The 104,254-nt window shown below is 49.8% G+C and overlaps 2 protein-coding genes and 1 long non-coding RNA gene across 3 annotated transcripts in view; 1 reads left to right on the forward strand and 2 right to left on the reverse strand.

Annotated features, from left to right (window-relative positions):
- MPDU1 (mannose-P-dolichol utilization defect 1) overlaps nucleotides 1-6,303 on the forward strand; it is a gene marked incomplete in the record, with an annotated part of 10,207 nt that extends 3,904 nt beyond the window's left edge. The window contains 5 exon segments of the mRNA XM_073623182.1: nucleotides 1,918-2,071; nucleotides 2,240-2,325; nucleotides 3,383-3,501; nucleotides 3,625-3,735; nucleotides 6,041-6,303. Of these exon segments, the coding sequence (XP_073479283.1) occupies nucleotides 1,918-2,071; nucleotides 2,240-2,325; nucleotides 3,383-3,501; nucleotides 3,625-3,735; nucleotides 6,041-6,175 (605 nt within the window).
- Nucleotides 6,304-17,384: 11,081 nt separating this feature from the next.
- On the reverse strand, nucleotides 17,385-24,818 carry LOC141133685 (C-type natriuretic peptide-like). Its single transcript, XM_073623184.1, has 3 exons — nucleotides 23,904-24,818; nucleotides 19,054-19,347; nucleotides 17,385-17,738 (listed from the first exon to the last, which is right to left on the reverse strand). Exons 1-2 carry the CDS (start codon nucleotides 23,991-23,993, stop codon nucleotides 19,060-19,062), a joined length of 378 nt encoding a protein of 125 aa, XP_073479285.1. The 5' UTR covers nucleotides 23,994-24,818; the 3' UTR covers nucleotides 17,385-17,738; nucleotides 19,054-19,059.
- A 22,936-nt stretch (nucleotides 24,819-47,754) lies between these two features.
- On the reverse strand, nucleotides 47,755-92,159 carry LOC141133687 (uncharacterized). Its single transcript, XR_012243110.1, has 2 exons — nucleotides 92,025-92,159; nucleotides 47,755-49,813 (listed from the first exon to the last, which is right to left on the reverse strand). It is a non-coding gene; the product is annotated as an uncharacterized lncRNA (long non-coding RNA).
- Between the last annotated feature and the right edge of the window lie 12,095 nt (nucleotides 92,160-104,254).

The following is a 104,254-nucleotide window of genomic DNA, read 5'->3' on the forward strand; positions in this document are numbered from 1 at the left end:
CGGGACCCTTCGGGGTAAGACTGCGCTATATTAAGATTTAACTCAACTCATTTACGATTAAAGTGGTGTTTCGGCCGAAATTATACTTTTTAAATTAAAAATACCTCTATAATACACAAGCTTAATGTATTCTAGTAAAGTTAGTCTGTAAACTAAGGTCTGTTTTGTTAGTTTATAGCAGTAGTTTGTTATTTTATAAACTTACAGCAGGCCGTGGCCCTCTTAAGTGCGGGCATCTGAAGCCAGACTGTATCTCTTCCTGGATCTCATCCTTGCAGATCTCACACATGCTCAGTGCAGCACAAGCAGTGTAATAGGTTTCAGGTCAGGTTTCCATAGCAACGGCAGTGTCAGAGGAAGTTGCCGCCCCTTCCCAGAAGGCATTGCAAACAGGAAATGATGTGATGGGCCGCGGCCAGGGAGGAGGAAGTGAAAAATGAATACAGCAGATATACAGTAGGTGCTGAGAAAAAAAAATATCAAATTCGTTTACTGTGCACAGTTTAGTGAGGGATGCTGAAGAGTTGTAAAAGTGGGTGGAACTCCACTTTAAGGTATTTTATGGTTAATTTTTTTTATGCTGTTTAAATGCTTGATCTGTTTGTTATCCACCGCCTCCGTTTCACAATCCCTAGTAAAAGCAGCCCGTATCTCCCTATCTTGTAGGCCATATTAGCCAAAATATTTTAAACAGAATATGGAGAAGTTGCTGTAGCCTATGTGTCTAACAGTTTTAAAACATTCACTGTGAAGGTAGATAGAGGATCCCAGTTACTGGAATTACAAAACCTATATTAACTAAAGGAGCACAATGGATGGAAAAAAAAAAGGCCAAAAGCCTGGGGTCCCCTAAGGGACCAGACATATATAGAAACAAAGGGAGGAAATACCATATGCTCACGCAAAGGTCTCAAACTGGTGGCCTCTCCAGCTGTTGCAAAACTACAAGTCCCATGAGGCATTGCAAGGCTGGCAGTTACAAGCATGACTCCCTCAGGCAGAGGCATGATGGGACTTGTAGTTTCGCAACACCTGGAGGGACGCCAGTTTGAGACCCCTGCCGGTCTGGAGTGTAAACACTGCACCACAAATGAATAGTGCATATGTGGGTGCAGTGTCTCTAATATCGCTGACTCACCAATTTAGGTTCGATCTCCTGTGACTCAAAATCTAAATGCAAAAAAAGAGCCCTCCCACCCTTGATAAAAGACCATGTGATTGGTCGAAACATGTCGGCTACGATACCATGCAAGTGACGTCAATTAAAATCACGGATGACGCATCACTTGAGGACAGCGGGGAACCGTTTTTTTTTTTTTAATAGACTGCCAGGACGGCCAAAACACAGACAAACGTTATACACGTTGCAGCGCTTCATCTACACAGGCAACGGAATCACAACGATCGTGCTCTCTGGGTGAGACGTGAGCCCCAGAATTGAGCAGATTTGAGCAGCGTTAGATCTCATACCAGGACATCAGCAAGGTATATCTATATGGGCTATCTAGGAACGAAGAGTACACAGTTTTCCTCAATTGAGTGGCTAGGCCCGGGAAGTGCCCTTGATGTCAGGGGTGGCTAGGCCCGGGAAGTGCACTCTGATGTCAGGGGTACCTGGGACACCATGAACATTTCTGGACGTCCTCTATAACCTAGACCAGTGATGGCGAACCTTGGCACCCCAGATGTTTTGGAACCACATTTCCCATAAAGCTCAACCACACTGCAGAGTGCATGAGCATCATGGAAATGTACTTCCAAAACATCTGGGGTGCCAAGGTTCGCCATCACTGACCTAGACTGTCAGGTTTGCAGTAAGTGTAGCTCAAACTGTGCCCCCCCCCCCCCCTCATCAGTGCTGTGACCCCCTGTAATCCTTCCAGTTTGTCCTCCATGGACCGTCTGCCTCTCTTTCAGCCTGTGTTCCTCTGTCGCCCAGTAAAGGTCCCACAAATCGTCAAACTACTGAGATCCGGCACTGCCGAGGGCTGAGCTTCCACTCCGTCCTCCTGGAACTGCTGGCACTGACCGGGACCATGGTGTACAGCATCACTTACAGCTTCCCCTTCAGGTGAGACCCCCTCCCCCACCACCACTGCGGGGGGGAATTGCTTTATTGGTGGGATCCTCGTTTCATGGGAAATCAGAAGCACCCGGGCAACCCTGAGGTCCTAGAGGGTTCCTCTGCTGCTCCCTGTGTGTGTGTGATACATTGTGACACTGTCCTTCTCTGTCCTAGTGCCTGGGGGGAGGTCCTCTTCCTCCTCCTCCAGACTCTGATCATCGGATTCCTCATCCAGCACCTGGGGAGCCGCACAAACCTGGGTACGGTCCCTGACACTCACCTCTCCTCTCTGTCTGTGACCCTCTCTTCTCTGACGCTCACCCCTGCTCCCTCTCCTCTCTTCTCTGACGCTCACCCCTGCTCCCCTCCTCTCTTCTCTGACGCTCACCCCTGCTCCCTCTCCTCTCTTCTCTGACGCTCACCCTGCTCCCTCTCCTCTCTTCTCTGACGCTCACCCCTGCTCCCTCTCCTCTCTTCTCTGACGCTCACCCCTGCTCCCTCTCCTCTCTTCTCTGACGCTCACCCCTGCTCCCTCTCCTCTCTTCTCTGACGCTCACCCCTGCTCCTTCTCCTCTCTTCTCTGACGCTCACCCCTGCTCCTTCTCCTCTCTTCTCTGACGCTCACCCCTGCTCCTTCTCCTCTCTTCTCTGACGCTCACCCCTGCTCCTTCTCCTCTCTTCTTGACGCTCACCCCTGCTCCCTCTCCTCTCTTCTCTGACGCTCACCCCTGCTCCTTCTCCTCTCTTCTCTGACGCTCACCCCTGCTCCCTCTCCTCTCTCTTTTTTCTCTGACGCTCACCCCTGCTCCCTCTTCTCTCTCTTTTTTCTCTGACGCTCACCCCTGCTCCCTCTTCTCTCTCTTTTTTCTCTGACGCTCACCCCTGCTCCCTCTTCTCTCTCTTTTTTCTCTGACGCTCACCCCCTGCTCCCTCTTCTCTCTCTTTTTTCTCTGACGCTCACCCCTGCTCCCTCTTCTCTCTCTTTTTTCTCTGACGCTCACCCCTGCTCCCTCTCCTCTCTCTTTTTTCTCTGACGCTCACCCCTGCTCCCTCTTCTCTCTCTTTTTTCTCTGACGCTCACCCCTGCTCCCTCTTCTCTCTCTTTTTTCTCTGACGCTCACCCCTGCTCCCTCTCCTTCTCCTCCTCTCCTCTGACGCTCACCCCCTGCTCCCTCTCTTCTCCTCCTCTCCTCTGACGCTCACCCCTGCTCCCTCTCTTCTCCTCCTCTCCTCTGACGCTCACCCCTGCTCCCTCTCCTCTTCTCTTTTTTTAATTTCCCTTTCTGACACTCACCCATGCTCTTTCTCCTCCTCTAGGAATTCTGTTCCTTGGTATATACTTCTCCATAGTGGCCGTCCTCCTGTCTCCGGTCGTACCCATGGCTGTGGTCACAATGCTCCAGGCCGCCAATGTTCCGGCGATCATTATAAGTAGGGTGAGTCCATTGCAGTGTTTAACCTTTTTTTTTTATAGTTCATCTCTTTTGTCCCTTTAAAAATCTGCAGTGTGGGAGGAACCACCAACCAAATTGTTGGTAACACCCACTTTTCACTTATAGCTTTTCCAAGCGATGACCAACTACAAGAACGGTCACACAGGTCAGTTATCGGCGATCACAGTAGCACTTTTATTCCTCGGGTCTCTGGCTCGAATATTCACCTCCATCCAGGTAAGAGAATAATTGCAGTGTGTGAGGGTGGGGGGACTGAGGGATACTGTACTGGTCTGTGTAATGTAGGTGTGGCAGGAGATGTACCGGGCCGTGTATTGTAGATGTGTCACGGTGTGTGTCGTGGGGGGGGGGGGTGTGTACCGGGCCGTGTATTGTAGATGTGTCATGGTGTGTGTGTGTGTGTGTGTGGGGGGGGGGGGGGGGTGTACCGGGCCGTGTATTGTAGATTGTGTCATGGTGTGTGTGGGGGGGGTGTACCGGGCCGTGTATTGTAGATGTGTCATGGTGGGGGGGGGGGGGGGGGTTGTACCGGGCCGTGTATTGTAGATGTGTCATGGTGTGTGGGGGGGGGTGTACCGGGCCGTGTATTGTAGATGTGTCATGGTGTGGGGCGGGCGGGGGTGTACCGGGCCGTGTATTGTAGATGTGTCATGGTGTGTGGGGGGGGGGTGTACCGGGCCGTGTATTGTAGATGTGTCATGGTGTGGGGCGGGGGGGTTGTACCGGGCCGTGTATTGTAGATGTGTCATGGTGTGGGGCGGGGGGGGTGTACCGGGCCGTGTATTGTAGATGTGTCATGGTGTGGGGGGGGGGGGGGTGTGTACCGGGCCGTGTATTGTAGATGTGTCATGGTGTGGGGGGGGGGGGGGTGTACCGGGCCGTGTATTGTAGATGTGTCATGGTGTGGGGGGGGGGGGGTGTACCGGGCCGTGTATTGTAGATGTGTCATGGTGTGGGGGGGGGGGGGTGTACCGGGCCGTGTATTGTAGATGTGTCATGGTGTGGGGGGGGGGGGGGGTGTACCGGGCCGTGTATTGTAGATGTGTCATGGTGTGGGGGGGGGGGTGTACCGGGCCGTGTATTGTAGATGTGTCATGGTGTCGGGGGGGGGGTGTGTACCGGGCCGTGTATTGTAGATGTGTCATGGTGTCGGGGGGGGGGGGGGTGTGTACCGGGCCGTGTATTGTAGATGTGTCACGGTGTGGGGGGGAGGTGTACCGGGCCGTGTATTGTAGATGTGTCACGGTGTGGGGGGGAGGTGTACCGGGCCGTGTATTGTAGATGTGTCACGGTGTGGGGGGGAGGTGTACCGGGCCGTGTATTGTAGATGTGTCACGGTGTGGGGGGGGGAGGTGTACCGGGCCGTGTATTGTAGATGTGTCATGGTGTGGGGGGGAGGTGTACCGGGCCATGTATTGTAGATGTGTCATGGTGTGGGGGGGAGGTGTACCGGGCCGTGTATTGTAGATGTGTCACGGTGTGGGGGGGAGGTTGTACCGGGCCGTGTATTGTAGATGTGTCACGGTGTGGGGGGGGAGGTGTACCGGGCCGTGTATTGTAGATGTGTCACGGTGTGGGGGGGAGGTGTACCGGGCCGTGTATTGTAGATGTGTCACGGTGTGGGGGGGAGGTGTACCGGGCCGTGTATTGTAGATGTGTCACGGTGTGGGGGGGAGGTGTACCGGGCCGTGTATTGTAGATGTGTCACGGTGTGGGGGGGGAGGTGTACCGGGCCGTGTATTGTAGATGTGTCATGGTGTGGGGGGAGGTGTACCGGGCCGTGTATTGTAGATGTGTCATGGTGTGGGGGGAGGTGTACCGGGCCATGTATTGTAGATGTGTGGTGGGAGGTTGTACCGGGCCGTGTATTGTAGATGTGTACCGGGCCGTGTATTGTAGATGTGTGGTGGGAGGTGTACCGGGCTGTGTATGGTAGACGTTGTGGCAGAAGGTGTACCAGTCTGTGTATGGTAGATGTGTGGCGGGAGTTATACCGGTTCGTGTATGGTAGACGTGTGTGTGTGTGTGTTGGGGGGGGGGGGTGTACCGGGCCTTGTATGGTAGACGTGTCATTGTGTGTGTGTGTGTGTGTGGGGGGGGCGTACTGGGCCGTGTATGGTAGATGTGTGGCGGGAGTTGTACCGGTTCGTGTATGGTAGACGAGTCATAGTGTGTGTGTGTGTGTGTGTGGGGGGGGGGTGTGTACCGGGCCTTGTATGGTAGACGTGTCATTGTGTGTGTGTGTGTGTGTGTGTGTGTGTGGGGGGGGGGGCGTACTGGGCCGTGTATGGTAGATGTGTGGCGGGAGTTGTACCGGTTCGTGTATGGTAGACGAGTCATAGTGTGTGTGTGTGGGGGGGGGGGGGTGTACCGGGCCTTGTATGGTAGACGTGTCATGGTGTGTGTGTGTGTGTGTGTGTGTGTGGGGGGGGGCGGCGTACTGGCCCGTGTATGGTAGAAGTGTCATGGTGTGGCAGGATGTTCACCGCCTCTCTCATATCTCCTTTTCGTTGTTTTTCAGGAGACCGGAGACAATCTGATGGCTTTAACCTATGTGGTCTCCTCCTCTTGTAATGGGCTGATTTTCACACAGCTGCTCTATTACTGGAACGTCGGCTCGCCTGAAGAGAAGAAGAAAAAGAAAAAGAGAAACTAAAGGGAGCGAGATAGACTTCTGTAATCATTCCACTACTAAAAATCCCGCCCCCTCACACGCCTACTGATTTCCCACCAATCATAGCTGGAATATTGGAATCATGGAATAAATCACTCTGTTTTTTTTTATATCTGTGGTTCTGCCTCTGTTTTTTTCTGTTTGCAGTGATTTGCGGTTAGCTGCAATGCAGATGTCACTTTACCTTTTAAACAAGCTTTTAGTAGGCTTAAAGCAGAGCTCCTCATCTTTGCTGCACAGCGGGTCCTCAACTCTCTTCCTTATTCCGTACATTTAAAAATAAAACGCATAAGGTAAGCGCTAAATTCAACTCCGTAAACATACAGTACATTCTAAAGTGTAAATTTAAATGCATAATAACAAATGTAAAATCATCATACAAAGCCATCAACAGTAAATGAAATTCGTATATATAAAAGAGCAACAAACGGAGATCACAATAAGCCTCCCTGACAGTCATTCCAGACGAAACTCATAGGGCATGGCAACGACCTGACGTCATCACAATACTGTGCCTTTTTATTTAAAATTACAGTGCACTTGCATTACATATTACCATAAGCACATACTATTAAAATCCCACGGTCCAGCAAAGCAGGCAGATCCTCTCATGCTGGACTTCTGCCCGGCATTATGCGTGAAAGTCCGGCGTGAAACGGTCTGTCTGCTTTACTGGATCATAGGATTTTAATAGTATGTGCTTATGGTGATATGTAATGTAAGTGCATTGTAATTTTAAATAAAGACACCGTATTGTGATGATGTCACGTCGTTGCCGTATCCTACGCGTTTCGTTGGCAAATTGCGGCAGAGTGGTTTATTGTGATCTTTTTTCATTTTGCATGTTGCTCTTTTTTTATATATGAATTTTACTCACTATTTTATTGATGGTTTTGTATGATGATTTTTACATTTGTTATTGGGCATTTAAATAGTGTACTGTATGTTTACCGAGTTGAATTTAGCACTTACCTTTTTTTTAATTTTTTGTTATGTAGTATTTGGTATCACAAATTAAGTGGCGGCAGCTTTATTTTCACTTTAGGTTTTGTTTACTCCAGCGTGGATTATTTTTCATTTTTTTTTTTCCTGTACATTTTAGCTTAATGTTCTGTATGGCAAGGAAAGGAGGTCTGAGGCTGGGTACTATGGCGTTTTCAGAAAGCTATGTATGGCCCCGCCCACCAGCGACAATCCTCACCCCGACCTCAGTATCCACATGCGAACACCTATGTGCCTACTGTCCATTTCTCCTGTAGGTGGCAGTGTAACCCTAGGTTGCCTATGATCAACAAGCTGTATCCCTTCAATGGACTTGAAGAAAAGGATTTTGTGGCAAATATGAAAATCCTATTGGCTCTTTTGGAGATCTGTTTGTCTAAATAATTGCTAGTGGGGTGAACTATTACAATAACACTGAGCATGGTCATGTGATTAGCATGCAGGTCCCTCCCACTGAGCACTGCTTACAGAACAGAGGTGGGTAAGAATCTGACTTTTGAGGGCCCGCTCAGGCCCTGGTAAGGTGGGGGGTAGAACACTCATAGGACAGAGGTCAAGGGTCCTGGGTGGTGGGGTCCAGGGCATTCATGAGGTCAGAACTCCGCAACCTATCTACACAAAGACCTCATCACAGGTCGCCTTTCGTTTTTAGTGAGAGGCCAATCAGAATCTTCCATTTCATCATCCAGCATCATATAAGATAGTGTTTTCCAAACTGCAGCCTGGGGGCCAGATTTGACCCTTTGCTTGCTTTTATCTGACTCTTGTAGGCACTATTTCGTTTACTGACCCCAGAGATTGGGCATAATTCCTCCCAATGACCCCAACAATGGGGCCCAATGACCCCAACGATGGGGCACAATTCCTCCCAATGACCCCAACGATGGGGCACAATTCCTCCCAATGACCCCAATAATGGGGCATAATTCCTCCCAATGATGGGGCATAATTCCTCCCAATGACCTCAACGATGGGGCACAATTCCTCCCAATGATCCCAACGATGGGGCACAATTCCTCCCAATGATCCCAACGATGGAGCACAATTCCTCCCAATGACCCCAACGATGGGGCACAATTCCTCCCAATGACCCCATGATGGGCATAATTCCTCCCAATGACCCCAACGATGGGGCACAATTCCTCCCAACGATGGGGCACAATTCCTCCCAACGATGGGGCACAATTCCTCCCAATGACCCCAACGATGGGGCACAATTCCTCCCAATGACCCCAACGATGAGGAATAATTCCTCCCAATGACCCCAACAATAAAGCATAATTCCAATGACCCCAACAATGGGGCCCAGTAACACCAACGATGAGGCATAATTCCTCCCAATGATCCCAACGATGGAGCTCAATTCCTCCCAATGACCCCAACGATGGGGCACAATTTCTCCCAACGATGGGGCACAATTCCTCCCAATGACCCCAACGATGGGGCACAATTCCTCCCAATGACCCCAACGATGGGGCACAATTCCTCCCAATGACCCCAACGATGGGGCACAATTCCTCCCAATGACCCCAATGATGAGGCATAATTCCTCCCAATAACCCCAATGATGAGGCATAATTCCTCCCAATGACTCCAACGATAAAGCATAATTCCAATGACCCCAACAATGGGGCCAAGTAACACCAACGATGAGGCATAATTCCTCCCAATGACCCCAACGATAAAGCATAATTCCTCCCAATGACACTAATGTTGGGACACAATTCCTCCTAATTTCACCAACAATGAGGCCCAATGATGGGGCACAATTTCTCCCAATGACACCAAAGATGGGGCACAATTCCTCCTAATTTCACCAACAATGAGGCCAAATGATGGGGCCCAATTCCTCTCAATGACACCAAAGATGTTTACACCCATTGATGCCGGGACATTTTCTACTTCCACTGGCCACAATTCGGCCCCCCTGAAAGTCTGGACAGTAAACTGGTCCTTTGTTTAGAAAGTTTGGAGACCCTTCATAGGGTGAATATGATTGGTTACCTTGCACTGTAGATATAAAACTTTTCAGACAATTTTACCCTTAAACGAGGCCCAATATGGCGGAGAGTCTTATTGGATGTAAAATAAATATTTGTGTTTGTTGTAGTTGTTATATTCCATTGATTTGTAAGTGCTCATGGAGAAGGGCCTCTTTCTCTACTCTGATGTGTTTATTGGTTGGAACAGCCCAATGGAGGCCTTGTAGCACAGTGGTTCGCATCCATTGGTTCACAGGCCACTGCCTTCCTGCTGTTGAATTGCAGCCTCCCTTCCCCCTGCCATGCTGCAGCTTCCTTCTTGCTGGGCTGCGGCTTACTGTCTGGTCCGGCGGCTGCTGCTGCTATCACACCAGGCTTGGACTGGCCCAGACGAATGTGAAATAGTTTCGGGCACTGTTGTGTCTGCACACAGGAAGACACCGTTAGAAGAGGCACCATGGGCATGCTAGCTTCTGTACTAAGGCATGTTAGGTATCCCAAGGATACATTCTTTCCTGGGGCCCACTATCACACCAATGATTTGGGGGCCATTTTCACCTGAGGGCCACTATCACACCAACACCAATGATAGTAGGTGAGGTTGAAAAAAACACACAAGTCATAGTTACATAGTAGGTGATGTTGAAAAAAAGACACAAGGGGCTATTCTCCCCTGAGGGCCACTATCTCACCAATACCAGTGATTTGGGGGTTGTTCTCCCCCAGGAGCCACTATCACACCAACACCAGTGATTTGGGGGTTATTCTCCTCTGAGGGACACCACCACCGATGATTTGGGGGCTATTATCCCCTGAGGGCCACTAACACCAATGAGTCGGGGGCTATTCTTCCCTAACAGACACAATCACACCAACACCAATGATTTGGGGGACATTCTCCCATGAAGTAACTATCCCACTGGCCCCTATGTTTTGGCAAGCTGTTCTTCCCTGGGGGCCACCATCCCTCCTCACAGTAAAGATTTAAAGGGCTATTTAATTATTTCCTGATGGCCACTATCCCACCAACACCAATGATTTGGGGGCCACTATCCCACCGACACCAATTTTTTGAGGGGCTGTTCTCCCCTGAGGATCACTATCGCACTAACAGCAATGATTTGGGGGCTATTCTACCATGGGGCAACTATCCCACTGACACCAATGATTTGGCAAGCTACTCTTCCCTGGGGTCTACCATCCCTCTCACACTAATTATTTAAATGGCTATTCTTTCCTGAAGGCCACTATTCCATTGAAACCAATGATTTAGGGGCCACTGTCCCACCGACACCAGTGGTATGAGGGGCTAGTCTTCTTTGGTGTTCTGCGCTACTTCAGGCCGAGAGCATGCTCTGCAAACATATTGCCAATCTCCTTGTGTCATATCTGGGAAGTGACGTCACACCAGCCCCACTGTGCGTTACACGAGATCCGGAAGCACCAGAATCCACCAACACACCAGACCGCGGACCCCGAGCCAGCGGACGTGTTCCCCGGTCACAGGTGATTCAGAGGACCATATGTGCAATGTCACTATATTAGTTTATCATCTTTGTGTGTAATATTCCTTTGAAAACCTTATAAAGTTTCTTAAAGCTACACTTAGTAGGTGCTTGTATTCTCTTCCAGAGTCCTTGAATATTAAAATAGACCTGAATTGTTTTTTAACCAACTTTCTAACCATTTACATTAGTTTTAGTCTTAGGTAGTTTTCTTTTATTTTTTACAAGTATTAGGATTTTAATAGTATTAGGATATTTAATAGTATTTTTATAGTATTAGGAATAAGTATTAGGATTTTATTGTTTTTTATAAATTTTTTTAATAAAGTATGAGTTTGGATGTAATATATTTTAAATTGAAGATTAGGTATTTGATTTATTATTGAAATTGTACAAAAAATGGTGATATGTGAAGAATGTATTGGATCAGAATTGCTTGGGCTCCAAACCATAAGAGGGCAGTGCACTTTGGATTTCATGGTTTTCCTATTGGCACCCATGTGGATTATGCAGTATGTAAGCAGCAGCAGTGGTGAGGGCAGGCTTCTATTCCCTGAAGATGTCACATGGGCGAAACGCATTGGATGGAGCCACACATACCACGTCACTTCCACTGCGGTGAAGGTGCCTGGCCATTTTGGAAGAGGTGCCAATAGAAAACATTGATGTACAATTTCTATGGACAATATGTAAGCAGCGGCAGTGGTGAGGGCGGGCTTCTATCCCCTGAAGGTGTCACATGGACAAAACGCATTGGACGGAGCCACATATGCCACGTCACTTCAGCTGCTGTGAAGGTGCACTGCCATTTTGGAAAGGGGTATCAATAGGAAATATTTATGTATGATTTTCATGGACAATATGTAAGCAGCAGCAGTGGAGAGTTCTGGCTTCTATCCCCTGAAGACGTCACATGGACGAAACACATTGGACGGAGCCACACATACCACATCACTTACACTGCGGTGAAGCTGTACTGCCAAGAGGTACCAATAGGAAACATTGATGTACAATTTCTATTGTTTTATCCAGTTTAAAAATACAGTATTACACTATTGCAAGTCTTTTCTCTTTGTGTTATGGTCTGGAGCTGGGGGATACTGGGGGAGTAAAGTGGAGATACATTACAGTAGAATGTGGTGAGGTGGACAACTGAATGTAAAAGGCAGTCTGTAATCAAACACTTGAGACCTTTATATTCTCATAAGGGGTCATCTACCATTGGTGAGTGTTTGGCACAGAGGAAGAGGTGGAAGGAGTTTTTTCCTTGAGTACTCTATTGTGGAAGGAATTGTGACACAGGTTGGTGAAGAAGTTACAGGAGTGTGGATTGCAAAGGTTATGTATACGTTTTATAATTTTAAATTGGAGCTGCACCTCCACAATTTTAATGAGGAGGGAGCGTAAATTGCTTTAAATAGATGAGGAAACTAATTTAATTAAAGAATTGATTCCCTTCAACCTCTTGGCCCCGAGAGTACGCAGATATGCGGCCTCTCAGTGGGTGGGCCTTGACACCTAGAGGCCGCATATTTGCGTACCTAAAATGTAATCAAACCTGTGTCGAGAGCGCGCGCTCCCGACACAGTTACCGATCGCTGCTTGCAATTGGGAGCTTTCTTGATCATGTAACAGTGAATCACGATGGTCACATGATCATAAACCCACCCCGCCTCCCGGCATTGGAAACTCCTTGAAGAGCCGGGAGGCTCCAGCGTTAAGGATTAGAAGGAATACTAGAGGAGGTCTGATGCTCTGAACAAAAACATTTGGAGGAAGAGAAATCGGAGCAGAGGTTGAAAAAAGAAGTGGAAATATAATAGAGATGTATACGATTATATCCGATAATTATAACAGTAATATCGTTTTTAAATGGCAAATAAAGGATAAATCTGAGGCATAGGGAGATTCCTCCTGTGATGGTGGAGGAAGAACAGATTGAGGAGCCCCATGGAGACACCAGTTACTTGGAACCCACAGACCCCTCAACACACTAGCAGAAATGGTAGAAAAAACACTGGGGTGAAAATAAAGAAATTTGTGTCTCTCCGTAGGCATGATGAGTGCATATGTACACAAAAAAGAAGAACCTGTGTCGAGCGCATATATCAGAATCAATCCAGGAGGGGGAACTCAGGTTACAATGGGTATGTACATCAGGACAATCGAGAGAGAGCACCAAGGAATAGGGAGTACCACCAGCCCCAACAGACCCATCAATGGCATCATAGCCCCTCTTATACTGCCAGAGTTTCAGTGTGTAATAGGTATGAACCATTGGCAGATGATAAGTTGGAACTTTATGACCACAACAGGGTGAATACACGTCATCTGTTAGATACACCTTGGGATTTAAGAGTAGATAACTCAACTTTAGACAAGTTGAAGATACCAGTATTAGTTACACCCGCCTTCTTTTTATATCTAACTCGTCTCTGGTGCCTCTCCTAGCTCTATTCCTCTTTTTCTGCCTTCAGGAGCCCTGGGGAAAAAAAACGATGACCGATATTTCTGCTCAAGAGTAGAGGCTTCCAACCTCATTCTGATTATGGACAACGCCATCCCCTTTGCAAGGTTTTGAGCAGAAATATCGGTCATCGTTTTTTTTCCCCAGGGCTCCTGAAGGCAGAAAAAGAGGAATAGAGCTAGGAGAGGCACCAGAGATGAGTTAGATATAAAAAGAAGGCGGGTGTAACTAATACTGGTATCTTCAACTTGTCTAAAGTTGAGTTATCTAAAGAGGAAGAATCTGTACTGGGGGGGGGTGGTAATGGATAAATTGGATTATGTGAGAGAGATGAATAGAATACTCTCAGATCATAATACATATTTACCACTGAATTCCAACCCAACTAATACTTTTAAGAAATAATTGCAGAAATCGCGTGTGCGTGTTATATGCCAATCGTTCAGCTCTGGCTGCCTCAGGGGGGACAAGGAGGGGGGTGGGACGAGTGTCGACAGATTACATTCAGGAGGATCTCCTGTTTACCTGGCGGCCTCTGTAATAGGAAGTCCCGTCTCCTAGGCTGGCATTGGACATCTGTTCTGTCTATCATAGGAGGCAGGACTATGTTATTAAAGAGGTCGCCAAGTAAACAGGAGATTCTCCTGTATGTAATCTGTCGGCACTCGTCCCACCCCCCCTCCCTGTCCCCTCCGAAGTTGCAGATGGGCATGGATCGGGCTGCACTGATGGCAATGGCGAGGCTGCATTCAGGCAATGCGGAAGCTGCATTCATGGCAATGGTGAGCCTGCATTCATGGCAATGGTGAGGATGCATTGATGGGCACTGACCCTTATTTTGCTTCACAGTTCTTTATTTAAAGTTATATTTTTTTTCCCTAAAACTTCCCTATTAAAGCGGTGTTTCAGCCCAAATTTTTTTTTTTTTAAGTCAGCAGCTGTAAACACTAGCTGCAGACTTTTATTAAGGACACTTACCTGTTCAGGGAGCCCGCGATGTTGCCCCCCCCCCGAGGCCGATTCGTCCATCGGATTGGGTGCAGGCACCGCCATTCCAACTAAGGGAGAGCGGCAGTGGAGCCTTGCGGCTTCACTGCCGGTTTCCGACTGCGCTTACGCAAGTCGCGCAGACCTTTGTGAATGGCCAGCTTGTCTTCTGGGACGCACACATGTCCCAGAAGACAAGGGGGGGGGGCTCGCCGCAGAAGAGGATGTGACGTCCTCGGCCAATGGCTGGATCGGAAGTACTCTTAGTACTTCTAAAAAGGTACGAGAGAAAAAAAAATTAAATATCCGAAAAACTAGGGGTGGAGATGTGGTCTTTCGTTTAAGACCACCTCTCAAAATTGGGTGGAACTCCGCTTTAAAGTGAAGGTGCGTGTTATATGCCTGTGCGTGTTTTACGCCGATAAATACTGTATATTCCTGTGTACAGTTTCCACAATAATGTGATCAAGCTTTTACCTGATTTTGTGTGGTATGTCAATTCTCTGTAAGTTTTCATTAAAGAAGGTTTTATGTTTTTCACCACCCTACACTGTGTCCCGACTAGTGACTGGGTGGGCTGCGGGATTTTGTATCGTTCTGTTACTGGGCAAGAGAAGCTTATAGGATGGACATATTCCTCTTGAGTACCCGGGGTCCGTCACACAATGCAACACAACTATTTTTAGTTCGGGGAACTTACTACTTTGCAGAACTGTGGCGTTGCGCCGGGGACTAAATTTGCCTCTAGCAAGACCAATTTGTTCATGGTCAAATGGTCAAGAACCAGAGACTTGAGCTTGTGATGTGGCAGAGGTACATCGATGACATTCTCCTCCTATGGGACAGAGATCTTGACTCTTTTTGTATTTGTTTATATAGGACCTGAATGATAATGATGGGTCGGTATGAGGCCAGTCAGCAGGAATATGGCACCATCTATAGCACCACTTATTTAAAAAGAAACTGATAGGAATGCTTTTAATTCTGTGGATTGTAGTCATCATTCATCTTGGCTCCGGTCGGTTCTGAAGAGCCAATTTCTGGGCTTGAGGCAGAATTGTACTTACCGGAGGGACTATCTGTTGCAAACACAGACTAGAGCGAGGCTATGATGAGAAAATCTTGCACCAAACGATTGAGGAGGTTGGTCTGATTCATAGAGATACAATTTTGGTGTCAGTGGCAGGAATTATGCCCCTTTGGTAATGTCAAAGGGGGGAATATTTCCCCAAAGGGCTGGATAAAGGCAAGCAAAGGGTCGCAGTTTGGAGAGCACTGGTTTATTATAATGGATGGTGTTACTTAATGGGACCATAGGAGGTTCTTCGCTTTTATCCTCGTTTTATTTATTGTGTGTATATTTGTAATAAGCGTTTATAGCTCCTACTGAGACTCTCCCTTCTACATCTGCCACTTTAGGGGTTTGGATATATTTTATTTATATATATATATATATATATATACGGGGCTTTTTTTCAGGGGGAACTTGGTGGAACTCAGTTCCACCACCTCTGGCTCAGACCCTTTGGTACCTGCTCACCACAAGCACTTGTAAACACAGAAGTCTGGTTTCTGTGTTTACAAGTGACAGCTCTGCACTCTGTATGTAATGCAATCCTGGTATTTAATGCCCCTTTAAGACCCTCCTACTGTTTTCGTGAAATTTGACTGAACACACTCACTATTTGATGTGATTTGGAGGGTGTGTGTAGGGGGAGGGGTTTTGTGGGGCCGTGGTTAAGTTCCAGCACCTATTGTTTGAGAAAAAAAGCCCTGTATATATATATATATATATATATATATATATATATATTTTATACACTCACTTATTATTAAATTCCAATGTATGTGAAGTTTTTTAACTAATGTGAACAGCATTGATATATATTTTTATATGGTGAGTAATATTTCCTGGCTACAAGATGGTGCTGTGGGGTATTATGCTGTTTGCCAAGATACCTGTTCTATGTTATTTCCTGTCCTCGCTAGACAGTAAATTTATACTCCTAGTGTGATGGCCGCATCCGAGCCTTGCCCTCACGACATCATCATGTGACAAAACTAGTTGGGGTGGAGCAGACGTGACGTCATTGCGCATATCAGACAGAGGACTGGGATTGTGATGTAAGTACGCTGCAGCTACATCTGATATGCCAGTATTCTGATGCTTTTATGTGAGCGCATTATCTTTTAATAAAGTGTTTTAAATATTGCACTACACTATGAGGTTTGGTCTTGGTTTATCTTTTCTTACCGTACACCCAGCACCAGACATCCTCACACCATACACACAGCGCAGAACACCCGTAAACCATACACCCAGTGTCCCACACCCTCATGCCATACACCTAACGTCCCACACCCTCATACCGTACACCCAGCTCCCCACACTCTCATACCATACACCCAGCTCTCCACACCCTTATACCATACACCCAGTGCCCGACATCCTCATACCATACACCCAGCGCCCCACACCCTCATACCGTACACCCAGCGCCCCACACCCTCATACTACCATATACCCAGTGCCCCACACCCTCATACCCTACACTCAGTGCCCAACACCATCATACTGTACACCCAGTGCCCCACACCCTCATACCGTACACCCAGCGCCCCACACCCTCATACTGTACACCCAGCGCCCCACAACCTCATACTGTACACCCAGTGCCCCACACCCTCATACTGTACACCCAGTGCCCCACACCCTCATACTGTACACCCAGTGCCCCACACCCTCATACTATACACTCAGTGCCCCACACCCTCATACTATACACTCAGTGCCCCACACCCTCATACTGTACACCCAGTGCCCCACACCCTCATACTATACACTCAGTGCCCCACACCCTCATACTATACACTCAGTGCCCCACACCCTCATACTGTACACCCAGTGCCCCACACCCTCATACCCTACACTCAGTGCCCCACACCCTCATACTGTACACCCAGTGCCTCACACCCTCATACCGTACACCCAGTGCCCCACACCCTCATACCGTACACCCAGTGCCCCACACCCTCATACCGTACACCCAGCGCCCCACACCCTCATACTATCATACACCTAGTGCCCCACACCCTCATACCGTACACCCAGCACCCCACACTCTCATACCATACACCCAGCGCCTGACACCCTCACACACCCAGCACTGTAGGGGTTCAGTTCTTGGTGGAGTTGGTGTACATAGATAGGTAGGATTTGGGATCAGACTTTTATTAAGACACAGACATTATAGGTGGAGTTGCACTTTATTTCCCACACCCGGTTTCTGTTGGGGTGCAAGTCGTTAGAAGATGGGGATGGGGGAATCTCAGGATAAAATCCCGCGTCACATTGCTTATAAAAACATGGCAGACAAGTCATGACTTCTGAACGATTCACCGTCCAATAAGGAACAAGAAATCCTTCACACACACAGTGCGAATTCATCAACACACAAAGCTTTGTCTCTGCCGTATGCAGAACGCGTCAGTCCGGGGGGCGCGGCACCACGGCTCGTATCGGTAGGTCACAGTTCATTGTTTGTTTCATTTATTTCTGGAAAAATCATCCCACCCGGGGAGTCGTCAGAGGGAAGGTCGACCTATAGGAAGACAGATGCAGTGTCATTGGAGAGAGTTGCCCTGGTACCTGTGACCATCTCCTGTACCGATTCTACAGTCTCTGACCATCTCCTGTAGCATGTCTGCAGTCTCTGACCATCTCCTAAAATAGGTCTGCAGTCTCTGACCATCTCCTCTAGTATGTCTGCAGTCTCTGACCATCTCTTCTAGTATGTCTGCAGTCTCTGACCATCTCCTGTAGTATGTCTGCAGTCTCTGACCATCTCCTAGAATAGGTCTGCAGTCTGTGACCATCTCCTGTACCAACTATGCAGTCTGTGACCATCTCCTGTAGTATGTCTGCAGTCTGTGACCATCTCCTGCAAACGACCTGCAGTCTCTGACCATCTCCTGTACCAACTCTCTGCAGTCTCTAACCATCTTTGATAGTATATCTGCAGTCTCTGACCATCTCCTGTAATATGTCTACAGTCTCTGACCATCTCCTGTAGTATGTCTGCAGTCTCTGATTATCTCCTGTACCATGTCTGCAGCCTCTGACCATCTCCTGAATTATGTCTGCAGTCTCTGACCATCTCCTGTGGTATATCTGCAGTCTCTAACCATCTCCTGTTGTATATCTGCAGTCTCTAACCATCTCCTGTAGTATATCTGCAGTCTCTGATTATCTCCTGTAGTATATCAGCAATCTCTGACCATCTACTGTAGTATGTCTGCAGTTTCTGATCATCTCCTGAAATAGATCTGCAGTCTCTGACCATCTCCTGTACAATGTCTGCAGTCTCTGACTATCTCCTGAATTATGTCTGCAGTCTCTGACCATCTCCTGTACCAATTCTCTGCAGTCTCTAACTATCTCCTGTAGTATATCTGCAGTCTCTGACCATCTCCTGTACAATGTCTGCAGTCTCTGACCATCTCCTATACAATGTCTGCAGTCTCTGACCATCTCCTGTAATAGGTCTGCAGTATCTGACCATCTCCTGAATTATGTCTTCAGTCTCTGACCATCCCCTGTAATAGCTCTGCAGTCTCTGAGAATCTCCTGTGATCTGTAGGCAATTTCTGACAGTTGACTATAGTGTTACATATACTGATTATTCTGTACAACCCCTTGGTCGCAGTCAGGCAGACTACCTCTGTTCTACAGGCTCTTCGACTTAAATAACATTTCATTAACACAAAATTAAAAAAACTTTCTGCATGTTGAAGGATACTTCCTGAGCATGCACAACCACAGAACAATAAACTAGTAGCTAAATACTATAAACAAATGGCGGTTGCTATGTACAATGTGGTAGATAGATGGCGCTAGGATCTGGGATTTCTCCATACCTGATGCTAACAGCCCAGCCCACTGGAAGTTCCGATCCGTTCCAGTTTCATCCCAAAACATCCACGAGAGTTTCCCGATTTCTTTGTGCGCCCCCGAAACTTCTTCTGGTTGTTCATGAAATCACTGAAGAGGCGGAGCCAGGCGCGGTTAGGCTGGAGCTGGGAGGAGTCTTGAGGCACGGCTGTATCCCGGGGGCGGGGCCCGGAGATGGACGCCCCCAAATCTTCCAGACTCTCCATGAGTAGGACCTCCTCTGAGGAACTCAGGTCCTGGGATAAAAGATCAGCTAAAGACTGTGGAGGGGCAGCAGAGAATGAAAGGAGGGGAGAAAGTTGTTGGTGGGGTAGGAGAGAGAGAGTTGGAAAAAGAGATAGAGAGAGAATGTTAGATACATAGAATATTAGTAACAATTCAACTCAAATTCTGTCTTTCCTTTTTTTTCCCTCTCCCTTTTTCATAGATTTCTGTATTTATTTAACCCCTTCTTACCCTTGTATTTCCATCTATCTGGAGTGCCAAGGTCAGTCGTATCTCCTGACTACTTCTTACTGAAGTCTATAGATCAACAATAAGACTGGGGCAATGTGCGTTTTTTTATGGATGGAAGCCTTGACATGGCAACGTGTGGCTTTGTATGTTCTGTTCTTAAAGGGGAACTATAATCACCTCTGCTTGAGCTCCCTCTTTGGCACTGACATCTTCTCACCGGTTTCTTCCAGACCTTCCTTACAGATGGATGGGAGTTAAATACTGGTAGACTCTTGCCGGTGTTAATACTTGCCAGTGTTGGGAACAGTTGGGTCTGCTGGACAACAAGGAGTTGACTCCTCCTTGCTGGTGGGATGATTGGTTGGGTCAGCTGGGAAGCAAGGAGTTGACTCCTCCTTGCTGGTGGGATGATTGGTTGGGTCAGCTGGGAAGCAAGGAGTTGACTCCTCCTTGATGGTGGGATGATTGGTTGGGTCAGCTGGGAAGCAACTCCTCCTTGCTGGTGGGGACATCAGTTGGGTCCACAGGACAGCAAGGAGTTGACTCCTCTTTGCTGGTAGGAGGATCTGTTGGGTCTGCTGGACAGCAAGGAGTTGACTGCTCCTTAAATACTTGTGGACTTTTGCTGGTTGGATCTGCTGGACAGCAAGGAGTTGACTCCTCTTTGCTGGTAGGAGGATCGGTTGGGTCTGCTGGTCAGCAAAGAGTTGACTGCTCCTTGCTGGTGGAGGGATGGTTGGATCTGCAGGACAGCAAGGAGTTGACTCCTCCTTGTTGGTGGAAGGATAGGTTGGGTCTGCTAGACAGCAAGGAGTTGACTCCTCCTTGTTGGTGGAAGGATAGGTTGGGTCTGCTGGACAGCAAGGAGTTGACTCCTCCTTGTTGGTAGGGGGCATCAGTTGGGTCCACAGGACAGCAAAGAGGAGTTGACTCCTTGCTGGTAGGAGGACTGGTTGGGTCCACAGAACAGCAAAGGGGAGTTGACTCCTCCTTGCTGGTGAGAGGATTGGTTGGGTCTGCTGGACAGCAAGGAATTCACTCATCCTTGCTGGTGGGGGATCGGTTGGGTCCCCTGGACAGCAGGAGTTGACACATCCATGCTGGTGGGAGATCAGTTGGATCAGCTGGACAGCAAGTAATTCACCCATCCTTGCTGGTGAGGTATTGGTCGGGCCTGCTTGTATTAGTAGTGTCCATCTTTCTCCTCCTCCTGATCCACGCCAAATAAAGCCAAATGAGCATTTCTATGCCCATCTTTTTGTAAAAAATATTATCAAGCGTGAGCTTTTCAGGCAACTTTTGAGCATTCTCCTTTTAGCCAATGGAAAGCTACTAGGAGGGACAAAAACTGTGTAAAAAAAACAAGCATTATGACCCATATTCTGTCTTTTTTTTCCAGGAGCTCCAATTGAAGTCTATAGGGGCCAAAACATGAAAAGCTCATCTACTTTTTTTTACCTTTGAGTGACAAGCTTCAAGTGATGGCAGTTAATGGGCACCATTAGGTATAATGGGAATTGCAATGTTGAGCATTGATGCGCTTCGGGAAACGCATGTCAAATCGCTCTGGTGTGAATGGGGTCCCAATGAGACTATTGACAGACTCCTTTGGGTTCTTTGTTAGCTCCAGTGGTCCAGGTCCTCTCCTTGTGTCTCCTAATATCTACTTATGAATGGGAATAGGACTTGGGTTCATTATCTTTTCGTTCTTCTGTATACATATATACAGTATATCTATATCCTCTCCACATTTCCTAATCAAGCAGATCTTCTGATCTAGGAAAGGTGTTGAATATTACCCCCACCCCACTGCATGGAAAGACCCTTTGTGTGCCAGAATGCAGAGATGGAAACTTTCTGTAGTAATTGTTGCTCTTCATACTGTCTGTAGACCCCAATCAAGCCTTTTTGTCCTATATATTTTTGAAAACATAAAATATTTTATATTTTTAGTTGCTGTATGATGTATAGAAAGTATATTATTAATAAAAATTCATTCTGCACCTTTTTACTGCCTTGAAAAGGGAGCACGGCCAGTGGAGATAGCATTAAAATCTAAAAGAAAAAAAAAAAAAAAACGCCAAAAAAGATAGCGGTCTCCAGTCTTCACCGAGATCTCCAGTGTCCTTGTGCAAATAAAAATATAAAAGCCGACAATTCAGAGACAATGCTGTCTCCTCTGCTGGGATCATGTCTGTGAATTGTCGGAGGGTTTATATACTTGTTTGCTCACATTGTTATTACAAATCAGATCTCAGTAAAGTCCGGAGGACGCGATCTTCCGGTGCATTGGCCGTTTTTTACTATAAAATGTATCAGCAGGAAAGTCCTGGAATCTGTTGTAATGGTGATCCCATATTCATACAAGATCTGGTGCCGGGATCATTCCAGGAATACGATCTACAGATCACCGATATCTCACCTTCACAGTGTACAGTCTCACCATTAATAACTGGATCCAAATCTCTGACTGTATAATGCAATGGGGTACATTTACTAAAGGCAAATCCACTTTGCACTACAAGTGCACTTGGAAGTGCAGCCGCTGTAGATCTGAGGGGAAGATCCTGAAATGAGGGGAAGCTCTGCTGATTTTATCATCCAATCATGTACAAGCAAAAACGCTGTTTTTTATTTTCCTTGCATGTCCCCCTCAGATCTACAGCGGCTGCACTTCCAAGTGCACTTGTAGTGCAAAGTGGATTTGCCTTTAGTAAATAAACCCCAATGTATCACAATATTATGTCTGCATCATCTATACATCATACAAACTCACCAATAATAACTGGATCCATATCTCCAACTATATGATACAATGCATAATTCATAGAACACAACGACTGCCTCACTTATACATCATACAATCTCACTCATGCAACCCCGAAAAGATACAATGTATCAAATACGTCAACCTCACCTTTCTATTATTTTATCTCAGCGATAAAATAATAGAACGGTGAGGCAGATATATTCTTTCGCTGAGATAAAATAATATGAAGGTGAGGCAGATATATTCTTTCGCTGAGATAAAATAATATGAAGGTGAGGCAGATATATTCTATCGCTGAGATAAAATAATAGAGAGGTGAGGCAAATATATTCTATCGCTGAGATAAAATAATAGAAAGGTGAGGCAAATATATTCTATCGCTGAGATAAAATAATAGAGGGGTGAGGCAGATATATTCTATCGCTGAGATAAAACAATATGAAGATGAGGCAGATATATTCTATCGCTGAGATAAAATAATAGAATATATCTGTCTCACCTTTCTATCTCAGCGATAGAATATATCTGCTTCACCCTTCTGTTATTTTATCTCAGCAATAGAATACGTCTTCCTCACCTTTCTATTATTTTATCTCAGCGATAGAATATATCTGCCTCACCTTTATATTATTTTAAATCAGCACTCCTAGTTGATATTTATAATAATTTTTATTTATAATAATATGTATTATTTGTATTATTTATAAAAATGTACAAAATATTATAACATTTTTATTATATTATTAAAAAAACTATTATACAATTTATAATTTCTCTTTATAATAATATTCATTATTTATTTCTATTATTTATTATTATTTCTATCATCCTATTATTATTCTTTTGATTATTTCATCTCAGCACTCCTAGCTGTACCCCATAATTAGGACTCATGATATAACCCCCTGAAAAAATACAATGTATAATACATAGAATATGACATCTGTCCCACCTGTATATTATTTTATCTCAGCAGTTTTTAACTGGATCCATTTTTCAGACTCATCATACAAGAAGTGTAAACCCAGAAAGGATACAATGTATAATAATTCAAAGAGGTCTGCCTGCCCTTCATATTATTTTATCTCAGCGATAGAATACGTCTGCCTCACCTTCATATTATTTATTATTTTATCTCAGCGATAGAATACGTCTGCCTCACCCTCATATTATTTTATCTCAGCGATAGAATACGTCTGCCTCACCTTTCTGTTATTTTATCTCGGCGATAGAATACGTCTGCCTCACCTTCATAACATTTTATCTCAAGATACAATGTATAATACATAGAATATGACGTCTGCTTTACCTTTATATGGTTTTATCTCAGCATTAATAACTGGATCCATTCTTCAGACTCATGACAAGAAGAGTATAACTCAGGAGAAATACAATGCCTATTAAATATAATATGACGTCTGCCCCACCTGTATATGATTTTATCTCAGCGCTCCTAGCTGTCCCCATATGTTACAATGTATAATAAAAGAACATGATTTCTGCCCCACCTGTATATGATTTTATCTCAGCACTCCTAGCTGTCCCCATATGTTACAATATATAATAAAATAATAAAATGTCTGCCTTTACCTTCAGGTGTTTGAGCTGCGGGGACGGCCGTCCAGATACCCCGACGATCAGTAGGGTCACCAGGGTCAGCGCTGACACTCCTCCCATCATTTTTGGGGTGATATATGAGATTTGGGGGTTTTCAGTGGCCCTCTGGTCTCAGCAGGGTCAGTCGGGAAGGTAAGGTTCAGATTTGGGGGTTTTTGGTAGGTTTGGGGGTTTTCAGTGGCCCTCTGGTCTCAGCGGGGTCAGTCGGGAAGGTAAGGTTCAGATTTGAGGGTTTTCGGTAGGTTTGGGGGTTTTCAGTGGCCCTCTGGTCTCAGCGGGGTCAGTCGGGAAGGTAAGGTTCAGATTTGGGGGGTTTTCGGTAGGTTTGGGGGTTTTCAGTGGCCCTCTAGTCTCAGCGGGGTCAGTCGGGAAGGTAAGGTTCAGATTTGGGGGGTTTTCGGTAGGTTTGGGGGTTTTCAGTGGCCCTCTGGTCTCAGCAGGGTCAGTCGAGATTAGGAAGTTGCGTTCAGTTTCAGGATTTGCTCGGTTTCAGTATGTCTGTCCTGATTTCAGGACTGGTCAGTTCTGAGTGGTGCTGGTAGCGCGGGTATATATAAAGGAGGATGGGGAGAGGGGGGCTGTTTTATTATAGATGGAGGAGGGAGGGTTACCCCGGGAGACCCCCTCTTCTTATTACAGGAATGTCACCCCTCCCCAACAGACATCACTGACACCGGAGGGCAGTATAATGGTACAGGAGGGGATGTAATGTACCAGCATCTGTATAGGAGGAGATATACATCCATCTACAGGGCACAGTATACAGCGACAGCGTGTCAGTACATAGACATCTCTATATACAATGCCTTGAAAAAGTATTCACACCCCTTTCCACATTTTGTCATGTTACAACCAAAAACGTAAATGTATTTTATTGGGATTTTATGTGATAGACCAACACAAAGTGGCACATAATTGTGAAGTGGAAGGAAAATGATAAATGTTTTTCAAATATTTTTTACAAATAAATATCTGACAAAAATGTGGCGTGCATTTGTATTCAGCCCCCTTAAGGCTCTGTTTCCACTACTGCGAGTTGTTGTGCGACTTGACACTTGTGAAGTCGCATGACAAGTCAAAACCCATGTATTTCAATGGCCCCCCGTTCTAATTGGTGCGACTCAAGTCGCAGCGACTCCAAAAAAGGTTTTTGCAATACTTTGTTCCGACATCTGTGCGACTTGTTCTCACATGGTTTTCACAGGTCGCATGACATCGCATCACAAATCGCATAGCAAAGTCGCAGTGTAAATCGCACGACTTTGGGGACGCAGTAGTGGAAACATAGCCTTACTCTGATACCTCTAACTAAAATCTAGTGGAACCAATTGCCTTCAGAAGTCACCTAATTAGTAAATAGAGTTCACTTGTGTGTATTTTAACTCAGCATAAATACCGCTGTTCTGTGGAGCCCTCAGAGGTCTGTTAGAAAACCTTCATGAACAAACAGCATCATGAAAGCCAAGGAACACACCTGACAGGTCAGGGATAAAGTTGTGGAGAAGTTTAAAGCAGGGTTAGGTTATAAAAAAATATCCCAAGCTTTGAACATCTCACGGAGCTCTGTTCAATCCATCATCTGAAAATGGAAAGAGTATGGGACAACTGCAAACCTACCAAGACATGGCCGTCCACCTAAACTGACCGGCCGGGCAAGGAGAACATTCATCAGAGATGCAGCCAAGAGGTCCATGGTAACTCTGGAGGAGCTGCAGAGATCCACAGCTCAGGTGGGAGAATCTGTCCACAGGACAACTATTAGTGGTGCTCTCCACAAATCTGGTCTTTATGGAAGAGTGACAAGAAGAAAGCCATTGGTGAAAGAAAGCCACAAGAAGTCCCGTTTGCAGTTTGCGAGAAGCCATGTGGGGGACACAGCAAACACATGGAAGAAGGTTCTTTGGTCATATTAGACCACAATTTAACTTTTTGGCTTAAAAGCGAAACGTTATGTGTGGTAGAAAACTAACACTGCACATCACCCTGAACACACCATCCCCACTGTGAAACATGGTGGTGGCAGCATCATATTGTGGGAATGCTTTTCTTCAGCAGGGACAGGGAAGCTGGTCAGAATTGATGTGAAGATGGATGGAGCCAAATACAGGACAATCTTAGAAGATAACCTGTTAGAGTCTGCAAAAGACTTGAGACTGGGGCGGAGGTTCAATTTCCAGCAGGACAACGACCCGAAACATACAGCCAGAGCTACAATGGAATGGTTTAGATCAAAGCGGTGTGTCGGGTAGTGCCCCCTGTACAGAGGGATTTTTGTGTGTCGGTTAGTACCCCCTGTACAGAGGGATTTCGGTGTGTCGGTTAATGCCCCCTGTACAGAGGGATTTTGGTGTGTCGGTTAGTACCTCCTGTACAGAGGGATTTTGGTGTGTTGGTTAGTACCTCCTGTACAGAGGGATTTTGGTGTGTTGGTTAGTACCTCCTGTACAGAGGGATTTTGGTGTGTCGGTTAGTACCCCCTGTACAGAGGGATTTTGGTGTGTTGGTTAGTACCACCTGTACAGAGGGATTTCGGTGTGTCTCAGTTAGTACCCCCTGTACAGAGGGATTTTAGTGTGTCGGTTAGTGCCCCCTGTACAGAGGCATTTCGGTGTGTCGGTTAGTGCCCTCTGTACAGAGGGATTTCGGTGTGTCTCAGTTAGTACCCCCTGTACAGAGGGATTTCGGTGTGTCTGTTAGTGTCCCTTGTACAGAGGGATTTCAGTGTGTTGGTTAGTGCCCCCTGTACAGAGGGATTTCGGTGTGTCGGTTAGTGCCCCCTGTACAGAGGGATTTCGGTGTGTCGGTCAGTGCCCCCTGTACAGAGGGATTTCGGTGTGTCGGTTAGTGCCCCCTATACAGAGGGATTTCGGTGTGTCGGTTAGTGTCCTCTGTACAGAGGGATTTCGGTGTGTTGGTTAGTGCCCCCTGTACAGAGGGATTTCGGTGTGTTGGTTAGTGCCCCCTGTACAGAGGGATTTCGGTGTGTTGGTTAGTGCCCCCTGTACAGAGGGATTTTGGTGTGTCGGTTAGTGCCCCCTGTACAGAGGGATTTCGGTGTGTCGGTTAGTGCCCCCTGTACAGAGGGATTTCGGTGTGTTGGTTAGTGCCCCCTGTACAGAGGGATTTTGGTGTGTCGGTTACTGCCCCCTGTACAGAGGGATTTCGGTGTGTCGGTTACTGCCCCCTATACAGAGGGATTTCAGTGTGTCGGTCAGTGCCTCCTGTACAGAGGGATTTCGGTGCGTCGGTAAGTGCCCCCTGTACAGAGGGATTTCAGTGTGTCGGTTAGTGCCCCCTATACAGAGGGATTTCGGTGTGTCAGTTAGTGCCCCTGTACAGAGGGATTTCGGTGCGTCGGTTAGTGCCCCCTGTACAGAGGGATTTCGGTGTGTCGGTTAGTGCCCCCTGTACAGAGGGATTTCGGTGTGTTGATTAGTGTCTCTTGTACAGAGGGATTTCGGTGTGTCGGTTACTGCCCCCTATACAGAGGGATTTCGGTGTGTTGGTTAGTGTCCCTTGTACAGAGGGATTTCGGTGTGTCAGTTAGTGCCCCCTGTACAGAGGGATTTCGGTGCGTCGGTTAGTGCCCCCTGTACAGAGGGATTTCGGTGTGTCGGTTAGTGTCTCCTGTACAGAGGGATTTCGGTGTGTCGGTTAGTGCCCCCTGTACAGAGGGATTTTGGTGCGTCGGTAAGTGCCCCATGGTACAGAAGGATTTTGGTGCGTCGGTTAGTGCCCCCTGTACAGAGGGATTTCGGTGTGTTGGTTAGTGTCCCTTGTACAGAGGGATTTCGGTGTGTCAGTTAGTGCCCCTGTACAGAGGGATTTCGGTGCGTCGGTTAGTGCCCCCTGTACAGAGGGATTCCGGTGTGTCGGTTAGTGTCCCCTGTACAGAGGGATTTCGGTGTGTCGGTTAGTGCCCCATGTACAGAGGGATTTCGGTGCGTCGGTTAGTGCCCCCTGTACAGAGGGATTTCGGTGCGTCGGTAAGTGCCCCCTGTACAGAGGGATTTCAGTGTGTCAGTTAGTGTCCCCTGTACAGAGGGATTTCGATGTGTCGGTTAGTGCCCCCTGTACAGAGGAATTTCGATGTGTCAGTTAGTGCCCCTGTACAGAGGGATTTCGGTGTGTTGGTTAGTGTCCCCTGTACAGAGGGATTTCGGTGTGTCGGTTAGTGCCCCCTGTACAGAGGAATTTCGATGTGTTGGTTAGTGCCCCCTGTACAGAGGAATTTCGGTGTGTCGGTTAGTCCACCTAAACTGACCGGCCGGGCAAGGAGAACATTCATCAGAGATGCAGCCAAGAGGTCCATGGTAACTCTGGAGGAGCTGCAGAGATCCACAGCTCAGGTGGGAGAATCTGTCCACAGGACAACTATTAGTGGTGCTCTCCACAAATCTGGTCTTTATGGAAGAGTGACAAGAAGAAAGCCATTGGTGAAAGAAAGCCACAAGAAGTCCCGTTTGCAGTTTGCGAGAAGCCATGTGGGGGACACAGCAAACACATGGAAGAAGGTTCTTTGGTCATATTAGACCACAATTTAACTTTTTGGCTTAAAAGCGAAACGTTATGTGTGGTAGAAAACTAACACTGCACATCACCCTGAACACACCATCCCCACTGTGAAACATGGTGGTGGCAGCATCATATTGTGGGAATGCTTTTCTTCAGCAGGGACAGGGAAGCTGGTCAGAATTGATGTGAAGATGGATGGAGCCAAATACAGGACAATCTTAGAAGATAACCTGTTAGAGTCTGCAAAAGACTTGAGACTGGGGCGGAGGTTCAATTTCCAGCAGGACAACGACCCGAAACATACAGCCAGAGCTACAATGGAATGGTTTAGATCAAAGCGGTGTGTCGGGTAGTGCCCCCTGTACAGAGGGATTTTTGTGTGTCGGTTAGTACCCCCTGTACAGAGGGATTTCGGTGTGTCGGTTAATGCCCCCTGTACAGAGGGATTTTGGTGTGTCGGTTAGTACCTCCTGTACAGAGGGATTTTGGTGTGTTGGTTAGTACCTCCTGTACAGAGGGATTTTGGTGTGTTGGTTAGTACCTCCTGTACAGAGGGATTTTGGTGTGTCGGTTAGTACCCCCTGTACAGAGGGATTTTGGTGTGTTGGTTAGTACCCCCTGTACAGAGGGATTTCGGTGTGTCTCAGTTAGTACCTCCTGTACAGAGGGATTTTGGTGTGTTGGTTAGTACCCCCTGTACAGAGGGATTTCGGTGTGTCTCAGTTAGTACCCCCTGTACAGAGGGATTTTAGTGTGTCGGTTAGTGCCCCCTGTACAGAGGCATTTCGGTGTGTCGGTTAGTGCCCTCTGTACAGAGGGATTTCGGTGTGTCTCAGTTAGTACCCCCTGTACAGAGGGATTTCGGTGTGTCGGTTAGTGTCCCTTGTACAGAGGGATTTCAGTGTGTTGGTTAGTGCCCCCTATACAGAGGGATTTCGGTGTGTCGGTTAGTGCCCCCTGTACAGAGGGATTTCGGTGTGTCGGTCAGTGCCCCCTGTACAGAGGGATTTCGGTGTGTCGGTTAGTGCCCCCTATACAGAGGGATTTCGGTGTGTCGGTTAGTGTCCTCTGTACAGAGGGATTTCGGTGTGTTGGTTAGTGCCCCCTGTACAGAGGGATTTTGGTGTGTCGGTTAGTGCCCCCTGTACAGAGGGATTTCGGTGTGTCGGTTAGTGCCCCCTGTACAGAGGGATTTCGGTGTGTTGGTTAGTGCCCCCTGTACAGAGGGATTTTGGTGTGTCGGTTACTGCCCCCTGTACAGAGGGATTTCGGTGTGTCGGTTAGTGTCCTCTGTACAGAGGGATTTCAGTGTGTCGGTCAGTGCCTCCTGTACAGAGGGATTTCGGTGTGTTGGTTAGTGCCCCCTGTACAGAGGGATTTCGGTGTGTCATTTAGTGCCCCCTGTACCCCTGGATTTAGGTGTGTTGGTTAGTGCCCCCTGTACAGAGGGATTTCGGTGTGTCGGTTAGTGGCCCCTGTACAGAGGGATTTTGGTGTGTCGGTTAATGCCCCCTGTACAGAGGGATTTCGATGTGTCGGTCAGTGCCCCCTGTACAGAGGGATTTCGGTGTGTTGGTTAGTGCCCCCTGTACAGAGGGACTTTGGTGTGTCGGTTACTGCCCCTGTACAGAGGGATTTCGGTGTGTTGGTTAGTGTCCCTTGTACAGAGGGATTTCGGTGTGTCAGTTAGTGCCCCCTGTACAGAGGGATTTCGGAGTGTCGGTTAGTGCCCCCTGTACCCCTGGATTTAGGTGTGTTGGTTAGTGCCCCCTGTACAGAGGGATTTCGGTGTGTCGGTTAGTGGCCCCTGTACAGAGGGATTTTGGTGTGTCGGTTAATGCCCCCTGTACAGAGGGATTTCGATGTGTCGGTCAGTGCCCCCTGTACAGAGGGATTTCGGTGTGTTGGTTAGTGCCCCCTGTACAGAGGGACTTTGGTGTGTCGGTTACTGCCCCTGTAAAGAGGGATTTCGGTGTGTTGGTTAGTGTCCCTTGTACAGAGGGATTTCGGTGTGTCAGTTAGTGCCCCCTGTACAGAGGGATTTCGGAGTGTCGGTTAGTGCCCCCATGTACAGAGGGATTTCGATGTGTCGGTTAGTGCCCCCTGTACAGAGGAATTTTGGTGTGTTGGTTAGTGCCCCCTATACAGAGGGATTTCGGTGTGTCAGTTAGTGCCCCTGTACAGAGGGATTTCGGTGTGTTGGTTAGTGTCCCCTGTACAGAGGGATTTCGGTGTGTCGGTTAGTGCCCCCTGTACAGAGGGATTTCGGTGTGTTGGTTAGTGTCCCTTGTACAGAGGGATTTCGGTGCGTCGGTTAGTGCCCCCTGTACAGAGGGATTTCGGTGCGTCGGTAAGTGCCCCCTGTACAGAGGGATTTCAGTGTGTCGGTTAGTGCCCCCTATACAGAGGGATTTCGGTGTGTCAGTTAGTGCCCCTGTACAGAGGGATTTCGGTGCGTCGGTTAGTGCCCCCTGTACAGAGGGATTTCGGTGTGTCGGTTAGTGCCCCCTGTACAGAGGGATTTCGGTGTGTTGATTAGTGTCTCTTGTACAGAGGGATTTCGGTGTGTCGGTTACTGCCCCCTATACAGAGGGATTTCGGTGTGTTGGTTAGTGTCCCTTGTACAGAGGGATTTCGGTGTGTCAGTTAGTGCCCCCTGTACAGAGGGATTTCGGTGCGTCGGTTAGTGCCCCCTGTACAGAGGGTTTTCGGTGTGTCGGTTAGTGTCCCCTGTACAGAGGGATTTCGGTGTGTCAGTTAGTGCCCCATGTACAGAGGGATTTCGGTGTGTTGGTTAGTGTCTCCTGTACAGAGGGATTTCGGTGTGTCGGTTAGTGCCCCCTGTACAGAGGGATTTTGGTGCGTCGGTAAGTGCCCCATGGTACAGAAGGATTTTGGTGCGTCGGTTAGTGCCCCCTGTACAGAGGGATTTCGGTGTGTTGGTTAGTGTCCCTTGTACAGAGGGATTTCGGTGTGTCAGTTAGTGCCCCTGTACAGAGGGATTTCGGTGCGTCGGTTAGTGCCCCCTGTACAGAGGGATTCCGGTGTGTCGGTTAGTGTCCCCTGTACAGAGGGATTTCGGTGTGTCGGTTAGTGCCCCATGTACAGAGGGATTTCGGTGCGTCGGTTAGTGCCCCCTGTACAGAGGGATTTCGGTGCGTCGGTAAGTGCCCCCTGTACAGAGGGATTTCGGTGTGTCAGTTAGTGTCCCCTGTACAGAGGGATTTCGATGTGTCGGTTAGTGCCCCCTGTACAGAGGAATTTCGATGTGTCAGTTAGTGCCCCTGTACAGAGGGATTTCGGTGTGTTGGTTAGTGTCCCCTGTACAGAGGGATTTCGGTGTGTCGGTTAGTGCCCCCTGTACAGAGGAATTTCGATGTGTTGGTTAGTGCCCCCTGTACAGAGGAATTTCGGTGTGTCGGTTAGTCCACCTAAACTGACCGGCCGGGCAAGGAGAACATTCATCAGAGATGCAGCCAAGAGGTCCATGGTAACTCTGGAGGAGCTGCAGAGATCCACAGCTCAGGTGGGAGAATCTGTCCACAGGACAACTATTAGTGGTGCTCTCCACAAATCTGGTCTTTATGGAAGAGTGACAAGAAGAAAGCCATTGGTGAAAGAAAGCCACAAGAAGTCCCGTTTGCAGTTTGCGAGAAGCCATGTGGGGGACACAGCAAACACATGGAAGAAGGTTCTTTGGTCATATTAGACCACAATTTAACTTTTTGGCTTAAAAGCGAAACGTTATGTGTGGTAGAAAACTAACACTGCACATCACCCTGAACACACCATCCCCACTGTGAAACATGGTGGTGGCAGCATCATATTGTGGGAATGCTTTTCTTCAGCAGGGACAGGGAAGCTGGTCAGAATTGATGTGAAGATGGATGGAGCCAAATACAGGACAATCTTAGAAGATAACCTGTTAGAGTCTGCAAAAGACTTGAGACTGGGGCGGAGGTTCAATTTCCAGCAGGACAACGACCCGAAACATACAGCCAGAGCTACAATGGAATGGTTTAGATCAAAGCGGTGTGTCGGGTAGTGCCCCCTGTACAGAGGGATTTTTGTGTGTCGGTTAGTACCCCCTGTACAGAGGGATTTCGGTGTGTCGGTTAATGCCCCCTGTACAGAGGGATTTTGGTGTGTCGGTTAGTACCTCCTGTACAGAGGGATTTTGGTGTGTTGGTTAGTACCTCCTGTACAGAGGGATTTTGGTGTGTTGGTTAGTACCTCCTGTACAGAGGGATTTTGGTGTGTCGGTTAGTACCCCCTGTACAGAGGGATTTTGGTGTGTTGGTTAGTACCCCCTGTACAGAGGGATTTCGGTGTGTCTCAGTTAGTACCTCCTGTACAGAGGGATTTTGGTGTGTTGGTTAGTACCCCCTGTACAGAGGGATTTCGGTGTGTCTCAGTTAGTACCCCCTGTACAGAGGGATTTTAGTGTGTCGGTTAGTGCCCCCTGTACAGAGGCATTTCGGTGTGTCGGTTAGTGCCCTCTGTACAGAGGGATTTCGGTGTGTCTCAGTTAGTACCCCCTGTACAGAGGGATTTCGGTGTGTCGGTTAGTGTCCCTTGTACAGAGGGATTTCAGTGTGTTGGTTAGTGCCCCCTATACAGAGGGATTTCGGTGTGTCGGTTAGTGCCCCCTGTACAGAGGGATTTCGGTGTGTCGGTCAGTGCCCCCTGTACAGAGGGATTTCGGTGTGTCGGTTAGTGCCCCCTATACAGAGGGATTTCGGTGTGTCGGTTAGTGTCCTCTGTACAGAGGGATTTCGGTGTGTTGGTTAGTGCCCCCTGTACAGAGGGATTTCGGTGTGTTGGTTAGTGCCCCCTGTACAGAGGGATTTCGGTGTGTTGGTTAGTGCCCCCTGTACAGAGGGATTTTGGTGTGTCGGTTAGTGCCCCCTGTACAGAGGGATTTCGGTGTGTCGGTTAGTGCCCCCTGTACAGAGGGATTTCGGTGTGTTGGTTAGTGCCCCCTGTACAGAGGGATTTTGGTGTGTCGGTTACTGCCCCCTGTACAGAGGGATTTCGGTGTGTCGGTTACTGCCCCCTATACAGAGGGATTTCAGTGTGTCGGTCAGTGCCTCCTGTACAGAGGGATTTCGGTGCGTCGGTAAGTGCCCCCTGTACAGAGGGATTTCAGTGTGTCGGTTAGTGCCCCCTATACAGAGGGATTTCGGTGTGTCAGTTAGTGCCCCTGTACAGAGGGATTTCGGTGCGTCGGTTAGTGCCCCCTGTACAGAGGGATTTCGGTGTGTCGGTTAGTGCCCCCTGTACAGAGGGATTTCGGTGTGTTGATTAGTGTCTCTTGTACAGAGGGATTTCGGTGTGTCGGTTACTGCCCCCTATACAGAGGGATTTCGGTGTGTTGGTTAGTGTCCCTTGTACAGAGGGATTTCGGGTGTGTCAGTTAGTGCCCCCTGTACAGAGGGATTTCGGTGCTGGTCGGTTAGTGCCCCCTGTACAGAGGGATTTCGGTGTGTCGGTTAGTGTCCCCTGTACAGAGGGATTTCGGTGTGTCAGTTAGTGCCCCATGTACAGAGGGATTTCGGTGTGTTGGTTAGTGTCTCCTGTACAGAGGGATTTCGGTGTGTCGGTTAGTGCCCCCTGTACAGAGGGATTTTGGTGCGTCGGTAAGTGCCCCATGGTACAGAAGGATTTTGGTGCGTCGGTTAGTGCCCCCTGTACAGAGGGATTTCGGTGTGTTGGTTAGTGTCCCTTGTACAGAGGGATTTCGGTGTGTCAGTTAGTGCCCCTGTACAGAGGGATTTCGGTGCGTCGGTTAGTGCCCCCTGTACAGAGGGATTCCGGTGTGTCGGTTAGTGTCCCCTGTACAGAGGGATTTCGGTGTGTCGGTTAGTGCCCCATGTACAGAGGGATTTCGGTGCGTCGGTTAGTGCCCCCTGTACAGAGGGATTTCGGTGCGTCGGTAAGTGCCCCCTGTACAGAGGGATTTCAGTGTGTCGGTTAGTGCCCCCTGTACAGAGGGATTCCGGTGTGCCGGTTAGTGCCCTCTGTACAGAGGGATTTCGGTGTGTCAGTTAGTGTCCCCTGTACAGAGGGATTTCGATGTGTCGGTTAGTGCCCCCTGTACAGAGGAATTTCGATGTGTCAGTTAGTGCCCCTGTACAGAGGGATTTCGGTGTGTTGGTTAGTGTCCCCTGTACAGAGGGATTTCGGTGTGTCGGTTAGTGCCCCCTGTACAGAGGAATTTCGATGTGTTGGTTAGTGCCCCCTGTACAGAGGAATTTCGTGTGTGTCGGTTAGTGCCCCCTGTACAGAGGGAATTCGGTGTCAGTAGACGGTGACGCGGGGTGTCTATTTTGGTCCTTTCCACCCACACATGTCCCCCCCATCCCTCTATTATCTCGGTTCTCTCATTAATTAATGAGGATAATCCCCGATAATCCCTCTATAGATCACCGCGGAGACGCCGGGCGGGGGAGGAGGACCGTGGATGGGGGGATTATTGTCTGTACACCGGGAATGTCTGATCAATGACAAACCTAAAGGGGAACTCCGACCATGGCATGGAACCAGCCTGTGAGCCGATCATCTACTGCAGGAATTCTATGATTGGATTGGATGTAATGTGAGCACACACAGGCAGATTTCATTGCTATCGGAGAAGATGGGGTACCTGGACTGTATGTGGTCAGATCTGGGGATCGGTTATACTGGAGACGGACAACCAGTACAAAGCCTTCCATTACCAACTGCTGACTGTATAGGAGGGGGTCGGTAAGCGAGGGGTTAACCTCTATTGTTCTTATGGTGACCATACATTATACAATCTGATTGTAAATCTCTTCTACGGTGACCATACCATATACAATCTTCCATATGTAGTGCAAGGACCTGATTTGATACACATTGAATAGATTGTTTAGATGTGTCCCCATTAAGGATTTTCCCTACATTACACGCAGTTTCAGCACAGCCCTTTTCACTTTTGGTGGCAGTCAGCCGATGTGTAGATGGTGAGCCCAGCAATTTTCACTTTTGCTGGCGGGCAGGCGATGGGTAGATGGTGAGCACAGCCCCTTTCACTTTTGGTGGCGGGCAGCCGATGGGTAGATGGTGAGCACAGCCCCTTTCACTTTTGGTGGCGGGCAGCCGATGGGTAGATGGTGAGCCCAGCCCTGTTCACTTTTGGTGGTGGGCAGCCGATGGGTAGATGGTAAGCCCAGCCCTTTTCACTTTTGTGGTGGGCAGTCGATGGGTAGATGGTAAGCACAGCCCTTTTCACTTTTGGTGGCAGGCAGCCGATGGGTAGATGGGTGAGCACATCCCTGTTCACTTTTGGTGGCAGGCAGCCGATGGGTAGATGGTGAGCACAGCCCTTTTCAATTTTGGTGGCAGGCAGCCGATGGGTAAATGGTGAGCACAGCCCTGTTCACTTATGGTGGCAGGTAGCCGATGGGTAGATGGTGAGCACAGCCCTTTTCACTTTTGGTGGCGGGCAGCCGATGGGTAGATGGGTGAGCACAGCCCTGTTCACTTTTGGTGGCAGGCAGCCGATGGGTAGATGGTGAGCACAGCCCTTTTCAATTTTGGTGGCAGGCAGCCGATGGGTAGATGGTGAGCACAGCCCCGCTTCGCCGGTCCTTTTCCCCCCAGTCTCTTCCGCTCTCATTGTCACTGCAGAGCAGAGAGCTGGAGGCAGCACAGCACTGGATGGAGGGCAAGAGTGGGAGCTACCTCAGTTAACCTTTCGAGTTAACCAGCAGGTGATTGGCTGCTAGAATGCCGGGTGGTCCTAACAACCAATCACCAGCTCGGTAATTTGAAAAGTTAACTTTGGCAGCTCCCGCCCTCCATCCAGTACTGTGCTGTGTCCTGCTCTCCACCCTGCAGTGACAATGAGAGAGGGGGAGGGAAAAGGGGGCAGGGACACTTTTTGGAGAAGGAGGAGAGACAGATGACATTGTTTTGTGGGGGAGGACAGAGGACACCACAGTGGGGGAGGGTGAGGTGAAGGGGGGCAGAGGACACTACTGTGGACTCTGCTATAGAGGGAAGAGGACAATACTGTGCGGGGGAAGTGATGTGAGGGGTATAGAGGACACTTGCATGGGGGGGGGGGGCAGAGGACACTGCTATGGGGGTGCAGAGGACACTACTGTGGGGGGGGGGGGGGGGTGTAAAGTGGACAGAGGACACTGGGTGGGTTGATGTGAAAGGGGACTAAGGACACTGCTATTGGGGGGGGCACACCGCTATTTGGGGGGGAGAGGACAATACAGTGGGGGATGTGAAGGGAGGCAGAGGACAGTACTGTGGTTCAGGGGACAGCGTACACTTGTATTGGGGGCACAGGACACTACTGTGGGGGTGGGTGGGTGTGTGTGTGTGTGGGGGGGGGTGATGTGAAAGAGGACAGAGGACCAGAGGACACTTCTGTGTGTGTGTGTGTGTGTGGGGGGGGTGATGTGAAGGGGACAGAGGACACTACTGTGGGGGCGGAATGATGTGAAGGGGACAGAGCACACTGCTTAGGGGGGGGCAGATGTGAAAGGGGACAAAGGAAACTGCTATGGGGGGGGGGGGGTGGAGGACATTACAGTGCTACAGTGGGGTGGGTGATGTGAAGGGGCTGGGAACGCTAGTATAGGTGGGGGGCAGAGGACACTGGGGGGGGGATGATGTGAAAGGGGACAGAGGACACTTCTGTGCGGGGGGCACACTACTTTGGGGGGTGGAGGGGATGTAAAGGGTACAGAGGACATTTGTATTGGGGGGCAGAGGGCACTACTGTGTGTGGGGGGAGGGGTGATGTGAAGGGGACAGAGGACACTTGTATTAGGGAGGCAGAGGGCACTACTGGGGGGGGGGGTGATGTGAAGGAGACAGAGGACACTTGTATTGGGGGGCAGCGGACACTACTGTGTGTGTGTTGGGGGGGGGGGGTGATGTGAAGGGGACAGAGGGCACTTGTATTGGGTGGGTGGGGGGGGGCACAGGACACTGCTATGGTAGAAGACACCATTGTGTGGAGGGGAGTGATGTAAAAGGGACAGAGAACACTGCTATGGGGCAGATGACACTGGGGGGAGGGGGGTTGATGTGAAAGGACACTGCTATTGGGGTGGCGGCACAGGACAATGCTATTGGTGGGGGAATGTGAAGGGGCAGAGGATACTGCTATGGGGGGGGGACAGAGGACATTACAATTCTACAGTGGGGGTGGGTGATGTAAAGGGGGGCAGAGGACACTACTGTGGGTGGGCAGAGTACAGTTGTATGGGGGGGGGCATAAAACACTACTGTGGGGGAGGGGAGTGAAGGGGACAGAGGACACTTGTATTGGGGGGGCAGGGGACACTACTGTGGGGGGGAGTGATGTGAAGGTGACAGAAGACACTTGTATTGGGTGGGGGGCAAAGAGCACTGCTATGGGGGGTGGGGCAGGGGACACTACTGTGGGGGGAGTGATGTTAAGGTGACAAAGGACACTGCTATTGGGGGGGGGGCAAAATACACTACTGTGTGTGTGTGTGGGGGGGGGGGGGGATGATGTAAAGGGGACAGAGGACACTGTTGGATAGGAGGGGGACAGAGGGCACTGCTATGGGGGGCAGAAGACTCTGGGGGGGATGATGTGAAAGGGGACAAAGGACAATGCTATTGGGGTGGCGGCACAGGACACTGCTATTGGTGGGGGATGTGAAGGGGCGGAGGATACTGCTATGAGGGGGGGCAGAGGACACTACAGTTTCTTCAGTGGGGGTGGGTGACGTAAAGGGGGGCAGAAGTTACTGCTGTGTGTGTGGGGATGTGATGTGAAGGGGACAGAGGACACTTGTATGGGGGGGGGGGGGCACAGGACACTACTGTAATGAGGGGGGGGTGATGTAAAGGGGACAGAGGACACTGTTGGATAGGAGGGGACAGAGGACACTGTTATGTGGGGGGGGGGCGAACAGATAAAATTTGGGGGGTTGGTGTGAAAGGAGACAAAGAACACTGCTATTGGGGGGGGTAGAGGACACTATAGTGACGGGGATCTGTAGGGGCAGTGGGACACTGCTATGAGGGTGGGGGGGGCAGAGGACACTACAATGGGAGCGGGGTGATGTGAATGATACAGAGGACACTTGTATTGGGGGGGCAGAGGACACTACTGGGGGGGGGGGGTGATGTGAAGGGTACAGAGGACACTTGTATTGGGGGGCAGAGGACACTATAGTGACGGGGATCTGTAGGGGCAGTGGACACTGCTATGGGGGGGGGGGGGGCAGAGGACACTACAATGGGAGTGGGGTGATGTGAATGATACAGAGGACACTTGTATTGGGGGGGGCAGAGGACACTACTGGGGGGGGGGGGGGGGGGGGGGGTGATGTGAAGGGTACAGAGGACACTTGTATTGGGGGGCAGAGGACACTACTGTGCTGCATTGGGGTTGAGTAATGTGAAGGGGACAGAGGACACTTGTATTGGGGGGCACAGGACACTGCTATCGGGGAAAAATACACTACTGTGTGGAGGGGGGTGATGTAAAGGGGACAGAGGACACTGTTGGATAGGAGGGGGGGTTGATGTGAATGGGAACACTGCTATTATTTTTTTTTTTATTTATTTCAGGTACTTATATAGCACTGTCAATTTACGCAGCGCTTTACATATACATTGTACATTCACATCGGTCCCTACCCTCAAGGAGCTTACACTCTAAGGTCCCTAACTCACATTCATACATACTAGGGACAATTTAGACAGGATCCAATTAACCTACCAGCATGTCTTTGGAGTGTGGGAGGAAACCGGAGTACCCGGAGGAAACCCACACAGGCACAGGGAGAGCATGCAAACTCCAGGCATACACTTGTATGGGGTCGGGGCAAAGGGCGCTTCTATGGGGGGGGGGGGGGGGGGCTATCGGTGGGGGGATGTGAAGGGGCAGAGGATACTGCTATGAGGGGGGGGCAGAAGACACTACAGTTCTACAGTGGGGGTTGGGTGGTGTAAAAGGGGCAGAAGTTACTGCTATGGGGGCAGAGGACACTTGTATTGGGGGCACAGGACTCTGCTATGGGGGGCAGAAAACACTACTGTGGGGAGAGGGGGGGGGGGGTTGATGTGAAGGGGACAGAGGACACTTGTATGGGGGCGGGACAGAGGACACTACTGTGGGGGGGGAGTGATGTGCAGGTGACAAAGGACACTGTTGGGGGGAGGGGACAGAGGACACTGCTAAGGGGGGGGGGGCATATGTGAAAGGGGACAAAGGACACTGCTATTTCTGGGGGGGGGGCACTACGGTGCAACAGTGGGGGTGGGTGATGTGAAGGGTCAGAGGACTCTACTGTGGGTGGGGACAGAGTACATTGCTGTGGGGCAGATTATGTGAAGGGGGCGGAGAACACTACTGGGGGGAGGGGAGAGGACACTACTGGGGGGGGGGCAGAGGACACTACTGGGGGGGGGGGGGCAGAGGGACACTGCTGGGGGGGGGATCTATAATTTCCTCCATGTTGTCCAGGTAGATCTCAACCTTTGAAAGGTTGCCTATCCCTGATCTGTACAATCTCCTTCAAATTTACCAAAACTGAGTAATAGGGAGGAAACACCCAAACAACCCATTCAATTTGCATCCAATCAGGCAGGCCCTTGCACCACATAGTTGTTGGTAGAGCTAAGGCAGATTGTACAATCAGATTGTATAGTGTATGGTCAGCAGGTCAACATATGCAGGTGGTTTGGGGGGATAACTATTCTGCCTACACCACTCCCCCCCCCCCCCCCCCCCCAACTGCTATCCCCGTTAAGTCGGCCATAACCAAATCTAAATTTGCATGGTCTATAGCCTGGCTTAGGTGCAGGCTATCGTATTCAGCAGAAAGTACCACCAGTGAAAAAGCTGTGCTGTAACGCAGGCGTGGGCGGCGCGGTCCTGCAGCCTTTTAGACAGGTAGCGAGGAGGCGTCACTTTTCGGGAAAGTTGGACATAAGAGGGCACCTTTACATCAAACGCTCTGTATGCATCAGGAAGGGGCGGAGTCATAGTGTTACTGTTAATGCTGATTATGTTTTCTTTTTTAAACTTTATTGAAATGTCACAAAATAAAATGTCATCAATTCATCACAAAACGCCATGCAATAAAGTCCTTTTTTTAAAATCAGGTTGCACAGCGAGTCGCCTTACCTATGTGTTAAACTGCGCTGACCCAATCCATAGAGTGTGAATGAGCCAAAAGTGACTCCCGTTAAAGTAGGTGAGTGAGGTAGGTTGTCATTGGAGGTGAGACGTGACTTTGGAGATAGAATTAGCCTGAGGGAAGGGTGGGGGGGGGGGAGGGTGTCATTCTCTGCAGAGGGTGGGGGGGGGAGGTCGGGCCCTATTCACAGCTCTATTACAGTAAATGCAGTGAAAGGTAATGGGAGTTAAATAGCCGCCTCCATTCTTCGGCCCCCCACGTCAACTGTGACGCTCACTCAGGAATGCGCTGTGAATAAAACCTTCCAGACAAAAGGGCCCCGGCATCTCCCAGCGGCCCCCTGGCCTTTATGGGGACAATGGGGGGCGGTCAGGCCTTTGTCCCCTCTTAAATGTAACCATTGCAGGTGATGGATGACAGCACATAATGCAAACCCCCGCCTCTGACGTCATTGGGGGGTGGTAGAGGTGACAATATAGGGGCACCGGCTGAGGAGGGGTTAAACAGGAGACAGTTACATGTGTGCGTTCCTGAGGGGGTCAAAGGTTAAACATTCGATCCGATAATTCAGTGATGTCAGAGCGCGTTCCGACAGTTCTCACCAGAGAGTGTCCACCTTGTATTTTACTTCCCACCGTCCCCTGACTTCCAGGATTGACCCTGGTTGTGGCCGATCGTACGCCGTTTTCTTTTGGAGAAATGTATTTCACTTGGGACGCACGTTTATTGTCACAGTAACATTTTGATAAAGTAAATGCTGTAAACAACTTTAGTAGTGAGAAATTAACATCCTGCAACTCCACACCTCAGATCACTGTCCCTCCTGCACATCTGACCCACCACTGTACCACCCTGCACATCTGCCCCACCACTGTACCACCCTGCACATCTGCCCCACCACTGTACCACCCTGCACATCTGCCCCACCACTGTACCACCCTGCACATCTGCCCCACCACTGTACCACCCTGCACATCTGCCCCACCACTGTACCCCCCTGCACATCTGACCCACCACTGTACCACCCTGCACATCTGCCCCACCACTGTACCACCCTGCACATCTGCCCCACCACTGTACCACCCTGCACATCTGTCCCACCACTGTACCCCCCTGCACATCTGTCCCACCACTGTACCACCCTGCACATCTGTCCCACCACTATACCCCCCTGCACATCTGTCCCACCACTGTACCGCCCTGCACATCTGTCCCACCACTGTACCGCCCTGCACATCTGTCCCACCACTGTACCGCCCTGCACATCTGTCCCACCACTGTACCGCCCTGCACATCTGCACCACCACTGTACCCCCCTGCACATCTGTCCCACCACTATACCGCCCTGCACATCTGTCCCACCACTGTACCGCCCTGCACATCTGCCCCACCACTGTACCGCCCTGCACATCTGCCCCACCACTGTACCGCCCTGCACATCTGTCCCACCACTGTACCCCCTGCACATCTGTCCCACCACTATACCGCCCTGCACATCTGCCCCACCACTGTACCACCCTGCACATCTGTCCCACCACTGTACCCCCTGCACATCTGTCCCACCACTATACCGCCCTGCACATCTGCCCCACCACTGTACCGCCCTGCACATCTGTCCCACCACTGTACCCCCTGCACATCTGTCCCACCACTATACCGCCCTGCACATCTGTCCCACCACTGTACCACCCTGCACATCTGTCCCACCACTGTACCCCCCTGCACATCTGTCCCACCACTATACCACCCTGCACATCTGCCCCACCACTGTACCACCCTGCACATCTGTCCCACCACTGTACCACCCTGCACATCTGCCCCACCACTGTACCGCCCTGCACATCTGACCCACCACTGTACCGCCCTGCACATCTGTCCCACCACTGTACCACCCTGCACATCTGTCCCACCACTGTACCACCCTGCACATCTGTCCCACCACTGTACCCCTCTGCCCCACCACTGTACCCCCCTGCACATCTGCCCCACCACTGTGGTACCCTGCACATCTATCCCACCATTGTACCCCTCTGCACATCTGCCCCACCACTGCACCACCCTGCAAATCAACCCCACCTCTGTACCCCCTGCACATCTGCCCCACCACTGTACTACCCTGCACATCTGTCCCACCACTGTACCCCCCTGCTCATCTGCCCCACCACTGTACCACCCTGCACATCTGCCCCACCACTGTACCCCCTGCACATCTGTCCCACCACTGTACCACCCTGCACATCTGACCCACCACTGTACCACCCCGCACATCTGCCCCACCACTGTACCACCCCGCACATCTGTCCCACCACTGTACCCTCCTGCTCATCTGCCCCACCACTGTACCCCTCTGCACATCTGCCCCACCACTGTACCCCCCTGCATATCTGACACACCACTGTACTACCCTGCACATCTGCCCCACCACTGTACCACCCTGCACATCAACCCCACCACTGTACCCCCCTGCACATCTGACCCATTACTGTACCCCTCTGCACATCAACCCCACCACTGTACCCCCCTGCACATCTGACCCATTACTGTACCCCTCTGCACATCAACCCCACCACTGTACCCCCCTGCACATCTGACCCACCACTGTACTACCCTGCACATCTGTCCCACCACTGTAACCCTCTGCACATCTGTCCCACCACTGTACCCACCTGCTCATCTGCCCCACCACTGTACCACCCTGCACATTTTCCCCACAACTGTACCACCCTGCACATCTACCCCACCACTGTACCCCCTGCACATCTGCCCCACCACTGTACTACCCTGCACATCTGCCCCACCACTGTACCGCCCTGCACATCTGCCCCACCACTGTACCCCCCTGCTCATCTGCCCCACAACTGTACCCCCTGCACATCTGCCCCACCACTGTAACCCCGTGTACATCTGCCCCACCACTGTAACCCCCTGTACATCTGCCCTACCACTGTAACCCCCTTTCACATCTGCCCCACGAGTGTACCCTCTTCCCATTTATGATATGCAGAGTGGTGAAAGGAAGCATGTGATGTATAAGATGTATGTGATGTAGGTGATGTATGGGATGTACGTGATGTATATGATGTCACATACAAGCATCTGGAATGGATGTGCAATGATGAGCTCAGGTCAGGGGCATTTTCTGAAAGCAGTGGGCCTGTGTGCAGGATCAAAAGTTGGGCCCCCCGCAGCTGAGAAAAAGTGGTTGGGTGTGATTTTCATTGCGCTGAATACTGGCTGTGGCTTAAAGGGACACAGAGTGCCGGGGTTCAGTAGTAAGTGACACAAAGATTCAGGAATAATTTCAACAAAGTTCCCAGAAGCTCAACAGTAATTCCACAAACTGTCACCTGATTGGGGTTTTCTCAATCACAGTGAAATCCCTTCTTTCTGAGTGGCAACCAAGCGAGTCATCTTCCTCCAGATGGTGGGCGGGGCTAGCAGGACTGTGATTGGCTTTAGCAGTGGCCAATGACAGTCTTCCTCCTCCTGGAAACAGGGACTGCCCCCCCCCCCCATAGAAGAACTGCACCCAATCTCTTTCCCATCAGAAGAGCTGACAATCGCAGCTACAGCAAAGTTAGAGAACCAAACAATGTTTCCCATCTTTTACAATGTGTGGGGGCGCAGTGCCTCCCCCTCAGTGCAGGTGCGGCGTGGAGAACTCTGAAATTGGAATGCATTATTGTCTCACTGACACTTCCCTGCGCTGCTCTGCTGATGGAGAGGGAGTCGATTGCCGGTGTCTTGCCAAGAAAGTTCCCTCGGCGGATAAGTTCCCCCCCTGTACTGCGCAGGCGCAGCGCCTGTGCACTACCAACTACTAGCAGCCGCCGGAGATAGCCGAAGCTGAAAATCTACAATCAGCTGTACACGGCGCCTGCGCTCTGGGTCCAGGTTCCTTCCCCACCATCCAAGTGGACATAGAGGGGGAATCTAAAAGAGCCGAGCGAAGCGAGGCCGTGCCCAAAACGTGGCGAGCGAAGCGAGGCCGTGCCCGAAGCGTGGCGAGCGAAGCGAGGCCGTGCCCCGAAGCGTGGCGAGCGAAGCGAGCCCGCGAGGGGCCCTCTTACAGGCGCCGTGTACAGCTGATTTTCCCCTATTCATCTTCGGCTATTTCCGCCGGATCCTACTGCGCAGACGCAGCGCCTGCGCAGTACAGGGGGGTCCTTATCCGCCGAGTGGAACTTTCTCGGCAGAACACCGGTGTTCTGTCGAGAACTGCCCGCTATTGAGAAGTGCCCGGGTTGTACTGCGCATGCGCTGTACGGAACAGCACAACAGCTGATTTTACGATCAGCTGTTGTGACGGCGCACAATAGCCGACAGAATACATTTTTCTGTCAGCCATAATGCAAATGGCTGATTGCATTAGTGTTGTCGGAATCTGGAATCTTCACCACTTCTTTAGCACTCATATCCTCTTCTTAAAGGGGATCTTCAGTCAGTTTTTCAACTTTTCATCCATTAAATCTTCTGCTCTTGTTGTTGTTTTAACTTTAGATAGTAAAACATTTTTTTCTGCCAGTAAATCCCTTATACAGCCCACTTCCTGTTTCTTGTCTGGTCATTAGCCTAGGTTTATGACATCATACACAGCTCTCTTGTGAGAGTTTCGGGGGGGGGGGGGGGGGGGAATGAGTCATAAGAGGGCAAATGAGAGCTGCAGAGAAGGAGGTGTGCCTCTGTGTAAATCCAGGAAGTGAACAGGCAGCAGCTTCAGCTGCCCACAGTTAAAATGGTTGCAGCCAGACTCAGTGGAGGGAGATTTCTGCAGCATATTTGGCAAGTACAGAATCACAGTATATATAAAATAATATGCAAAGTGGCTGGAGGGAAGCTTCAGAATGGAAAAGAGTTTTTTTTATCACAAATTATGCGAGCAGGCTGCAGTTCCTCTTTAATTTAGACACTTCCCCCACACTCCGCATGCATTGTAGCTGTGCCTGAGCAGAGAGCGTTGTTGGAGCCCAGGCACAATGACAGCGCATGCGCAGCCATGCGTCCAATCTGAGAAGAACTATATAAATACTAATGCAGCTCCTATCCTCCCCTCTACTACAGTATGTTAGACCTTTAGTTAGATCTCGCCTCCAGAAAGGAAGGAAAAGAGCAATGCCGATAATTAGCATGTAAACAATTAAAAAAGATATTTATTTTGTGTTTAAAAAAAAGAAAAAAAAGACAAAAGAGAATCCATGGGAGATTTACTAGGTACTATTAGGACTGTTGGGTAGTAGATGCCTTTAAATCTCTTTAAATTTCTCAGAAGCCATATTGTAAAATAAACCATGAATCCTTGTCCTAATAAGGAATGAGTAAGCTGTTTGGGGTGGCAGTGATGTGCTGGGGGTTTTAGTAACCAGTGGGAGGGGTATAAAAGGCATCTCTCCCTTCTTACCTCTTTTTGTAGTCAGGATGGGTCTAGGGGTGAGGAGCTCTTGTAATCAGGATGGGTCTAGGGGCGAGGAGCTGTTGTAGTCAGGATGGGTCTAGGGGCGAGGGGCTGTTGCAGTCAGGATGGGTCTAGGGATGAGGAGCTGTTGCAGTCAGGATGGGTCTAGGGGCGAGGGGCTGTTGCAGTCAGGATGGGTCTAGGGGTTGTTGCAGTCAGAAAGGTCTAGGGGCGAGGGGATGTTGCAGTCAGGATGGGTCTAGGGGCTGTTGCAGTCGGGATGGTTCTAGGGACGAGGGGCTGTTGCAGTCAGGATGGGTCTAGGGGTGAGGGACTGTTGCAGTCAGGATGGGTCTAGGGGTTAGGGGCTGTTGCAGTCAGAAAGGTCTAGGGGCGAGGGGCTGTTGCAGTCAGGATGGGTCTAGGGGCTGTTGCAGTCAGGATGGGTCTAGGGGCTGTTGCAGTCGGGATGGGGCTAGGGGCGAGGGGCTGTTGCAGTCAGGATGGGTCTAGGGGTGAGGAGCTGTTGCAGTCAGGCTGGGTCTAGGGGTGAGGAGCTGTTGCAGTCAGGCTGGGTCTAGGGGTGAGGAGCTGTTGTAGTCAGGATGGGTCTAGGGGCTGTTGCATATAGGGGTGAGGGGCTGTTGAAGTCAGGATGGGTCTAGGGGTGAGGAGTTGTTGCAGTCAGGATGGGTATAGGGGTGAGGGGCTGTTGCAGTCAGGAAGGGTCTAGGGGTGAGGAGTTGTTGCAGTCAGGATGGGTATAGGGGTGAGGGGCTGTTGCAGTCAGGAAGGGTCTAAGGGTGAGGAGTTGTTGCAGTCAGGATGGGTCTAGGGGTGAGGAGCTGTTGCATTCAGGATGGGTCTAGTGGTGAGGAGCTGTTGCATTCAGGATGGGTATAGGGGCGAGGGGCTGTTGCAGTCAGGATGGGACTAGGGGTGAGGAGCTGATGCAGTCAGGATGGGTCTAGGGGTGAGGAGCTGTTGCATTCAGGATGGGTCTAGTGGTGAGGAGCTGTTGCATTCAGGAGGGGTCTAGGGGCGAGGGGCTGTTGCAGTCAGGATGGGTCTAGGGATGAGGAGCTGTTGCATTCAGGATGGGTCTAGTGGTGAGGAGCTGTTGCATTCAGGACGGGTCTAGGGGTGAGGAGCTGATGCAGTCAGGATGGGTCTAGGGGTGAGGAGCTGATGCAGTCAGGATGGGTCTAGGGGCGAGGGGCTGTTGCAGTTAGGATGGGTCTAGGGGCGAGGGACTGTTGCAGGCAGGATGGGTCTAGGGGTGAGGAGTTGTTGCAGTCCGGATGGGTCTAGGGGTGAGGAGCTGATGCAGTCAGGATGGGTCTAGGGGCGAGGGGCTGTTGCAGTTAGGATGGGTCTAGGGGCGAGGGGCTGTTGCAGGCAGGATGGGTCTAGGGGTGAGGAGCTGATGCAGTCAGGATGGGTCTAGGGGTGAGGAGCTGATGCAGTCAGGATGGGTCTAGGGGCGAGGGGCTGTTGCAGTTAGGATGGGTCTAGGGGTGAGGCGTTGTTGCAGTCCGGATGGGTCTAGGGGCGCAAAGTAAGATGCTGAATCAGCATAATAGTCACATAATTAATGGTAAGGATAGTAAATAGTCCATGTATGATCTATACATCAATCCATCAGTATATAAAAAAAGTTCATGAAAGTAAAGGCGGCTGCTGTCCTCAGAGTATAGCCAGCTCCGTAACAAACACAAGAAGGGGGAGAGAAGAAAGCGCTACCAAAGTGTAGAGGTTAAAATTAATTTAATTCAAAAGGATAAAAACACTTACAAGATGTAAGCAGATATCAGGCTCAGCAAAGTTCGTCCTTCGGGTATCACGCCGTCCACGTGGTTAGTGGGGATCAGGTTTAGGTCCTCTGAGCGTCCTGTGGCCACCAGGGAAGCAAACCAGCGTGGAACGCATGTCGGAAGACTGGCAGGCTAGGCGCTCGGAGCTCCGGCTCCTTCTACAGGTCTAAGGGGGTGGAACTGATCCTGGGCAGCTATTTAAGTGTATCAGGTGACCCTGGGATTACAACGGCCAGCCGCACCAGTAACAGGATCACCAAGCAATGTTATAATGGAGGTGTTCAATAAAAGATAAACATTCAAATACAGTTCCAGTTACTGACCTACAGATTATCTGCCAGAGTGCCAGTGCCTGCCTTTTCAGATTTTATTTTTAATGTGAGCCTTCCGTGGCACAGGAAATGTCTGATTAAAAAGTGCGCCATCACTGTCAGTGCAGTGTGTATTTTCTGTTCACTCTCATCATTTGGCTGCTGTTCATGTGTGCCTGTAATTTTTTTTTCACCCATTTGTTCCAGTTTGTTACTGTCTGATCTGACAACCCAGTGCCTGCCTTTTCAGTTTTTATTTTTAATGACATCTTTATGAATTATTTTCAACCCGTCCCTCATGCTGCGTAGCGGCGCGCTCTCTTACCTTCCTCCTGCAGCTCTGCTTGGGCCGAAGAACGGAGCTGCCAACGTCACTTCCGGCTTTCGTCTGTTTCATGAAACCTGGAAGTGCCCTCGAGATTTGAAAAACAATGCTCCCGCCCGTAGAATCACACTGATTTTACAGGCGGAAGCTACTCGGCGCTTTGTATTGCGCCGCAACGCGGGTTAAATGCCCCGCAAATGAAGCGTCACGTCTGCAATCTCATGATTGCATTGACGTGGCGCTTCCCACAGTGCACTGCGTCTGGCGCCCAAACACAGTGCACTTTGTTAAAGGACTTTTTTTTTTGTTCTTAAAGGGGCCTTTTTAATTTTTTTTTTGACTACAGGAAGGGGGGGGGGGGGGGGGCGGTGCTCGGGCACCCTCTATGGACGGGCCGCCACTGTTCAAATACATACCGAACAGCAAACAGGTGGATATAGTTACATAGTAGGTGAGGCTGAAAAAAGTCCAACCTATGTGTGTGATTATATGTCAGTATTACATTGTATATCCCTGTATGTTGCGGTCGTTCAGGTACTTATTTAATAGTTTTTTTAAACTATCGATGCTCCCCAACACCTGTGTAAGGGAATTCCACATCCTTGCTGCTCTTACAGTAAAGAACCCTCTACGTAGTTTAGAGCTGTTGCAGGCAGGATGGGTCTAGGGGTGAGGAGTTGTTGCAGTCAGGATGGGTCTAGGGGTGCGGGGCTGTTGCAGTCAGGATGGGTCTAAAGGTAAGGAGCTCCTGCAGTTGGGATAGTTTTGGGGTGAGGAGCTCCTGCAGTTAGGATGGGTTTTGGGGTGAAAGGCTCCTGCAGTTGGGGTGGGTCTAGGAGTGCAGAGCTGTTGCAATTGGGATTGGTCTTGGGGTGAGAAGCTCCTGCAGTTGGGATGGGTCTTGGGGTGAGAAGTTCCTGCAGTAAGGATGGGTTTTGGGGTGGGAGGTCCCTGCAGTTAGTTGCTGCAAGTGAAGCTGATTCTAACCATTTTTTTAGGGGCTGTTGAATGGGCATTTGTTCATATCAGGCAGGTCATATAATTTCTATAAAGTCTAATCTAGCTAGTTTTCTCAATCTAGAGAGTCCCGAATTAACCACAGGAGGGGGCAGATCACTACAAGGCTTATAGCCCAACTTTAGGGAAAACATGAACCCCTGCCCTCTAAATGACTGCTGAGAGAAAAACCCATCGAAATACCCGGTTTATATAAGCATGCAGTCAGGTGATGTTCGTGTCCCGGTCATTCTCTCTTCTACTGTGGGCAGCGATATGTACACTTCCTATTGGATGTTCAGTGGCGAAGTTCTCTCTGGATCCAGAAGAGGGGTGATGTCATCGTAAGGGGATGTCAGAAGGCTGAAAGAGAGGAGGGAAAATAAAAAAGTGAATAGAGGGGAACTCTTTCAATGGGCTGTTACATCGGGAACAGAGGAGAACTCTTGCTATGGGGGTGTCACATCAGGAATAGAGAACTCTTCCAATGGGGGTGTTACATTGGGCATAGAGGGGAACTCTTCCAATGGGGGTGTCATGTCAGGAATGGAGGGGAACACTTCCAATGGGGGTGTCACATCAGGAATAGAGAAAAACTCTTCCAAAAGGGGTGTCACATTGGGGATAGAGGAGAACTCTTCCAACGGGCTGTTACATTGGGAATGAAGGGGAACTCTTCCAATGGGGTGTGATGTCAGGAATAGAGGCAAACTCCTCCAAAGGGGGTGTCACATCGGGAATAGAGGAGAACTCTTCCAATGGTGGAATAGAGGGGAACTCTTCCAATGGGCTGTTACATTGGGAATGAAGAGGAACTCTTCCAATGGGGGTGTCATGTCAGGAATAGAGGGAAACAGTTGCAATGGGGGTGTCACATCAGGAATATAGGAGAAATCTTCCAATGGGGGTGTCACATCAGGAATAGAGAAGAACACTTCCAATGGGGGTGTCACATTGAGAATAGAGGGGAACTCTTCTAATGGGCTGTTACATTGGGAGTGAAGGGGAACTATTCCAATGGGGTGTCACGTCAGGAATAGAGGCAAAATCTTCCAATGGGGGTGTCACATCAGGAATAGAGGAGAACTCTTCCAATAGGGTGTCACATTGGGGATAGAGGAGAACTCTTCCAATGGGGAAGTTACATCAGGAATAGAGGAGAACTCTTCCAATAGGGATGTTACATCAGGAATAGAGGAGAACTCTTCCAATAGGGGTGTCACATCGGGAATAGAGGAGAACTCTTCCAATGGGGGTGTCACATTCTGAATAGAGGAGAACTCTTCCAATGGGGATGTCACATTGGGAATAGAGGGGAACTCTTCCAATGGGCTGTTACATTGGGAATGAAGGGGAACTCTTCCAATGGGGGTGTCACATCAGGAATAGAGGGGAACGATTCCAATGGGGGTGTCATGTTAGGAATAGAGGGGAAATCTTCAATGGGGGTGTCACATCAGGAATATAGGAGAAATCTTCCAATGGGGGTGTCACATCAAGAATAGAGAAGAACACTTCCAATGGGGGGTGTCACATTGGGAATAGATGGAAACTCTTCAAATGGGCTGTTACATTGGGAATTAAGGAGAACTCTTCCAATGGGGATGTCACATTGGGAATAGAGGGAAACTCTTCCAATGGGGGTGTCAAGTCACGAATAGAGGGGAACAGCTGCAATGGGGGTGTCACATCAGGGATATAGGAGAAATATTCCAATGGGGGTGTCACATCAGGAATAGAGAAGAACACTTCCAATGGGGGTGTCACATCAGGAATAGAGAAGAACACTTCTAATGGGGGTGTCACATCAGGAATAGAGGAGAACTCTTCCAATGGGGGTGTCACATTGGGAATGGAGGAGAACTCTTCCAATGGGGGTGTCACATCGGGAAAAGAGGAGAACTCTTCCAATGGGGGTGTCACATCGGGAAAAGAGGAGAACTCTTCCAATGGGGGTGTCACATTGGGAATAGATGGGAACTCTTCCAATGGGCTGTTACATTGGGAATGAATGGGGAACTCTTCCAATGGGGGTGTCACATTGGGAATAGAGGGTAACTCTTCCAATGGGGGTGTCATGTCAGGAATAGAGGGGAACAGTTCCAATGGGGGTGTCACATCAGGAATATAGGAGAAATCTTCCAATGAGGGTGTCACGTCAGGAATAGAGGCAAACTCTTTCAATAGGGATGTTACATCAGGAATAGAGGAGAACTCTTCCAATGGGGGTGTCACATCGGGAATAATGGGAAACAGTTCTAATGGGGTTGTCACATGACGAATAGAGGGGAACTCTTCCTCACGTCTGATAACAGGAAGTTAAAGGAAATTTTAGCTACTCCCCATATTATCCCAATTACAGAAGAGGAATTTCCTTATCTTTAAATCTAAAATGTCCCCAGAGATTAACATGGCCAGCCTGATTCCCCTTACTTCCACTGGGGCATAATGTGAATAAAGATCTGAGGGACGTAGGCAGCAATGACGCGAGAAGACTAGAACCCTGGCAGACTTACACTGCAGCTTGTGTCCCCGACTGTTTTTTTCTCACTGGTCATTTAATTAGAACAGGACATGAGATCTCCAAAAGAGACTCACAGCAATAAAATCCTGAAGAATTTTAACCACCCCCTCTCCAGTCTGTCCAAAACTCTTGGTTGAACTGACAATTTAAAGGACTCCCAGGGTCTATAATGGGTTAGAAGTTGAGTAAAAGCTGAATTAGTGACTGCAAACTCTTCATTGGATGGAGATGTCCAGAAATCTGTAGGTGCCTCTTGACCCCTCCAATGCTTTTCTCCCTCAGAACATAGAGGAACAGACTGTGACCTCTCTGGGACCTCTGCCTGTGACTGGGCAATGAGAATGGAGTGCGTTGGGGTCGTGTGTTGGTGGCCATTGGATATCTGGTATTTCTGGGTTTCTAGGTGTGTTCTGTGTTAGTCGGGAAGTCTCTGTAGAAGGCACAGTGTTTACAGAGATATACAAACATTCTCATTTCATCTGCTCCATTGCTTTTCATGTATAGATGTCATTGGCCTCCTAGGCACAAGGGGACGTATGACTTTACAGAAGATCTTGTTGGCAGTAAAGTCTTGTCTGTACGCAGATTTTTCAGTCTTTGGATTACACTGTGGACCAATACGGATCATAGACTACAACACTGCAACCTTTAGATCTATCTTAATGACTGATCTGTATGCAGAGTATTGCACATCTGTGTGATTTGAGCCCATGGTGTACCTTCTTGCGGTTGCCCATAAGATTGGGGGTTTACTGAGGAATCCAATGGTGTAGCTTGCATGCGGTTGCCCTGGGTGCAAAATGAGTGAACATTTGGGGTGAGAAGAGGTGGGAGATCGGTCAGTCCTCTTCTGGTCCTATCAGTGGTGCACTCCCTCTTTCTCTTAGGCTGTGTGGGCGTGTCCGGCTTGGTGGTTCTAGGTTGGATTGGGCGGAGTTGAGAAGAGCGGCATGCTCCCACTGAGTGTGTGGCAGTGTGCTGCTCAGTGCAGTTGAGGAAGACTCTGATCTTACTTCCTCCTTCCTCTCCTCCCCGAGACCGCCGCCCACCGGCGTGCGATGCACTGAAACTCCTCCAACTACCAATGAGCCTGGGTGGAAATGGGGTTACATTGAGTTGGGGGTGCACAATGGGGGGTGTATGGTGTTGGGGCACATGATGAGGGGATGAAGGGAGTTGGGGGGCACAATGAAGGGATGAAGGGTGTGGGGGTGCACAATGGGGGGTGTATGGTGTTGGGGCACATGATGAGGGGATGAAGGGATTTGGGGGGCACAATGAGGGGACGAAGGGAGTTGGGGGGCACAATGAAGGGATGAAGGGTGTGGGGGTGCTCACTAAGGAGGGTGCATGGAGTGAATGAGAAAGATGGACACACAGGGGAACTCAGGGAAGGCCTCACTCTATACCGTACACCTGTAAAGGGCCATGTTTACCAGCACAGGTGTACTGTCTAGAAAGTCCCATTTACATCAAATGGAACACAGCGGATGCATGGACATAGCTACTGTGTCCCCGAATGCAGACAGGTGTCGTTCGGGGACACACACCCGCATGCACCCATGAGGATGTCATTTTGTGACACAGCGGCTGTGTACTTGTAACCACTGAGTCCAAACTGACGTCAGTGGGACTGCCTGGATGGGGATGAACACCTCTTACAGGTAAATTTGCACAGGTGTATAGTGTAGTATGCATTGTGTGCACGAGGCCCGAGGCCTACTAAGTATTATATATAATATATACAGTTGTATGCAAAAGTTTAGGAACCCCTGACAATTTCCATGATTGTCATTTATAAATATTTGGGTGTTTGGATCAGCAATTTCATTTTGATCTATCAAATAACTGAAGGACACAGTAATATTTCAGTAGTGAAATGAGGTTTATTGGATTTAACAGAAAATGCACAATATGCATCAAAACAAAATTAGACAGGTGCATACATTTGGGCTCCCTTGTCATTTTGTTGATTTGAATACATGTAACTACTTAGCACTGATTAATTGAAACACACAATTGGTTTGGTGAGCTCATTAAGCCTTGGACTTCATAGACAGGTGCATCCAATCATGAGAAAAGGTATTTAAAGTGGTGTTCCGGCCGAAATTATACTTTTTTAAATAAAAATACCCCTATAATACACAAGTTTAATGTATTCTAGTAGAGTTAGTCTGTAAACTAAGGTCTGTTTGTTATTTTTTAGCAGTAGTTTGTTATTTTATAAACTTACAGCAGGCCGTGGCCATCTTAAGTGTGGGCATCTGAAGCCAGACTGTATTTCTTCCTGGATCTCATCCTTGCAGATCTCGCACATGCTCAGTGCAGCACAAGCAGTGTAATAGGTTTCAGGTCAGGTTTCCATAGCAACGGCAGTGTCAGAGGAAGTTGCCGCCCCTTCCCAGAAGGCATTGCAAACAGGAAATGATGCGATGGGCCACGGCCAGGGAGGAGGAAGTGAAAAATGAATACAGCAGATATACAGTAGGCGCTGAGAAAATTTTTTTTTTAAATATCCAATTTGTTTACAGTGCACAGTTTAGTGAGGGATGCTGAAGAGTTGTAAAAGTGGGTGGAACTCCACTTTAAGGTGGCTAATTGCAAGTTGTTGTTCTCTTTGACTCTCCTCTGAAGAGTGGCAACACGGGGGGGGGGGGGCCTCAAAACAACTCTCAAATGACCTGAAAACAAAGATTGTTCTACATTATGGTTTAGGGGAAGGCTACAAAAAGTTATCTCAGAGATATAAGCTGTCAGTGTCCACTGTGAGGAGCATAGTGAGGAAATGGAAGACCACAGGCACAGTTCTTGTTAAGGCCAGAAGTGGCAGGCCACATAAAATATTGGAGAGGCGAAGGATGGTGAGAACGGTCAAAAACAGCCCACGGACCATCTCCAAAGACCTACAACATCAACTTGCTGCAGATGGTGTCACTGTGCATCCTTCAACAATTCAGGGTACTTTGCACAGGGAGAAGCTGTATGGGAGAGTGATGCGAAAGAAGTCTTTTCTGCACACACGCCACAAACGGAGTCGCCTGAGGTCTGCAAACGCACATTTGGACAAGCCAGCTTAATTTTGGAATAAGGTGCTGTGGACTGGTGAAACAAAGATTGAGTTATTTGGTCATAACAAGGGGCGTTATGCATGGCAGCAAAAGAACACAGAATTCCAAGAAAAACACTTACTACCCACAGTAAGATTTTGTGGAGGTTCCATCATGCTGTGGGGCTGTGTGGCCAGTGCCAGTACTGGGAATCTGGTTAACGTTGAGGGTCGCATGGATTGCATTCAATATCAGCAGATTCTTGAGAAAAAAGTTGAGGAATCAGTCACAAAGTTGAAGTTACGCCGGGGCTGGATATTTCAACAAGACAACGACCCAAAACACCTCTCAAAATCTACTCGGGCATTTATGCAGAGGAACAAGTACAATGTTCTGGGATGGGCATCCCAGTCCCCAGACCTGAATATCATTGAACATCTGTGGGGTGATTTGAAGCGGGCTGTCCATGCTCCAGAATACCTTCATCCGGAATCCAGACACTCACTACAGGCTATAGGAAGCATCTAGAGCAGTGGTCATCAACCCTGTCCTCAGGGCCCACTAACAGGCCAGGTTTGTAAGAAAACTGAAATCCATCACAGGTGATATCATTTGCTGCTCAGTGATTGCAGTATTCTCGTCTGTATCTCCCCTAAGGCTCGGTTCACACAGGGGCGATTTGTCAGGCGACCTAGTCGCCTGACAAGTCGCCTCCCGTTCTGTGCTACGGAACCGTTCTAATAGGAGCGACGCAAGTCGCTCCGACTTAGAAAAAGGTTCCTGTACTACTTTGGGGGCGACTTGCATAGACTTCTATACAGAAGTCGTCTTGCAAGTCGCCCCGGCAGTCGTGTGCAGGTCGCCTCGGTGAGGCGACCTGCAAGCCGTGCCGCGTCTAGTGTGAACCGGCACTAAGGTAATACATAAAACTTGGCCTGTTAGTGTGCCCTGAGGACAGGGTTGATGACCACTGGTCTAGAGGCTGTTATTTCTGCTAAAGGAGGCTCTACTAAATATTGATGTGATTTTTCTGTTAATCCAATAAACCTAATTTCACTACTGAAATATTACTGTGTCCTTCAGTTATTTGATAGATCAAAATGAAATTGCTGATCCAAACACCCAAATATTTATAAATGACAATCATGGAAATTGTTAGGGGTTCCTAAACTTTTGAATACAACTGTGTGTGTATATATATATATGTAGGAAGGCCAGTATGGTGGCCTGAATTTATGGGAGGAGCCCGGGGGGTATTTAAGCAGCCCTGCTCACCTGTGGTGCTTGTCGGTTTCCTGTGCGCGATATACGTCACTAGGCCGACTATTCGAATACCAGCGTCCGCAAGTTCTCGTCTCGCAAGTTCCCGCATTCGCAATTTCCGTGCTCGAGAGTTTCGAAGTCCGTGTTACCGATTCGTAGTTGGTACCACGCGTCTGGCCCGGCTGTCGCAGGTAGGGTCCCGTCGGACTTTTGTTTTCACACATTGTTAGATATCATGTCACTAAACCGTGTCAAAATCAAACTCACGAATCACTCGGAAAATTTCACAACGTAACCGCAATGCATACCACTCGCACCATCGTTATGTTACCATTTCTCGTTATTTGAAAAACCACCGCGACGTAGACGTCGCGTCATTTCAGGCATGTCTAAATTGTTACCATGCGTCAGTAGATAACCGTTGTGATTCGCAATTTCTTATCGACCCATGTCAGTTCGATACCAAGTCATTTATCATTTCAGAACATTTCTAAACATTTCTAACATTTCAAACCATTTCGAATCATTTCAGTCACGTACCGCGCTCCGATTCAAATCCAGTCGCATCTAGAGATGCACTGATTCGCATGCCCCAGGTATTTGCCACATTTCAGTACATGCTCCAGTGTCCGATTCGCAGTCAGCCGCAACAGCGGCATGATCGATTCTCGCCTCTGTCATGGCAACAAACTGTTACACCTGCACTTACCGCGATCCGGTTCAAATCCAGTCGCATCTACGATGCACCGATTCGTTACGGCGTGCCCCAGGGCTCGGCATCATTTCTGAACATGCTTCAGAGTCTGGATCGTAGCTAGTCGCAGACATCGGGCGACCGATCCGCATCTCTGTCATGGGAATTATTACCATTCATTTCACTCCCACATATCGCATCACCGTTTCAAAACCAGTCGCATCCGAGATGCACCGATTCCTCACGGAATGCCCCAGTTGTTTCGGCCATATCCATACCTATACCAGAGCTTGGTTCGTTGCCAGTCGCAAATGCGGCACAACCAATTCGAGCCTCGGTCAAGGTGAAAACATTTCTGTCATTTCGTTGTTTCATACTGCGCTCCGATTCGAATCCAGATGCATCAAACATGCACCGATTCGTCCCGGTGTGCACCAATGTTTTCTCGCTTGCCTCATTTCAGTACATGCTCCAGAGCCCGGTTCGCGGTCGGTTGCAGTCACGGCACGACCGAGCCGGACCTCTGTCATGGCAAGAGATTTCACTCATTTCATAATCAAGGCAAACATTTCAAATCATTTCGTTGTCACTAGATTGCAAATCACCATACAAGTTACTGCTTCAAGTTAGCCAGCTTATGTTGGTATCATTTCATACACTTTACAAACTGGGTCCAGCGGAGTTCTGACGTAAAGATTTGAAACATGTTCCAAATCTAAAGTCCGTCGTCTGACCGTTTCGACCGAAAAAGTCTGCTGCAGGTCCGATGAAGCCCACACACGGTCGAATTGTCTGCCGGACTCAGACCGTCGGACCAGTCCGGTCGAAAAGTCTGCTCATGTGTACACGGCATTACAGGTATTGTTCATATGTTGCCTGCCATTTTCCCAAGGTCCGGCAGTCACTTCATATCAAATCCTTTGTGCATTTCTATTTTTCTTAAACACGGCTCCACGGATGTTCAATCTCTGACGCCCCCCCCCCCCAAAAAAAAGAAAAAGAAAACACACCCCATCTTCATCTTCCTTCGAAGTTCAGTCATGGTCTCGATTCATTTGTTAAAACCTTCGCCTCACTGCTACTTCCCCCTATAGTCGCACAATCCGGTTCATGTTGGTTTCATTTCATACACTTTACAACCGATTCGTATTAGAGATTCATTACATACAATTTACAAAAGGTTCGTATCGGTTTCATTTCATACACGCTATAGCATGATTCAAATCCAGTCGCGTCGGCGGCACAGCGATTCATATCAGATCCATTGCATACTCTCCACAGTCCGATTTTATATCAGATTAAATTCATGCACTCTACGACCGGTTCGTTTCAGATTCATTTCATAAAACCGATTCATATAGGATTAATTTCATACTTACAACCGATTCATATCGGATTCATTTCATACACATCCAATCACAATTTCTTGCAATCATTGCAAGCACGCATCCAAGCATAACTCCCTGCAATCGTTGCAAGCACACATCCAAGCATAACTTCTTGCAATAGTTGCAAGCACACATCCAAGCACAAACTTCCTGCAATCGTTGCAAGCACGCATCCAAGCACAACTTCTTGCAATCGTTGCAAGCACACATTCAAGCACAAACTTTTTGCAATCGTTGCAAGCACGCATCCAAGCACAACTTCTTGCAATCGTTGCAAGCACGCATCCAAGCACAAACTTTTTGCAATCATTGCAAGCACGCATCCAAGCACAAACTTTTTGCAATCATTGCAAGCACGCATCCAAGCACAACTTCTCGCAATCATTGCAAGCACGCATCCAAGCATAACTCCTTGAAACCGTTGCAGGCACGCATCCAAGCATAATGTCGCGTACACACGGTCGGACTTTTCGACCGGACTGGTCCGACGGACGCCGACGGACCAAATCCGGCAGACAGTCCGATCGTGTGTGGGCTCCTTTTAGCAGACTTTTCCAGTCGCAAATCTGACGGACTTTAGATTTGGAACTTGCTTCAAATCTTTACGTTGTAACTCCGCCGGACCCAGAAATCTGCTCGTCTGTATGCTTGTCCGACGGACAAAAACCGACGCTAGGGCAGCTATTGGCTACCAACTTCCTTATTTTAGTCTGGTGTACGTCATCACGTACGAACCCGTCGGACTTTTGTGTGATCGTATGTAGTTAAGTCCGTTCATTAGAAAGTCCGCCAAAAGGCCGTCGAAAGTCTGTTGAAAGTCTGTCGGACGGGCTGTCGGACTTTTGTAGCCGAAAAGTCCGACCGTGTGTACGCGACATAACTCCTTGCAATTGTTGCAAACACACATTCAAGCACAACTCTTGCAGTCTTCGCAAGCACATGCATTAATACGAAAAAAAAATATATATATATTAACTTGCAATCGTTGCAAATACACATTTAAGCACAAATCTTGCAAACGTTGCAAGTACGGTACATTCCCAGTGGCACACAAACAGCCACACATCATTTTCAGTGGCACTTAATTGGCCACTCGTCTCCAGTGGCATTTTCATTTAGCATTTCCTGTCCTTACAGGACCCCGGAGAGCCGTCTGTGTTCACGGCCCATACAGTAAGATCCCTTCTACGTGGCATTCAGAAGCATCAGTCCATAGCCAACGGCAAACGCTTGCCCATCACAACTGCCATCTTTAGGGACATGTCAAAAATCCTCGCACGTTCCCCAGTCTAGTCACCCAAGCGGCCATCTACCTGGCCCTTTACGGTTTTCTACGGCCTAGCAAATTCATCTTTAGTGGCACTGGCAGCCAGGTATTATATAGACACCCCCTGACTCGCTTTGAAAACCATTACGTCCTTCAGTTTGTGGTCTCCAAAACCCAACAAACCGGACCCGAGGTCTACATTAACCTCTTTCGAACTAACAACTCCATGCAGGCCAGCCTCCCCCTTGACAAGCTGACCCCCATCAGGTCAGTTCTCCAAGACTTCACCCATACACGGGGGGTGTAGTAAGAAGCAGCTTCGGTCTCTCTTGAGAATGCTCAATTCTGCAATACGGGTCATTCCCCAGGGTCGACATTTGCGTCACGCCTCCTAGTTTTCCTCTCCCGGACACAGGACCCCGATCAGATCCTTATTTAGACACCGTGGCAGTAGCTGACCTATCAATGTCGGAAGGTTTATACCGTCAATATCGCCCCTATCACCCCAGGTAGTGACACATGCCACAGCCTCCACAGGCTTCGCTACAATTTTTGGCCACCATTGGTTTACAGGACTATGGCCTCCAGAGATACCCTTAAATATACTTAGCTGGTGTCCAGCACTTTCTGGCCTTACTAGATCCCTCAAAACCATCTTTAGTCGCATCCCATACGATCCGAGCCATCTTACGCGGCATCCAAAACGACAATCCGTGAGCAAGGCCAAACGTCGGCCTATAACAAATGCCATCTTCCGGGACATGTCTACTATCCTTGCTAATTCGCCATTTGGCCTTCTCAGCCTGGTCGTACAAGCGGCCATCTACCTAGCTTACTACGGGTTCTTGCGGCCTAGCAAGTTTACTCACAGCAACCCCGCCGGCCAAGTTTTGCATTGACGTCACCCGGCTCGCTACGAAGACCATTTCATCCTTCACCTGGCAGTATCTAAAACCCAGCAATCAGTCTCCAGGGTAGACATTCACCTCTATAAAATAAACAATGTCTGGTGTCCAGAACCATACTCGACCACCTACTGTCACTCCTATCGGAACAGTCAAACTCAAGCCCCCTACTACCTTTTCCGACCAAACCCTTGAGTGTTTGCCAGTTCGTCAAACATGTGGGGATTCTTCTTCGCAAACCTACACCTCAACCCCAGTCAGTACTCCGATCACTCTTTCCGTATCGGAGCAGCCTCGACCACGTCCCAGTTCATGTCAATAAGACACTAGGCAGGTGGAAGTCTGCCTGCTTCGCCCCGTACATCCCCAATGCTCAGGAGGAAATGGCACAAGCATTCACCAAACTTGCTCAATGAATAACACTGAAATCTAATAATACTACACCCCTACCTGAATGTTTTTGCCCCCTTATTTTGGCATACTGTCCATCAGACCAGGGCACACTTCAGGTCGATTTCATGTTGTAAGTCTTATGGTAAGTCTATATATATATATATATATATATATATATATATATATATATATATATATACCATATATATCGGCGTATAACACGCACCCCAAGTTTAGGAGGTATATTTAAGGAAAAAAACTTTTAGGAGGGAAGTTTAAGGAAAAAAAACTTACATTAAAATGCCCATCAATGCAGCATTATCGTGTCCATCTGCAGCCTTGTCAATGCAGCCTTGCCCCAGTGTCGCCTTGTCAGTGCAGCTTTGCCCCAGTGCAGCCTTGTCAGTGCAGCTTTGCCCCAGTGCAGCCTTGTCAGTGCAACTTTGCCCCAGTGCAGCCTTGTCAGTGCAACTTTGCCCCAGTGCAGCCTTGTCAGTGCAGCTTTGCCCCAGTGCAGCCTTGTCAGTGCAACTTTGCCCCAGTGCAGCCTTGTCAGTGCAGCATTGTCAGTGCAGCTTTGCCCCAGTGCAGCCTTGTCAGTGCAGCTTTGCCCCAGTGCAGCCTTGCCCCAGTGCAGCCTTGCCCCAGTGGTCAGTGCAGCCTTGTCGCCGCTGACATACACAAGTTTAGTTTTTATTTTTAAATATGGCGCCGCGGAGTTCGGAGGGACTTGGCGGCGCTCGTTTAGCTGAACGAGCGCAGCCGAGGACACAGTGACTGGGCGGAGCCGAGATACACATAGCCGAGGGTTCTCGGCTCTTCTCGGCGCCGTTCACAGTCACGCCCAGTCCCTATGATGGACATAACACAGGTCCAATGGCGGGACTGGGCGTGACTGTGAACGGCGCCGAGAAGAGCCGAGAACCCTCGGCTATGTGTATGTCGGCTCCGCCCAGCCACTGTGTCCTCGGCGGCGCTCGTTCAGCTGAACAAACGCCTCCGAGTCCCTCCGAACTTCGCGGCGTTATATTTAAAAATACACGCTATGTGAATGTCGGCGGCGATTGCTCCGACAGATCACAAAATAGCGGGGATCGGCGTATAACACGCACCCACGATTTTCCCCTGATTTTAAGGGGAAAAAAGTGCGTGTTATACGCCGATAAATATACGGTATATATATATACAGTTGTGCTCATAAGTTTACATACCCTGGCAGCATTTATGATTTCTTGGCCATTTTTCAGAGAATATGAATAATAACACAAAAACATTTCTTTCACTCATGGTTAGTGTTTGGCTGAAGCCATTTATTATCAATCAACTGTGTTTACTCTTTTTAAATCATAAATGACAACAGAAACTACCCAAATGACCCTGATCAAAAGTTTACATACCCTGGTGATTTTGGCCTGATAACATGCACACAAGTTGACACAAAAGGGGTTTGAATGGCTATTAAAGGTAACCATCCTCACCTGTGATCTTTCTGCTTGTAATTAGTGTGTGTGTGTATAAAATGAGTTTCTGGACTCCTGACAGACCCTTGCATCTTTCATCCAGTGCTGCACTGACGTTTCTGGATTCTGAGTCATGGGGAAAGCAAAATAATTGTCAAAGGATCTGTAGGAAAAAGGAATTTGAACTGTATAAAGATATAAAAGATATCCAAGGAATTGAGAATTCCAATCAGCAGTGTTCAAACTCTAATCAAGAAGTGGAAAATTAGGGGTTCTGTTAAAACCAAACCACAGTCAGGTAGACCAACTAGAAATTCATCCACAACTGCCAGAAAAATTGTTCGGGATGCAAAGAAAAACCCACAAATAACTTCAGGTTCCACTGGTAAGGGGCCGAAATTCTCACTCTGATGTGACGGGGTGTCCTCTGAAAACAGGGGGGGAGATCTCTGATGTGATGAGAGTATCTCTGATGTGATAGGGAGATCTCTGATGTGATGAGGGGATCTCTGATGTGATGGGGGTCCTCTGATGTGATGGGAGGTCCTCTGATGTAATCAGGGGTCCTCTGATGTGATGGGGGACCTCTGATGTGATGGGGGGGGTCCTCTGATGTGATGGGGGTCCTCTGATGTGATGGGGGGTCCTCTGATGTGATGGGGGGAGCTCTGATGTGATGGGGGGAGCTCTGATGTGATGGGGCGATCTCTAATGGGATTGGGGAACGCTGATGTTATGGGGGTACCTCTGATGTGATGGGGGATCTCTGATGTGATGGGGGGATCTGTAAAGTGTTTGAAAAAGGCCTCTCGCGCTACTTAAACAGTAATCTAAACCAATAAAAAGTACAAGTAAAAATGCAGCAAAATCTTTCAGTGTATCACATGTATCACAGCAGGATCATTTATGGATTATCATCTCCATCAATCCTAACAGCCACAGAATTTCATCACTTTTTATTCACCCTAGGAAGTTTTGGACATTTATTGACACTTATTTTATTTTATTTTTCTTTCTTTCTTTCTTTCTTTCTTTCTTTCTTTCTTTCTTTCTTTCTTTTTTGACTTTTGTTTTTCCTGTACACAAGGTAGTACACACCTATTTTCACATTAGTTTATATTAGGACACATTTTAAGTATACATGGCATGATTGAGAATATATGATCTATGCGTGTAATTTTGTATATTATACATTGTCACTTCACTTGGATGGTTTAAATACACGTATTTTTTTTATTTATTTATATTTATATCCCATTTGGGATGATTTATTTAGAATATTCCATTGCAATTTGCACAAAATCACTTTATTCACCGGGATCTGTAAAGTGATGTGGGGATCTCTGATGTGATGGGGGGTCCTCTGATGTGAAGGGGGATCTCTGATGTGATGGAGGGTTCTCTGATGTGAAGAGGGTTCTCTAATGTTATGGGGGATCCTCTGATGTGATGGGGGGATCCTCTGATGTGATGGGGGGTCCTCTGATATGATGGTGGGTTCCCTGATGTGATGAGAGGATCTCTAATGTGATGGGGGGGGGGGGTCCTCTGATGTGAAGGGGGATCTCTGATGTGATGGGGGGTCCTCTGATGTGATGGGGGTCCTCTGATGTGATGGGGGAGCTCTGATGATGGGGGATCTCTGATGTGATGGGTGCTTCTGATGTGACGGGGGGGTCCTCTGATGTGATGGGGGTGATTTCTGATGTGATGGGGTGCATCTGATGTAATGGAGGGTCCTTTGATGTGATGGGGGTGATCTCTGATGTGATGGGGTGCTTCTGATGTAATGGAGGGTCCTTTGATGTGATGGGGGTCCTCTGATGTGATGGGAGTACCTCTGATGTGATGGGGGATCTCAAATCTTATGGGGGGACCTCAGATGTGTTGGAGGGACCTCAGATGTCATGGGAATCTCAGATGCAATGAGGAGTCCTTTCATGTGATGGGGGACCTCTGATGTGCTTAGGGATGTGCCAGGGGACCTCAAATGAGATGAGGGATCCTCTGATTTAATAGGGAGATCTCTGATGTGATGGGGGGGGGGGTACTCTGATGTGATGGGGGATTCTCTGATGTGATGGGGGATCTTCTGACAGGCTGGGGGTTCTCTGATGTGATGGGGGGTTTCTGATATGATGGGGGATCTCTGATGTGATGGGGTGCGTCTAATGTGATGGGGGACCTCTGATGTGATGGGGGTCCTCTGATGTTATGGGGGGTCCTCTGATGTGATGGGGGACCTCTGATGTGATGGGGGGATCCTCTGATGTGATGGGGGACCTCTAATGAGATGGGGGGATTCTCTGATGTGATGAGGGGGGCCCTCTGATGTGATGCGGGGATCCTCTGATGTGATGGGGGGGCCCTCTGATGTGATGCGGGGATCCTCTGATGTGATGGGGGGGGTCCTCTGATATGATGGGAGGTCCGCTTATTTAATGGGAGGTCATTTGATGTGATGGGGAGATCTCTGGTGTGATGGGGGGTCCTCTGATGTGATGTGGGTCCTCTGATGTATTGGGGGACCTATGAGGTAATGAGGGGTCCTCTGATATGAAAGGGTTACCTCTGATGTGAGCACGTGACCTCTAAAGTGATGGAGGTATCTCCGATTTGATAGGGGAAGACCTGATGTGATGGGGGGGTACTCTGATATGATGGGGGTCCTCTGATGTGATGGGGGACCTCAACAGTGATGGAGGTATCTCTGATTTGATAGGGGGGTCCTCTGATGTGATGGGGGTCCTTTGATGTGATGGGGGACCTCTAAAGCGATGGGGGGGTCCTTTGATGTAATGGGGGTATCTCTGATGTGATGGGGTCCTCTGATGTGATGGGGCTATATCTGATATTATGGTGGGGACCTCTAATGTGATGGGGGATCTATAATGTGATGGGGAGATCTCTGATGTGATGGGGTGCCTCTGATGTGATGGGGGGACCTCTGATGTGATGGGGGGACCTCTGATGTGATGGGAAGATGTCTAATGTGATGGGGGGTTCTCTGATGTGATTGAGGGACCTCTGATGTGATGGAGGACCTCTGATATGAAAATTGTACCTTTGATGTCATCAGTGGTACCTATAAAGTGACAGGGGTACCTCTAATGTGATGGGGGTATCTCTGATGTGATGAGGGGTCCTCTGATGTAATGGGGGGGGTCCTATTAATAAGGGGGGACCTCTGAGGAGATGGGGGATTCTCTGATGTGATGGGTGATTCTCTGATGTGATGGGAGACCTCTGATGTAATGGGGGGACCTCTGATGTAATGGGGGGACCTCTGATGTGATGGGGGACCTCTGTGATGTGATTTGGGGGATTTGTAAAGTGATGTGGGGATCTCTGATGTGATGTGATGGGGGGTTCTCTGATGTGACGGGGGTCCTCTGATGTGATGGGGGGTCCTCTGATGTGATGGGGGGACCTCTGATATGAAAGAGGTACCTCTGATGTGATCAGGGACCTCTAAAGCGATGGGGGTATCTCTGATTTGATTGGAGAAGATCTGATATGATGGGGTACCTCTGATGTGATGGGGGTATCTCTGATGTGATGGGGGGATCTCTAATCTGATGGGGGGACCTCTGATGTGATGAGGGATCATATTATTTAATGGGGGGACCTCTGATGTGCTAGGGGACCTCTAATGAGATGGGGGATCTCTGATGTGATGGGAGATCTCTAATGTGATAAGGGGACCTGTGATGTGATGGGGGTCCTCTAATGTGATGGGGGTATATCTGATATGATGGGGGGGTACCTCTGATGTGGTGGGGGACCTCTGTGATGTGATAGGGGGATCTGTGATGTGATGGGGGGATCTCTGATGTGATGAGGGGATCTCTGATGTGATGAGGGGATCTCTGATGTGATGGGGGATCTCTGATGTGATGGGGGATCTCTGATGTGATGGAGGATCTCTGATGTGATTGGGGACCTCTGATGTGATGGGGGTCCTCTGATGTGATGGGGGAATCCTCTGATGTGATGGGGGATCTCTGATGTGATGGGGGGAGTCCTCTGATGTGATAGGGTGGTTCTGATGTGATGGGGGACCTATGATGTGATGGGGGAATCCTCTGATGTGATGGGGGAATCCTCTGATGTGATGGGGGATCTCTGATGTGATGGGGGGAGTCCTCTGATGTGATAAGGTGCTTCTGATGTGATGGGGGACCTCTATGATGTGATGGGGGGATCACAAATGTGATGGGGGGGACCTATGATGTGATGGGAGGGTCCTCTGATGTGATGGGGGGGATCCTCTGGTGTGATGGGGGGATCTCTGATGTGATGGGAGGTCCGCTTATTTAATGGGAGGTCATTTGATGTGATGGGGAGATCTTTGGTGTGATGGGGGGTCCTCTGATGTGCTGTGGGTCCTCTGATGTATTGGGGGACCTATGAGGTAATGAGGGGTCCTCTGATATGAAAGGGTTACCTCTGATGTGAGCGGGTGACCTCTAAAGTGATGGAGGTATCTCCGATTTGATAGGGGAAGACCTGATGTGATGGGGGGGTCCTCTGATATGATGGGGGTCCTCTGATGTGATAGGGGACCTCAACAGTGATGGAGGTATCTCTGATTTGATAGGGGGGTCCTCTGATGTGATGGGGGTCCTTTGATGTGATGGGGGACCTCTAAAGTGATGGGGGGTCCTTTGATGTAATGGGGGTATCTCTGATGTGATGGGGGGTCTTCTGATGTGATGGGGGGCTCTGATGGGATGGGGCTATATCTGATATTATGGTGGGGACCTCTAATGTGATGGGGGATCTATAATGTGATGGGGAGATCTCTGATGTGATGGGGTGCCTCTGATGTGATGGGGGGACCTCTGATGTGATGGGGGGACCTCTGATGTGATGGGAAGATGTCTAATGTGATGGGGAGATGTCTAATGTGATGGGGGGTTCTCTGATGTGATGGGGGGATCGCTGATGTGATTGAGGGACCTCTGATGTGATGGAGGACCTCTGATATGAAAATTGTACCTTTGATGTCATCAGTGGAACCTATAAAGTGACAGGGGTACCTCTAATGTGATGGGGGTATCTCTGATGTGATGAGGGGTCCTCTGATGTAATGGGGGGGGGTCCTATTAATAAGGGGGGACCACTGAGGAGATGGGGGATTCTCTGATGTGATGGGTGATTCTCTGATGTGATGGGAGACCTCTGATGTGATGGGGGTCCTCTGATATGATGGGGGTCCTCTGATGTGATGGGGGTCCTCTGATGTGATGGGGGTTCTCTGATGTGATGGGGGGACCTCTGATATGAAAGAGGTACCTCTGATGTGATCAGGGACCTCTAAAGTGATGGGGGTATCTCTGATTTGATTGGAGAAGATCTGATATGATGGGGGGATCACTAATGTGATGGGGGACCTATGAAGTGATGGGGGGATCTCTAATCTGATGGGGGGACCTCTGATGTGATGAGGGATCATATTATTTAATGGGGGGACCTCTGATGTGCTAGGGGACCTCTAATGAGATGGGGGATCTCTAATGTGATAAGGGGACCTGTGATGTGATGGGAGTCCTCTAATGTGATGGGGGTATATCTGATATGATGGGGGGGGGGTACCTCTGATGTGGTGGGGGACCTCTGTGATGTGATAGGGGGATCTGTGATGTGATGGGGGGATCTCTGATGTGATGAGGGGATCTCTGATGTGATGGGGGATCTCTGATGTGATTGGGGACCTCTGATGTGATGGGGGTCCTCTGATGTGATGGGGGTCCTCTGATGTGATGGGGGAATCCTCTGATGTGATGGGGGATCTCTGATGTGATGGGGGGTCCTTGAATGTGATGGGGGGAGTCCTCTGATGTGATAGGGTGGTTCTGATGTGATGGGGGACCTATGAAGTGATGGGGGGATCTCTGATGTGATAGGGTGCTTCTGATTTGATGGGGGATCCTATGATGTGATGGGGGGATCACAAATGTGATGGGGGATCTCTGATGTGATGGGGGATCTCTGATGTGATAGGGGGTCCTCTGATGTGATGGGGGAGTCCTCAGATGTGATGGGGTGCTTCTGATGTGATGGGGGACCTACAAAGTGATGGGGGGTCCTCTGGTGTGATGGGGGTGATCTCTGATGTCATGGGATGCTTCTGATGTGAAGGGGGGGCCTCTGATGTGATGGGGGTTCTTTGATGTGATGGGGGGATCACTGATGTGATGGGGGACCAATGAAGTGATGGGGGTCCTCTGATGTGATGGGGGGATCTCTGATGTGATGGGGGATCCTCTGATATGATGGGGGGATCTCTGATGTGATAGGGGATCCTCTGATGTGATGGGGGGTTCTCTGATGTGATGAGGGGTCCTCTGATGTGATGGGGTGGTTCTCTGATGTGATGAGGGGATCTCTGATGTGATGGGGGGTTCTCTGATGTGATGGGGGGGTCTCTGATTTGATGGGGGGGTCTCTGATTTGATGGGGGTTCTCTGATGTGATGGGGGGTCCTCTGATGTGATGGGGGAGTCCTCAGATGTGATGGGGTGCTTCTGATGTGATGGGGGACCTACAAAGTGATGGGGGTCCTCTGATGTGATGGGGGGATCTCTGATGTAATGGGGGATCCTCTGATATGATGGGGGGATCTCTGATGTGATGGGGGATCCTCTGATGTGATGGGGATTTCTCTGATATGATGAGGGGTCCTCTGATGTGATGGGAGGGGGGTTCTCTGATGTGATGGGGGATCTCTGATGTAATGGGGGTCCTCTAATGTGACAAGGGGTCCTCTGATGTGATGGGGGACCTCTGATGTGATGGGGGATCTCTGATGTGATGGGTAGAGCTCTAATGGGATGGGGGAACGCTGATGTGATGGAGGGTCCTCTGATGTGTTGGAGGGTCCTCTGATGTGATGAGGGGATCTCTGATGTGATTGGGGGTTCTCTGATGTGATGGGGGGATCTCTTATGTGATGGGGGATCCCTGATGTGATGGGGGGCTTCTGATGTGATTGGTGACCTCTGATGTGATGAGGAATACTCTGATGTAATGGGGGGTCCTCTGATGTGATGGGGGTTCTCTAAAGTGATGGGGATCTCTGATGTGATGGGGGATCTCTGATGTAATGGGGGGTCCTCTGATGTGATTGGGGGTCCTCTGATGTGATTGGGGACCTCTGATGTGATGTGGGTCCTCTGATGTATTGGGCGACCTATGAGGTGATGGGGGTCCTCTGATATGAAAGGGTTACCTCTGATGTGAGCGGGTGACCTCTAAAGTGATAGAGGTATCTCCGATTTGATAGGGGAAGACCTGATGTGATGGGGGGGTCCTCTGATGTGATGGGGGACCTCTACAGTGATGGAGGTATCTCTGATTTGATAGGGGGGTCCTCTAATGTGATGGGGGTCCTTTGATGTGATGGGGGACCTCTAAAGTGATGGGGGGTCCTTTGATGTAATGGGAGTATCTCTGATGTGATGGGGGTCCTCTGATGTGATGGGGCTATATCTGATATTATGGTGGGGACCTCTAATGTGATGGGGGATCTATAATGTGATGGGGGACCTCTGATGTGATGGGGGGACCTCTGATGTGATGGGAAGATGTCTAATGTGATGGGGGACCTCTGATGTGATGGGGGGTTCTCTGGTGTGATGGGGGGATCGCTGATGTGATGGGGGGACCTCTGATGTGATGGGAAGATGTCTAATGTGATGGGGAGATGTCTAATGTGATGGGGGGTTCTCTGATGTGATGGGGGGATCGCTGATGTGATTGAGGGACCTCTGATGTGATGGAGGACCTCTGATATGAAAATTGTACCTTTGATGTCATCGGTGGAACCTATAAAATGACAGGGGTACCTCTAATGTGATGGGGGTATCTCTGATGTGATGAGGGGTCCTCTGATGTAATGGGGGGGGTCCTATGATTTAAAGGGGGGACCTCTGAGGAGATGGGGGATTCTCTGATGTGATGGGTGATTCTCTGATGTGATGGGAGACCTCTGATGTAATGGGGGGACCTCTGATGCGATAAGGGACCTCTGTGATGTGATTTGGGGGATTTGTAAAGTGATGTGGGGATCTCTGATGTGATGGGGGTCCTCTGATGTGATGGGAGTCCTCTGATGTGATGGGGGGTCCTCTGATGTGATGGGGGGACCTCTGATATGAAAGAGGTACCTCTGATGTGATCAGGGACCTCTAAAGCGATGGGGGTATCTCTGATTTGATTGGAGAAGATCTGATATGATGGGGTACCTCTGATGTGATGGGGGTATCTCTGATGTGATGGGGGGATCTCTAATCTGATGGGGGGACCTCTGATGTGATGAGGAATCATATTATTTAATGGGGGGACCTCTGATGTGCTAGGGGACCTCTAATGAGATGGGGGATCTCTGATGTGATGGGAGATCTCTAATGTGATAAGGGGACCTGTGATGTGATGGGGGCCCTCTAATGTGATGGGGGTATATCTGATATGATGGGGGGGGGGAACTCTGATGTGGTGGGGGACCTCTGTGATGTGATAGGGGATCTGTGATGTGATGGGGGGATCTCTGATGTGATGAGGGGATCTCTGATGTGATGGGGGATCTCTAAAGTGATGGGGGATCCCTGATGTGATAGGGGGATCTGTGATGTGATGGGGGGATCTCTGATGTGATGAGGGGATCTCTGATGTGATGGGGATCTTTGATGTGATGGGGGTTCTCTGATGTGATGAGGGGACCTCTGATGTGATGGGGGGTCCTCTGATGTGATGGGGGGTCCTCTGATGTGATGGGGGGATCCTCTGATGTGATGGGGGATCTCTGATGTGATGGGGGGTCCTCGAATGTGATGGGGGAGTCCTCTGATGTGATGGGGGTCCTCTGATGTGATGGGGGGTCCTCTGATGTGATGGGGGGTCCTCTGATGTGATGGGGGGATCTCTGATGTGATGGGGGGTCCTCGAATGTGATGGGGGAGTCCTCTGATGTGATAGGGTGGTTCTGATGTGATGGGGGACCTATGAAGGGATGAAGGGATCTCTGATGTGATAGGGTGCTTCTGATGTGATGGGGGACCTCTGATGTGATGGGGGGATCCTCTGGTGTGATGGGGGGATCTCTGATGTGATGGGGGTCCTCTGATGTGATGGGGGGAGTCCTCTGATGTGATGGGGGTTCTCTGATGTGATGGGGGGATCCTCTGGTGTGATGGGGGGATCTCTGATGTGATGGGGGGAGTCCTCTTATGTGATGGGGGATCTCTGATCTGATGGGGGTCCTCTGATGTGATGGGGGGAGTCCTCAGATGTGATGGGGTGCTTCTGATGTGATGGGGGACCTACAAAGTCATGGGGGGTCCTCTGGTGTGATGGGGGTGATCTCTGATGTCATGGGGTGCTTCTGATGTGAAGGGGGGACCTCTGATGTGATGGGAGGGTCCTCTGATGTGATGGGGAATCCTATGATGTGCTGGGGGGATCACTGATGTGATGGGGGACCAATGAAGTGATGGGGGTCCTCTGATGTGATGGGGGGGTTCTTTGATGTGATGGGGGATCTCTGATGTGATGGGGGGTCCTCTTGATGTGATAGGGGGGTCCTCTGATGTGACGAGGGGTCCTCTGATGTGATGAGGGTCCTCTGATATGATGGAGGATCTCTGATGTGATGGGGAGAGCTCTAATGGGATGGGGGAACGCTGATGTCATGGAGGGTCCTCTGATGTGTTGGAGGGTCCTCTGATGTGATGAGGGGATCTCTGATGTGATGGGGGGTTCTCTGATGTGATGGGGGGTCCTCTGATGTGATGGGGGGGTCCTCTGATGTGACGAGGGGTCCTCTGATGTGATGGGGGTCCTCTGATATGATGGAGGATCTCTGATGTGATGGGGAGAGCTCTAATGGGATGGGGGAACGCTGATGTCATGGAGGGTCCTCTGATGTGTTGGAGGGTCCTCTGATGTGATGAGGGGATCTCTGATGTGATGGGGGGTTCTCTGATGTGATGGGGGGGTCCTCTGATGTGATGGGGGGAGGGGGGGCTCAGGTGTGATGGGGTGCTTCTGATGTGATGGGGGACCTACAAAGTGATGGGGGGTCCTCTGGTGTGATGGGGGTGATCTCTGATGTCATGGGGTGCTTCTGATGTGAAGGGGGGACCTCTGATGTGATGGGGGTTCTCTGATGTGATGGGGGGATCCTATGATGTGATGGGGGGATCACTGATGTGATGGGGGACCAATAAAGTGATGGGGGTGCTCTGATGTGATGGGGGGATCTCTGATGTGATGGGGGATCCTCTGATGTGATGGAGGGTCCTCTTATGTGTTGGAGGGTCCTCTGATGTGATGAGGGGATCTCTGATGTGATGGAGGATTCCTGATGTGATGAGGAATACTCTGATGTGATGGGGGACCTCTGATGTGATGGGGGGTCCTCTGATGTGATTGGGGGGTCCTCTGATGTGATGGGGGATCCTCTGATGTGATGGGGGGTCCTCTGATGTGATGGGGGGTCCTCTGATGTGATGGGGGGATCCTATGATGTGATGGGGGGATCACTAATGTGATGGGGGACCTATGAAGTGATGGGGGTCCTCTGATGTGATGGGGGATGTCTGATGTGATGGGGGATCCTCTGATGTGATGGGGGGGATCTCTGATGTAATGGGGGGGTCCTCTGATGTGATGGGGGGGGTCTCTGATTTGATGGGGGATCTCTGATGTGATGGGGTGCTTCTGATGTGATGGGGGGACCTCTGATGTGATGGGGGGATCTCTGATGTAATAAGGGGGGGTCCTCTGATGTGATGGGGGGGTTCTCTGATTTGATGGGGGATCTCTGATGTGATGGGGGGATCCTGTGATATGAAGGGGTGCTTCTGATGTGATGGGGGTCCTCTGATGTGATGGGGGGGTCTTCTGATGTGATGGAGGGATCTTTGATGTGATGGGGGGTCCCCTGATGTGATGGGGTGCTTCTGATGTGATGGAGGATCTCTGATGTGATGGGGGGACCTCTGATGTGATGGGGGATCTCTGATGTGATGGGGGTTCTCTAAAGTGATGGGGGATCTCTGATGTGATAGGGGGATCTGTGATGTGATGGGGGGATCTCTGATGTGATGAGAGGATCTCTGATGTGATGAGGGGATCTCTGATGTGATGGGGGATCTCTGATGTGATGGGGGTTCTCTAAAGTGATGGGGATCTCTGATGTGATAGGGGGATCTGTGATGTGATGGGGGGATCTCTGATGTGATGAGGGGATCTCTGATGTGATGGGGGATCTTTGATGTGATGGGGGTTCTCTGATGAGATGAGGGGACCTCTGATGTGATGGGGGGTCCTCTGATGTGATGGGGGGATCCTCTGATGTTATGGGGGATCTCTGATGTGATGGGGGATCTCTGATGTGATGGGGGGAGTCCTCTGATGTGATAGGGTGGTTCTGATGTGATGGGGGACCTATGAAGTGATGAAGGGATCTCTGATGTGATAGGGTGCTTGTGATGTGATGGGGGACCTCTGATGTGATGGGGGGATCCTCTGGTGTGATGGGGGGATCTCTGATGTGATGGGGGTCCTCTGATGTGATGGGGGGAGTCCACTGATGTGATGGGGGTTCTCTGATGTGATGGGGGGATCCTCTGGTGTGATGGGGGGATCTCTGATGTAATGGGGGTCCTCTGATGTGATGGGGGGAGTCCTCTTATGTGATGGGGGATCTCTGATGTGATGGGGGTCCTCTGATGTGATGGGGGGAGTCCTCAGATGTGATGGGGTGCTTCTGATGTGATGGGGGACCTACAAAGTGATGGGGGGTCCTCTGGTGTGATCTCTGATGTCATGGGGTGCTTCTGATGTGAAGGGGGGACCTCTGATGTGATGGGGGGGGGGTCCTCTGATGTGATGGGGGATCCTATGATGTGCTGGGGGGATCACTGATGTGATGGGGGACCAATGAAGTGATGGGGGTCCTCTGATGTGATGGGGGGGTTCTTTGATGTGATGGGGGATCTCAGATGTGATGGGGGTCCTCTTGATGTGATAGGGGGGTCCTCTGATGTGACGAGGGGTCCTCTGATGTGATGGGGGTCCTCTGATATGATGGAGGATCTCTGATGTGATGGGGAGAGCTCTAATGGGATGGGGGAACGCTGATGTGATGGAGGGTCCTCTGATGTGTTGGAGGGTCCTCTGATGTGATGAGGGGATCTCTGATGTGATGGGGGGTTCTCTGATGTGATGGGGGGTCCTCTGATGTGATGGGGGGGGGGCTCAGGTGTGATGGGGTGCTTCTGATGTGATGGGGGACCTACAAAGTTATGGGGGGTACTCTGGTGTGATGGGGGTGATCTCTGATGTCATGGGGTGCTTCTGATGTGAAGGGGGGACCTCTGATGTGATGGGGGTTCTCTGATGTGATGGGGGGATCCTATGATGTGATGGGGGGATCACTGATGTGATGGGGGACCAATGAAGTGATGGGGGTCCTCTGATGTGATGGGGGGATCTCTGATGTGATGGGGGATCCTCTGATGTGATGGAGGGTCCTCTTATGTGTTGGAGGGTCCTCTGATGTGATGAGGGGATCTCTGATGTGATGGGGGATCCCTGATGTGATGAGGAATACTCTAATGTGATTGGGGACCTTTGATGTGATTGGGGGGTCCTCTGATGTGATGGGGGATCCTCTGATGTGATGGGGGGTCCTCTGATGTGATGGGGGATCTCTGATGTGATGGGGGGTCCTCTAATGTGATGGGGGGAGTCATCTGATGTGATGGGGTGCTTCTGATCTGATGGAGGATCTCTGATGTGATGGGGGGACCTCTGATGTGATGGGGTGCTTCTGATGTGATGGAGGATCTCTGATGTGATGGGGGGACCTCTGATGTGATGGGGGGGGGGTCCTCTGATGTGATGGGGGGATCCTATGATGTGATGGGGGGATAACTAATGTGATGGGGGACCTATGAAGTGATGGGGGTCCTCTGATGTGATGGGGGACCTCTGATGTGATGGGGGATCCTCTGATGTGATGGGGGATCCTCTAATGTGATGAGGGGTCCTCTGATGTGATGAGGGATCTCTGATGTGATGGGGGATCCTCTGATGTGATGGGGGATCTCTGATATGATGGGGGGATCTCTGATGTGATGGGGGATCTCTGATATGATGGGGGGATCTCTGATGTGATGGGGGTCCTCTGATGTGATGGGGGGGTGCTCTGATGTGATGGGGGATCCTCTGATGTGATGGGGGATCTCTGATGTGATGGGGGGATCTCTGATGTGATGGGGGGTCCTCTGATGTGATGGGGGGTCCTCTGATGTGATGGGGGGTCCTCTGATGTGATGGGGGGTCCTCTGATGTGATGGGGGGTGCTCTGATGTGATGGGGGGTGCTCTGATGTGGTGTGGGTGCTCTGATGTGATGGGGGACCTCTGATGTGATGGAGGTATCTCTGATTTGATAGGGGGGTCCTCTGATGTCATGGGGGACCTCTGAAGTGATGGGGGGGTCTTTTGATGTAATGGGGGTACCTCTGATGTGATGAGGGGATCTCTGATGTGATGTGGGTCCTCTGATATGATGGAGGATCTCTGATGTGATGGGGAGAGCTCTAATGGGATGGGGGAACGCTGATGTCATGGAGGGTCCTCTGATGTGTTGGAGGGTCCTCTGATGTGATGAGGGGATCTCTGATGTGATGGGGGGTTCTCTGATGTGATGGGGGGTCCTCTGATGTGATGGGGGGGGGCTCAGGTGTGATGGGGTGCTTCTGATGTGATGGGGGACCTACAAAGTGATGGGGGGTCCTCTGGTGTGATGGGGGTGATCTCTGATGTCATGGGGTGCTTATGATGTGAAGGGGGGACCTCTGATGTGATGGGGGTTCTCTGATGTGATGGGGGGATCCTATGATGTGATGGGGGGATCACTGATGTGATGGGGGACCAATGAAGTGATGGGGGTCCTCTGATGTGATGGGGGGATCTCTGATGTGATGGGGGATCCTCTGATGTGATGGAGGGTCCTCTTATGTGTTGGAGGGTCCTCTGATGTGATGAGGAATACTCTGATGTGATTGGGGACCTCTGATGTGATTGGGGGGTCCTCTGATGTGATGGGGGATCCTCTGATGTGATGGGGGGTCCTCTGATGTGATGGGGGATCTCTGATGTGATGGGGGGTCCTCTAATGTGATGGGGGGAGTCATCTGATGTGATGGGGTGCTTCTGATGTGATGGGGGACCTCTGATGTGATGGGGGGATCCTATGATGTGATGGGGGGACCTCTGATGTGATGGGGGGATCCTATGATGTGATGGGGGGATCACTAATGTGATGGGGGACCTATGAAGTGATGGGGGTCCTCTGATGTGATGGGGGATCCTCAGTGTGATGGGGGATGTCTGATGTGATGGGGGATCCTCTGATGTGATGGGGGGATCTCTGATGTAATGGGGGGGTCCTCTGATGTGATGGGGGGGTTCTCTGATTTGATGGGGGATCTCTGATGTGATGGGGGGATCCTGTGATATGATGGGGTGCTTCTGATGTGATGGGGGTCCTCTGATGTGACGGGGGGGTCGTCTGATGTGATGGAGGGATCTCTGATGTGATGGGGGGTCCCCTGATGTGATGGGGTGCTTCTGATGTGATGGAGGATCTCTGATGTGATGGGGGGACCTCTGATGTGATGGGGGATCTCTGATGTGATGAGGGGATCTCTGATGTGATGAGGGTATCTCTGATGTGATGGGGATCTCTGATGTGATGGGGGTTCTCTAAAGTGATGGGGGATCTCTGATGTGATAGGGGGATCTGTGATGTGATGGGGGGATCTCTGATGTGATGAGGGGATCTCTGATGTGATGGGGGTTCTCTGATGTGATGAGGGGACCTCTGATGTGATGGGGGGTCCTCTGATGTGATGGGGGGATCCTCTGATGTGATGGGGGATCTCTGAAGTGATGGGGGGTCCTCGAATGTGATGGGGGAGTCCTCTGATGTGATGGGGGGATCTCTGATGTGATGGGGGTCCTCTGATGTGATGGGGGGAGTCCGCTGATGTGATGGGGGTTCTCTGATGTGATGGGGGGATCCTCTGGTGTGATGGGGGGGATCTCTGATGTAATGGGGGTCCTCTGATGTGATGGGGGGAGTCCTCTTATGTGATGGGGGATCTCTGATGTGATGGGGGTCCTCTGATGTGATGGGGGGAGTCCTCAGATGTGATGGGGTGCTTCTGATGTGATGGGGGACCTACAAAGTGATGGGGGGTCCTCTGGTGTGATCTCTGATGTCATGGGGTGCTTCTGATGTGAAGGGGGACCTCTGATGTGATGGGGGGGGGGTCCTCTGATGTGATGGGGGATCCTATGATGTGCTGGGGGGATCACTGATGTGATGGGGGACCAATGAAGTGATGGGGGTCCTCTGATGTGATGGGGGGATCTCTGATGTGATGAGGGGTCCTCTGATGTGATGGGGGTCCTCTGATATGATGGAGGATCTCTGATGTGATGGGGAGAGCTCTAATGTGATAAGGGGACCTGTGATGTGATGGGGGCCCTCTAATGTGATGGGGGTATATCTGATATGATGGGGGGGGAACTCTGATGTGGTGGGGGACCTCTGTGATGTGATAGGGGGATCTGTGATGTGATGGGGGGATCTCTGATGTGATGAGGGGATCTCTGATGTGATGGGGGATCTTTGATGTGATGGGGGTTCTCTGATGTGATGAGGGGACCTCTGATGTGATGGGGGGATCCTCTGATGTGATGGGGGATCTCTGATGTGATGGGGGGTCCTCGAATGTGATGGGGGAGTCCTCTGATGTGATGGGGGGATCCTCTGGTGTGATGGGGGGATCTCTGATGTGAAGGGGGTCCTCTGATGTGATGGGGGGAGTCCGCTGATGTGATGGGGGTTCTCTGATGTGATGGGGGGATCCTCTGGTGTGATGGGGGGATCTCTGATGTAATGGGGGTCCTCTGATGTGATGGGGGGAGTCCTCTTATGTGATGGGGGATCTCTGATGTGATGGGGGTCCTCTGATGTGATGGGGGGAGTCCTCAGATGTGATGAGGTGCTTCTGATGTGATGGGGGACCTACAAAGTGATGGGGGGTCCTCTGGTGTGATCTCTGATGTCATGGGGTGCTTCTGATGTGAAGGGGGGACCTCTGATGTGATGGGGGGGGGTCCTCTGATGTGATGGGGGATCCTATGATGTGCTGGGGGGATCACTGATGTGATGGGGGACCAATGAAGTGATGGGGGTCCTCTGATGTGATGGGGGGGTTCTTTGATGTGATGGGGGATCTCAGATGTGATGGGGGTCCTCTTGATGTGATAGGGGGGTCCTCTGATGTGACGAGGGGTCCTCTGATGTGATGGGGGGTCCTCTGATATGATGGAGGATCTCTGATGTGATGGGGAGAGCTCTAATGGGATGGGGGAACGCTGATGTGATGGAGGGTCCTCTGATGTGTTGGAGGGTCCTCTGATGTGATGAGGGGATCTCTGATGTGATGGGGGGATCTCTGATGTGATGGGGGGTCCTCTGATGTGATGGGGGAGTCCTCAGGTGTGATGGGGTGCTTCTGATGTGATGGGGGACCTACAAAGTCATGGGGGGTCCTCTGGTGTGATGGGGGTGATCTCTGATGTCATGGGGTGCTTCTGATGTGAAGGGGGGACCTCTGATGTGATGGGGGTTCTCTGATGTGATGGGGGGATCCTATGATGTGATGGGGGGATCACTGATGTGATGGGGGACCAATGAAGTGATGGGGGTCCTCTGATGTGATGGGGGGATCTCTGATGTGATGGGGGATCCTCTGATGTGATGGAGGGTCCTCTTATGTGTTGGAGGGTCCTCTGATGTGATGAGGGGATCTCTGATGTGATGGGGGATCCCTGATGTGATGAGGAATACTCTGATGTGATTGGGGACCTCTGATGTGATTGGGGGGTCCTCTGATGTGATGGGGGATCCTCTGATGTGATGGGGGGTCCTCTGATGTGATGGGGGATCTCTGATGTGATGGGGGTCCTCTAATGTGATGGGGGGAGTCATCTGATGTGATGGGGTGCTTCTGATGTGATGGAGGATCTCTGATGTGATGGGGGGACCTCTGATGTGATGGGGTGCTTCTGATGTGATGGAGGAGCTCTGATGTGATGGGGGGACCTCTGATGTGATGGGGGGGGGTCCTCTGATGTGATGGGGGGATCCTATGATGTGATGGGGGGATAACTAATGTGATGGGGGACCTATGAAGTGATGGGGGTCCTCTGATGTGATGGGGGACCTCTGATGTGATGGGGGATCCTCTGATGTGATGGGGGATCCTCTAATGTGATGGGGGATCTCTGATATGATGGGGGGATCTCTGATGTGATGGGGGGATCTCTGATGTGATGGGGGGATCTCTGATGTTATGGGGGGTCCTCTGATGTGATGGGGGGGTGCTCTGATGTGATGGGGGGATCTCTGATGTGATGGGGGGTCCTCTGATGTGATGGGGGGTCCTCTGATGTGATGGGGGGTGCTCTGATGTGGTGTGGGTGCTCTGATGTGATGGGGGACCTCTGATGTGATGGAGGTATCTCTGATTTGATAGGGGGGTCCTCTGATGTCATGGGGGACCTCTGAAGTGATGGGGGGGTCTTTTGATGTAATGGGGGTACCTCTGATGTGGTGGGGGACCTTTGTGATGTGATGGGGGGATCTCTGATGTGATGAGGGGATCTCTGATGTGATGGGGGTTCTCTGATGTGATGGGGGATCTCTGATGTGATGGGGGTTCTCTGATGTGATGGGGGATCTCTGATGTGATGGGGGGTCCTCTGATGTGATGGGGGATCCTCTGATGTGATGGGGGGTCCTCTGATGTGATGGGGGATCTCTGATGTGATGGGGGGTCCTCTAATGTGATGGGGGGAGTCATCTGATGTGATGGGGTGCTTCTGATGTGATGGGGGACCTCTGATGTGATGGGGGGGACCTCTGATGTGATGGGGGGATCCTATGATGTGCTGGGGGGACCTCTGATGTGATGGGGGGATCCTATGATGTGATGGGGGGATCACTAATGTGATGGGGGACCTATGAAGTGATGGGGGTCCTCTGATGTGATGGGGGATCCTCAGTGTGATGGGGGATGTCTGATGTGATGGGGGATCCTCTGATGTGATGGAGGGATCTCTGATGTAATGGGGGGTCCTCTGATGTGATGGGGGGGTCTCTGATTTGATGGGGGATCTCTGATGTGATGGGGTGCTTCTGATGTGATGGGGGGATCTCTGATGTAATAAGGGGGGGGGGGTCCTCTGATGTGATGGGGGGGTTCTCTGATTTGATGGGGGATCTCTGATGTGATGGGGGGATCCTGTGATATGATGGGGTGCTTCTAATGTGATGGGGGTCCTCTGATGTGATGGGGGGGTCTTCTGATGTGATGGAGGGATCTCTGATGTGATGGGGGATCCTCTGATTTGATGGGGGATCTCTGATGTGATGGGGGGTCCCCTGATGTGATGGGGTGCTTCTGATGTGATGGAGGATCTCTGATGTGATGGGGGGACCTCTGATGTGATGGGGTGCTTCTGATGTGATGGAGGATCTCTGATGTGATGTTGGGACCTCTGATGTGATGGGGGGGGGGGTCCTCTGATGTGATGGGGGGATCCTATGATGTGATGGGGGGATCACTAATGTGATGGGGGACCTATGAAGTGATGGGGGTCCTCTGATGTGATGGGGGACCTCTGATGTGATGGGGGATCCTCTGATGTGATGGGGGATCCTCTAATGTGATGAGGGGTCCTCTGATGTGATGAGGGATCTCTGATGTGATGGGGGATCCTCTGATGTGATGGGGGATCTCTGATATGATGGGGGGATCTCTGATGTGATGGGGGGATCTCTGATGTTATGGGGGGTCCTCTGATGTGATGGGGGGGTTCTCTGATGTGATGGGGGATCCTCTGATGTGATGGGAGATCTCTGATGTGATGGGGGGATCTCTGATGTGATGGGGGGATCTCTGATGTGATGGGGGGTCCTCTGATGTGATGGGGGGTCCTCTGATGTGATGGGGGGTGCTCTGATGTGGTGTGGGTGCTCTGATGTGATGGGGGACCTCTGATGTGATGGAGGTATCTCTGATTTGATAGGGGGGTCCTCTGATGTCATGGGGGACCTCTGAAGTGATGGGGTTTTTTTTTTTATGTAATGGGGGTACCTCTGATGTGGTGGGGGACCTCTGTGATGTGATGGGGGGATCTCTGATGTGATGAGGGGATCTCTGATGTGATGGGGGTTCTCTGATGTGTTGGGGGATCTCTGATGTGATTGGGGACCTCTGATGTGATGGGGGGGTCCTCTGATGTGATGGGGGGATCCTCTGATGTGATGGGGGACCTCTGATGTGATGGGGGTCCTCGAATGTGATGGGGGGAGTCCTCTGATGTGATAGGGTGGTTCTGATGTGATGGGGGACCTCTGATGTGATGGGGGGATCCTATGATGTGATGGGGGAATCACAAATGTGATGGGGGATCTCTGATGTGATGGGGGGACCTATGATGTGATGGGGGGTCCTCTGATGTGATGGGGGGGTCCTCTGGTGTGATGGGGGGATCTCTGATGTGATGGGGGACCTCTGATGTGATGGGGGATCCTCTGATGTGATGGGGGATCCTCTAATGTGATGAGGGGTCCTCTGATGTGATGAGGGATCTCTGATGTGATGGGGGATCCTCTGATGTGATGGGGGATCTCTGATATGATGGGGGGATCTCTGATGTGATGGGGGGATCTCTGATGTTATGGGGGGTCCTCTGATGTGATGGGGGGGTTCTCTGATGTGATGGGGGATCCTCTGATGTGATGGGAGATCTCTGATGTGATGGGGGGATCTCTGATGTGATGGGGGGATCTCTGATGTGATGGGGGGTCCTCTGATGTGATGGGGGGTCCTCTGATGTGATGGGGGGTGCTCTGATGTGGTGTGGGTGCTCTGATGTGATGGGGGACCTCTGATGTGATGGAGGTATCTCTGATTTGATAGGGGGGTCCTCTGATGTCATGGGGGACCTCTGAAGTGATGGGGTTTTTTTTTTTATGTAATGGGGGTACCTCTGATGTGGTGGGGGACCTCTGTGATGTGATGGGGGGATCTCTGATGTGATGAGGGGATCTCTGATGTGATGGGGGTTCTCTGATGTGTTGGGGGATCTCTGATGTGATTGGGGACCTCTGATGTGATGGGGGGGTCCTCTGATGTGATGGGGGGATCCTCTGATGTGATGGGGGACCTCTGATGTGATGGGGGTCCTCGAATGTGATGGGGGGAGTCCTCTGATGTGATAGGGTGGTTCTGATGTGATGGGGGACCTCTGATGTGATGGGGGGATCCTATGATGTGATGGGGGAATCACAAATGTGATGGGGGATCTCTGATGTGATGGGGGGACCTATGATGTGATGGGGGGTCCTCTGATGTGATGGGGGGGTCCTCTGGTGTGATGGGGGGATCTCTGATGTGATGGGGGTCCTCTGATGTGATGGGGGGAGTACTCTGATGTGATGGGGGTTCTCTGATGTGATGGGGAGTCCTCTGATGTGATGGGGGGATCTCTGATGTGATGGTGGTCCTCTGATGTGATGGGGGGAGTTCTCAGATGTAATGGGGTGCTTCTGATGTAATGGGGGACCTACAAAGTGATGGGGGGTCCTCTGGTGTGATGGGGGTGATCTCTGATGTCATGGGGTGCTTCTGATGTGAAGGGGGGACCTCTGAAGTGATGGGGGGGTCCTCTCATGTGATGGGGGATCCTATGATCTGCTGGGGGGATCACTGATGTGATGGGGGACCAATGAAGTGATGGGGGTCCTCTGAAGTGATTGGGGTATCTCTTATGTTATGGGGGATCCTCTGATGTGATGGGGGGTTCTCTGATGTGATGGGGGATCTCTGATGTGATGGGGGGTCCTCTTGATGTGATGGGGGGGTCCTCTGATGTGACGAGGGGACCTCTGATGTGATGGGGGGTCCTCTGATATGATGGGGGATCTCTGATGTGATGGGGGACCTCTGATGTGATGGGGGACCTCTGATGTGATGGGGGATCTCTGATGTGATGGGGAGAGCTCTAATGGGATGGGGGAACGCTGATGTGATGGAGGGTCCTCTGATGTGATGAGGGGATCTCTGATGTGATGGGGGGATCTCTGATGTGATGGGGGATCCCTGATGTGATGGGGGGCTTCTGATGTAATGGGTGACCCCTGATGTGATGAGGAATACTCTGATGTAATGGGGGGTCCTCTGATGTGATTGGGGGTCCTCTGATGTGATTGGGGGGTCCTCTGATGTGATGGGGGGTCCTCCAATGTGATGGGGGGAGTCCTCTGATGTGATGGGGTGCTTCTGATGTGATGGGGGACCTCTGATGTGATGGGGGGATCGTATGATGTGATGGGGGGATCACTAATGTGATGGGGGACCTATGAAGTGATGGGGGTCCTCTGATGTGATGGGGGATCTCTGATGTGATGGGGGATCCTCTGATGTGATGGGGGGATCTCTGATGTAATGGGGGGGTCCTCTGATGTGATGGGGGGGTTCTCTGATTTGATGGGGGATCTCTGATGTGATGGGGGGGTCCTCTGGTGTGATGGGGTGCTTCTGATGTGATGGGGGGACCTCTGATGTGATGGGGGGATCCTATGATGTGATGGGGGGGTTTTCTGATGTAATGGGGGGGTCTCTGATGTGATGGGGGGGTCCTCTGGTGTGATGGGGTGCTTCTGATGTGATGGGGGGACCTCTGATGTGATGGGGGGATCCTATGATGTGATGGGGGGTTCTCTGATGTGATGGGGGGACCTCTGATGTGATGGGGGATCCTCTGATGTGATGGGGGGATCTCTGATGTGATGGGTGGGTCCTCTGATGTGATGGGGGGGTTCTCTGATGTGATGGGGGGATCCTGTGATGTGATGGGGTGCTTCTGATGTGATGGGGGTCCTCTGATGTGATGGGGGGATCTCTGATGTGATGGGGGATCCTCTGATTTGATGGGGGATCTCTGATGTGATGGGGGGGGGGGTCCTCTGATGTGATGGGGGGGTCCTCTGATGTGATGGGGTGCTTCTGATGTGATGGAGGATCTCTGATGTGATGGGGGGACCTCTGATGTGATGGGGGGGTCCTCTGATGTGATGGGGGGATCCTATGATGTGATGGGGGGATCACTAATGTGATGGGGGACCTATGAAGTGATGGGGGTCCTCTGATGTGATGGGGGACCTCTGATGTAATGGGGGATCCTCTGATGTGATGGGGGATCTCTGATATGATGGGGAATCTCTGATGTGATGGGGGGATCCTATGATGTGATGGGGGGATCACTAATGTGATGGGGGACCTATGAAGTGATGGGGGTGCTCTGATGTGATGGGGGATCCTTTGATGTGATGGGGGATCTCTGATGTGATGGGGGGATCTCTGATGTGATGGGGGGATCTCTGATGTGATGGGGGATCTCTGATGTTATGGGGGGTCCTCTGATGTGATAGGGGGTTCTCTGATGTGATGGGGGGTGCTCTGATGTGATGGGGGACCTCTGATGTGATGGAGGTATCTCTGATTTGATAGGGGGGTCCTCTGATGTCATGGGGGACCTCTGAAGTGATGGGGGGGTCTTTTGATGTAATGGGGGTACCTCTGATGTGATGGGGGGACCTACAATGTGATGGGGGGACCTCTGATATGAAAGGGGAAGCTCTGATGTGATAGGGGAAGCTCTGATGTGATAGGGGAAGCTCTGATGTGACGGGGGTCCTCTGATGTGATGGGGTACCTCTGATGTGATGGGGTGCCTCTGATGTGATGGGGGGTCCACTGATGTGATGGGGAGATCTCTAAAGTGATGGGGGAACCTCAGATGTGTTGAAGGGACCTCAGATGTCATGGGAATCTCTTATGCGATGAGGGATTCTTTGATGTGATGGGGGGACCTCTGACGTGATGGGGGGTACTCTAAAGGGTTGGGGTATATCTGATATGATGGGGGGGTTCCTATGATGTGATAGGGGGATCCTCTGATGTGATGGGGGGATCCTCTGATGTGATGTCGGGATCCTCTGATGTGATGGGGGGTCCTCTGATGTGATGGGGGATCTTCTGATGCAATGGGGGATCCTCTGATGTGATGGGGGGTCCTCTGATGTGATGGGGGTCCTCTGATGTGATAGTGGCGTGCTCTGATGTGATGGAGGGTCCTTTGATGTGATGGGGGGACCTCAGATGTCATGGGAATCTCTGATGCAATGAGGAGTCCTTTGACGTGATGGGGGGGACCTCTGATCTGATGGGTATCTCTGATGTGATGAGGGGACCTCTGATGTGCTTAGGGATGTGCCAGGGGACCTCAAATGAGATGAGGGATCCTCTTATTTAATAGGGAGATCTCTGATGTGATGGGGGGACCTCTAATGTGATGGGGGACCTCTGACGTGATGGGGCGATCTTTGATGTGATGGGGGGAGCTCTGATGTGATGGGGGGGTCCTCTAATGTGATGGGGGGGTCCTCTGATGTGATGGGGGATCTCTGATGTGATGGGGGACCTCTGATGTAATGGGGGGACCTCTGATGTGATGGGGGGGGGGGGGTCCTCTGATGTGATGAGGGGATCTCTGATGTGATGGGGAGACCTCTGATGTGATGGGGGATCTCTGGTGTGATGGGGTGCTTCTGATGTGATGGGGGACCTCTAATGTGATGGGGGGGGGTACTCTGATGTGATGGGAGGCACTCTGATGTGATGGGGGGATCTTGGATGTGATGGGGGGATCCTCTGATGTGATGGGGGGTCATTTGATGTGATGGGGGGGTCCTCTGATTTTTTGGGAGGTCCTCTGATGTGATGGGGGGACCTCTGATGTGATTGGGGGTCCTCTGATGTGATGGGGAGATCTCTAAAGTGATGGGGGGATCTCTGATGTGATGGGGGATCTCTGATGTGATGGGGATCTCTGATGTAATGGGAGTACCTCTGATGTGATGGGGGATCTCAAATCTGATGAGGGGGGGCCTCAGATGTGTTTGAAGGGACCTCAGATATCATGGGAATCTCTGATGCAATGAGGAGCCCTTTAATGTGATGGGGGGGGATCTCTGATGTGATGGGTGGTACTCTAAAAGGTTGGGGTATATCTGATATGATAGGGGGTTCTCTGATGTGATGGGGGAACCTCTGATGTGATGGGGGTGATCTCTGATGTGATGGGGTGCTTCTGATGTGATGGGGTGCTTCTGATGTGATGGGGGACTTCTGATGTGATGGGGGGGATCCTCTGATGTGATGGGGGATCCTCTGATGTGATGGGGGGGCCTCTGATGTGACAGGGGGACCTCTGATGTGATGGGGGTCCTCTGATGAGATGGGGGATCTCTAAAGTAAAGATGGGACCTCTGATGTGATGGGGGGTCCTCTGATGTGAGGGGGTCCTCTGAAGTGAGGGGGGTCCTCTGATGTGAGGGGGGTCCTCTGATCTGATGGGGGGATCCTCTGATGTGATTGGGGACCTCTGATGTCATGAGGGGGTCCTCTGATGTGTTGGGGGTCCTCTGATGTGATGGGGGTCCTCTGATGTGATGGGGGACCTCTGATGTGATGGGGGTCCTCTGATGTGATGGGGGACCTCTACAGTGATGGAGGTATCTCTGATTTGATAGGGGGGTCCTCTGATGTGATGGGGATCCTATGAAGTCATGGGGGATCCTCTGATGTCATGGGGGACCTCTAAAGTGATGGGGGGGTCTTTTGATGTAATGGGGGGTACCTCTGATGTCATAGAGTGCTTCTGATGTGATGGGGGGACCTCTGATGTGATGGGGGGACCTCTGCTATTAAAGTGTGATAGGGGAAGCTCTGATGTGACGGGGGTCCTCTGATGTGATGGGGTGCCTCTGATGTGACGGTGGGTCCTCTGATGTGATGGGGAGATCTCTAAAGCGATGGGGAGTCCTCTGATGTGATGGAGGGTCATTTGATGTGTTGGGGGGACCTCAGATGTGTTTCAGGGACCTCAGATGTTATGGGAATCTCTGATGCAATGAGGAGTCCTTTGATGTGATGGGGGGACCTCTGATCAGATGGGTATCTCTGATGTGATGAGGGGACCTCTGATGTGCTAGGGATGTGCCAGGGGACCTCAAATGAGATGAGGGATCCTCTGATTTAATAGGGAGATCTCTGATGTGATGGGGGGACCTCTAATGTGATGGGGGACCTCTGATGAGATGGGAAGATATGTAATGGGGGGACCTCTGATGTGATGGGGGGATCTCTGATGTGATGGGGGGGGGTACTCTAAAGGGTTAGGGTATATCTGATATGATGGGGGGTCATCTGATGTGATGGGGGATCTCTGATGTGATAGGGGGATCTCTGATGTGATAGGGGGATCTCTGATGTGATAGGGGGATCTCTGATGTATGGGGGGTCCTCTGATGTGATGGGGTGCCTCTGATGTGATGGGGTGTCCTCTGATATGAAAGGGGTACCTCTGATGTGATGGGGTGCCTCTGATGTGATGGGGGGACCTATGATGTGATGGGGGGGTCCTCTGATATGAAAGAGGTACCTCTGATGTGATGAGAAGATCTCTGATGTGATGGGGGGGGGGTCCTCTAATGAGATGGGGGATCCTCTTATGTGATAGGTATCTCTGATGTGATGAGGGGGTCCTCTGATGTGTTGGGGGTCCTCTGGTGTGATGGGGGTCCTCTGATGTGATGGGGGGACCTCTCTATGTCAGCATTATAAATAAATTATAGTAACAATGAGTGATTGTGCAAAGCTACGGTACATGTCAGCATTATATGAATCTGTAATAATATTATGTAATTGTACAATGTTACTGAATGTGTCAGTAATTTTTAAGTATATATATTAGTAATAACAATAGTAATAGTTTTGAATTGCACAGCGCTACAGAATATGTCAGCACTATATATATAAATATGAATAATATGTAAAATTGTACAACACTTTGGTATATGTCAGATCCATATTACATGATCTGGGTTGTTTACCTTATGTGGGCATAAGTGTCAGTTAGTGTCAGTTGGAAGATCAGACTGGCTGGATGTTTGAATAATAATAATATATAATTGTACAATGTGACAGAATAGATCAGAGCTATTTATATATAGATTAGTAGTAATAATAGTTTTAAATTGCACAACGCTATAGAATATGTCAGCAATATTTAAATGTTCATGAATAATGAGTATAATTGTACAACACTTTGGTATATGTCTGATCTGTATTACATGATAAGTGCTGTTTACCTGATCTGGGCTGTTTACCATATATGGGCATAAGTGTCACTTGTGGTCATGTGACAGGAAGTGACATCACAGTGGGCTCCCAGCCTATAGTGCAGAGTGTCGGGAAGTAGTAGAGCCAATGTGTATTGGAGACAGACGAGTGCAGACACAGAATTCTGAGCTCTCTATCAGCATTCTATTATAGGAGAATATTCCATATATAACCTTCATATATAGATTGTATATATTGTACACAGCGCAGGAAGAGAAGTTTCTATTATCACTTTACTTTATTATTTCATATTTAATTAAATTATAAAAGCTGCCATGCAGAGAGGACAGGAGATCAGCAGAGAGGAACTTTGCTTTGGAACATCCACAATGTCCAATCAGAGGCGCAGGAAGAGGAGCAGCGAGGAAATTAATTACACAACCAGTGAGGAACTAGAGATGTTTGCAGAGCAGACAGGCCAGGTTCCCAGGAAGAGGAGCAGAAAGGAGGAAGTAGGGAGCTCCGCTGAGCAGACAGGCCGGGCTACCAGGAAGAGGAGCAGAAAGGAGGAAGTAGGGAGCTCCGCTGAGCAGACAGGCCGGGCTACCAGGAAGAGGAACAGAAAGGAAGAAGTAGGGAGCTCCGCTGAGCAGACAGGCCGGGCTACCAGGAAGAGGATCAGAAGGGAGGAAGTAGGGAGCTCCGCTGAGCAGACAGGCCGGGCTACCAGGAAGAGGAGCAGAGAGGAGGAAGTAGGGAGCTCGGCTGAGCAGAGAGGCCAGGTTCCCAGGAAGAGGAGCAGTGAGGAAGTCTATTACACAAGCAGTGAGGAACTAGAGATGTTTGCAGAGCAGACAGGCCAGGTTCCTAGGAAGAGGAGCAGAGAGGAGGAAGCAGAGAGCTCCACTGAGCAGCCAGGCCAGGTTCCCAGGAAGCGGAGCAGATGTTACACAGCCAGTGAGGATCTCCAGAGCTGTGCAGAGAGGAAAGGAGAGAAGAGGAGATGGTCCCAGGACACAGAATGTGAGAGCAGTCGGAAGAAGAGGAGGAGTAGTGACGGAGGAGGTAAGGATTAGTTGTGAATCTTCATATAGTACATAGGAGAGAACAATGAATTCCTCCACCAACCTCATCCCTAAAGAGGAACTGGGCTCAGAGGAGGAGACATTTGTTCTGTGATAGGGAGCAAATACCAATTTTACTTAATATTAACCAGAGAAATGATCAACTGGACCCCCCCCCCCTCACACCCCCCCCCAAACTGCTAGGTTTGGCACTGAAAATGTAACCCCCCCCTATTTTCTTCCCCCACATTGCTGGCCATGTCAGTGAACGTTTAACCACCTCATTCCCCAGTGACAGTTTAACTCCCCCATAATCCCCCACATTGCTAGGCATGGCACTTAAAGTTTAAACCCCCCCTCCATAATCTCCCCCCACATTGCTGGCAATGGCACTGAAATTTTCACCCACTCTCCTCCCCAATATCTGGCTAAGGCAGCTAAAGATTACCCCCAACCATAATCTCCTTCCTCCATTGCTGGGCATTGCACTGAAAGTTTACCCCCCACACCTCCCCCCTCTTCATTGCTGGGAATGACAGAGAAAGTCTAATCCCCCCCCACACTATTGCTTGGCATGACAAGAAAAGTTCAACCTCCCCATAATCTCCCCCCAATTGCCATGCATGGCAGTGAAAGTCTACCCCCCCCCCCTATAATACTGGGAAAGGCAGTGAAAATGTAACCCCACCATATTCTGCCCCCCTCCCTCATTGCTGGCTATGGCAGTGAAAGCTCAACCCCCATTACCTCCAATGCTGGGCATTGCTATTAAAGTTTAACCCCTCCCAATGCTGGGAATGGCAGTGAATGTTTAACCCCCCCATAACCTCCCCCCACATTCCTAGGCATGGTGGTGAAAGTTTAACCCCCATAAATTGACCTAGAACACACCTATAGACTTGCTCAAAGCCTGCAGTTAGTCAGTGATTGGATGATAATTTCCCTGTGTAAATATAAACTTCCGGGGTCAGCTCTTCTCTCTGTATTGGAGACTTCAATTACTAATAGAATTCAGTGATAAGACCTGTATGTGGGCGGGGCAATAAACTTTATTTCTCTTTCTTCTCTCTAGCAGACGGCGGGACGACAGAACGTGTAGCGGCCCCTACAAAACGCGTAGCGGCCCCCAGAGGACACAAAGAGACCAACTTGACTCCGGAGAGTTTCATTTACCATAAGATACTTGGATCAGGAGCCTTTGGGACGGTAAGTAAGCAGAGATTAGTAATGAGGGGCCCATAGACACTGGGTGGGGACACAGTGCTGTGGTTTGGCCTAGATACCACTGGGGGGACACATTATGGCCATGTAGGACGGGTGCAGCATAAACATGTACACTCATCCAGCCCAAAAGACCTGAGCAGGGAGGACGGCACACGGTTGGGTCCTCCTCCATTCTGCATGGGGTGATGAATCAGGCGATATCCTTAGCTTAACCTTCAGCGCCCGGTGCTCTCCTCCGTTTTACCGTGACTCTCCAATGCCCCCCCCCCATACAATGTGGGACTGCTGGTCATGCATTATATGGGAGCTGTGACCGGTGAAGGAGCGAGACTTCGTCAGGGGTTGTGGTGCTGCGTGGAGGAAGTCTGGTGGAGTAAGGTGAACCTATCACCCTACTCATCATCCTTGGGCTCAGTCAGCAGTGTATAGGGGGGGAACCCCCTGCAAGGGAATGTTTTTTCCTCCCAGAGTGCCCCCATCAGTGCAGCAAACAATCAGAATCCAGCAATCTGACCTCTGCAGAGTGAATTCTGATTGGTAGCTCTGGTTTATGGCCCATAAGATACAGCCTGCTGTGGAAGATGACAGAGGCTCTTTATTAGGTGTGGCTGTCGACCATATTTCCACCAGGACAGAAAGACAATCAGCGTAGTGCACTAGGAATGTTTAGTAATGATTTTAGGTCTTGTTTACATTTGCAATCGAGGGGCGGTAAAACCCTGCCCCTCAACCGCTCCCCCTGTTGCTGGGTGCCTATGAATGCTTTGCTTCGCGGTGGCGGCAGGAACGATACCCCCTTGTCATGCTCTGTGGCCGAATTGACCCATTTGAATAAATGATGCTGTGTTGCAACCCCCCCCCCCACAATCATGCACAACACGTGTGGCTCCCCGCTATTGCTGTCTGAAGTGCGATCCGAATGTGGAATGCATGTCAAACAGCAAAACACGTGTGAACCAGGCCTAGCAGTTAGAGCACATGGAAATAGATAAAGTACTAACCGTCTCTCTCTCTCCTACAGGTGGTGCTGGCGACTCACATTGACAGCGGCGTGCTGGTGGCCGTAAAGATCGTTGAGAAGTGGCATGTAGCTTCATACTGCAATAAACTCGCCCTGTGTGAGCGTCTTGCCCTGGAGAAGGTGGGGAGCAGCCATTACTGTATCCACGCCTATGCCACATTCCAGACGGAGGTAAGTCTATTTTTCGAAAGACAGAGAAGTATAGAATGAATGGCGTGTATATAAAATAGTGCAAACATTACTTCATGACAACTGAATGTCATCATCAGCCCAGTCCGGTGACATCATTGCTGGGTCAGTGATCTCAGCAATGTGATATATATATATATATATATATATATATATATATATATATATATATATATATATATATATATATATATATATATATATAGGTAGATACAGATGGATGGATATAGATACTGTAGAAGGATATAGGTAGATATAGATGGGATATATATAGAAAGTTATAGGTATATATAGATGGATGGATATAGTGTAGGTAGATATAGATGGATGGATACAGTGTAGGTAGATATAGATGGATGGATATATTGTAGGTAGATATAGATGGACATAGTGTAGGTATATATAGATGGATGGATATAGTGTAGGTAGATATAGATATAGATGGATGGATATAGTGTAGGTAGATATAGATGGCTATAGTGTAGGTAGATATAGATGGATGGATATAGTGTAGGTAGATATAGATGGATATAGTGTAGGTAGATATAGATATAGATAGATATAGTGTAGGTAGATATAGATATAGATGGATATAGTGTAAGTAGATATAGATGGATATAGTGTAGGTAGATATAGATATAGATGGATATAGTGTAGGTAGATATAGATGGATATAGTGTAGGTAGATATAGATGGTTGGATATAGTGTAGGTAGATATAGATATAGATGGAGATAGTGTAGGTAGATATAGATGGATATAGTGTAGGTAGATATAGATATAGATGGAGATAGTGTAGGTAGATATAGATGCATGGATATAGTGTAGGTATATATAGATATAGTGTAGGTAGATATAGATGGATATATTGTAGGTAGATATAGATATAGATGGATATAGTGTAGGTAGATATAGATGGATGGATATCGCGTAGGTAGATATAGATGGATATAGTGTAGGTAGATATGGATGGATGGACTGTAGGTAGACGTCATGCAGTATATTTGGGTAGATTTATATAACACGTGACTCTGATTTGGACCTTCTAAGTGAAATGCATTGATTGACCTGTCTGTGTTCCCCCCCCCCCCCCCAGAGCCAACTCTTCTATGTCATGGAATATCTGAGCGGAGGAGATCTGGTGAGCAAGGCGGAAAGATGTGACATCACCACCCTCAGACTGACTGCAGCGGAGCTCGTGTGTGGTCTGCAGTTTATCCACTCCACAGGTGTCATACACAGGTAAGTACTATTATTTACTGTACAATCCTCCCCCTCCCCCCCTCCCGCTGCCTGAACACCCAATGGTGACCCGTTCCTCCTCCTCCATCCAATGGACGCACACATAAGGAGAGGAGGACGGAGGAATGCAGACCGGATCATAGGAAACGTTGGGTGGTGCTAGGAAAGGGAGCTTTGTGATTGTTCATCCCTCTATGGATCTGTAATTCCCGGGATATATGGGAGGGATCATTGTCTGAACTACAGAACTGACACTCTTTTTTTTTTCTCCACAGAGACCTAAAGCTTGACAACATCCTCATAGATGGCACCGGTCACATCAAAATTGCAGACTTCGGCATTGCAAGTGTCTACACGCCTGAACGCAAGGTAAGTCCAATGTGCCCATACACAGGGCAATTATCAACCATACTAGGCCTGGATTAAACAGAACCTGTATATACAGAACAATTATCAGATTAGGATTGGATTAATGACCTTGGTCCAGTTACCCATCTGGGTATCGCGTCCAGTCCTGGGGGCCTCATCCAGCCACTATCTGGTTCTGCGGATCCTGTCCAGCTAATACCTGCACCTGGGGGTTCTTCCCAGCTACCATCTGGCCCTGAGGGTCCTGTCCAGTCCTGGGGGGCCCTGTCTAACCATCATCTGGCCTTGGAGGTCCCATCCAGCTACCATCTAGCCATATGGGTGATGTCCAGTCCTGGGGGTCCTGTCCAGTCCTGGGGGGGCGCCGTCTGACCATCAGCTGGCCCTGGGGGTCCCATCCAGCTACCATCCACCCCTGGGGACTAACATTTACACATTGAAACTGAATACTTGTTGTAATGTTGGTGCTGCTGGTCTCTAGCCTAACTTTTAATCCTTATCCTTCTCTCTCTGATTTCCCCACAGATGCTGCGTCACCCAACCATGGATTATTACTCGTTGGGGGAAACGTTACGTGATCTGGCTTTCGGTACTGAGTCAACCTTTAGTGCACTAGACAATCCCATGAACTGTCTAAGGCCACCGTACCTGATGGACACCGACCCCGACTTCGTGGACCTGCTGAAAAAGGTAAGTAGTGACACAGTTCCAGCGGGACAAGGAGAGTAGCCATATAGGCTCCACCAAAGAGTCAGTGCACTTCATGAGCCAATACTGTCATCTTATGTTTTTCTGTTTTCTTTTTTTCCCTGTAGCTCGGAGACCATGAGGTGCACAAAGTGACTTACCGCAACATCAGAAAACACCCGTTTTTCAGAGGAATAAACTGGGAGGAGGTGGAGGCGAGAGAGACGCGCCCCCCATTCTTTGTACGTCGAAAGGTATGTATTTGATCAGTGTGTCAATAGGGGTTTTTTTTTGCATTGAAGTCAATGGGACACGATTTTGCATTGAAAATCAATAGGACGCGTCATGCCATTATCGGCACCTTTTTTTTTTTTTTCTATCGGCAAAATGCAGATAACCTTATTCTTGCCCGATAATGTTCCGCAGCCAATATATCGGTGCATCCCTACATAGGAGGGGTTTCTCCTAATCATTCATGGATCTCATTGTTCTCTTTTTTCTATTTCAGGGCCTCACAAAAGTTACAAGGCAGAAGATACCACTGGAGGACCTCCTAGACGATGAGAACATTCCAGCCGAGGAGCAATTGCTATTCGATGGCTTTTCATTTGAGAGTGATCAATGGAGAGCCATACAAAAGCTAAACTGAAGCCGAAACACGCCAGGGTGGAGCTTATGGAAATCGGCGTAAAATACTGCGAGGAATTTCACGCCTAGTGTTCTTTCTCAACCATCTACCACCATTGAAATCCAGCAATCATCATATACCCCGAGGAAACAGGACTTCCAGAGAGTACAAAGTCCGATGGACATGCAGCTTCAAGGAAATCCTACCGGATCTAGGAACAGGACACATCATATAAAATAGCTGGACTGGGCTAAGTCCACAAGGGAGCTGGGACAGAGTCAACAAGGGAGCCAGACTGAGACTGTGAGGAAGTCAGGACTGAGCCTACGATGGAGCAGGGAGGAGTGTGCAGAGGAGCAGAGAGGAGTCTGTGGGGGGACAGACGCCTAAAGCTCTCCTGCATTCTCCTCCCCACTCCCTCGTAGACTTAGTCCCCTCTTCTCATCAGTCCCAGCCTGGCTCCGGGAGCTGGGACAGAGACTACAAAGGAGCCGGGACAGAGACTACAAGGGAGCCAGGACAGAGTCTACAAGGGAGTCAGACTAAAACTACAAGGGAGCCAGGACAGAGACTACAAGCAAACCGGGACAGTGACTCCAAGGGACCTGGAACAGAGTCTACAAGGGAGTTAGACAGAGACTACAAGGGAGCCGGGACAGAGTCTACAAGGGAACCAGGAAAGAGTCTACAAGGGAACCAGGACAGGGACTACAAGGGGGCTGGAACAGAGTCTACAAGGGAGTCAGACTGAGACTATAAGGGAGCCAGGACAGAGACTACAAGGGAGTCAGACTTAAACTAACTAAAACTAAAAGGGAGCCAGGACAGAGACTACAAGGGAGCCGGGACAGAGACTACAGTGGAGCCGGGACAGAGACTACAGTGGAGCCGGGACAGAGACTACAGTGGAGCCGGGACAGAGTCTACAAGGGAACCGGGAAAGAGTCTACAAGGGAACCGGGACAGAGACTATAAGGGAGCCGGGACAGAGTCTACAAGGGAACCGGGACAGAGACTACAGTGGAGCCGGGACAGAGTCTACAAGGGAACCGGGACAGAGTCTACAAGGGAACCGGGACAGAGTCTACAAGGGAACCGGGAAAGAGTCTACAAGGGAACCGGGAAAGAGTCTACAAGGGAACCGGGACAGGGACTACAAGGGGGCTGGAACAGAGTCTACAAGGGAGTCAGACTGAGACTATAAGGGAGCCGGGACAGAGACTACAAGGGAGCCGGGACAGAGACTACAAGGGAACCGGGACAGAGTCTACAAGGGAACCGGGACAGAGTCTACAAGGGAACCGGGAAAGAGTCTACAAGGGAACCGGGAAAGAGTCTACAAGGGAACCGGGAAAGAGTCTACAAGGGAACCGGGAAAGAGTCTACAAGGGAACCGGGACAGAGACTACAAGGGAGCCGGGACAGAGTCTACAAGGGAACCGGGACAGAGACTACAGTGGAGCCGGGACAGAGTCTACAAGGGAACCAGGACAGTCTACAAGGGAACCGGGAAAGAGTCTACAAGGGAACCGGGAAAGAGTCTACAAGGGAACCGGGACAGGGACTACAAGGGGGCTGGAACAGAGTCTACAAGGGAGTCAGACTGAGACTATAAGGGAGCCGGGACAGAGACTACAAGGGAGCAGGGACAGAGACTACAAGGGAGACGGGACAGAGACTACAAGGGAGACGGGACAGAGACTACAAGGGAGACGGGACAGAGACTACAAGGGAGCCAGACTGAGACTGTGAGGAAGTCAGGACTGAGCCTACGATGGAGCAGGGAGGAGTGTGCAGACGAGCAGAGAGAAGTCTGTTGGGGGACAGACACCTAAAGCTCTCCTGCAGTCTCCCCCTCGCTCCCTTGTCGACTTAGTCCCCTCTTCCCAACAGTCTCAGCCTGGCTCCCTCAAAAATGTTGTCCCGGCTCGCTTGCAGACTCAGCCCAGGAGTCTACGAGGTAGCCAGTCTAAGACTGTGAGGTAGCGGGGCAGAGCCTACGCCCCGATCTGTAGGAAAGCAAGTGGGAGTCTACAGGAAGCAGGGAGGAGTCTGCAAGGGGACAGGGAGAGGTCTGCTAGGGAGAGAGAGAAGTGCGGGAGCGTAGGGAAGTGGAGTGTCAGAGAGCAGGGAGAGACTTTCAGGAAGTGGAGAGGAGTCTGCCAGGAAGAGGGGACTGAGTCTACAATGGAGCAAGGAGCAGTCTGCAGGGAAGCTGTGAGAGTCTGTTTGGCCCCTTTCACACTGGGGCGGGGGGTGGTGTCGGCGGTAAAGCGCCGCTATTGTTAGTGGCGCTTTACCGTCGGTATTCGGCCATTAGCGGGGTGGTTTTACCCCCCGCTAGCGGCCGAGAAAGGGTTAAAAACCACCGCAAATCGCCTCCGCAGAGGCGCTTTGCCGGCGGTATAGCCGCGCTGCCCCGTTCCCGTTTGTGAGAGGTAAATCTGATGGGGGGGGGCAGAACTTCCACTCTGCTCACCTAAGTGGGAGCTGATACCTGTCAGAAATAGGCACCAGCTCCCAGAAAAAAAAAAACTTCTAAAAGTGGTAGAGGAGGGAGGAGGGAGAAGGATGAGCAGAATTTCCCTTTCCAGATGAAGTTTTACTTTAAGGCTAGGTTCACATCTATGCAGAGTGCGGTTGATGCGGCTAGGGCTAGAGTTAGGGGCTAGGGTTATATGCTAGGGTTACAGTTAAATGTTATGCCGCGTACACACGGTCGGACTTTTCGTCTACAAAAGTCCAACGGACGCCGATGGACTAAAGCTGGCTGGTAATCCGATCGTGTGTGGGCTTCTCCGGACTTTCAGCAGACTTTTTCAGCCTCAAATCCGACGGACTTTAGATTTGAAACATGCTTCAAATCTTTACGTCGTAACTACGACGGACCCCGAAATCCGCTCGTCTGTGTGGTAGTCCGACGGACAAAAACCCATGCTAGGGCAGCTATTGGCTACTGGCTATGAACTTCCTTATTTTAGTCCGGTGTACATCATCACGTACGAATCCGTCGGACTTTTGTGTGGTCGTGTGTAGGCAAGTCCGTTCGTTAGAAAGTCTGCTGCAAGTCCGCCGAAAGTCCGCCGGAAGTCTGTCGGACAGGCTGTCGGACTTTTGTAAACGAAAAGTCCGACCGTGTGTATGCGGCATTAGGGTTAAGGGCTAGGGTTAGAGTTAAGGGCTAGGGCTATATGTTGGGATTAAGGGCTAGGGTTACAGTTAAATGTCAGGGTTAAGGACTAGGGTTATGTTAGGGTCAAGGACTATTGTTAAGGCTAATTTTTAAAGTTAAGGGTTAGGGTTTGAGGTAATCATTGGGGTTAGGGGCAATTGTTAGGGTTAACATTCTAGTTACTTATCCACATTAATCTATGTGAATGGAGGAATCTGTTCCCCCTTTGCGGGCCGAACAAAAAAAAAAGAACATTACATATATGCCCGACATTAGAAGAGTGGGTGGATGTGTGGCGGAAGCTTCTAATGTTGGGCATAAAATGCCAGGACAGTTCATACACCCCTCAAATTACCCCTTTTTGGAAAGTAGACACCCCAAAGTATTTGCTGAAAGGCATGTTGAGTCCATGGAACGTAAATCAGCTTTGCAGGAACGCTTATCAGCTGCAGCACTGATCTGTTTATTCTGACAGCAGCAGGGTGCTATTTTCAGAATACATACGCAGTGTCTGCCGCACTGCAGGAGGCGATTTTTCACCTGCAGTTAAAAAAAAAAAAAAGAATGTGTATGCCCAAGCATGAGGGGCCTGGCATGGTCAGATTGTCCTTATGCTTCGGCATATAATTTTTTTCACTTTTTCTCTGGCAGAGATTTGTTTTTTTCACATTGATCAATGTGAATGGAGGAATCTGTTAGGGCTGGATGAAAAACACAACATTAGGTATGCCCAAAAAGAAGATTCTAATAGTGGTCATACCATACACTTTTTCAGGCAGAGATTTCTTTATTCATATCGATCAATGTAAATGAAGGAATCTGTTCTTTTTTTTGTTTAGCCCACAGGCTCCACAAAAAAAAAAAACACATTACAGGCATGCCCAACATTGGTTTGGCATTAACCACTTGCTGACCGCCGCACGACGATGTACGTCGGCAGAATGGCACGGGCAGGCATTAGGACTTACCTGTACGTCCTTGCCTGCCCGCGGGCGGGGGGTCCGATCGGACCCCCCACGGTGCCTGCGGCGGTTAGATTCTCGTCAGGGGCGATCAAAGGTGAGGGGGAGGCCACCCATTCGTGGCTCCCCCCTCGCGATCGCTCCTGGCGAATGAAATGCTTCCTCGGCTTCTGTAATGTAAACAGAAGCGGAGGAAGTGATGTCATCTCTCCTCGGCTCGGTATTTTCCGTTCCGGCGCCAAGGAGAGAAGACATCGATGTGAGTGCACAAACACTACACACACAGTAGAAGGCATACATTACACCCCCCATCACCCCCCCCCCCCCCGTCACACTGACACCAAGCAGTTTTTTTTTTTTTTCTGATTACTGCATTGGTGTCAGTTTGTGACAGTTAGTGTGGTAGGGCAGTTAGTGTTAGCCCCCTTTAGGTCTAGGGTATCCCCCTAACTCCCCATAATAAAGTTTTAACCCCTTGATCACCCCCCGTCGCCAGTGTCACTAAGCAATAGTTTTTCTGATCGCTGTATTAGTGTCACTGGTGCCACTAGTTCGGGAGGTAAATATATAGGTTCGCTGTCAGCGTTTTATAGCGTCAGGGACCCCCATATACTACCTAATAAAGGTTTTAACCCCTTGATTGCCCCCTAGTTAACCCTTTCACCAGTGATCACCGTATAACTGTTACGGTTGACGCTGGTTAGTTAGTTTATTTTTTATAGTGTCAGGGCACCCGTCGTTTATTACCGAACAAAGGTTCAGCCCCTTGATTGCCCGGCTGTGATATAAGTTAGGTTTTAGGGTCAGATAGGGTCTGCGTCGCCCCAGGCAGCGTCAGGTTAGTGCCAGTAGCGCTAACACCCACGCACACACCGTACACCTCCCTTAGTGGTATAGTATCTGAACGGATCAATATCTGATCCGATTAGATCTATACTGGCGTCCCCAGCAGTTTAGGGTTCCCAAAAACGCAGTGTTAGCGGGATCAGCCCAGATACCTGCTAGCACCTGCATTTTGCCCCTCCGCCCGGCCCAGCCCAGCCCACCCAAGTGCAGTATCGATCGATCACTGTCACTTACAAAACACTAAACGCATAACTGCAGCGTTCGCAGAGTCAGGCCTGATCCCTGCGATCACTAACAGTTTTTTTGGTAGCGTTTTGGTGAACTGGCAAGCACCAGCGGCCTAGTACACCCCGGTCGTAGTCAAACCAGCACTGCAGTAACACTTGGTGACGTGGCGAGTCCCATAAGTGCAGTTCAAGCTGGTGAGGTGGCAAGCACAAGTAGTTTCCCGCTGCCAACAAGAAGAAGACAAACACAGGCCCGTCGTGCCCATAATGCCCTTCCTGCTGCATTCGCCAATCCTAATTGGGAACCCACCACTTCTGCAGCGCCCGTACTTCCCCCATTCACATCCCCAACCAAATGCAGTCGGCTGCATGAGAGGCATTTTCTTTATGTCCTCCCGAGTACCCCTACCCAATGAACCCCCCCAAAAAAGATGTTGTGTCTGCAGCAAGCGCGGATATAGGCGTGACACCCGCTATTATTGTCCCTCCTGTCCTGACAATCCTGGTCTTTGCATTGGTGAATGTTTTGAACGCTACCATTCACTAGTTGAGTATTAGCGTAGGGTACAGCATTGCACAGACTAGGCACACTTTCACAGGGTCTCCCAAGATGCCATCGCATTTTGAGAGACCCGAACTTGGAACCGGTTACAGTTATAAAAGTTACAGTTACAAAAAAAAGCGTTTGCTCCCACGATACGTAAATCAGCAACTCCAGCACTGTAGGAGGTGATTTCACCACCACAGTTCAAAAAAAAAAATGGTGCATGTATGCCCATCATTAGAACTGGTGGATGAAGGGCGGCATTCTAATGGTGGGCATACCCACCGATCAATCTCTTTTTTGTGCAGCCCACAGGCTGCATGAAAAAAAAGATTACAATATTTGCCCAACAAGGGCCAGCAACATATTGGTATGCTGCTGGACTTTGAGTGGTTATACCAGAATGATGCCTGCAGGTTTAGGTATCATCTTGGTATCATACTTTTCAGCCAGCGGTCGGCTTTCATGTAAAAGCAATCCTCGCAGCTAATTAGCCTCTAGACTGCTTTTACAAGCAGTGGGAGGGAACGTTCCCCCCCCACCGTCTTCCATGGTTGTCTCGGGCTCTCCTGTCCAGACAGGGAATCTGAGAATGCACCCGGTGGTTCTGCCAGCTGACCATAGAGCTGATCAGAGACCAGAACGACTCCAGTCATCTCCTTTTCAAAATATTTATTGGATTTTTCAAAAAAGAAGTCATATATCGTACATTCGCTGAATCATAAATGCACATTGGTCATATCACATACAGTTAGACCCCTGTGGGGTAGGTATTACAAAAAGAAGAAGTATCACAATCGAAACACAGACAATAAAAGAAAAGAAATAATAAGTGTGAAGGGTTAGGTTCCGGCCTGTGGTTTTAACTGATAATCTAAAGGAACAATACCATTTACCACAGGAAAGGAGCTAAAGAGAGGATAAATCTCTGGGCTAATCAAGGGGCGGCTGTAGGCGGCCACGGGGGTTCCGACGGCACCCCAAAAGGGAACTCACTGTGACCGGCGAAACCTCCATTAGCCCCCCCCCCGACGCCCTGTAAACATTGCTGACAAATAAACAACCAGCTAGAGAACAACATTATAGTATTAGAGCCCCTTATAGCCGGAATCAACAGGGAATAAGAGTGATACTATGACCTTTTGACTGTCTTATTCCAACAGGGAATAAGAGTGATATTAAGACCATCGGACTGTCTGTGGTTCGGAACTTTACGACAGCTGAAAAGCGAGAAAGAAAAGAGTGTAGAAAAGAGAGGGGAGGGAGGGAGAAAGAAGAGAGGAAAGGGAGCCAGCCCGCGGGGAGGCGCCCCGCAACCCCGTAGCAATCAGCTGAGTTGTGGATGCACACCCGGAATCAGGGAGATGCCAACGAAACTTGCCCAGGGTTCCCAAGTAGCCTCAAACCGGTCCACTGAGTTGTCTAGAATGCTAGCCAGCTTCTCTTGGGCCATGATCCAGGAAATTTTCCGGATCGTCGCCTTAAGGGATACTTTGGGTTTCTTCCAAGCCTTGGCTATGGTGAGCTTAGCGCCCAGGAAAATAAAATGTATGAGTTTGCTGGCAAGCTTCGGGACCCTGGGCAAATTGTCATTTAGGAGAGCCATCGAAGGTGTTTTCGGGATATGGACCTTGGTGATTTTCTTTATCAGGAGGAAGATCTTGTTCCAGAATGTCCTCAATCTTGGGCACTCCCAGAATATATGGACCAGTGTGCCCCTAAGTAAACATCCTCTAAAACAACCAGGGTCAGCCGAAGGGAACATCTTGGCTAATCTGTCAGGAGGTAGATACCACCTGGTAAAAACCTTAAGACTAGACTCTATCATGGAAATGTTCTTAATGCCCCTGTATGCCCTGAAAAAGGTGGTCCTCCATTTATCAAGATCCCACTGCATAGACAGGTCTGCTTCCCACGCGAGCATATATGGGGTCTTGGTTGACTGATTGGCGAGTGACTGATATATGACGGAGATGCCTCCCCTCTGCTCAGAAGACCCGCCGCACCAGAGTTCGTAAGGCGTGAATGAGTGGGGGGCCAATTTTGCCTCCCCGTTGTGGACAAGGAAGTGGCGGATTTGGTGAAATCTGAATCTCTCCGAGGTAGGCATCTCCAATTTGCTCACACAAAAGGCCAGGGTAATAGGGCCTAAACTCGTATAGAAGTGTCCAATCCGGTACATCCCCTTATCCAACCACCAACGGAATGCTTTGATGTCTAGACCTGGAACGAAGTCCGGGTTATTAAATATGTGAGCTAGTGGGTGGCAACTGGAGATCAAGCTCCGATTGTTTCTTAGAGAGTCCCATAATTTAAAGGAATGAGAAAGAGTTGGTGAGAGAATCGGGGGGCGTTTTCTAGGAGGGACCCACATTAGGAAGTCTAGGGTGTATGATGGTACAGCCTGTCTCTCTATTTGGATCCAATCTGGTTTTTCTGTCTTCCCATACACTATTGAAAGCTGGGCAAGTCTAGCCGCTTGATAGTACCAGAAAAGTTGAGGGAGACCTAAGCCCCCCTGAGATCTAGACAAGTATAAGGTATTTTGTTGGAGTCTGTGCCCCTTGTCTCCCCAGATAAACTTGATGATTTTCCTTTGGAATGTAGTAAGATGGTCTTTTACAATGCTTATCGGGAGGGCCCTGAAAAGGTAGAGGAGTCTGGGTAGTAAGGTCATTTTAATTGCATGAACTCTACCTAGCCAAGAGATCCCTCCCTTAGCCCAATTGCCCAGGTCTGACTCCAGTTTGCGGTAAATGTGAGGGAAGTTGGCCGAATAGAGTAGCTCTGTTTTCGCGGTGAGCCTGATCCCTAAATAGTCAATAAAAGTGTCGCTCCATCTAAACTCAAAGGCATTCTGGAGGGAGGAGACCACATGTGGTTTGAGGGAAATGTTCAGTGCGGATGATTTGGAGTAGTTTACCTGTAGGCCCGATATCCGTGAGAACTCCTTTAGGAGTTTGCACAGATTTGGTAGGGAAGTGATTGGTGATGTAATGAATAAGAGCATATCATCGGCGAAGAGCCCGCATTTGTGGATTTGTTCGCCACATTTCACCCCAGAAATATTGGGATCCGATCTGACTGCGATTGCAAGGGTTTCAATCGCAATGGCGAAAATTAAGGGGGATAGAGGGCAGCCCTGTCTAGTCCCTCTTGCTATAGATAGAGGTTTGGAGTAATGGCCTTGTAAGCGGATTATTGCTCTTGGGGTGGAGTATAAGGCTTTTAGTGTCCCAAGAAAGCTAGGGCCGAATCCCCATTTCTCCATTAAGGAGAAAAGATAAGGCCACTCGATAGAATCAAAGGCCTTATGGAGGTCCAAGGAGAGGAGGAAACCTTCCT

Source organism: Aquarana catesbeiana, linkage group LG03, assembly GCF_042186555.1.
Source record: "Aquarana catesbeiana isolate 2022-GZ linkage group LG03, ASM4218655v1, whole genome shotgun sequence".
Taxonomy (NCBI): Eukaryota; Metazoa; Chordata; class Amphibia; order Anura; family Ranidae; genus Aquarana; species Aquarana catesbeiana.

What these genes read in the sequence shown, in the direction of transcription:
- LOC141133685 (XM_073623184.1), bottom strand. Translation starts at nt 23,993, where the DNA reads ATGATGGGAGGAGTGTCAGCGCTGACCCTGGTGACCCTACTGATCGTC. An exon ending in CGCAGCTCAAACACCTGAAG is followed by an intron (nt 19,348 to 23,903) that starts GTAAAGGCAGAC and finishes GCCCCTCCACAG; the next exon opens with TCTTTAGCTGATCTTTTATC.